Source organism: Triturus cristatus, chromosome 9 (genome assembly GCF_964204655.1).
Source record: "Triturus cristatus chromosome 9, aTriCri1.1, whole genome shotgun sequence".
Classification (NCBI taxonomy): Eukaryota; Metazoa; Chordata; class Amphibia; order Caudata; family Salamandridae; genus Triturus; species Triturus cristatus.
This window is the reverse complement of record NC_140592.1, coordinates 1,231,306,469-1,231,450,647: the sequence shown is the minus strand read 5'-3', so window position 1 is coordinate 1,231,450,647 and position 144,179 is coordinate 1,231,306,469.

The following is a 144,179-nucleotide window of genomic DNA, read 5'->3' as shown; positions in this document are numbered from 1 at the left end:
CTAGGGCCTCGAACCAGGATCACCTGCTTCCGCTGCCAACAGCCCGGACACTACGCCAATGACCCTCAGTGCCCCCAGTATCAACGAACCACAACGACCAACCCCCCGGCCCGGCAGATGGCCTCCGTGGCCCTAGGGGAAGAGATAGAGGACTCGGAATAGTGGGAACCAGCTGCCATGGCCCTGGTCTCCCTTGGTGATCGAGAGATGGTCCCCGGGACACCCTTGCCCGCCAACACGAAGAAGTACCGAAAGCAGGTGACCATCAACGGCCACCGGGTCGAGGGCCTCCGCGATACCGGAGCAAGTGTCACCGCGGTCCACCGCAACCTAATCTCCGAAGACCAGATCCTACCTGGGGCCCTCTGTCCGGTCATATCCTCCGACAACTCCGAGAGCCTCTGCCAGATGGCTCTGGTGCCTTTCGAGTGGGGAGGAGTCTCCGGAGAATTGAAGGTAGCCGTCTGAACATCACAGCCCGTAGACTGCCTCCTGGGCAACGACCTTGAGAGTTCCCCGTGGGGGCAAGTGGAACGAAGAGCCCATCTCGGGATGATGGGCCTACCCGAATGGTTCTGCGCCACCACGCGCTCCATGACCGCGCGATTGCCTCCCTCCGAGGGCGGTGAAGCCCTCCCACCGAACACTGTCCCCGAGAACCAGGACACCCTACCGGGAACGGACAACCCTCCTTCGGAGGGAGAAGAAGACCCTACCCCAGGAGAAGGGCCGGAACCTTCCGCCCCTGAAGCACTGACTGAGCTCGGAGAACTGCCCGAGATGGCCCAGTGGCGCTGTGAGGGAGGGCCCTCCCGTGAAGAGTTCTGCCAGGAACAGGCCACCTGCCCTTCCCTCGTGGGACTCCGACAACAAGCAGAAGCCCAGACCGCCGGTGACCAGACCGGGACCCACTGGGTCTATTGGGACAATGGCCTCCTCTACAGCGAACAAAAGTCAGCCGGGCTAGGCGCAGCCCGAGTACTGGTGGTACCCCTGCGGTTCAGAAGCCTGGCCCACGATGTACCGTTGGCAGGACACTTAGGCCAAGACAAAACATACCAGCGATTGGTTACGCACTTCTATTGGCCCAAGATGCGAGCAAATGTAGAAGTCCACTGTAAATCCTGCCTCACGTGCCAGGGCAGTGGGAAGAGTGGCGGAAAGCGCAAGGCTCCATTACAACCTTTCCCCGTTGTGAGTACCCCGTTTGAGCGGGTCGGCATCGACATCGTGGGACCCCTGGATCCGAAGACCGCCCAGGGCCACAGATTCATCCTCGTCCTGGTGGACCATGCCACCCGCTACCCCGAGGCCATTCCCCTCCGCACCGTGACAGCTCCCGTGGTGGGCCGGGCTCTCATGGGGATCTTCTCCCGTGTCGGATTCCCTCGCGAGGTTGTGAGTGATCGCGGCACTAACTTCATATCCCGCTACATGAAGTCCCTGTGGCAGCAGTGCGGAGTAACCTATAAGTTCACGAACCCCTACCACCCCCTAGGGCAACGGCCTGGTGGAACGCTTCAACCGCACCCTGAAGGGGATGATCCTGGGCCTCGAGGAGCCCCTGCGCCGGAGATGGGACGTCCTCCTCCCTTGCCTCCTGTTCGCGTACCGGGAAGTTCCCCAAAAGTCCCTGGGGTTCAGCCCATTCGAACTGCTATACGGACACCCCGTCCGGGGTCCCCTGAGCCTGGTCAAGGAGGGCTGGGAGACAAGCCCCCGGGGGACCCCCCCGATGTGTTCCGCTACATCCTGGCGCTCCGCAACCAGACCCGGAAGTTCAGAGAGCTCGCTGAGGCTAACCTTGAGGCCAGTCAAGAAGAGATGAAGCGCTGGTATGACCAGAACGCAACTCTGGTCGAGATCCAGCCGGGCCAGCAGGTTTGGGTCATGGCCCCGGTGAAGCCCTGCGCCCTACAGGACAAATGGACTGGCCCCTTCAAGGTGATCGAGCGGAAGAGTCAGGTCACGTACCTGATCGATGTACAGTCCCCACGGAACCCCCTCCGGGTTCTCCATGTGAACCGTCTCAAGCCCCACTTTGTGAGAACGGAGTTGAGTTTGCTACTGGCCACCGATGATGGGGCGGAAGAAGACACTGAACCTCTGCCCGACCCCATGTGCGCGAAAGAACTGGATGGTTCCGTGGAGGGAGTGAAGCTGTCCACCACCCTCACTCCCCAACAGACCGACGACTGTCGCCAGCTGCTCAGACAATTCGCAGACCTCTTCTCCCTCATCCCAAGGGTCACCGACTGGTGTGTCCACGGGTGAGCAGTCTATATATCGACTTTTTAATATCGAGGGACAGATATATCGAGTCAAAAATATCGAATGTACAAAATATCGAAATAGATAATATCGATGTGAAAAATATAGTTTTTTTTTTTTTACTTATATGTCGATGTAAGTAATATCGTTAGTAATAATATCGACATGTGAAAATATCGTCATTGTATGTTTAGTAAATATTTTGAAGTTGTTTGTATAAATAGTTAAAATGTATATAATATGAGAAATATTTATATTGTTTTAGGGGCGGGATGTTGGGTTATAGGGGATAAGGGTGGGGAGTGTTTTAAAAAAGTTAATTAATTTTTTTAATATATTGTAAAATTTAATTAGAAAATTTTATTTAAAATGTGAAATGTATATTTAATTTTAGGAGCGGGATGTTGGTTTATAGGGGATAAGGGTGGGAAGTGTTTTAAAAAATTTTATATATTGTTTAATTTAAAAAAAAAATAATTTAGAAATTGTAAATTAAATTTAGAATTTTAAAAATAATTTTAGGAGCGGGATGTTGGTTTATAGGGGATAAGGGTGGGAAGTGTTTTAAAAATGTTTATATATTTGTTAATTTAAAAAAAAAAAAATTTAGAAATTGTAAATGAAATTTAGAATTGTAAAAAAATTTTTAGGAGCGGGATGTTGGTTCATAGGGGATAAGGGTGGGAAGTGTTTTCAAAATGTTTATATATTTTTAAAAATTTGTAAAAATATTTTTAGAAATTGTAAATGAAATTTAGAATTTTACAAATAATTTTAGGAGCGGGATGTTGGTTTATAGGGGAAAAGGGTGGGAAGTGTTTAAAAAATGTTTATATATTTGTTAATTTTGTATTAAAATTATTTCGAAATTGTAAATTAAATTTCGAATTTTACAAATATTTTTAGGAGCGGGATGTTGGTTTATAGGGGATAAGGGTGGGAAGTGTTTTAAAAATGTTTATATATTGTTTAATTTTTCAAAAATTTATTTAGAAATTGTAAATTAAATTTCGAATTTTACACATAATTTTAGGAGCGGGATGTTGGTTTAGAGGGGATAAGGGTGGGAAGTGTTTTAAAAATGTTTATATATTTGTTAATTTTGTATGAAAATTATTTAGAAATTGAAAATAAAATTTCGAATTTTACAAATATTTTTAGGAGCGGGATGTTGGTTTATAAGGGATAAGGGTGGGAAGTGTTTTAAAAATGTTTATATATTGTTTAATTTTTTTTTTAATTTATTTAGAAATTGTAAATTAAATTTCGAATTCTACAAATATTATTAGGAGCGGGATGTTGGTTTATAGGGGATAAGGGTGGGAAGTGTTTTAAAAATGTTTATATAATGTTTAATTTAAAAAAAAAATTATTTAGAAATTGTAAATTAAATTTCTAAATTTACAAATAATTTTAGGAGCTGGATGTTGGTTGATAGGGGATAAGGGTGGGAAGTGTTTTAAAAATGTTTATATATTTGTTAATTTTTAATAAAAATTATTTTGAAATTGTAAATTAAATTTAGAATTTTACAAATAATTTTAGGAGCGGAATGTTGGGTTATAGGGGATAAGGTTGGGAAGTTAATTTAAAATGTTTATATATTTTTAAATTTAAAAAAATAATTATTTAGAAAATTTAAATATAATTTATAATTTTACTAATCCCATAATTAAATATAGATTTCAGTCAGAATAGTAAATTAATTAAGTTCAGTGTCCAGCACTTATCTTAATTAAATATAGAGTGGAGTGGGAATAGTAAATTAATTAAGTTCAGTGTCCAGCACCTACTCTAATTTAATATAGGTTGGAGTGAGAATAGTAAATTAATTATGTTCAGTGTCCAGCACTTATCTTAATTAAATATAGACTAGAGTGGGAATAGTAAATTAATTAAGTTCAGTGTCCAGCATCTACCCTAATTAAATATAGATTGGAGTGAGAATAGTAAATTAATTAAGTTCAGTATCCAGCACTTATCTTAATTAAATATAGATTGGAGTGGGAATAGTAAATTAATTAAGTTCTGTGTCCAGCACATACTCTAATAAAATATAGGTTGCAGTGAGAATAGTAAATTAATTAAGTTCAGTGCCCAGCACTTATCTTAATTAAATATAGACTGGAGTGGGAATAGTTAATTAATTAAGTTCAGTGTCCAGCACCTACGCTAATGTAATATAGGTTGGAGTGAGAATAGTAAATTAATTAAGTTCAGTGTCCAGCACTTATCTTAATTAAATATAGACTGGAGTGGGAATAGTAAATTAATTCAGTTCAGTGTCCAGCACATACTGTAATTAAATATAGGTTGGAGTGAGAATAGTAAATTTATTAAGTTCAGTGTCCAGCACTTATCTTCATTTAATATAGACTGGAGTGGGAATAGTAAATTATTTTAGTTCAGTGTCCAGCACTTATCTTAATTTAATATAGACTGGAGTGGGAATAGTAAATTATTTTAGTTCAGCGTCCAGCACCTACGCTAATTTAATATAGGTTGGAGTGAAAATAGTAAATTAATTAAGTTCAGTGTCCAGCAGTTATCTTAATGAAATATAGACTGGAGTGGGAATAGTAAATTAATTAAGTTCAGTGTCCAGCACCTACTCTAATTTAATATAGGTTGGAGTGAGAATAGTAAATTAATTATGTTCAGTGTCCAGCACTTATCTTAATTAAATATAGACTAGAGTGGGAATAGTAAATTAATTAAGTTCAGTGTCCAGCATCTACCCTAATTAAATATAGATTGGAGTGAGAATAGTAAATTAATTAAGTTCAGTGTCCAGCACTTATCTTAATTAAATATAGATTGGAGTGGGAATAGTAAATTAATTAAGTTCTGTGTCCAGCACATACTCTAAGAAAATATAGGTTGGAGTGAGAATAGTAAATTAATTAAGTTCAGTGTCCAGCACTTATCTTAATTAAATATAGACTGGAGTGGGAATAGTTAATTAATTAAGTTCAGTGTCCAGCACCTACTCTAATGTAATATAGACTGGAGTGGGAATAGTTAATTATTAAGTTCAGTGTCCAGCACCTACTCTAATGTAATATAGGTTGGAGTGAGAATAGTAAATTAATTAAGTTCAGTGTCCAGCACTTATCTTAATTAAATATAGACTGGAGTGGGAATAGTAAATTAATTCAGTTCAGTGTCCAGCACATACTCTAATTAAATATAGGTTGGAGTGAGAATAGTAAATTTATTAAGTTCAGTGTCCAGCACTTATCTTCATTTAATATAGACTGGAGTGGGAATAGTTAATTATTTTACTTCAGTGTCCAGCACTTATCTTAATTTAATATAGACTGGAGTGGGAATAGTAAATTATTTTAGTTCAGTGTCCAGCACCTACGCTAATTTAATATAGGTTGGAGTGAGAATAGTAAATTAATTAAGTTCAGTGTCCAGCAGTTATCTTAATGAAATATAGACTGGAGTGGGAATAGTAAATTAATTAAGTTCAGTGTCCAGCACCTACTCTAATTTAATATAGGTTGGAGTGAGAATAGTAAATTAATTATGTTCAGTGTCCAGCACTTATCTTAATTAAATATAGACTAGAGTGGGAATAGTAAATTAATTAAGTTCAGTGTCCAGCATCTACCCTAATTAAATATAGATTGGAGTGAGAATAGTAAATTAATTAAGTTCAGTGTCCAGCACTTATCTTAATTAAATATAGATTGGAGTGGGAATAGTAAATTAATTAAGTTCTGTGTCCAGCACATACTCTAAGAAAAAATAGGTTGGAGTGAGAATAGTAAATTAATTAAGTTCAGTGTCCAGCACTTATCTTAATTAAATATAGACTGGAGTGGGAATAGTTAATTAATTAAGTTCAGTGTCCAGCACCTACTCTAATGTAATATAGACTGGAGTGGGAATAGTTAATTAATTAAGTTCAGTGTCCAGCACCTACTCTAATGTAATATAGGTTGGAGTGAGAATAGTAAATTAATTAAGTTCAGTGTCCAGCACTTATCTTAATTAAATATAGACTGGAGTGGGAATAGTAAATTAATTCAGTTCAGTGTCCAGCACATACTGTAATTAAATATAGGTTGGAGTGAGAATAGTAAATTTATTAAGTTCAGTGTCCAGCACTTATCTTCATTTAATATAGACTGGAGTGGGAATAGTTAATTATTTTACTTCAGTGTCCAGCACTTATCTTAATTTAATATAGACTGGAGTGGGAATAGTAAATTATTTTAGTTCAGCGTCCAGCACCTACGCTAATTTAATATAGGTTGGAGTGAGAATAGTAAATTAATTAAGTTCAGTGTCCAGCAGTTATCTTAATTAAATATAGACTGGAGTGGGAATAGTAAATTAATTAAGTTCAGTGTCCAGCACCTACTCTAATTTAATATAGGTTGGAGTGAGAATAGTAAATTAATTATGTTCAGTGTCCAGCACTTATCTTAATTAAATATAGACTAGAGTGGGAATAGTAAATTAATTAAGTTCAGTGTCCAGCATCTATCCTAATTAAATATAGATTGGAGTGAGAATAGTAAATTAATTAAGTTCAGTGTCCAGCACTTATCTTAATTAAATATAGATTGGAGTGGGAATAGTAAATTAATTAAGTTCTGTGTCCAGCACATACTGCCAACTCAGTGAATTGTGGTGTACCAGAAACTCACCTCAGAACCCAGAACCCAGTATCCGGCTAGTATTAGTGTCCCATTCGTTATCTGAGATTAGGCTCAGAGATCCCAATGAAAAGACAACCCAGAACAAGCGACTCAGTATACTCTCAGGAATGGTGGGAATCGGAAATACCTGTTCGTATATTATTCTCACATCAGTCCACAACAAGAATCAACAGAGACACGGTGAAAATAAAAAGAGTTTATTTTCATAGACCACGTGTCCTAAGATGCAGTACTTTGGCTAATACAAACAGACAAATGATTAAAATCAAAACCATCAGCATCGTTACAATACCATAGAATATAAAAGGGGTGATCATATTATAATGACAGTGGATAATACCACCTTCCCTTTACTAAGAAGCTAATATTATTATTATGCTAATAGAAGGTCTCTTAGGCTTGAATAGGGGACCCCATACCTCAAAGATCAGCTTAGTGAAATCACATCACAGGAGCATCAGGAGTCTTCTCGCAGGAAGGCTCGTCTTCGGTCTGAATAATAAACATGATGTCTGTGTTATTAAAAGCACCAACTTTCAGGTATTTACAGCTGCCTGTGTGTTATGTCTAAATAGTGGGTCGATCAACCTAGAGTAGAAAACATGCATTGTCTAACAAACCAGACTGTTTTGTCACGCCATGTACAGACCAAGGTCGCTGCGCAGAGCTCGGGATGGTAACAACAGATTGCTTCCGTGTGAGGCAAAGCTCGAGTCAGCAGTTTGTTTAAGCAATAACATGTAAACGCAGTGTCGTGCGCAAAAGCGGCAAGATGGCTTTCTAACATCTAACGCGGTTATGCTAACTTAACAATGTATGTACGTATTAAGGGAGTCCTCACTACATGCCCCCTTGATCGAAGCACTATACAGTAGGCAAGAAAAAAGAGAATGCAAAGTTCAGTTTCGACAGAGCAGAACAAGGCGTATTCAATTAATAAACAATTTATAGTTCAGGCAAAAGCCGAAAACATGAAAACCGAAAAGGGGAGAAAAAACCAAAAAACCACAAACGTGTGATGGGAAAAATTAAAAAATGTTGCTATGGCCAGCAGTCCAAAGGCACGGGAGAAAAAACCTAGAGGACCACAGTTCACTCAATCCATGAACGTATATGCAGCATACGTGGCCACTGCTTCCAACAAGAAATCGTTTGCAGAGCCACGAAAAGTTTCAGCCATCCAATTAATCAAAGAAAAGGAACATACATGTTCTTCAATGAGCGGAGCCTCTAGCACAATCAGAGGGCAACCGAATTGTTCCTCCAGATAGCTCATATTCAAGAAATCATAGGCTGCTTTTGCGATGTCCCAATTACCCAGGATACCATGCGCCGCACCACAGGCCATAATCCGAACACCAGAACAGGCAAACTCGTGAGACACTAAGGGCCTCATCAGTCGATCATAATCCGGCACCGGAGACACCGTGTTGGTTAAGCACAAATCCAAAGGCCATTCAAAGGGACAATCTAGGCAGTGAAAGACTGGCTGTACGCAGGTGAAGTAGGAATACCGGAAGGATAATCCATACGCCAGGCTCAAAGTCGCCAATGGCAGCGTACCATAATATTCAAGCATCCTGTCACGGAGAAGATGCAGACGGGACAGGTTGTCGTGTGGCACAGAAAGAGCAGCCATTTCGCAGTATGAAAAGTAAAAGCAGCACTCCTGCCACAAGCGCCAGAATCAGCGGGACACCTCCAAAGATGCTCGAGAAAATAGAATGAAAAAATGCCGGAATCACACCAAAAATAGTTTGGAAAGAGGTCACGAGGCCCGAGCCCACAAGCTTAAAAAAATGAGCCAGGCCGGTCGTGGACGAGGCATTGAAAATTGTTTGGATCAAAGCACCAAAATGTAGGGGGAGGTCAGTATTCAAAAGCGCCTGTACCTCAGTACGCGTATTTGCAACGTGAAGGACAAATGTTTCACGGGAGGAAGTCAATGGCACCTCCTTTTGGGACAATAGCGCCCTTATTCTGCTCATCTTGTTGAACTCTGCCTTCAAGGTCGGAATCGAAGGCCAGATGGAAACATCCAGCCGCCCATGCGGGGGTGGAAATAGAACATTATTGCAGCAGACAACTCTCTGCGATACAGTCACAATGTAAGGGATTCCCACTAACATCCCGCAGCAAGCTTCATTGTTCAAAATTAAATAACTACCGTTTGCAAGCAGCGTGAAAGATGGCTTAATCACTGGCACTGGGATACCTTTCAGGACGCAGGCCAAATTTGGAGCTTGTACATTGCATGCACTGTGTAACTGAATGTGCCTACATACTACAGAGTGATCAGGTGTCGTTGTACATTCCTCACCCGTCAGATAAACCTCAGTACCGTCCCTTGTACATCTATACATAAAAGGGAGGGACCAAACCTCATGTATGAAAGCGGTGCCCAGCTGTTCATATCTACCCAGAGCATAGTGTTTCATACAGGACGTGAACTTGAAAAGCGCGAACGGGAGAGTGATCAACCCATGTAATAACCACACGGCTGTATCCAATTCCGCTACAGAGAAAGGTAAAGGTTCTAATTTTTCAATATGTAACAATGAATATGTAGCATCTTTCATGGACATGAACTGCTGTTTTTCAGTAAGGTTAAAGGGAAGAAATAAAGATGTTGTATTCAAATAGTCCCAGGGGACCTTCCCTGCCTTTAACGTTTGTAATGTCCATGCAAACTGCATAACAGAACACAACTGGTTTTGACCATGATACAATACAGACACATCATCATGCACAATATCAACAATTGAAGAAACAATATTGTCCAATGTATAAATACGGGAAGAAAGAGTGCTAATGCTGTTATCAATAACTGCTAATACCTTTTCCATATTAGCCTGATCAATAGCTCTCAATCGTGACGCTGCCTCTATTTGCGACAGTTTCCATACTTCGTTGTAAATAGCATACGCCCACCTTTTGGATCTGCCACCCACAGGACCTTTAACAAAATCATTCAAATCTATTTTGTCATGTAATCTTGATAAATGAACTTTGACAGATGCCAAGGTGGAATGTCGCAGCCAGGATTGACATAACTTTCCTACAGAGTATGTAGTTACGGTATGTGACGACTCAAACCGAGGGTCCACTCGTTGCTGAGTATACCCCAATTTCAGACCTAGAAAACGACGTTGACATGTATCTGAACTGCTTTGCCAAACTAACCATCCATCACTACTAAATTTCGAAATATTGAAAGATGTATTAGAAATCAATGACTGCAAAGCAGGAAGGGACAGATCCGTGTGGTTATCCCAATTGGGGTAAGCACCCAGATCCGGCACAGAAGGTGACTTTAGTTGTTTAGAAGTGTCCAATCCGAAACAGGTGGTTCGGAAGATGGTTGAATTTAAAAACAACATATGATTTGGTACAAGACAGGCACGATGCAAAGCTTCAGTTCCCTGAACCTGCCACGGTTTGGAACCCCAAATTGATTTAAGATCAATAGTAGCCTTCCATAGATCATAACCTTTGATTGACAACTCGTCCATAAAGGACTTAGAATGAAGTAACTTGGTGTGTGTGAGTCTAACCTTTGTGGCAGACTCAGGCATAACCTTAAAATAAAAGGAAGCCGGGTTGGAAACACTGAAATCAGTAAAATAAGTATACTTATCAACTAATGTAGGTGAACTGCCGAAAGAGGGAGTGGGACAGTGTTCCCATTGGGTAAAATTTACAAAATTACGAAAAGTGTTTGCTTTATGCAGAAAGTGATTGCCATAATGTTGAAAACAATATTGTTCCGCATAATTAGCCGCATTTTCATATAAATCTTCAGCATCAAAAGCGGCATAATATTTCAAATCTGAAAACAGTGCTTCAATGGCGTGAACATCCCAATCATCAGAACGTATGTTTTGCTTAACCACATCACCCATAGAAACACGAAATACATTAGGTACAATATTTTCTTTAGGTGTTTGGAGTAATATCTGTAGTGGAAACATAAAGAGATGGAATATATACGTTAGTTATTTATTTGAGTAAAGATAAATTAGTGTTTTAGTTTAATTTGGCAGTTTAGTTAGAAAATAATATTTACTTACGTTTTTAGAATAGTAGTAGGATGTAGGTTTCTTCTGTTTAGCAGAGTTTCTTCTTCGTTCAATGCTTTGGTTTAAGGCACAGTAGAAGACTTGTTTTAATTGGTTTATATAGTGGTTTTAAATTGTTTCTTGAATGTTATTGGTTGTTTTCTGTATGTGGCCTTTCTATTGGATGGTTTGAATTTTTTTTAGTTAATTGGTTTCCTTTTATGGAAAATGCTAAGTAAGAGTATATTTAGTTTTAAAGGAGGAGAGTTTTAAATCATTATATATAAAAAGATTGTTTATAATGTGTAGTGAATGTTTTTTAAATGTGTTCGAAATGCCAATGTGATAATTATTTCAGTGTTTTTTTATTATGTTGTTAAATATTGAGATCGCTATAAATGTTATGTTTATGTTTAAGTAGAATCTCATTTGAAAAATTTATGTTTTGGGAAAATATTGTCTTTATGTTGTTTAAAATATTGGTTTTATTAGTGTTAGAATTTTCGATATATTTAAAAAAACGATATTATTGATGTCTATATTTTGGTTATCGATATTTGTGACATGTGTCTTATTTATTTACTCATGTCGATATTTAGTATTGCGATATTTATGTGTGCGATTTTTGTGTGATCGATATAATTGTATTACGATATTGTAGTGTCGATATTAGTGTCGTTTTTTAAATAAGTATACAATGTCGATATTTTTGATGTCGATATATTTGATGCGATATTTGTGTAGTTCGATAATGTGTCTGTCGATAATATGTCAGAGATCCGTGTCCACGACGTGGACACCGGCGACAGCCCACCTGTGAGACACCGAGCCTACCGGGTGCCTGACCGGGTCCGCACCTGTATCAAGACCGAAGTACAGAAGATGTTAACCCTTGGAGTGATCGAACCCTCCGATAGCCCCTGGGCCAGCCCGGTAGTCCTGGTCCCGAAAGCGGCCGCCCCTGGGGTCGCCCCCGAACTGAGATTCTGTGTGGACTACCGGGGGCTCAATGCGGTCACCCGGGCGGACGCTCACCCTATTCCCCGCACCGACGAGCTCATCGACCGCCTTGGGGCCGCACGTTTCCTCAGCACCTTCGACCTAACCTGTGGTTACTGGCAGATTGCGCTCACGGAGGGAGCAAAAGAACGCTCCGCCTTCTCCACACCCGATGGACACTACCGCTTCAGGGTCATGCCGTTCGGGATGAAAAATGCCCCGGCCACTTTCCAGCGGTTGGTAAACAAGGTACTGGCCGGACTCGAGGAGTTCAGCGCGGCGTACCTTGACGACATAGCCGTATTCAGCTCTCAATGGCACGAGCATCTCCAGCACCTCCGACAAGTACTGATGGCCCTGCGCCAAGCCGGCCTCACAGTGAAGGCCAGCAAATGCCAGCTCGGACAAGGCTCCGTGGTCTACCTGGGGCATCAGGTGGGCAGCGGGCAGGTCGTCCCCTCCAACCAAAGATCGACGCCATCAAGTCCTGGGAGCCCCCCACCACTCAGACGGAAGTCCGGGCCTTCCTGGGCCTCACAGGGTACTACCGGCGGTTCATTAAAAACTATGGTAGCCTCGCGGGGCCTCTCACCGAGTTGACCTCCAAAAAGCTCCCGAAGAGGGTGCAGTGGACCCCCCCGTGCCAGCAGGCGTTCAACGCCTTGAAAACCGCCATGTGCACCGCCCCAGTACTCAAGGCCCCCGACTACTCTCAAGAGTTTGTGGTCCTGACCGACGCATCCGAACACGGCATCGGAGCCGTCCTCTTGCAGTTCAACGACAAGGGCATAGATCAGCCCATATCCTTCATCAGCCGAAGGCTGCTGCCTCGAGAACAACGTTGGAGTACCATAGAACGAGAGACGTTCGCCGTAGTCTGGGCCCTCAAGAAACTACGGCCCTATCTGTTCGGAACCCACTTCCGAGTGCAGACGGACCACCGGCCCTTGCGGTGGCTGATGCAGATGAGGGGAGAGAACCCCAAGCTATTACGATGGTCAATCTCCCTCCAAGGGATGGACTTCACTGTCGAGCATCGCCCCGGGACGGACCATGCCAACGCCGACGGCCTGTCCCGGTTCTTCCGCTTCGGCGAGTAGAACCCCCCAGTGGATGGGTAGTTCTCCGCGCCTTTCAGCTGGGGGGGACGCGTGTGAGACCGGCCTCACGGCGTTGCCCTCCCGATCATCCCGCCGACCTGCAACCACCCCCAAGACACGGCATCTCCGACTCCGGCCGCCCCAGCCACACAGACCCGAGGGCCGGCCAGAGTCCCCGACAGACTCGACACCCTACCACGCATGCCCGACCGAGGGAGCGGGAACCCCCGAGCCAGACTAAGAGGCGCCAGCCCAGCCGCACCTCGGATCACCTTCCCCCGGGAGGGCTCGATCGGCCACCAGGCCCCTGGGGAGCAGGCGCCTCGCCTGCCGAGCGTCTGGGGACCCTCCCAGACCCACCTGAAAAGACCAAAGAAACGAGCGGCAGGAAATCCCGCCGAACCCCCTCAGTCACCAAAGACCCCTCTCTGCGAGGACTCCGGACTTCAAAGGGCAGGGGGAGTATAACAGGGGGTGCCGGAGGGACGAATGGCGAAGAAGACCTGGAACCATCGAAGCCTGCTGACGCTGTCGCGGCCCCCGAACTCCGAACCACCTGGGCCTGCTGAGTGACTCGCGGCCCCCAGCCATTGAACCATCTGAGCCCTGCTGACGAGATCGCGGCTCCCGAACTCCGAACCACCTGGGCCTGCTGAGTGACTCGCGGCCCCCAGCCATTGAACCATCTGAGCCCTGCTGACGAGATCGCGGCTCCCGAACTCCGACTACCTGTGCCTGCTGAGTGACTCGCGGCGCTCCCCTCGAGTCCGAATTGGCAAGAGATCGCCCAGAGAAACAACACCCTCCAGCTCGAGGATTGTGAGCTATCCGCAGGATACTTGGCAGAGACACTACCTTCAAAGACTGTCCCGCTACCCCCATTCCCCTACCACCGATTTGTAGTATCTTGTGCCGCTGCTGTACTACTTACTCCTTGGATCATAAAGATCCCTTGAACCCTTCGATAAAAGAACCTATCGTCCTACAAAGAATACGTGTGGTGTCCTTCTGTTCGTAGTGTGCATTCAGAGTGTGCGCGCCTGGCTCGGCCTACTGGGGAGAGGTGGGTCACCGGGGTGGGCGAGACGTGTACCGAACCCCCCTCCGGCGGACGCCTTTCCAACACCTGACATGTAGTGTATGTCACGAACGCCCACTTTGCATCTCATTAGAGATACAAAGGTAGGCGTAGTGTAAAAGGGTGCTAACATGCGAATATGCATGTTAGCACCCTCTTGCTGATAGGGCGTTGGTTTTATCTCCGCTTTTCTAGCTTTTAAAGCCAGAAAAGCGGAGATAAAGCCCTTGACGATATGCCCCCAAGTCTCATGGGAGGGCTGGACCAGGGGTGGGGGCTCTCTGACTTCCATTGATCCTCAGTAAAGGCACAAATTCTGTAGACCATTTATTCTTGCATTTATTCATGGATAATTGCTTTCTTCCGTCTTCTCTGTTCGCCATTGCTTTGTTCCCCAGCTTCTCCTCTCCCAGTTCCTGCAGGCCCCTTCTTCTTAAGTTTTTACCCCTTCATTCATCTGCTTTCTTCGTTCTGTTACTTTTACATTTTCTCTGGCTTATTATTTACCTTCATCCTTCTGCCTCCCTAGAGCAATTCTCTGAGCTCCATTTGCTGATCCAGCCCCTCCTGTGTCCTGCCCTTCATTTTGTCCCTTTTCCTCACTCTACATTACTTTGGTCTTTGCTTCTGCATCATTGTGTCTACACTGGCCTCTTCGTCTGAACCCCACAGAATTGTAACTGTTTGTCCCCGATTCTTTTCATCCCACTCTCTGGTCAACGCTCAGGTGAGGGAGTGAGTGGAATACACACATATAGTATTCTTCAAAATGACTTATCACTACACAGTCTATTTAGAGGCGGTTTCAGGTGTCTTCTATCATGATGCCCCTGCCCCTTCTTCCCTGCATCTTTTTCGAGTCCTAACTACCCCCAGTTGCCCTAACTCCAGAATTACTCTTTCTTCTTCACTTTCCTTTCTCATTCGTCACAGATTTCCTGCATTCTTCACTTTGTTTGTCCTTTGTTTGTATCTTTCAACTTTTTGTGAGCTCTGACTACTTCCATCTTCTCTTATTGCTGCTCTGATGACATATTATAAGTGGTTAAAGTACCCCGTGCCATACATGGATATTGTAAACCACTAAGGAGTTCTGTGGCCATACAGAGGAAGGAGGCCAAAGGCCAACTTGCTTTATAAGGTCACAGAACTCCATGGCGACCTGCAATTTCCTTATAATGATAAGTAGAGGGTATTTTATTCCTTATAATACATGGTCACACAATCACCCCTCCCACAAACCGCTTCAATAGTGGTGTCTTGCTTCTTTATAAGAAAGTTGTGGCATGGTTGCAAACAAGAAGAAAAAGAGCCAAATGCGTATTGTGAAATTAAGCATTCCAAAAAGCAGTTAATAATTTGATGCACAAAACATATTAGAAAGTAGAATAATGTAGTCACATGCAAAGAGATGTATTTCTTTATTTTCTGTCATGAACTATATGCAAACTATGTTGCATAAATCTTCACTCGTTACGATGTCTGTTAATTTGAGAAAAAATAGATCTGAAGAAGGAAAAGCCAGCTCAGTTTTTTAAACTGCAGCTGTCATTCTGCTCCATGGCCTGCATTGGACATTGGCTGCTGACTCTGGCACGAGGCATTGTGACATCACTAATCATCTGTAATCGGCTATTACAGGTGAGCAGCTGCATCATTGCTTTATTACAGGAGACTAGAAATGTTACAACCTGATTGTAGTAAGAACTAGACACAGGCTTTTACACTGCGATGGTGGGTCTTCATTAATCATAAATAAATGTCTTCCTAGCTAACAGTATTTTGAAGCTATCTCAATTTGCATCTCATACAATTCACAGACATTTTGGTGCCGATTACGATCCGTTAAAAACCGCGTACGAACCGTCGGTCGGAGCGAATTCCCCGTCCGACTCGTACCCGGTTGTAAAACTTTACAAACATGGAATTACGATTCGCACGGAAACACCATTTCCGTACGAATCGTAAAAAACACCGACCGACGAAAATATACATACGAATGTGATCCGGGAATGCTGCGACGTGATGTCGGGACGCTTTCAGGCAGCGTTTCACGAACCAGGAATTACGATTCGAACCGACAGCAGTCCGGACGGCAATATTTTCACGGCACCCAAAAAGTGCCGCAAAAGCGAAGTACGGCGCGAATCGACCAGAGAAGGTGGCCCGGTACGCGCCGACCCCCCCCCCAGCCCCCGTAGGTACGCGCCGACCCCCCCCCCCAGCCCCCGTAGGTACGCGCCGACCCCCCCCAGCCCCCGTAGGTACGCGCCGACCCCCCCCCAGCCCCCGTAGGTACGCGCCGACCCCCCCTGTGTGTACACCCGTGTACGGTGCGTACCCCCCGTGTACGTTCGAGTCGTACCCCCACCCGTGTATGTACGGTGCGTACCCCCCCGTGTACGCTCGAGTCGCACCCCCACCCGTGTATGTACGGGGCGTACACGGGGGGGTTCGACTCGAGCGTACACGGGGGGGTTCGACTCGAGCGTACACGGGGGGGTTCGACTCGAACGTACACGGGGGGTACGCACCGTACACGGGTGTACACACAGGGGGGGTCGGCACGTACCTACGGGGGCTGGGGGGGGTCGGCGCGTACCTACGGGGGCTGGGGGGGGGGGGTCGGCGCGTACCTACGGGGGCTGGGGGGGGGGTCGGCGCGTACCTACGGGGGCTGGGGGCTGGGGGGGGGTCGGCGCGTACCTACGGGGGCTGGGGGGGGTACGGCACGTACCGGGCACCTGTTTGGACGTCTCCATGGTTGTTATGGGAGTTCGGTGCGGACGGTCTTTTCACCATACGGTTGTACATTCGGACGCCCGGGATGGATCGTGATACCCCGGTCGGAGTTCACCTTTCACGTTTGTACGGTGAATCGTACGAGGACGTGTCGGACACATTTTCCGACCCAAGGACGTGTGGGGAAATATTCCCAGTGCGGTTCGTATGGACTTTTTACCATGCGAATCGTGATTGCCAGTTCGTACGGCACTTGTACGATTCGTACGGTAAAAAGACCCGATACGAGTCGTACGGGGACATTTTTTACCGGATCGTGATCGGCACCTTTGTATTTTTTATTTTATTTCTTGTAAGGACCATTGCTATGGTTTTCCAATGTCGATCTTTAGACGATTACTCTCACGAAGCAGGCTAGATCCCTAAAGCATGCTACACCCTGTAGAGATGACATCAAACACAATATAACCCGCTAGTAAAGACTTGTTTGGTGTCTTGTTGAGGTTTCGTAGGGAACGTCCTACTTCTTCAAGCATTTGCTGCACATCAGCTGTGCAGATGGCAAACAAAAGTGTAGCAAGATTACAACCCTGTCCTAACCCATCTGTTGTCAGCATCCTTTGAGACATGGCCCCACTTTCCCCTAACTGGACCCTGATCCACAAATCTTTGGGGCGTATCAGCAACACCCGGCGATAATTATCGCTCAGCGCTCTTAGCGTGAGGATAATTATCGCCGGGTAACGTGGATTTTTATCGCTGAGATAGCGTGCTATTAGCAACGCATATCTCCTCAGCGATAAAAATCTTCACGCTAAAGCAAGGTTTCACGCGTTAGTGTGGCCTTGCTAATTAAGCGATAAAATTATCGCCGCTTCTCGGCCGAAAACGGCCGCAAAAGCGGCGGTAATTTTTCATCACCAGCTTGTAAATATGGGGCATATTTACAAGCTGGCGATGAAAAATTATCGCCACTTTTGCGGCCGTTTTCGGCCGAAAAAAGGCGATAATTTTATCGCTTAATTAGCAAGGCCACGCTAACGCGTGAAACCTTGCTTTAGCGTGGGGATTCCTAACGCCCAGCTATGCATCTCTAATGAGATGCAAAGTGGGCGTTCCTGACCTAACATGACAGGAGAAATGTCGCTAAGCGACATCATCAAGCCCCACGCTATGAAGCATAGCAGCAGGAAAAGTAGCGATAACCCCTGTTATCGCTACTTTCCTTACGCCTGCTTCAGGACTGCTTAGCCATGATATCCAATGGAAGGAGGATATCATGGCTAAGTTTGTGAGTCCCTATCAGCAAGCTAACGCCACATTTCGCCACATTTCGTGAGATTATCGCTGGGTTTCCAGCGATAATCTCACGTTAGGCAGTTAGGGTGAGGATTTTTATTTGCTGAGGAGATATGCGTTGCTAATAGCACGCTATCTCAGCGATAAAAATCCACGTTACCCGGCGATAATTATCCTCACGCAAAGAGCGCTGAGCGATAATTATCGCCGGGTGTTGCTGATATGCCCCCAAGGTACTGGGACTCGCCAGGACAAAATCTTCCTCTACACATTTTTCTCAAATGCTGTAGTTATATTTATAGAGGCCACATGCAGTGCTATTGCGAAAAACCTTGATCGAAAACCAATTTGGAACTTGGAAAGTATACCTGCTTTCTCCACCTATTCCGCACACTACTTTAAAGAGGATTTGAGAGCATTTTTCATGCAATATACATAAGTGCAATCAACCACCCTTTAGTTTTCAGGCTGGGCTTCATAACCTTTGTTTTTAGAAGTTTGTATTTGAATGCTCCAGGATTCAGGAATAGTAGTAGGTTTCATAAGTGCACCAATGAGAAGCTCCCGTGCTGATGCCCAGAGGTCTGGGTGAACTGTAAGCAGAGACACCGTCAGGTTCTTGGGCCCTGGCGAGCTTAAATGATTTTATTAAATGTTACGATTTTCTCACTCACTCACCCCTCTAGTTAGAGAGTTTATCAACTCATCAAAGAAGGAGTTATACATGAATATGACTTGAGAGGAATCCACCTGCTTCAGATCTTCAATTATGCGATTTAAATGGAAGGTACAGAGATATTGTGCTTTTACAGATCAATACATTTTGTATGAACTATGTATCTGTTTCTGCCAACCTTCCAGTTTTAGGCTTTCTGCACTACAGTTACAAGGAGTTTTAATGGATGGTGATCATTGCTGCATAATTCTCACACTTTCATATCTCTAATGAAGAAGAATGGAGTGGTTATAATAGCTTAATCAATTGGAGAAGTGGAGCCACCATTACTAAAGGTGCCATGCCCACTATGGTCACTAGGGCATCTTCCATTAATAATACTAAAATTGCGGGGTGGCGATTGATTCTTAATACTCATTTAAGTGAGATCTTCACGTTTTTCTAATGGTATGTTAGTATTAAAATCACCTATTGATAAGACTGGCAAATTGTAATAATCTTTCTTTATTTTTCTACAAACTTCCTCAGTGAATCTGAACAGTGATCAGATATGCTGGAATCACCAGTGCTCCAGGGAGATTCTGACCCCTTATCCTTGCATCAAGTAGAAAACCCTGTATTTCACCTTTAGAAATGTACTGTAAGTTAAACATAGTCTTGTCGTTCAGCATATCTGAAAAGAAGGTAATACATTCTTAGTGTATTTTTAATGTATTAATTCTGAAAGGAATCTAAATTCATCTGACCTTTTTAATTAACCAGGTTCCTTTGAGAGCTACAAAAGTGACTTATTGTCTATACAGATCCAGCTCTAACCCACTCTCTGGTTAACCCCACAATATTCCATTAAACAAATCTCAATATACTCGAAGTAGGAAATATATTGCCTTTCCCTAAGACCCTCTGGGGTTAATGCAGCAGAAACCAAACTACAATTTAAAATGTCATTCGGTTCAACTACAGGTTTTTACATTGTGATGGTGGTCTTCATTTATTATAAAGAAATGTCTTCTCTAGCTACAGTATTTTGAAACTATTTTCATTTGCATCTCATGCAATTTACAGATATTAATTTTTGTATTTCCTTTCTTCCAAGGACCATTATTATGGTTTTCCAATGCTGATCTTAAAACAATTAGGTGCCGATCACGATCCGGCAAAAACCGGGTACGAACCGTCGGACGGAGCATAATCTCCGCCCGACGCGTACCCGGTCGTCAATTTTTACAAACAAGGAATTACGATTCGCACGGGTACACCATTACCGTACGATTCGTAAAAAAGCCCGACCGAACAAAAAACACCTACCAATGCGATCCGGGAAAGCGCCGACCTGACGTCGGGACGCACGCAGCCAGCCATTCACGACCCAGGAATCACGATTCGCACCGACGTCACCCCGCACGGTGAATATTTTGCGGCAGCCAAAAACTGCCGGGAAATCAGGACGACGCGAACAAGGACCACCAGTACGCGACGGACAGACGACGACGCGAACAAGGAGGACCAGTACGCGACGGACAGACATGGACCCGAACCTACGAGTCATCCCTGCCCTCATAGCAGTCCACCTCCTCTACAGGTTACGACGCAGACGCCGCAGAAGGTCAGAATAACTAAGGGAGGGGGGAAAGTGGGGTGGGGTGGGGGTGGCACGACCAGGGCAGGCCACAAAACAACCACATGAGTCACACACCACACATGGCCTGGACATACCTGACTCCCATGCCCTGGTCACCACGAGGGGGTGGGGGCGTGTCCTGATAAGCCAGCGACCGCCACAACGGAAGTCCGTCACCACGCGAACCGGCAACACAACCAGACAGGTACGTCCCGTACCCACGCCTGAAGAGCGTGGGTACGAGTCGGACCACGCCCACACACGTCACCCCAACAATGGCGGGACGGATCGCACCCACGTGGCAAAGGCCTGGGTACGGGCCGCACAAACATCACATAGCGTGGGGACGGATATGTACGGACCCTACCCCCACCCCGTATGCAAGGAGCGTACCCCCCATGCCAACAGTGTAAGTACGACTCGAACCCCCACCCACGAATGCAAGGAGCGTACCCCCCACCCCAACAGTGTAAGTACGACCCGTACCCCCACCCGCGAATGCAAGGAGCGTACCCCCCATGCCAACAGTGTAAGTACGACCCGTACCCCCACCCGCAAATGCACGGAGCGTACCCCCCATGCCAACAGTGTAAGTACGACCCGTACCCCCACCCGCAAATGCAAGGAGCGTACCCCCCTGCCCAACAGTGGAAGTCCGACCCGTACCCCCACCCGCGAATGCAAGGAGCGTACCCCCAGCCCAACAGTGTAAGTTCGACCCGTACCCCCACCCGCGAATGCAAGGAGCGTACCCCCCTGCCCAACAGTGGAAGTCCGACCCGTACCCCCACCCGCGAATGCAAGGAGCGTACCCCCCAGCCCAACAGTGTAAGTACGACCCGTACCCCCACCCGCGAATGCAAGGAGCGTACCCCCCAGCCCAACAGTGTAAGTACGACCCGTACCCCCACCCGCGAATGCAAGGAGCGTACCCCCCAGCCCAACAGTGCAAGTACGACCCGTACCCCCACCCGCGTATGCAAGGAGCGTACCCCCCATGCCAACAGTGTAAGAACGACCCGTACCCCCACCCGCGGACGTACGGAGCGTACCCCCCATGCCAACAGTGTAAGAACGACCCGTACCCCCACCCGCGGACGTACGGAGCGTACCCCCAGCCCAACAGTGTAAGTTCGACCCGTACCCTCACCCGCGTATGCATGGAGCGTACTCCCCATGCCAACAGTGTAAGTACGACTCGAACCCCCAACCACGAATGCAAGGAGCGTACCCCCCAGCCCAACAGTGTAAGTACGACCCGTACCCCCACCCGCAAATGCAAGGAGCGTACTCCCCAGCCCAACAGTGAAAGTACGACCCGTACCCCCACCCGCGAATGCAAGGAGCGTACCCCCCATGCCAACAGTGTAAGTACGACCCGTAACCACACCCGCGGACGTACGGAGCGTACCCCCACCACACCAGTGTCAGTAGACTCGTACCCTCACCTCGAATGCATTGTGCGTACCCCCACCGTGTATGTGCCAAGCGCACATATCCAGAAATCGGAGGTGTGTGTGCAGAGTCCACCCAGCAGTGCCCTGAGACAGGAGTGGTGGGTGTGGAGTCCTCCCAGCAGTGCCCTGAGACAGGAGGGGTGGGTGCAGAGTCCTCCCAGCAGTGCCCTGACACAGGAGGGGTGGGTGCCTATCACTCCCAGCAGTGCCCGGAGACAGGAGGGGTGGGTGTGGAGTCCTCCCAGCAGTGCCCTGACACAGGAGGGGTGGGTGTGGAGTCCTCCCAGCAGTGCCCTGAGACAGGAGGGGTGTGTGCAGAGTCCTCCCAGCAGTGCCCTGAGACAGGAGGGGTGGGTGTGGAGTCCTCCCAGCAGTGCCCTGACACAGGAGGGGTGGGTGCAGAGTCCTCCCAGCAGTGCCCTGAGACAGGAGGGGTGGGTGTGGAGTCCTCCCAGCAGTGCCCTGAGACAGGAGGGGTGGGTGCAGAGTCCTCCCAGCAGTGCCCTGAGACAGGAGGGGTGGGTGCCTATCACTCCCAGCAGTGCCCAGACACAGGAGGGGTGGGTGTGGAGTCCTCCCAGCAGTGCCCTGACACAGGAGGGGTGGGTGCAGAGTCCTCCCAGCAGTGCCCTGAGACAGGAGGGGTGGGTGTGGAGTCCTCCCAGCAGTGCCCTGAGACAGGAGGGGTGGGTGCCTATCACTCCCAGCAGTGCCCAGAGACAGGAGGGGTGTGTGCAGAGTCCTCCCAGCAGTGCCCTGAGACAGGAGGGGTGGGTGTGGAGTCCTCCCAGCAGTGCCCTGAGACAGGAGGGGTGGGTGTGGAGTCCTCCCAGCAGTGCCCTGACACAGGAGGGGTGGGTGCGGAGTCCTCCCAGCAGTGCCCTGAGACAGGAGGGGTGGGTGCAGAGTCCTCCCAGCAGTGCCCTGAGACCGGAGGGGTGGGTGTGGAGTCCTCCCAGCAGTGCCCTGACACAGGAGGGGTGGGTGTGGAGTCCTCCCAGCAGTGCCCTGACACAGGAGGGGTGGGTGCAGAGTCCTCCCAGCAGTGCCCTGAGACAGGAGGGGTGGGTGCCTATCACTCCCAGCAGTGCCCAGAGACAGGAGGGGTGTGTGCAGAGTCCTCCCAGCAGTGCCCTGAGACAGGAGGGGTGGGTGTGGAGTCCTCCCAGCAGTGCCCTGACACAGGAGGGGTGGGTGTGGAGTCCTCCCAGCAGTGCCCTGACACAGGAGGGGTGGGTGCAGAGTCCTCCCAGCAGTGCCCTGAGACAGGAGGGGTGGGTGTGGAGTCCTCCCAGCAGTGCCCTGACACAGGAGGGGTGGGTGTGGAGTCCTCCCAGCAGTGCCCTGACACAGGAGGGGTGGGTGCAGAGTCCTCCCAGCAGTGCCCTGACACAGGAGGGGTGGGTGCAGAGTCCTCCCAGCAGTGCCCTGAGACAGGAGGGGTGGGTGTGGAGTCCTCCCAGCAGTGCCCTGACACAGGAGGGGTGGGTGTGGAGTCCTCCCAGCAGTGCCCTGACACAGGAGGGGTGGGTGCAGAGTCCTCCCAGCAGTGCCCTGAGACAGGAGGGGTGGGTGCCTATCACTCCCAGCAGTGCCCAGACACAGGAGGGGTGGGTGTAGAGTCCTCCCAGCAGTGCCCTGACACAGGAGGGGTGGGTGCAGAGTCCTCCCAGCAGTGCCCTGAGACAGGAGGGGTGGGTGTGGAGTCCTCCCAGCAGTGCCCTGACACAGGAGGGGTGGGTGCAGAGTCCTCCCAGCAGTGCCCTGAGACAGGAGGGGTGGGTGCCTATCACTCCCAGCAGTGCCCAGAGACAGGAGGGGTGTGTGCAGAGTCCTCCCAGCAGTGCCCTGAGACAGGAGGGGTGGGTGTGGAGTCCTCCCAGCAGTGCCCTGAGACAGGAGGGGTGGGTGCAGAGTCCTCCCAGCAGTGCCCTGACACAGGAGGGGTGGGTGCCTATCACTCCCAGCAGTGCCCAGACACAGGAGGGGTGGGTGTGGAGTCCTCCCAGCAGTGCCCTGACACAGGAGGGGTGGGTGCAGAGTCCTCCCAGCAGTGCCCTGAGACAGGAGGGGTGGGTGTGGAGTCCTCCCAGCAGTGCCCTGACACAGGAGGGGTGGGTGCAGAGTCCTCCCAGCAGTGCCCTGAGACAGGAGGGGTGGGTGTGGAGTCCTCCCAGCAGTGCCCTGACACAGGAGGGGTGGGTGTGGAGTCCTCCCAGCAGTGCCCTGAGACAGGAGGGGTGGGTGCCCATCACTCCCAGCAGTGCCCTGAGACTGGAGGGGTGTAACACATGTGTGTGAGGCCAGAATTATCCACATGCATACTGGCTACAAGGGAACATGTCCCCATGAACTCATGTCAACAGACTCCACACACAAGTACAGTGATCACCAAGGATGCCACGATTGTCGCAGGTGGAGACATGGCCCTGCATGCATGGCCAAAGTAGAAGGGCTCCGTCACACACACAGCTCATGTAGACACAGCTCTGCGCTAAACATTGGGAACACCCTGCAGGGAAGAAAGCTGGGTACACAGAGGAAGGAATACACCCTGGGACAAGTGCACCATGCAGTAACTGCCTACATGAACAAAGAAAGTTAGCCAACACCTTGTGATGGCACACAGATCACAGGGTCCCACCAATGAGCAGTACACTACTACATATCCCACACACCCAAACCCTTACACACCACCCAAAACCATGTAGCAGCCCCACCAACACCAATACCAGCATAGCAGTAGTGTGATAATGAAAACAAAATTAAGCTTTATTCAGCAGGAGCACAATGTCCGTGGATCGCAGGCAGTTCAATCTTCACAAAGCCCATAGGGCAGTCAATGATTCTCAGCTGGATGGGGGACACAGTGGGATGCGTGTCCCCTACCTTGCCTGCACAGTCAAATGGCATCGTCTTCCACACTGGTGAGGGCATCAGGGGGGGGGGGAGCAACAGGCACCGGAGGGACATCAGGGCAAAGGGGCGGCGTTGTGGGTGCAGGGATGGAGGACTCCACCACAGGGGGTGGGTCAGTGCCAAAGGCGGAGGCCAGGATGGCACTACACACCTTTGCAAGGTCCTCCAGGGAGTCCCCTGCACCCGAAGGGACCTCAGGCCCCAAGGAGGGGGGGGGGGTCAGAGGGATGGGTCGCAGCGCCACCGGGGGAGGGTGGAGACAGGGGGGGAGACTCAACCACCCTGACCGGGGACCTCCTTGACCGCTTGCGTGGTGGTGTAACTGTGGGGCTCAGGGACAGAGCGGCCATGAAGGAGTCCTTGGGGGAGATGTGGCCAGGAGAGCTGAGGGGAGGGGATTTGGAGGGAGTGGACTGGGTGGAATGCGGACTCCCACTATGGCTGCGTGTCACACGTTTGCCCCACGACCCAGTGGGTGTGCCTACCTCACCCTGTGTGTGCGTGTCAGGAGGAGTGCGGTGGACCTTCCCTGCTGGTGTGGTGCCCGTGTCCGTTGATGTGGGTGCATGCCGACGTCTGGGTGTACGTGTGACAGGCATGGGAGTGGGAAGTGTGGATGGGGCAGGGGTAGGTGGGGGGAGGTCGCGCTGCAGGAGACCCACTGCTGCAGTCAGTGTGGAGTCGATGGACCTCAGCAAGTTGCGTTGGTCAGCCTGCGATGAATGAATGCCCTCCAAGAAAGCCTCGATGTTGGTGAGGGTTTTGCCGTGGGCATGGAGGACATTAAGGATCGCAGCCTGACCAACCTGCAGTTGCCGCTGGATGTCCACAGACTCAGCATTGGCGGCAGCAGTGGAGACAGGGGCAGGGGGTGCGGTGCCTGGCAGGAAGGAGACATGCTGTGACCGGGCACGCTGGGAAGGGACACGAGCAAGTAGGAGGCGGCTGGTGGAAACTGAGGGGGCGGTGCGAGGTGTTGTTCCGCTGTCAGCTGCTGGTGCAGCCTCCGCCCACTCGGAGACATCGTCCCCGGACCTGTCAGCTTCGTAGTCTGATGTGCCAGTCGACAGGTCCTCGGCCACACTCTCCTCCGCCTCTGTCCCACTCGATGTGCCAGACCCGATGTCACGGCTGGCACTGGTGCTCGGTCCCTCCGCCTGGTCTGTGTCCATGTCTCCCTCTGTGTCCCCCGACGATGCTGTGGGCAGGGTGGAGAGACAGAAATTATTCAGACACCTGTACACATCTGTCACATGAGTCCAATCTACATAGGTAACATTGCATGGCCTGAAAAGGAAGATCCCTAACATCTACTGAACAGGGTACCGATGTAGGGCATGAAACACACAGTTGGTTGAGCCACCATGCCACTGAAATACCATGGAGAGCATGAGACAATAGCTAAACACAGGAAAAGGAGTCTGACATAGCACCCAGGCCCTGGGGACAATCCAGCACTGCATCTGCACCACACAGCGTTGGCGAAAATACCGATGACCAGGGACCATATCCATGAACTTGAGACACATGCTGCATAGGTAATGCTGAAAACATGCACAACATGACTCGGTCACTGCACATTGCGTGTGTGTCCAGGCACATCACACACTGCCCAGACCCAGCAAGTGGTAATCAGGATTTAACACATAGGCATTGCCCGCCCCAACAAGACCCTACACGAGGCAAATTGTGGAGACACAGGTGGCACCAACATCTCATAGTCTGGGTGATACACACAGGGGCAGGCAAAAAGCAAGATTGGACGCCAAACAGCCAAGGTGCGCCTGTACAAATAATGAGGTACCAGTGCCCATCCTCAGATGAGTATAACAAGACACACAGGCACTGGCAACTGTGAGTATGAAGAAGGACAATCAGGTCAGGCTGCACAGTGGACACCTGTACAAATTAGCACGTCTATATACATGGTGACAGGGGACAATGGCACAGAGCACAACTTACGCTGTAGACACTGACAGTGGCCACGTTTATGATGACACATACACCACTGAGGAAAAGGTGCCCCAGGGGACAGTAGTGGGCACGCAACTACATGCTACTGAATGGTAATGACTGCAACACACGTCACCATCCCTGCACTATGTGTATCGCACACTCATGCACATCATGTCACAGGCCACTACATAGGACATGCGCGCTGTAAGGCATGACACATGAGAGACCAACTCCCATGTCTGGAGTCATCATCAGTGCCAACTGACATGGAACCCACATGCAGTGAACTTGACAGTGCACAGGCAAGGTCCCACAACCTGTTACACACCACCCCCACACATGATGCTACAGACATTGTTCCCGTGGACAAAGCGCCAGCCTACATTACCCTGTGAAGGAGTGACTACACACAGACCAGGGAACACATTGCAAGGAGGGGAAGGGTGGCAGGGGCACAGCGCTATACTGGGGCAAACAGGATCTGCACAGCACCTTTAAACCCTGCCAGTGGATTCATGCTACTGTGCCCTTACAAATGCCGGTGACACACAACAAACACACATGTACCTACCCCCTTCCGGCTGCTGCATCGCCTGTAAGCGCCTCTCCAGGTCTGGAAAGACCACCGGCAGCACACGCCTGTGGAGGTGGCTCAGACGGCGGCGGCCGCGGTTCTTGTGGCTCTCAGGTGAGTCCCCCAGCAGGAGCCGTGCAATCCTCCGCGTCCAGCACCGGATATCCTGCCAGCGTTTCCTCACCTGGGGCAGGCTCCGCCTCCGACCATCCACACCCCTCACGGCACTGACGGCGGTCAGCCAGATCTGCTCCTTGGCAGTGGCGCCTACCTGTGAGGAGGAACAAGTGACACCACATCAATACACCAGCCACATGTCACAGAGAGACATATGGGTACAAATTAGCTGGTTACAACAAGGCATGTCATGCAGCCAACGCATTGCACCTTTGTCATAGGGACATCATCCCCTGGTGAGGGAAAAAGCACTACGTGCCACAGTGGGTACACAGGTGGAATGATGGCAATGTCACAATCAATGATCAAGGCTCACACTGTGCATCACACCCACCCCTCCTGGCTCAGGGCACTGCTGGGAGGACTCCACACCCACCCCTCCTGTCTCAGGGCAATGCTGGGAGGACTCTGCACCCACCCCTCCTGTCTCAGGGCACTGCTGGGAGGACTCTGCACCCACCCCTCCTGTCTCAGGGCACTGCTGGGAGGACTCTGCACCCACCCCTCCTGTCTCAGGGCAATGCTGGGAGGACTCTGCACCCACCCCTCCTGTCTCAGGGCACTGCTGGGAGGACTCTGCACCCACCCCTCCTGTCTCAGGGCACTGCTGGGAGGACTCTGCACCCACCCCTCCTGTCTCAGGGCAATGCTGGGAGGACTCTGCACACACCCCTCCTGGCTCAGGGCACTGCTGTGAGTGATAGGCCCCCACCCCTCCTGTCTCAGGGCACTGCTGGGAGACATCAGGCACCCCCCCCCTGGGACCCCCCCGACAGTACATGGCATGTGTGTTACACCTGGACGCAATGGCAGAAGTCACAGTCACCACATAGGGACAGTCTGTGGCAGTGGCCTATGCACTCACCTGATAACCTGGTCGCCCATACAGCATGGAGTACTGTGGGAGGATCACATCCAGCAGAGCCATGTTCTCCTCCAGGGTGAATGGCTGTGTCCTCTCCACAGCCCTTGACATGGTTCCAGGGAATCAGTAGCAGCAGCTGGGTCGACGAATGCAAAGATGTGCAGGCAAGTGCTCCCTCATGGGACCTGGCTGCCTTATATGTGCCCTTCTGCCCAGTCTCATGCACAGGAGTACAGAGAGATTGGTCACTCACATTTGCATCCTATGTTTCCACCAATCCCTTCAAACCTAGCAGTCTGTGGGTTCTCGATCGGTTTCATTCTCCTGCATGATGTCAGCCCCACAAACACATTGCAACAAAGTAGACAAATCCCAACTGACTTCTGCTGTGCACCTTCCAGAACAATTTTGAATTTTGAACTTGGTCTCCATGACAACCAGCATGCATGTAGGCCTTAATACTTGTCCCCTATGTAATTTGGAGCATCACACACAGGTACGGTGCGTGTGGGGGCCCTAGGGCACCCCAAATGCATGGCAACGGCCCGTACATGCATGCCTACGCTCTCCATCACTTTTGGTCTGCACGCGTATGCGTACCCGTAGTGGTACGGACCGTACACTCGCATCTACGCTCTCCATCACTATGGGTCTGCACGCGTATGCGTACTCGTAGTGATAGTGAGCGTAGATGTGAGTGTACGGTCCGTACCACTACGGGTACGCATACGCGTGCAGACCCATAGTGATAGTGAGCGTAGATGTGAGTGTACGGTCCGTACCACTACGGGTACGCATACGCGTGCAGACCCATAGTGATAGTGAGCGTAGATGTGAGTGTACGGTCCGTACCACTACGGGTACGCATACGCGTGCAGACCCATAGTGATAGTGAGCGTAGATGTGAGTGTACGGTCCGTACCACTACGGGTACGCATACGCGTGCAGACCCATAGTGATAGTGAGCGTAGATGCGAGTGTACGGTCCGTACCACTACGGGTACGCATACGCGTGCAGACCCATAGTGATAGTGAGCGTAGATGCGAGTGTTCGGTCCGTACCACTACGGGTACGCATACGCGTGCAGACCCATAGTGATGGTGAGCGTAGATGCGAGTGTTCGGTCCGTACCACTACGGGTACGCATACGCGTGCAGACCCATAGTGATGGTGAGCGTAGATGCGAGTGTTCGGTCCGTACCACTACGGGTACGCATACGCGTGCAGACCCATAGTGATGGTGAGCGTAGATGCGAGTGTTCGGTCCGTACCACTACGGGTACGCATACGCGTGCAGACCCATAGTGATGGTGAGCGTAGATGCGAGTGTTCGGTCCGTACCACTACGGGTACGCATACGCGTGCAGACCCATAGTGATAGAGAGCGTAGATGCGAGTGTACGGCCCTATCACTATGGGTCTGCACGCGTATGCGTACCCGTAGTGGTACGGACCGAACACTCGCATCTACGCTCACTATCACTACGAGTACGCATACGCGTGCAGACCCATAGTGATAGTGAGCGTAGATGCGAGTGTACGGTCCGTACCACTACGAGTACGCATACGCGTGCAGACCCATAGTGATAGTGAGCGTAGATGCGAGTGTACGGTCCGTACCACTACGAGTACGCATACGCGTGCAGACCCATAGTGATAGTGAGCGTAGATGCGAGTGTACGGTCCGTACCACTACGGGTACGCATACGCGTGCAGACCCATAGTGATAGAGAGCGTAGATGCGAGTGTACGGTCCGTACCACTACTGGTACGCATACGCGTGCAGACCCATAGTGATAGGGCCGTACACTCGCATCTACGCTCTCTATCACTATGGGTCTGCACGCGTATGCGTACTCGTAGTGGTACGGACCGTACACTCGCATCTACGCTCGCCATCACGATGGGTACACATACGGCAGCACTCCCACAGTGATTTGGGAACATGCACAGGCCCTCTCAGCAGCAGTACGGCGGATTTTACACATCACTGTGGTGATAGGCGACACACATGTAGGAATAGGGCGGACATACTTGTCCATGGATGGACATACTTGTCCAGGAATGGACATCAAGGCATCGTCTGTGCATTACCACATGTGTGGGGCACAGGTGTCACAGGCTGTGATGTGGAACATGCCTCCTGAGTGGAGAAGGCACCAGATGTATGATGAGATGTGTACATGTGTACTGTGTGAGGGTGCAATGTGTGCCAGGCATGCCCTTGACTCCTTTGACATGTGTGCATGTGGGACTGCGCACTTGGGGTGAGCGTCACTGGCATGGCACGGACACCAACACACGGAAGTGTCCCATGATGCCCGGTACAGGGGTCATGACACATGACTCATCACTACCCACAGTGCACAATGTGACTATGCCATATATGTGTCCGGGATTTACATCGGGTTGATGTTGTAGCACCCTCAAAAGCTGCAGCCGTTGCAGCAACCAACATGTGGCTGTGTGTAGATTGTCATTGCACACTGTTCCCAACACCATGCCACATGTGTTATCGGATGTGAGGTGCACATGTATGCAAGGGACACGGAGTAGCGTGACAAGGCCATGTCAGCAAACTCACAAGGAATGTGTGGGGAGTCATGACATGTGCACCTTCATGGCAAGGTGTGTGGGCTGGACTAGTGTAATGTCATGTGACCTGTGGCTCAAGTGTTCCGCTGGCAGTCTCTGCAATCGGCATCACACTTCTGCTGATGTGTGGGTGTATGTCACTCCTGTCTTGCGTCGGGCAGTGCACTTGCACTGGGACACAGCTATTTTCATGGCGTGGCATGGGGAGGTTCTCAATCACCGTGTGTAGCTGGGTCTTGGAAGGAGTGTCACCTTGCATCCATACGTGTCCTGGGCATGTAGCACATGCCTGACTCCCTATGTGGCATGTGTGTATTGCCAGATTTACATGTGCTCAGTAGACATGAGTTGTTCTCGTAGTGCACTCACTCTTCCTTGTCACTTCCAAATTACTGCAGAGCGCCTCCTGTTGCCCGAAGAATTCCAGACTTGGCCACCATGCAGGAGAATGACAGGATCCGGCTCTACCGCTTCACCCAACCGTTGATTCTGGAGCTGACGGCGAGACTGGCACCACACCTGCAACCGCAGCACAGGTATCCTACGGCACTGACACCCCAGCTGAAGGTAATGGCTGCCCTACATTTCCTTGCCACGGGTACCTTCCAATATACCATAGCTCATGTTGGTGGCATGTCCCAGAGCATGTTCAGCGGTGTGCTGCATGATTTCTTGGAGGCCATGTTGATTCACCTGGATGACTTCATCAAGTTCCCAACCCCTGAACAGATGACTGAGGTCAAGCGTGGTTTCTATGCCCTGGGAGGGATGCCCCATGTCATTGGGTCCATAGATGGGACACATGTAGGTTTGGTACCACCACACGCACGGGAGGTGGCGTACCGCAATCGGAAGCACTACCACTCCATCAATGCCCTTGTGGTGTGTCTGTCCAACATGGTGATTTCACATGTCTGTGCTCGTTTTCCAGGATCAGCACACGATGCCTACATCATGAGGCGTAGCGGGATGCCTGATATGATGATGCAGCTGCGCAACGAACGGGCATGTGTTGTTGGTGGGTACAGTCTGTCTGTCCTGTATTCTGTTTGGCCGAGCAGCACTACCGCTTCGCCAGTTCTAACGATATCCATGTGCTTTCCATTTAGGGGACGCTGGCTATCCCAACATGCCTTGGCTGCTGACACCTCTCCGCAACCCCATCACGCCGGCCCAGCTCCGCTACAACACCGCCCATGGCCGGACAAGGCGAGTGATAGAGAGGACGTTTGGCATGCTGAAGAGCCGATTCAGGTGCCTCCACAAGACCGGCGGCGCACTCCCATATGCCCCGGCGAAGGTCTGCAAGATCTTCATGGTCTGCTGCATGCTGCACAACATGGCAGTTGAAAGAGCTGTGCCACTCATCCTGAATCAACATGACGAGGACCATCCACCCGTGGAGGACGAAGGGCTTGGCAATGGGGCTAGTGATGTGGAGGATGTGGAGCCGCAAGAGGACATCCGGACTCGGCTCATACGCGACTTCTTTGCTTAGTGGTGAGTACCAGTGTCTGAGTGTGCACGCCTTGGTCCCCGTGTGGCATGTGTTGTGATGCGTGTCTCCACCTGCATGTATGGCACGTGAGTCAGAGGTGTGTGTGGGTGTGTCACTGGAGTGATGGTGGCAGTGATGGTAGTATTTCCCCACTCATAATTGTGACCTAGCATGTTGTCATCCATACATGTGTCGAGTCAATGCACATGCAAGTGGCTGTGCTTTTTGTGGCTGACTTCTTGTGTGTCTCTCTTCCCCAGGTACCTGCGCATGCCGTCTTCTGGTTGCATTGTTGTGGCACTGCTATTCCTCATGGACATGGCATCGTGGGCTGACTCAGCGTTACAGGCACGGACACGTTTGGAAGTCTCCATGGGGTAAGGGATGCATCTGGGGTGTATTGGGTGTGGCAGTTGTTCACGATGTGTGCACACTGCCCCGGTCGGGGTTTGGTTCCTCTGCAGACATGTGGCATCCCCATGGGACACGACATGCAGCTGGGTACACCTGAATAGATGGGCTGCCTGGTTGTCAGTCATCAGTGATGGGATAGTGGATTGTGATGAAGGCATCAATGTGTGTGACACTGCCCTCGGACACATACGGTTAACATTGGCTTGACATGGCGTGGGACTTCCACATCAGCGGATGTATGGTGTATGGCAGTCTCTCCGTGAGCAGCTGTGGGTATTTAGCTGTTAGCCGACACTTGTGTGCCAGTTCCATGGCTATCACGCATTTGTGCTGCAGAAGGGGGGTGCCAGTGTTGGAGCCACATGTTACTCCACATGATGTGTTCATGTGTACTTCAAGTTGCCTCTGCAATCCCAAAAACATGACTATTAAAGGTGTCCCTATGCCTCCAAGGTGCCTCTTCTCAGTCAATGCTGGTGTGTTGGCACGGTGCATCCTGCATGTCTGGCATGGTATTCCCTGATTGTGGCTATGTGTCAATGTGTCGAGTGGCAAGATGCAAGCTGTGTGTGTGTGCTGAGACTGTGTAATGGGCATGATGTCCATGACTGTGTGGGTATTGTGACATGTGCCATCCCCATGCATCCAACGTTGTCCATGACCCCATTCTCTGCATCCACCGGACTCAAGCTTGCAGGACATGGTTCTGCCACCTGTCTACACGTACCTGGGTGCCCCCCAGGACACGGGCCAGGATCCCTGACCTCTGCGCATGACTGTTGCTGTACTCAATGTGTCTGTCAGCACGGTTGTTCGGCCACCCCCTCAGCTGGTTCTGACCATCACGGGTGTGTATGGTGCTCCATGTCTGTCTTGCCTAGAAAACTGTGACCCATGTGTCCTGTGCCAGACTCAGGCCCCAGGGTGTGGATGGTTGAAGTGAACAGATGACTCAGGCATGTTTAGACTGTACAAGACACATGTTAGGTAATAATGCTACCAGCAGGCATCTACTCTTAATAGTGTGATTTATTATTGGGGGGGGGGGGGCAAAGTGAGGGCCTTTCCGGGATTAGGGAATCCAAAGTTCAGTAGGGGAGTTGGTGTCCTTGCCATTGGAAATCCTCAGAGTCCATGCCACAGTCTTTGTCAACATTGGTCAGCCAGTGACCAGCAGGGCCATGTGGCAGAGAATGTCTCTTGATGCTGTGATGCTGTTGCTCCAGTGGGCCAGGTGCCAGGCCAGGTGTCCTGGGAGATGGTGATGTAGCAGCCACCCTCACGGTCCTTTCCGTGGACGACCCGGCTTCCTGCGGGGAACCTCAGCAGCAGGCCGTGACGACGTCTGGGATGCTCCGTCGGATGTTTCCTCCTCCTCCTCATGATCCCTCCCTGTGGGTGGTGATGTTCTCCGCCTTCTGGCACAGGGAGGGTCGGCCATGGTGTCGGCCATCCGACGGAGTTCAGCGTGAATCCCCTGGGACGCCGTCACTTGCTGAGCCTGTCTGTCCTCCATCCTCCGTTGGTGTAGCTGTAGACAGGCTATTAGCTCCGCATGTTGCTGGGCCTGCTGGACCTTGATCCCCTCGAGGACGGACACAACCTGGGCCATGCCCGTGGTGTCCTGCCGGTATGAGTCCAGGATGTTACGGACATGGGAAAATACCGGATCCCCAGCCAACTGGTCAGGCTCGCGCCTCCGCCGTCCTCCACTCCCACCACCCCTGCCCACTTGCGTCTGGCCTGCACTTGTGGGCACATCGGGTCTCCGGGACCCCTGAGGGGTGGCATTGGCGTTGTCGCCTGCCTCCTCCTGGGTGCCCGGGACACCGTGTCCCTCCTGGCGAGCCTGGCTGCATTGTGGTGTTGGGGCAGGGATCCTGGGTGTCTCCTGGGATGTGGCAGGAGTGGGGGTGGTGGTTGGCACGGTTGTACCTGACGCAGGTGCTGCAGGTGGTTGGACACCAGAGGGGCCAGGTCGGTCGGGGTCGTCCGCAGAGTGGTGAGAGTGGTCGCTGCCGGTGGGATCGGTCTCCTGCAGATCCGGGTCCTGTGAGTGTTCCCCCCCAGTGTTGGGGGGTGCAGCACGACGTTGACCTGTGTGTGAGAGAGACAATGTTAATTTTGATCCATGCAACATCCATGTTTCATCCGTTACAAAGTTGGCACATTTCCTCTTGGAATTAGGATCTGTCTTGCATTCCACTCACAGTGCACTTGTGCATGTGTGTGTCCCTTGGGCACCAATTTGGCCCCTTTAACTATGTGTGGCACAGTCTTACTTGCTGCGTCAAGTGTGACTGCAGTCAGCAGTGGAGTGTGCATGTGTGCCGAGCTATGCATTTGCGCCTTCCTTGTAGCACTGTACATGTGCACATGGAGTGGATCCACACACTTATATGATGCAGGTGGCTGTCCTTGTGCTCGTGTACAGGTTGTAACATGGCCCTGCGTTTTGCCATGATGAAGAGGGGGGGTTCTGGCACTGGCCACCCTTGTCTACATGCACGCAGTCCACCTGCTGACGAGCAGACATTCCCACACACCAAAGGACTGATTTGCTCTCCCTGTGTCTCCCTCCTTCTCTGTCCCCCTCTCCCTCCCTCTCTGTCCCCCTCTCCCTCCCTCTGTGTGTCAGCCTCCTCCCTGTGTCCATCTTCCTGTGTCTCCCTCCCTCTCTGTCCCCCTCTCCCTCCCTCTCTGTCCCCCTCTCCCTCCCTCTGTGTGTCAGCCTCCTCCCTCTGTCCGTCTCCCTCCCTCTCAGTCCCCCTCTCCCTCCCTCTCTGTCCCCCTCTCCCACCCTCTGTGTCCCCCTCTCCCTCCCTCCGTGTGTCAGCCTCCTCCCTCTGTCCGTCTCCCTCCCTCTCAGTCCCCCTCTCCCTCCCTCCCTGTCCCCCTCTCCCACCCTCTGTGTCCCCCTCTCCCTCCCTCCGTGTGTCAGCCTCCTCCCTCTGTCCGTCTCCCTCCCTCTCAGTCCCCCTCTCCCTCCCTCTCTGTCCCCCTCTCCCTCCCTCTCTGTCCCCCTCTCCCTCCCTCCGTGTGTCACCCTCTGTCACCTTGGCCCAGCTTCCTGGGCACACACTGTTAGCAGATCTTTGAGTGGCCCTTGGCCTGTTGATGTGAGTTTGTTTCTGATCTCCAGGCACCCATTTTGTCTGCTGTGTGTCTGTGCGCTGCTGCTGTGGTGGTGTGTGCTGCCACTCTTTCACACTGTTGGCTGTTCATTAGCTGCTGGCATGTGCAAAACAGTGCCTTCACCCCCATGTGTTGATGCAAGGCGTCCGCCATTTGCTGGCAAGTCATTCCTGTGTTGGGACACAATGTTTGTCTGGCTGTGACCTAGGCCATATGGGCAGAGGGCATTGTTGTCTGCTTTGGAGTCGCACTATGTGATTCTTGGTGCCCAGCCTCCCGCCATCCGGGTTACCGTGTCATGTGTTGTTGTCTTCTGTGGCCTGTGACTTGACATTGTCCAGCTGGGTGCATGGGGCATGGTGGCAGCAGTGGCATGTGCCTGCTCATGGAGTGTGGTTGAGTAATGCGATGGCTTGTGGTGGTTGCGTGCCTGTTATTAATTTTGGTTGTGGTTGCAGTTCCCCCCATTTGAGGTGCGTTGTTTGTGTACTCACCCGGGTCTCGGAGTCCTTCTACTCCTTCAACTGCCTCCACCGGCAGTATGGCCATCACCCTCTCCTCCCAGGGATGGTACTGTACGGCTCTGCGGGAGGGCCCTCCTCCGGTGGCGTTGGCCTGGTCGTGTTCCTCCTGTCTCTTGGCTCTGACCCTCCTCCGCAGATCGTACCACCTGTTCTGGCAATCCTGCTTGGTCCTCCTGGTGTCCGCAACAGCATTCACAGCATCGACGATGGTCTGCCACATGGCTGTTTTGGCTGCCTGGCTGGTGCTTCTGACCAATGTTCCAAAGATCTGTGGCTCGACTCTGAGGATTTGATCAACAAGGACCTCCAACTCTCGGTGACTGAACTTTGGATTCTTGGTAGTGGGCATGGTGAGGGGTGTGGGTGGGGATGGTGTGGGTGTGGGGGGGGTGTGGATGTTGGGGGGGGGGTGTGGATGGTTGTGTGTGTGTGTGAATGTGATGAGAGGGTGTTTGTGAGGGTGGTCGTGTGAAGGTGTGCAAGTGTAAGATGTGGTGTCGCTTGTAGTCTGGTTCTGTGGTGTCTGGCAGCAGTGGGTCTGTTGCAAAGGCTCATGGTTTGTGTGTGTGGGCCCTTTTCATTGGTCCATGGGTGGGTGTGGCAGTGTTTGAATTTTGGGTGGGTGTGTTATAAGGAGTGGTGGTGTATTGGGCCTCTGTTTGTTTTTGACAGTTGCAGGTCAGTGATTGTGTTCTTTTAGTGGTTGTTGGCCATGTTTAGTGGCTGTGTGCCTTTCGAATGGTGTATTGTTGAGTTGTTTTGTTTTGTCCTTGTTGTGTACGTGCGTTTTGAGCGTGTGTACGGTGTGTACATGGGCCATTTGGTTGTACGATTTTGTCCTTGTGTGTGGCTTTGTAAGACTCGTACATGCGGTTGTGATGTTGGGGCATGGGGTGCGCTCCGTACTTAGGAGGTTGTGTTGGGGGTGCGCCAGGAACGTACTGGGGTGGGGGTACGACTGGAACGTACTGGGGTGTTGGTAGACGGGGCTATGACACGTCCTGGGGTGGGGGTGTGGCTCGCACGTACTGGGGTGTAGGTTCACGGTGGTACGACACGTACTGGGGTGGGGGGGTGTACATTGACGGTGGTACGACACGTACTGGGGTGGGGGGGTGTACATTGACGGTGGTACGACACGTACTGGGGTGGGGGTACGACTGGAACGTACTGGGGTGTAGGTACAGGGGGGTACGACACGTACTGGGGTGGGGGTACGACTCGAACGTACTGGGGTGTAGGTTCACGGTGGTACGACACGTCCAGGGGTGGGGGTACGACTGGAACGTACTGGGGTGTAGGTACACGGGGGGTACGACACGTACAGGGGTGGGGGGTGTACATTGACGGTGGTATGACACGTACTGGGGTGGGGGGGTGTACATTGACGGTGGTACGACACGTACTGGGGTGGGGGTACGACTGGAACGTACTGGGGTGTACATGGACGGTGGTACGACACGTACAGGGGTGGGGGGTGTACATTGACGGTGGTACGACACGTACTGGGGTGGGGGGGTGTACATTGACGGTGGTACGACACGTACTGGGGTGGGGGTACGACTCGAACGTACTGGGGTGTAGGTTCACGGTGGTACGACACGTCCAGGGGTGGGGGTACGACTGGAACGTACTGGGGTGTAGGTACACGGGGGTACGACACGTACAGGGGTGGGGGGGTGTACATTGACGGTGGTACGACACGTACTGGGGTGGGGGGTGTACATTGACGGTGGTACGACACGTACTGGGGTGGGGGTACGACTGGAACGTACTGGGGTGTACATGGACGGTGGTACGACACGTACAGGGGTGGGGGGTGTACATTGACGGTGGTACGACACGTACTGGGGTGGGGGGGTGTACATTGACGGTGGTACGACACGTACTGGGGTGGGGGTACGACTGGAACGTACTGGGGTGTACATGGACGGTGGTACGACACGTACAGGGGTGGGGGGTGTACATTGACGGTGGTACGACACGTACTGGGGTGGGGGGGTGTACATTGACGGTGGTACGACACGTACTGGGGTGGGGGTACGACTCGAACGTACTGGGGTGTAGGTTCACGGTGGTACGACACGTCCAGGGGTGGGGGTACGACTGGAACGTACTGGGGTGTAGGTACAGGGGGGTACGACACGTACTGGGGTGGGGGTACGACTCGAACGTACTGGGGTGTAGGTTCACGGTGGTACGACACGTCCAGGGGTGGGGGTACGACTGGAACGTACTGGGGTGTAGGTACACGGGGGGTACGACACGTACAGGGGTGGGGGGTGTACATTGACGGTGGTACGACACGTACTGGGGTGGGGGGGTGTACATTGACGGTGGTACGACACATACTGGGGTGGGGGTACGACTCGAACGTACTGGGGTGTAGGTTCACGGTGGTACGACACGTCCAGGGGTGGGGGTACGACTGGAACGTACTGGGGTGTAGGTACACGGGGGGTACGACACGTACTGGGGTGGGGGGGTGTACATTGACGGTGGTACGACACGTACTGGGGTGGGGGGGTGTACATTGACGGTGGTACGACACGTACTGGGGTGGGGGTACGACTGGAACGTACTGGGGTGTACATGGACGGTGGTACGACACGTACAGGGGTGGGGGGTGTACATTGACGGTGGTACGACACGTACTGGGGTGGGGGGGTGTACATTGACGGTGGTACGACACGTACTGGGGTGGGGGTACGACTCGAACGTACTGGGGTGTAGGTTCACGGTGGTACGACACGTCCAGGGGTGGGGGTACGACTGGAACGTACTGGGGTGTGGGTGGACGGGGCTATGACACGTACTGGGGTGGGGGTGTGGCTCAAACGTACTGGGGTGTAGGTACACGGGGGTACGACACGTACTGGGGTGGGGGTACGACTGGGACGTACTGGGGTGTAGGTAGACGGGGCTATGACACGTACTGGGGTGGGGGTTCGACTGGAACGTACTGGGGTGTACCTAGACGGGTGGGGGTATACATATACGGGGGGTACGTGTCAGACGTACGGGGGCTGGGGGGAGTGTTGGGCGCGTATGCGGGCACATGTCTCCATGGTTGCTGTAGGAGTTCGGTGCGGACGGTGTTTTTTCCATACGGTTGTAACCTCGGACGCACGGGATGGATCGTGATTCCTCGGTCGGACTTGGATTTTCACGTTTGTACGGTAAATCGTCCGAGGACGTGTCGGACACATTTTCTGACCCGAGGACGTGTGGGGAATGATTCCCAGTGCGGTTCGTATGGACTTTTTACCATGCGAATCGTGATTGCCAGTTCGTACGGCACTTGTACGATTCGTACGGTAAAAAGACCCGATCCGAGTCGCACGGGGGAATTTTTTGCCGGATCGTGATCGGCACCAAAGTCTCACAAAACAGGCTACATATCTCTAACGCACGTCAGTTCAGTAAAAGTCTGTAGTTTCGGGGTTCTGGATTAAACCTTCCTACTTGTTTTTGTAAATATGACCTCAAGTGACAAAACGCCTGATACTGTGGTCCATGTTTAAAGTCCAATTATTTGATATTTCCCGATTAAATAAACCCTTGTTGATATTTATAGTTGAAAGTCAAGATGTTGGTGTATTCTGACCAACATCATTTTTATTCATTTTCAATATATCTTCTTTCTGTGATTCGAAAATCAGTTCCACCTTGTCCTCTTTATTCGGTGTCAAGGTATCCTTTATTTTTGTTGTTGTTTCTGAACAATTTTTATCAGTTTCAATTAAGATAGATAAAGAAGCTATTGGATTTTAACAATGTTTTTGGAGTAAGTTGGCTACATACTTCCAACTCCAATACTTTCTAAAGGCTAAGTTTATGAGGACCTTTCTTAGGGATGTTCCTTACAGGTTTCACCTTTTATTTCATTATATATCCATTATTCGGCCCTGCTTGCCCATATTGAGAAATTTGAGTAAATCATAAACTTCTTTTCTTCTTTATAAAATATTTTGAAATCACATTATTTATGATCTGACACCCTATCTCTTTTTCCTTTTCCTATTCCACTCATGATCTACGTGTTCAAGTTTCCTTGTTTTTTTCATTTCAATGCCCTACATGGGTTTTCAATTTTATCCTGTTACCTCAGTTTCTGTCTCTTGCATGGGAAGGTTTTCAGTTGTCTTTCCCTTGTCATCTCCAAAATGTACTTTCTATCTTTGCATTGAGCTACCTAGGTTTAGATCTACGTCTAGGGTAGGCTGTAGGATTTCTTTGTTTACCTGTACTCTGTCTGACTCCACTTGAGGGCTCCTCTACTTTACTGTCAATTTTCATATTTCAATCACATATCCCAAGGCCAGTGATATTGTCTTGTTCTTTACAAGACACCAATGGTTGTAGAATTTGAGTACATACTTCCATTGCGGTCAAAGTTGATAATATTTTTTCCCAACAAAAGCAGGATTGGCTCCTATATGGACTGAATTTCAGTTAACATTGACAGTCTCAAAATAGGGTCAATAACCGTGAATCTCCTCTTTAACAATGGTACAGACCCAAGAACGAGGTATTTCAGAGTAACGTTCATTGAAGTGATTCAGAGACATAAAATAGTTCTGGGTAAAGAGATCCTCTGGTTTTGAATTAAATCCCTCTATTTTCTACATTTTTATCTGCCATCCCAAGAAGAAAGCTTGTAGTTCTCTGAAAATTTCTAATTTGGCTCACATAATTAAGCACAAGGGCATAGCTTTTTTCCTTAAAGTATACATATGAGATGCTACCTCCAGAATTGATTTATCACTAAATGATTTACTAGATAGTGATTTTCTTTTTATAGAACCTAGGAATCCATATTTATGAGGGGCTAGATTGAGATTTAGGTTGCATAGCTGATGTACCTATTGTCTGGTGGCTTAATGTGGCCTCTTCTCAGTTGCCACTCTCCAGCCGAACAGGTTTTCTTAGATATGTATGAATTTCCACAGCTACTATTATATTTCTACCTAGTATTGCTGTTGTGCTAAACATGGTGAACCCTATTTAAAAGTACTATTTAATTGATTTTTTATTGCTCTGCTGTTTTCTGTAGATCCTTTATACCCACGAAGTGCTTACTGTACGTTCCATATCTTTAACAATTGTAACCACAAGCAGGTCTTTGGTTATTTGGTGTAGAATAAAATAAAAATATACTTATCTAAATAGACCAGTCATGATATTTTATATTGAAATGTGGACTTTGGTTTAGTGCAAACCATTTTAAGCTTAGTGAATTTGACTCATAAAGGAATTCTGTTTTTTTCAAGAGTTACCTACCCCGTCCCTTCTGGTATAACTGGGGTGAACTCTGTCTTTGTTTGGGAGAGACACGGGCTGCCATTTGGGGATGAAAATGGAGTAAACATGCTCATATGGCGACTGAAATACAGACATTCAGTGGGAGATCGTGCAGTCCTTTGCTGCTGTCAATGAAGTGAAATTCTCCAATGGGAGCAACATTTTGACTTTTAAAAGACCATGATTTTGCGTGCCAGTGCATTTTAATTAACAAACATTGAGGAAGGCATCACAGCCGAAACGTGTCTGTTTGGATTAAAAGACTATCAAATTACCCCGTGAGTGCTCCGCATTTCTTTTTGCAGCATTTATAAATTGTGAGTTCCACTCTCACGCAGCTGGCAGCACCTGCTGTGAGTTCGGCATCAGAAGTGGAGTTTGGAGTATTATATATACCGACTGTAGTTGAGGAATTCCTTTTTTTAGGCATAGACCGGACACAAAACAACAGAAAGAGGCCGCAACAGCAGAAAGGAAGAAATCAGCAAGAAGTTGTAAAAACAAGAGAGGAGGGAATGGAGCTCAGGTCTGGAACAAAAACCAAGGAAAGATACAATCGCAAATATAATGTGACCCAGCCACAATCATTAATCTGACCAATATGATGCTCTCTCAGGAAGAAAACAATATACTAGCACTTGGACTGACATTTTGCAAGAAAACAAATTTTGACTACTTTCAGACATGTATAGACTTCTTTAATTTTGTAAGGAAACTAAAATTGAGAAAATTTGTTTCCTAAAAAAATCAACCTGGGAAACGCACAAGATATGGCAGAAGATAATTCAAATTTAGAGGTTGGAGATTTACATACGCTACAAGAACTGCTACAAGAACTTCATGAACTAGAAATGGAATGTGAAGGTCTACAGCCACAAGGAATCTTAAGAGACACAGCTGAAATCTTGGGATTAGATATTTACAAAGGTGTGAAAACAACTTTTAGACCATCATCCTCATTCATTCCTGATGTGCAAAGGGACTTAATTGATTCTTTCTCTAAAGCTGTGGTCAAAGATTTGAAAGACCTAGCTTTAGTATCAAACAAGAACTTTGAAAAAGAAAACAATTTTCAGGATACAAAATACAACAAAATCATTGTTAAAATAAAAAAGAATAAAAACATAGTGGTCCGAGAATCGGACAGAGGAGGATATGTGGTCCTCTGGCCACTGACAATGTACAACCAGGAGGCAAAATTACAACTCAGTGACAACAGTTGTTACATAGCAAATTGATGGAAATAAAGAACAAATTGCACAAAGAGCTGGCACGCTGGAGGGGATTAGGTCTTCCCTCAAGGGGAATACCTATTTTTAAAGGCAGACAATCCTATAACAACAATTTTATACTTAATCCCCAAAGTCCATAAGAGCAAAGAGAAGCCACTGGGTAGACCAATCATTTCTGGTATTGGAAGTTAATTTTAAACAACCTCAACTTATCTAGACCACTTCTTGCAGGAATTTGTTCTAAAACTCCCAGCTCACATACAAGATACTCTTGATTTTTTAAGTAAAATTGAAACACTGATTTGGAAAGATACCTATTTGTTAATTACTCTTGATGTTACCTCATGGCATGCAAGTATTGAACATGAGGCGGGACTAAATAGTATGCGTTATTTTTTGGACACACAACACATCTCCTATCATCAGCATTCTAGAATGCTGATTGAGATGGGTAGAATGTGCCTAGAAAATAACTGCTTCTTATTTGGAAATGAGACGTACAAACAAGTTCACGGGACAGCGATGGGCACCTGCTTCACCCCCAGCTATGCTAATTTGCATATGGGCATGCTCAGAGTTGATCATGCAAAGGAATGGAACGAAAGTGTGGTTATGTGGAAAAGATTTATAGACGACCTTTTTGTGGTCTGGGAAGGCTCAGTGGAGTCTGCAAAAGATTTTGTTGTGCAACCGAATAACACACTCAACTTAAAATTCACAGATACCATAGGCAGGACGTCAGAACAAATTTTTAGACCTTGAGATTTATGTAAAAGACAGCATACTACATACACGTACATTCAGAAAAACAACAGCAGGAAATTCCATTCTGCACGCGAACAGCTTTGACCCCACTAAACTACAAATGAGCATCCCCTATGATGAGCTTCTCAGGATGAAAATAAATTGCAGTGAGAGGCAGGCATTAGAGGAAGCTCAGAGTAGCCTAACAAAGAGGTTTAGGGAAAGGGGTTATAAAGAGCAGGTCCTGAGCCAAACATTACATAAAGTCAGTAGCATCAAAAGAGAGATCTTGTTAAAACCTAAAGAAGGAAAAGAGGAAATCAAGAAACATGATAAGGAGGAAATAAGACTAATCACCAGATACAGTGCCTACCACACAAAAGTGAGAGATTGTGTGAGTAGGCACTGGCATCTAAGAAGTGATTCAATGCTGGGTGTAGTAGTAAAACGGAGGCCCCTGGTAACCTTCAAAGAGCTAAGTCCATAGGGCAAGAGTTGGTGGACAGCAGTCCAGAATTAATTAAATCTGAGAACTGGCTAAAGGTGAATCCGGGCTTTTACAAATGCCAAAAGTGCACAGCCTGCACAATCGCCCAAAACACTAAACAAGTAATGTCCCCACTAATGGTGAACCCATGGTAAATTAGATGCTTCTTGAACTACAGAAGTGACCATGTGGTTTACATCTTAAAATTTTCCTGCTCAAAGTTATATGTAGGAAGCACCATCCACATGGTCCATGTCTGCATCTTGCAACACATGCAAGCGGTAAAAAACAACAATAAAACTTATCCGGTGGCACGCCATATTAATGAGATCCATAAAGGCAAACTGCAAGATTTAACCTATTTTGCAATAGACCAGGTACCCAAAATGAGAAGGGGTGGAAATAGAGAAAAGAAATTGCGGCAGCTGGAGTCTAAATATATAGGGGCATATTATCAAGGGGCCGCGATAACATTATCACCACTTTATCATCCGTTTTCGGGCAAAATGCGGCGATAATTTTATCCCATTATCATCAAGGACACACTAGCGTGTGATTCCTCGACTTAGCGCCCGTTTTCCACACACCACGCCTCGCATCGATAATGAGATCAAAAGGAGGCGTGGCTGTGAAAACAACATGGGGTAATATCGCGAGGGGTAACAATATTTGAAATCGCGTTCAGTATGCCTTAACGCAGGAATTTAACAACTCTTAAATTCCTGATTAAGGGATACCTGACATGGGGGGTGGATTGTGTGGCTAAGACCACAGGCCCTATCATCAAGGATATCGACGTTTTCCATGGAACATTGCTGGAAAACCAGCGATGTTCCATGGAAAACACTGCTATTGCTGGAATAATTATCGCCATTGCGCTATGCGTTGTTAATACAGCGCTAGCATGGCAATAATTTCCAGCGATAGCTGGCGATAAAAATCCTCACACTGAGAGCGGCCAGCGATAATTATCGCTGCTGCTTGATAATATGCCTCATAATGCTTTTCAACACCAGAATTCCATCTGGTATGAACACAGATGAGGATTTACATGTTCACTTAAGCTATTAGCAATAACCAAGAGAAATGGTTCATTTTAACCAAGTCCCGAAAATCCATAATCAAATTTTAGATGAATGAATTTGTCGTGTCAAGAAAAGGTTGTATAACAGTTGAAAGAAACAGGATGCTTGAAGCAATTTGAGTATAGATGACATTATGCTGTAATATTGGTATAACGTAATTCAGTATTTGGATCTGAAGGTACTAAATTCAGAAATGCATTAGCACTTTTTCTAGATGTTAAAGGGTCTAAATAAGCTGGAATTGATGATGAATCATGAGTCAATTACGGTCATAGTACTTGCACTTTAACATACTTTGCACTGCATTGTTATCTAATGTACTGTATTAACTCTATTTGCACATTGCATTTTGCACATTGCACTAGCACTTTGGAGTTGACCATCTATTTGAATAGTATTTATTTACTCGTGTGGTTTTTTAACCGGTTTTATTATTAGTATGGACTGACTTTTCTGAATCTAGGAAAAACAAATTTCTAGTTCATGGTTTACTGGTACTTTATGCAAACTGAATAAGTTTCTGAATGTTATACAAAATCTCTCCAAAAGAAAGAACTTTTTTAGAGGTTTTAAGCTGTGTAAATATTTTAAATACGTATGAATTAAAATATCAATTTTCAAAAAAATGAAAATTGCACATGATTATTTCAGCAAGTTTTTGCACATTCTACCATTTAAGGAATGCCCATAAGTTGTAGGATGAAGTAGACACTTATCTTAAATCCTTAGCCTAATTGTAATAGAACTAATGCAAAAATATCCCTATGTTAATGCATATTTTCTGACAGCATTGTGAACCTGAAGCATATAATTCTAAATGTAAAACATGAATCTGAAATGTTTTAAATTGTTATACACCGCAATATTCTACATAACTGGATCAAACACGATGTGTGATGGAGTCTATTTTCCATTGCAATGGAAACAGCGACCCACGTGATCGGGTACTTGTGGTTTTAAAATGAAGGAATGGCAATTGCGTTGTTGGTGTGAGCAAGCCTGTGGACACAGGAGAAACGCGTTACCAAAAACCGTAAAGGAATTAAGAGAATCTCTTTTTGTTGAAAATTAGTTTTTATTTTATAACAAATAACAATCAAGAGAATCTCTTTCAATTAAAACCAGAGTCCTCGTGTTGGTATCCAGGGACTGGAGGGGAACTGGAGCTGATATATATATATATATATATATATATATATAGGACCAAGTTTCCATAGGAAGAGCATTTTTTGCTTTGCTTATAACTTTGGCGTCGTTTGATGAATCTTCATGAAATTTTCCAAACTAATTCTTTGTTCATATCAGCTCCTATGTGGGAAGCTTGAATGTGATTTGTCAAGGGGGTCGAGAAAAAAGGGGGGTCCCAAAACGTGTTTTCTCCATGTTAATTTCCATAGGAAACTTTAGACAAGGCTACAGGTCGAACGGGTGACCGGAATTTCCCCAAATTTGCCAGGGAGAAGGGTCTTGGTCTAGAAAGCATGCTTTTGTTTATTTGGTGTAAATCCGTTCAGTAGTTTTTGAGGAATATCGAAATTCACAGATATCGATATATGGGAATTCTGCCATCTGTATGGCTGAGGCGTTACGAGCACGAGCTTGCTGCTTATTGGCTGTGAGCGCTGCGAGTGGTTGCAACTAGGAAGTCTTGGCCGCCATTTTGTGATTTCATTGAAGCGAGTAAGGGGAAAAAAGGGCGAAAAGTGTAGGAAAGAGTAGGTAGGAGCGCTGTGAGGTCTGTGGGGTGGTTAGGGTGTGCTACACAGGGAGTGTGAAGCGATGTATTCACCCCTACCGGAGTGAAAGTGCTGCTTTGCCCAGAGTGAGATGGTGCTGAGGTGAGGTGCCGGTACACTCTGGGATGAAACCGTGAGCTGATTGCTGTAAACTCATGTGCTCTGGGCGCTGTAGGATACTGGCCGCTGTAGCATAGCTGTGCACGTGGTATTAGGATGGGTTTAGAGTATAGCGGTGTGAGCTCTGTGGGGTGGTTAGGGTGTGCTATACAGGGAGTGTGAAGTGAAGTATTCACCCCTAGCGGTGTGAAAGTGCTGTTTTGTCCAGAGTGAGGTGGTGCTGAGGTGAGGTGCCGGTACACTCGGGGATGAAACCGTCAGCTTATTGCTGTAAACTGATGTTCTCTGGGTGCTGTAGCATACTGGCCGCTGTAGCATAGCTGTGCAAGTGGCGTTAGTAAGGGTTTAGACTATAGCGGGAGTGGGAGGCAAACTACTCACCCCTACCGGTCTGAAGACTCAAATGGAGTGTTTTAGCAAGCAGGAATAAAGAAATAATCGTGAAGAATATAATGCAGAATGTTGCAATGCCACAGACTACAAATGGTGAAATCAGGCGTGTTTAAGAAAGTGGTTGTGTGGGATAAAGCAATGGAGTCTGCAAGTTATATAAAAAGTGTCTTTATGTAAGTGCCATAAATGGAACCACTGGTGCAAGAGCTAAGGCATCCAGCTGAGGCAAACTCCAACCGCTTCTGTTGTATTCAAACGTAAGCTCCTCCATCAGTCAATTCCACATTATATGTTACAGTTCCATGTGACATAAACAATACCTAGACATGAATGACTGTAAATTGTAGAATGAAAATAAATGTAGGATACGATTACCAGACTGTGCCAACCAGTTCCTAAACAATGCCGTGTTTTTTTATCTTGATCGCCAGTTTGTGAGCAGAGGCTAAGGATGAGCTAATTTGTGTGAGAGGGTTTGGTGGATAAGAGGCAGGCAGAGAGACGTGTGTACAAAGAATAGATATGGTTTCAAAATGGATGTCGGGTTTATGCTAATTTAGCAAGTAAATAGCGTATTTGCATAGGCCATACATCATCCATTCCTGGTTAGTGTGGAGAGGTAAGGGCCAATAATGAAAACAGAGTTCAAATTGCTAAGCACACTTAGAAAAAATTATTATATGAAAATAGTTCAATTGAAGTGTATTAAAAAGTTTAATAGGACAAAGTAAAAAAAAGTTGGAAAAAATCAATCCAAGAATAAAGTGAATTTCTTACAAGTCTTGGAGATTGCAGTCCGGAAGTTCTTCAGCGGCTTGGGATGCGTAATGTTCCAAGAGGCGATTGTTGCCATCGTGTGAGAAAAGCGAAGCAATCCAATTCATATCCTCGAAGGGACAGTAATGTTCCTCGAATGTTGGAGCGGCAATTCGAATTGGCAGGCAATCTGCGATGTTGTCAAAGGTCGCACGTTGCAGGAGATCTTTCGCGGCTGCACAGAAATCCCATTCCGCCAGGATACCTTTTTGCGTTGCATCTGCCATTGCTCCACTGCCCGAACAATTAAGTTCATGGTTTTCAAGATACTCCATTACCTGCTGGATATCGGGAGCGTTTGCTGGGATGTTGGCAAGACATAGATCCATTCGCCAGTCGATTGGGCAAGTTTTGCAATAAAAAGATGGTTGCACGCAGATTGTATATGTGTAAATAAATGTCATTTTGTAGCTGGCTCCGATAATAGATAGAGGCAGGCAACCTAAAAGTTGTTCCATTTTTTCACGGTATTGATGTAGCTTCGCGTAGAGGCGTATTCTGTAGGACATGCTTGTTACCACAGGGAGCGTAGCCATTTTTGACAAGCTAAAATAGTAGTAGGATGGCAGCAAACAGAGCGAGAATTATGGGCACTGTTGCTGTTATTCCAGAGATGATCGAATGAATGAAGTCTGGCATTAGACTAAAAACAGTTTGAAAGCCTGTGAGATGGCCAGAGGAGACAATGTTAAAAAAGTGTGCCAGACCTTAAATGTCAGATGTGTTGAAAATTGTGTAACAATTCACAAAGTGCAATGGGAGGTTCGTATTTAAAAGGGAGTGTATTCTACTTGAAGTTCGTGCTATCTGCAGTCGATAAATTACTTTTGGAGAAGTGAGAGACACTTCTGTTTGAAACAAAAGCGCTTTCAGTTTGCTCTGTTTAATACAATCTGTTTTCAAAGTAGGATTGAAGGCCAAGTTGAACTTTGGGAGTTACTTTGTGTGGGTAGGAATAGAGATTGCCAGAGGAAGTTATCCGGTTTGAAACAGTAAGGACATACGGTATGCCAGCTCACATTGCGCAGCCGTCCATGTTATTAAGAAGCAGATAACTGCCGTTAGAAAGCTGTGTGAATGTTGGTCTGATTGTGGGAGTTGGTGTGCTTTTAAGAAAGCACACACGATTGGGGGCTGTAAGCTTAGAAGCGTTGTGCAGTTGGACATTCTTGCATAGTAATGAATGACTTCCATTGTGGTCGCACTTTTCACCTGTGAAAAAAACTTCTGTATCCTCTTTAAGACAGCGATATGCAAATGAGAGAAACCACTTCGCATGAATAAACGCGCTACCTTATATAATCACATACAACATGACAAACAACATGTACACCTAGTAGACACAACGGCACTACGCACTGTGGGAACCGTGGCTAGCCATGTACACAAACCAAACATGGCATGGCACCTCTGCCACACAATGCAGAATGCGGCGAGAGATGGGAGCAAAGTATGTGCGAAGGTGGAAAGTGATTCTTGATTATAAAAGTATACAATGCAAAGTGTTGAGGGGATGTGCCGGAGAGACTTGAGTATGCAGAGCACAGACATTTACATGTCAACATACACTGATGGTCTATTGAGTGAAGTCGACAGTGGACGCAACCATGACAGTACAGTCAATAGAGAAGATTACGAAAACATAGTGCGCATGTGACCCCTCCCCCCCAAATCTTTAGCGTAGTGGGCTGGCTCGGCATACGCAAGGCTAGCGTAGCGCTATGAATAAAAGGCACGTTTCTCTGGGTGTGGATCTCTTCCGGAATGGCGAACATGTCTGTCAGGTCTACACAACTTACACCGCCACGAGGCTGACACCGTGAGCGAGGGTGGCTGCGGGAATAATGCGCTCAGCCTGCTGCTACCCAGAAATCGTCATGGCCGCTGCGACGCATATGCCCCACAGTTCACCTTTTGACACCGTCGTATGTGAAAGAGGGCCCACCATGTGCCGGGGGAAGCTTTTGGGTCGAGGTCTGCGAGCTGGGAAGGCTCCTGAGATCAACGCTGGCTACCGCGACATAGGCAGACAGCACCCAGCCTGAGGCCCAGCACCGTGAAGTGCTCTGTATACTACTAACACAGTAGTCGAAGAGGTACCAACAGTGGAACGATGTCTTGATCCCACAATGGACGATGTTAGAACTGCATCTGAGAGTGCAGATGAAGGTACTCCTTTCGACCAGCTGTAACCAACTCTAGGTCCCAACAGTAGAACGGTGTCTTGATCCCACAATGGACGATGTTAGAACTACATCTGAGAGTGGAGATGAAGGCACTCGCTTCGACCAGGTGCAAGCGACTCTAGGTCCCAACAGTGGAACGGTATCTTGATCCTACAATGGACGATGTCCGATATTAGCAGCTGCTTGTGAATTTTCACAGAAGTCCCTGCGTTGACGTGCATCAGACTCTGTGCTTCTGTAGCTAAGTGCTGCACATGATTATTGTGCTTGGTTGACACCAGTCGGAGTACACCGTGGTACAGCAGGTCCGAACAGTGGAACGGGGTCTTGATCCGAAAATGGATGTTAGAACTGCAGCTGAGAGTGGAGATGAAGGCACTCGCTTCGACCAGGTGTAACCAGCTCTAGGTCCCAACAGTGGAACGGTGTCTTGATCCCAGAATGGACGATGTCCGATATTACTTGCTGCTTGGTTTTGACAGAACTCCCTCTGTTGAGGTGCATCAGACTCTGTGCTTCCGTAGCTAACTGCTGCACATGATTATTGGGCTTGGTTGACTGCAGTCAGTGGAGTACACCGTGGTACAGCAGGTGGGAACAGTGAAACAGGGTGTTGACTCTGTGATTGAGGATGTCAGAAGTTAAAGTTTGTGATGATTTCTGTGTACCCACTCCGATCAAGTGCAACCAACTGCGTGCTTCCGAATCCAACTGCACGTGGCTGTGAGGCGTTAATGACAACTGCCTCTGGCCTACAGTGCGGTCAGCAGGGCTCACAATTCAGATGGAGTGGTGATTGTTTAATTACAGAATCCAGTAGGCAACTAACTACAACGTCTATTGAAATATAAACAATAGCCTTTTAGTATACTTGCTTGAAGAAGGTTTTTAAGATGACTTATAGGTCTAGTAGAATGACCAAATTCTTCTTGGTAGTGGTAAAGAACACTGAATAACAGTGTACACAGTGGACAGCAGAGATCGCAATTCGAATTGTTTTGATTTATTTATTGCAGAGCTTTGTGTAATTTATGTTGTTGTATTTTGTGAAGAGGAAGTGAGAAAAAGTATTCATGGAAGACTGTGCTCACAACTGCCTTCAATTTACACTGCATACAGCAGTATTCACAATTCAGATTGAGTCGCTATTGTAGATGATGCAGTCCTGTAGGCAAAAGACATTGCTCCAGTGCGCTCTGTCCGCACCACGCATACGCATCATCACAGGGTCCGCACACGGGTTTTTGTTGCTTTGCGTACGGCAAACAGGACAGCTTAAGTCAACGCCACGTGGCTGTGGGCCCTTGCTGACTGCTCTCTGGCCTACACTGCAGACAGCAGTGTTTACAATTCAGATCGAGTCGCTATTGCAGATGATGTAGTGTTGTAGGCAACAGACATTGCTCCTAGTACGGCCCACCCGCAGCACGCATCGCTGGCTGTGCACATGCTGAATGCTTTTGATGTGGCTATCTAAGTGCACTAGACCTGATGGACCCTTTATGATACATTCTTTTTGTGTATTATTTCAGATCTACCGCCTGTATCTTAGTATACCACAAGTTATGGTTGTTTTACGATATAATCTTTTCTGTATTATTTCACATCTAGTGTCCCTACCTTACTGCAGCACAAACTATTGACTCTTTTCTTATTGAATCTCTGTGTGTGATCCAATGATTACCTGCTGTAGTTGATGCTAGCAGCAACCATTCTCTGAGGGCTGCTTTACACTCACCCCACACGCATCCAGCACAGATGTCACTGGATATGTAACCCTGGTAATAAAAAGGAGTCGAGCGCACGTGCCCGTATCCACTTCCACTATCTATCTGTGTCCGTATGTTCATTATGTATGCATGATACTGCCCCTGGGCCGTACCACATTACATTGTGCTGTGGACAGCGTATGCAACCATGTTACCTCTGGCAGTGGGGAAAAGTTCTGTTATGTAGCTTTTAGATGCATGGCTATCACAGGCGGAAGGCTACTTTACAGAGCATGAATATTGATGAAGATGATGGATGCATGTTGTGAGTACTGTCAGATATGTGTACATATCAAAAAGTTTTCAAAAAAGCTCTGTAAGGAGAAGAGGAGTCTCATCAAATGCTGTGGAGAGAATGGCGAAAATGGGTGGGGTCCTCCAACTGTTACAATGGGAAATGTTATGAACCAATCAAATGCTTTTCTTTAAGGTCACATGGCAATTGCGCAGCGAGCGCGCAAGGAGGTCGCACCCGACGCGATTTTGAGAAAATATTACCATAATATAAGTTTATTACAGTTAGAAATATATAAATGTTTAAAATATTTTAGACTATCGCTTGTTCTCATATACACTTTAAACTTATTTAGGTATAGTTTTGAGTTTCGTTCCCGGCGCGACACCATACGTCTATGACGTAACACGGGGCCTGACAGCGTGCACTCGTAGCATACGCAACGCGCGGCGGGTGTGACCCCATACGTACATGACGTAAGGCACGGCGTACCAATCGTATACCAAAGTAGCAGCTGGCGCAACCACATACGTATATGATGTTATGCGGGACGCAGTGCCACGAACCCGGATACGAAATGCGCATCCTTTACGAGTTTAGCAATATGGCGGATAGGATTGGCGTTTGGTACACTACTGGTACCGGACTTCAGTTTTCTAAAAAAAAAAAAGAAAATGATATACATACTTTTTTTGAAGATATAAAACATTTAATTTTTTTCAAATTAAAAAGAAAAAAGGTTTATAGAGTTCCAAAATATTACAAAAAAACTTAGAAAAAATATCGTTTTTTTAAATATTAAAATATGAAATTAACATTTAAAAAACCTTTGAAATTCACTGAAAAAACCATAGGTTTTACAGACGTTATAGTTAGGAATTAGCCTTTAACAAACCTTAGAAATTCACTGAAAAAACCATAGGTTTCAGAGACGTTATAGTTAGTTGGACCTTTGACTCATATAAAACCGGAGAAATTCACCTGTTATACTTAGTTGAGCTAACTATCACTCACGCGCCCGCAATGCACTGGTGATGATGTCACATATTACATCACTCATGATATGGTCAGTGACATCACTGATGACATCTCAAATGACATCACTGATGACATCATCCACCTGATAATCTGATGCACATAGTGATGGCCTAATATAAACTTTGATACACGCACTCTAAAATACAGAGTACTATTTTTTAAACCATACACACAACAATGCCAGATACTACATACCACCCACTATTTCCTAGGTCTACACTCACATCCACTCACTTATACATGCAGTTACTCATCAATAGAGTACTATAATATGCACTCATATACCTATATATACAGTCACAGTCCGCCACTCATCCATAGAGTTACTCACACACCTAGTCACTCATGCAAAGAATCAATCACATACCCATTTACTCATGTATACAGTTATACACACCAACTGCGTTATTTATACACACACCACATCACTTATTTATGCAGATACTAACACATACTTACTGTCTTATACAATCACTGATACAAGCAGACACTTTTATACACCCACTCCTTCAAATAACTTACTCTCACGTATAGTCATTTATATACTCTAACACTCACATATACTGCGTTAAAACATATGTAGTTACTCACACATATACCAGTGAGTCAATCATTCACTCACCAACACACCCATACACACACTAACTCACCCATACAGCCCTTCCCAGATGTACTTTTGAATCCATACAACCCGTGAATCACCCACTCAGACATGTATGCAGAGAGTCACACACCCCCCCACCCACCCACACAGACACTCAGGCACTCATACAGATACTCAGACAACAAATCAATAACCCATATAGACACTCATGTAGCTACTCACCAACCCATGCAGCCGCTTATACACCAACTTAGACACTAATACAGACTTTCACACAGTTTAGCCACTAACCCATACATTCAGTAACACATGTTCAGTCACTCAGTTATACAGTCAGTCACGCACCTCCTAAATAATCCATTCAGGGACTTGTAAATTCACTCTTTCTTCAATAAACCTTGGCATAGATATATATGAAAAATATTTAAACTTTACAGAAATACACATTCACTGGATGATGTCATCAGTGATGTCATTTGAGATGTCATCAGTGATGTCATCAGTGATGTTACTGACCATGTCATGAGTGATGTAATATGTGACGTCATCACCAGTGCATTGCGGGCGCGCTAGTTATAGTTAGCTCAACTAACTATAACGGGCAAATTTCTCTGGTTTTATATGAGTCAAATGTCCAATTAACTATAACGTCCCTGAAACCTATGGTTTTTTCAGTGAATTTCTAAGGTTTTTTTAAATGCTAATTCCTAACTATAACGTCTGTAAAACCTATGGTTTTTTTCAGTGAATATATATATAGATATATATATACATACACATACATATATATATTCACTGAAAAAAACATAGGTTTCACACACGTTATAGTTAGGAATTAGCATTTAAAAAACCTTGCAAATTCACTTAAAAAACCATAGGTTTCACACATGTTATAGTTAGGTGGATATTTCACTCGTAAAAAACCAATGAAATTCCCCCGTTATAGTTAGTTCAGATAACTATAACTCGCGCGACCGCCACTCTATCACAAGGATGATGTCATCAGTGATGTCATGAGTGATGCCACTGACCATGTCATGAGTGATGTAATATGTGACGTCATGAGCAGTGGATTGCGGGTGCGCGAGTTATAGTTATCTGAACTAACTATAACGGGGGAATTTCATTGGTTTTTTACGAGTGAAATATCCACCTAACTATAACATGTGTGAAACCTATGGTTTTTTAAGTGAATTTGCAAGGTTTTTTAAATGCTAATTCCTAACTATAACGTGTGTGAAACCTATGGTTTTTTCAGTGAATTTGTACGGTTTTTTAAATGCTAATTTATTTATGTATTATTATTTTTTTTATATATTTATTTTACAATAAACTACGTATTAAAACATTTTTTATTTTTTTTTGGTTTTCACCGTGCGCGCACAGTGCGCGCACCCCGCGATTTAAAAAAAAAAAAAAAAAATGTTGTTTTTTTGGGGGGGGGGGTTTCACAGTGCGCGCACGGTGCGCGCACCACCGCGATTTTTTAAAAAAAATAATTTTTTTTTTGCCTTCGGGGTCCTTCAGGGACCCCCTGACAAAGGCTAGGGGGTCAGGAACTCTCTACCCTGCCCCCTTTTCACATTCGCCACCTTCCTTTTTCACTCTCGCACTGAAAACAAACAAAATGGCGGCCGACACTTCCTGATTTCGACCGATTCGAACATTGACTAACATGTAACCACCAATCAGAATTACGCTTGCGTACGTTAGGGTGCTCGCACGGTGCGCGCACGGTGCGCGCACCCTGCGCGCGTATAGATATTGATATGCTTTTAAATGCTATTTTCTCAGGAAATACTGAACAGATTTACACGAGACCTGCAAAAGGCACTTCCTTGACCTTATGGCTACCTCTCTGCCAAATTTCAAGTAATTCTGTTCAGCCGTTCGGGCTGTAGCTGCGTCTAAAGGTCCTATGGAAAAATGCATGGGGAAAACGCGTTTTGGACCCCCCTTTTTTCTCGGCCCCCGCTTGACGAATCACCCCGAGCCTTTCAGGGTAGGAGCTGAACGGACCGCCCCATTAGTTTTGAAAATTTCGCGAGGATTCATCAACCGGCGCCAAAGTTATTCAAAATAGAATTTTGAGATTTCCTATGGAAACACGGTCCTAACTATAACTATCTACTGGCGACCGCCAGTAAATAATATCCACAGCTCCTTGTCGCGAACAAACCCGAGCCCCTTTCGGCGGAGGGCCGTGGCAGGGTCACGGACCCCTATAATCCACCACGATCGTTCCTTCGGCGTCAGCAAAAAACGATGCCACAGCCACTGAATCCTTTAAACAGCATGTTTATTCAAGAATAGGTTTTGGCCAAATCACTCGACGTGTTCCGGAGGAAACCTCGTACTCGTGAGAAAGGAGGTTTCCTCCGAAACGAGTCGAGTGATTTGGCCAAAACCTATTCTTGAATAAACACGCTGTTTAAAGGATTCAGTAGCTGTGGCATCGTTTTTTGCTGACGCCGAAGGAACGATCATGGTGGAGATATATATATATATATCAACTCCACTGGTTCCCAGTTCCCGGGGATGTGCAGCGCTCTTCGTGGGTGCACCCACGAAGAGCGCTGCACATCCCCGGGAACTGGGAACCAGTGGAGTTGATTTATTTAACCGGGAGCAGTGACCGCTGGAGGAAGAAACACAAGTGAAAAGGACACACCGCTCGGGAATGAAAACCGAGGTAAGTGGGTGTTGACAAAAATAGTAACACTGTTGCACATTCGTGTTTATCCAGCTTAGTGTCGGAGGAGGAGTAACTGGACAAGAAAAATCCGCATTGAAAGTTTCAACAGGAAACACGCGGGGAACTGTGTATTTTGAAGTTACAATAACCTCCGGGTGGCAACCGCGCATAAATCTCATACAAGTACAAAGACACTGATGCGAGCATTGGGAGATAACTAAACGGGCATACAAAATGGAGAAACGTGAAGCTAAAAGAAATGAACTATTGAGCTCCATGTTTGAAAAAGGCAACACGGATAAAGACCAGGGAATATCAAGCATGACAGAAAAAACGGACATCAAGAGTAAAATACGTACATGGGAAAAATTGAGCCGCAAAGAGATAAACAAGTCCTGGGAGTTAATCACTCTAAAGAAATATTTGGAGGTACAACGAATCCCTAGGGGGTTGAGAATAATGTTGATGCCTAACCATCAAGACGCCTCAAATGAATTACTGCAGGAATGGGGTGACTTCGTTTTGAAATCATCACTGGGTCTAATTGAAATTTTGGTAAAGCACATAGAAATTGGACTCACAAAAATAAAAGAACAACTATGCGAAACAGAAAAGGAACTGGCTTTACTAAAGATGACAACAGAGATGACAAAGTTTAAAGAAGAATTAGAAGTACAAATCGATAAACATGAGGACATAGTAAGGGAATGCAAGCACTCCAAGTTCATTAGAGATGCAAATGATTACGCTGAGGGGCGTATTTTCACGTTCTCTCGAAAATTTGATGCAATAAAGGAACAAGCGACCTGGAATAGCGCAACGAGCTTCTCAAGTAGCGCCTCTTCCCTAATCTCCAACGAGCCCAGTGATGGGGAACAATCAACCGAAACAAATAGGAGCAAGTTATCTTTTTTAGGGGACATGCGCCTAGTATTACAACAGAGACAATGGGAACAAAATCGGCCCACATTCCAACAACAAAGGGGAAGAGGAAGAGGACGAAAATGGCCACAAAGAAACCCAAAAGAAGGGGTAACAGAGCCAAACATCACAGTGGAAAAAATGGGAACAGAAACAAGGAGCATGCGCAGGAAGAACAAGTAGAGGAGGAATTGCAAGTGGTGAACTTATCCAAAAGATCTATTTCGGATACAGAAACATCGTTATTAAAAAGGGGGATAAACTTTTGTCCTACAAGCAGAATGGATCTAGCACAAGTGAGGATAGATTTGTACTTATACATTCGGAACATCAAGTTGGCCAAATTCTTTGCAGAGAAGAAAAGGAATAAAGACAAAATCAAAATATCGGAAGAAAAAACAGCAGGCGTACAAGTGAAAGACGCTGAGGGTTTCTTGACATTATTAAACCTGGACACCATGGACGGAGAGGAAACCCCATTAAGCAGGGCAATTGCACAAGGAGGAGCAGGTTTAAGTGGGATGAAACCAAAATCTAAATTCTACCCTCAGTTAACACCGGGAAATAAAATAGACTTGTACCAAGAAGCGGTTATTCAAGACCTATACAAATTGAAGAGTCCGGAATTTACAGATAATTTAACCAAGAAAGAACGGGAGTCCCTAAAAAACCTAACATCGGATGATCAGATTGAAATTAAAATGGCAGACAAGGGGGGAAACATAGTAATCATGGAAAAAGGAGCATACGTGGCGGAAGCACATCGCCAATTAAGAAATATTAATTACTATGAAAGATTGAAAATGAATCCCACCCTAGAAATAAAGGAAAAAAGTGGATAACAGGCTGCAAGAATGGGCAGGACGGGAACTCATCAATGAGGAAGAATGCAAATATTTAACAGTAGCCCATCCAATTACAGCCACAATTTATTTTCTGCCTAAACTTCATAAGGATCACAAAAAACCACCAGGCAGACCTATCCTGTCTGCAAAGGGATCGTTACTAGAACCAATGGCTAATTACATTGACTTCTTTCTGAACCCCTACGTAACTCAACTCAGTTCCTATATACAGGATACAACAGACTTGTTACGACTGCTGCAAAACACTCCTTGGCAGGACACATATCAATTGGTAACAATGGATGTTATATCCTTGTATACCAATATAGAAAATGACATGGGCCTGGAAGCATGTGAGTTCTTTTTGAAAGAACGCAACATTAAATACTGTGAACACAATAAGATGCTCCTTGAAATGGTATCAATATGTTTGAACAAGAACATCTTTGTTTTCGGAGATGAAGTGTATCACCAGAGGAACGGGACTGCAATGGGATTTTCTTTTAGTCCCAGTTATGCCTGTTTAGCGATGGGGTACTGGGAGAAGGAGGTTGCATGGTGTGCAAGCAATGACAGAATGGTGAATAAGGGCGTGAGTTAGAAACGATTCATTGACGACCTATTCATCATCTGGGATGGAACAGAAATGGAATTCCAAGAATACTTTGAAGTGTTAAATAACAGCAAAACAAATATAAAGTTTACATACGAAATCAGCAAAGAAAAAGTAGTATTCTTGGACACAGAAATTTATATCAAACATGGCCATATACAAACAACTCTACATAGAAAAAGTACAGCAACCAATGCCACCTTGGAAGCAACAAGCTTCCACCAGAAAACCCTAATCTCAAGCATCCCTTATGGGGAGTTCTTGAGGATTCGGCGAATCTGCAGTGAAGAAGATGAATGGAGAACACATGGAAAAAACACGATGGAAAGATTTAAGAAAAGGAAATATAACACCAACATAGTCAAAAAAGGCTGGGAAAGAACGAACAGCAAAACAAGGGAAGAGTGTTTATCCCGAAAGCAAAAGAAAGCAGAACTTGAGACTATTCGCCTAATAACGGATTACTCAGTGGAAAGCAAACAAATTGTGAGCATTTTAAGAAAAAACTGGAAGATACTACAGCTGGACCCCACCGTGAAGGAAATAATAGGGAAGCATCCAACTGTGACATACAGGAGAGCAAAGAATCTGAAGGATCTTCTAATTCACAGTCATTTCAAAGGAAAAGACAAAGAAACCACTTGGCTGATCTGGCTTTACAATGGCTAATGTCCTATCTCAGCAACAGACAGCAAGCAGTGGCGTTACCTCCATTTCGCTCAGCTACGCGACAGGTAAACCAGGGTGTCCCTCAAGGGTCGGCGGTTAGTCCGATCCTGTTCAATCTATATCTCCAACCCCTGATAAAATTAATCAAGTCATTCGGCATATCAGTCATCAATTATGCCGATGACACTCAGCTGATTTTCTCATTTGAGGGTAGTGAGACTGTCTCGAAGGACACTTTCCATCGTTGCATGTCGGCCACTGCTGAGTGGCTGCGAGCTAATGCTCTTCAGTTTAATGGATCAAAAACGGAAGTTCTTTACTGCTCCTCTGATCGCTCTCCTCGTGTTCTACCGGATGACTTTTGGCCAAACTCTATCCCAGGTTCCGTGGAAGCCGCTAAATCGGCTCGCAACTTGGGAGTGCTGTTCGAACCTGGCCTGCAGCTGGATGCTTCAGTAAATAAGATCACAGCGACCTGTATGGGCCTGCTTCGGGCTTTGCGCAAAATTTTGCCATTGCTTCCACCAGGTGCAAGAGCAGAGGTAGTGCGTAGTACCATTCTCAGTAGGTTAGACTACTGCAACGCACTACTGCTAGGAGCTCCAAAAATTCTGATCCTTAAACTACAGAGGATTCAGAACATGGCTGCGAAACTGGCTTTGTCGCGACCACGCTCTGCTTCCTCTTCAGCAGCCTTGGCTGATCTGCATTGGCTGCCAGTGCAGCAGAGGATTGCTTTTAAGGCACTTTGCCTGGTATTTAGAGCGCTGCATGGATTGGGGCCTATCCCTCTTCAGCATCTCTTCTCATGGTATCAAACGGCTCGACCATTGAGATCGTCGTCGCCGTTTTTGGTGAGGATTCCTAGGATTACTAGAGTAAGGATGGGTGGCCGTGCTTTTAGCTATACGGCCGCCACATTGTGGAATTCTTTACCTCTGATACTGAGGAGTAGTCAACATCTGCCTTCTTTTAAAAAGGAGCTTAAGACCTTCCTGTTTCCAAGCGCAAGATAAACATCTGTGATGGCTCGATAGGATCTCAGCGCCAGGATACCCTTTGGGTGACAGCCGCGCTTAACAAGTAATAAATACATACATACATACAAAAGGCTTTATAAAATGTCACATGTGCAAAGCCTGTCAAATTGCGCAACAAACAAAAGAAATTAAAATGGCAAACAACAAAATTTGGCAAATTCGTCAATTGATAACATGCAAGACGCAATATGTGATTTATGTTTTGGAATGTCCCTGCCCACTGAAATATGTGGGAAGTACCATCTTCGAATTGAAAAAGAGAATACTTGAACATATAAGGGCAACAATACATAAAGACAGATCAAATGCAGTGGCAAAACACATGGAACAAGCTCATCAAGGAGATTGGAAAAAACTGAAATTTTATGGAGCTGAAACCATCCCAAAAAAAGAACGTGGGGGAGATCGAGAAAGATAATTGCGACAGAAGGAGTCACGTCACATCTTGAAATTAAGAACATTACAACTGTACGGCCTTAACCAATCAGAAGAGCTCTACATACACTTATAAAAAACAAGAGATGATTATAAAAAAAACAAAGAAAAAATGATGGAAAATGAATTCAAAGGGGCAAGATAAGAAAATCTGGAAGGAGATGTGGAAAAAGATGGAAATCAATGGCCCAAAAGAACTGGGAATTAATCATTGAAAAGATCAAGCTCCACCAGAGGAGCAAAAACAATAAAGAAAAACACGAAGAAATTCAAGAAGGCAAAGAACAGCGTCAGTTCCACGGAGAAAAGGATTGAACATTAATATCAAATATGGAACAATTGAAGCAGCTTTGCCTGTAAATTACGATGAATTAAGGCACATCTGACTGTCCTTATTAAATGTTAAAAATTACAATAGAAATTTGAGTAATATGAAGGAAAAAAAACGCTTTTGGTTAAAACTACATTCTCCATAATGCAAAGGGAAGCTGGGATACCGCCAGGAAATGATGTAACATCAAGTGAACTTAAAGGGGGCGGGACCAAACAAACAGTTGATCGTGAGCAAGGTATCTGGGATACCGAAACGCGTAGATCAGCTCATGCCTGCATCCCATGCGTTTAAGATATTAAGAAAATAAAATAAGCGCAAAAAGATTGCCAAGAGTGCGTCCCGTCTTTCCTTCCGGCTGTTCTATGATATATATATATATATTATATATATATCCACCATGTCCACCATATATATATATATATATATATATACATATATACATATATACATACATATTTCTACATACATATATCCTTTCAGGCATAGAGCGACGAATAAATGATGCAAAAAAGAAGAAGCAGAGAGCTCTGGGTAGTTCTCAAGTTTAGGTGGAAAGCAGCTCCTGTATAGAGCACTCTCAACACCAGCGACACTCTAGATCTGCTCTCCTCAAATGTCTGCTTTTCTATCAAAGTCTTAAGCATAGGATTAGCACAGTGCTATCCACGCGGAGATAGAAATGGACAAAGTCTTTTGCCATTTCTACAGCAAAGTCTCGGCAAGGACAGCATTGTGCTAGTCCTATGCTTAAAGACTTTGCTGTAGAATTGGCAAAAGACTTTGTCCATTTCTATCTCGGCATGGAAGGCACTGTGCTAATCCTATGCTTAAAGACTTTGATAGAAAAGCAGACATTTGAGGTGAGCAGATCTAGAGTGTCGCTGGTGTTGAGAGTGCTCTATACAGGAGCTGCTTTCCACCTAAACGTGAGAACTACCCAGAGTTCTCTGCTTCTTCTTTTTTGCATATATACATATATATATATACACATTACCTAGTGAGGGTCACTACTAGGTAGTTATAATTAGGTCTTCCACAGGGAAAGTGTTTTTTCTGTTGCTAATAACTCTGGCACTGTTTGATGAATCTCCACAAAACTCTTTCCAAAAAGGTGCTACTTTTTTTAATGACAAGTTTTATTGAGTTTAGTGGTACATAGCCGGCAAAGCCCAATGCATACATTATGGATACATTTTGAATGAGATAGTACAAGTTACTTTTAAACAACAAGCTAACCTGCAAACTCGCAGGCCTAAAAACGGCAACTAAAACTTGGCACAGGTTACCCCAGAGTTTGACGATCAAAGTGTCTAAGTGTGCATATAGTGATGGTGGAGCTGCTCATCTATGGTATCGAGGGGTCGGGGAGATGTATGGACTGGGTTTCGGGGGGGTTCTCTTAGTGGTTGGGGGGTAAGTCAATGCCCCGGTATGTTGCCCAGGGGAACCATATTTTCCTATGTTTCTGTGGGCAGCCCGAGCCTGAAAAGCAGCGACTTCTGCCCTCATGCATCTGTCCATGGCCAGCCTCCACCCACCCATTGTTGGCAGGGACATCGCCTTCCACCTTTGGCCGATGTCCCGCTTGGCAAGCGTGAGGCCCAAGAATAAGATGTGCTGTTTGTAGCGGTTCCTGCCGATCCCCTCCATTCTATGGAGCAAGAACAGCTTGGGGTCAGCTTGGAGGCTAAAAGGTGCTACTTTTGACTAGTTTGTGTACGGCAAGTTTCTGGGAGACCTGCGAAGTGGGGACCTTGAAAAAAGGGGGGTCCCAAAACATAAAATCCACATGCATTTTCCATAGACATCTTTAAGACATGCTACAGCAAAAACTGCTGAACCAAATTGTACCATATTTAGCAGGAAGCTAGATATTGGTCCGCAGATTGTGCTTTTTGTGATTTTGTGTAAATACGTTCAGTAGTTTTTGAGATATTAAGGTTAAAAGAAATATAGATATTTGGATGATTGGGCTTGAGAGAGTCTCACAAGTATCCCTTGAGTGTGAATTAAGAAATAGAGCCCCGTAATTGGTGGAAAGGCTGTTTTTCCCATGAACCTTCATGGCCGTGCGGTAGTGAGAGGCTGCCGCAAGTCCGGCAAGAGATAGCCCTCAGATTGGCTGGTTATTGGAATTTTAGAAATGAAATGGCAGCCATTGCTGTTTACTGTGAAAAATTGCAGGTGTTATGGAAATCAAGTAAAAAAGCTGTATAAGAGAGCAACAGAAAAGCACGCTGTCCCCCAAGATTTAGATTGGAGGTTTCTAAGGGATAACGACTGTGATTAAAATTAATGTATATTGTTTTTTTGTTTTTTTTAAATGTTATGATCTCGTGAGACTCTCACAAGATTGAGAAAAAAAGGAAGGAGTAGGTGAACTTTGAATACACTATAGTATGCACACTTTTACTATAAGTAGGAGTACTACAGTACCGAAGATGGTCTTTGCCAGAGTCTACTATTTACGCCCATCAGCTTGGCAAAAGTTGTGAGTAGAGTTAATGCTCTCCAACACCGTACTGTGGACACCCAACACCAAAGAGAGGGGTGTTAGTGGAGAGGACAGTCCCTTGAAATAGCATACTATGCACAACCATAATCCAAGAGAGAGGTCTCAGCGGATACGCCAGTCTCTCCCCACACACCTGTTCTGCTCGATTTTCCCGGCCTTCTTGTGTTAACAAGTGATTGAATGTGACTTCAGTCTCTTACCATTCAAGCCTAAGGGTTAGAGTAGTGAATGGAGCCTATTTACTAAGCACTTCGACATGATTCTTTGCTCTTCCCCATAGATCAGGGCTTGCACACATAGCCTAGGGGATAGATTTGTTAGTATTAGGGATAACCTGTCCTGTAGTGAGGGTATTTCATGGAGCTGTGCTGAATTCAGGCCTGGTAGGCCTCAAACGGGAGAGACTCCATCTTTCTTTCTGCTCCGGCAGCTTGGGATTCTTCTAGGTCAAGAGTAATGTTTTAGTTATGAGGTGTTATTCGCTTGGAGAGAACCGGTTCAGGCCGGCCCTTATCGAAGGATTGTATTTTTCTTCATGCCGAAGACACTACATCAGGCCGGCCGGCTGGGAACGTGTCCTTGGTACGGGGAGGTACAAGAATTTGGTGGGCGGCAGGTTACGGGCCGGAATTTTCCATGAGGAAATGCACCTCTATATTAGTGAAAGTCTGAGGCAGTTACATGTTCAGTCTGTAGGCGGCATCTAGCCGTTAGCAGTAAAGCTACTACTTATTCCAGGGAAGACAGACGCCATCTTGAAGGCGGAGAAGAACTGAGAGACAGATGCTTTCCTAACAGAATAGCCAGAGAGGAGAGAGTAGCCGATAAGGAAGAGGTCCCAGTGACTCGGAGAAGGGTGATTCCAGGCGAGCCGAGGCACAGACGAGAAGGGAACCTAGATGACCACTGAGTGCAGGCTACATACTACTAAGGTGATGTCGACCCTTTCTTATTAGAGTGTACAACTTAATCTTTCACTTTTCTTTGCAGGTTATGTGTTATATCGTAATGTTATGTGATTGTGTATGTAATGAGTAATAAAGTATCCAGTTTGTAGTGAACCGACATGTGATGCGTGTTCTTGTATAAGAGGGTAGCCTATTCTTCTAGTCAGCTGTGGCTACATGAACAGATGTTAACCCTGATCAGGTAAGTGGTAGCTGAATAGAGGACAGAGGAGCCCCTCGAATTTGAGAACAGGCTATGCCCGAACTGGCAATCCTTGTGTGATCTGATGAATAGTGAGACTGATTCCCTTTTTGTCTGTTATGGTGATCATAGGATGAACTGTCGTATGAGACTGCCGTCTAGGTAGAGAGGTCTGGATTCGTCGGGGATCGCGAGGCCGCCGATTGTGCTGATACTGTCGTATGGGCAGAGAGGTCTGGGTTCGTATGGGACCGCGAGGCCGCCACTTGTGATACTGTCGTATGGGCAGAGAGGTCTGGATTCGTAGGGGATCGCGAGGCCGCCGATTGTGCTGATACTGTCGTATGGGCAGAGAGGTCTGGGTTCGTATGGGACCGCGAGGCCGTCACTTGTGATACTGTCGTATGGGCAGAGAGGTCTGGATTCGTAGGGGATCGCGAGGCCGCCGATTGTGCTGATACTGTCGTATGGGCAGAGAGGTCTGGGTTCGTATGGGACCGCGAGGCCTCCACCTGTAATACTGTCGTATGGGCAGAGAGGTCTGGATCCGTATGGGATCGCGAGGCCGCCGATTGTGCTGAGACTGCCGCCTGGGTAGAGAGGTCTGGGTTCGTATGGGACCGCGAGGCCGCCACTTGTGATACTGTCGTATGGGCAGAGAGGTCTGGGTTCATATGGGACCGCGAGGCCGCCACTTGTGATACTGTCGTATGGGCAGAGAGGTCTGGATCCGTATGGGATCGCGAGGCCGCCGATTGTGAGATCTTGGTATACATAGTAGGAATCCCCTGTCCTTAGGTGATAGATATATGTGGTTGCAGGATTATAAATAGGTTCTAGGGAGGGGGTAACGTTCTGGCTGGGTTAGTGAGGCTCTGATGAGCGGGTTCTATCTGATCCGAAAACCCAAGCAGAACAACACCCTACTATGCACACTCGTCATCTGAGAGAGAGGTCTCAGAGTGGAGGCTACTCCATCCACACACTCAACTACACACACCTGTCATCTGAGAGAGAGGTCTGAAAGGAAAGGCCAGTCCATTCACACTCCCTACTATGCACACCTATTATATGAGAGTGAGGTTTTTAAAGGAGAAGTCAGTCTCTCCCTACACCAGAGGTCTTCAATCTGTGGGGTGCGACCCCCAGGGGGGCCGTGGATTCCTTGGAAGGGGGGTTGCACATTTCCAGGCCTCACTTCTGCCTGGAATTCAAAACAGGTGCTCTTCCTTTTGGGCAAAGACAACCGTCTGGGACGCTTCATTCCTATTGTTAAAATGCTTCAGTTTAAGTTAATTGAGTCTCCTGTGCTGTAACACAAAGGTGCCAGGCAGACCGGTAAAACAATCCTTTGTGCTAGGGTGCCTGCTTGCCTGAATGAAATGCAAATGTGTGCTACGAGTTAATCCGCAAATGTGAAGGGTGCTTGGGAGTGGTTCTGGCTTTAATTGATCGAATCACACCAAGCATTGTGATGGCAAAGATTTGGTTTTTTTTGGGTGGGAGTAGGAAGAGTTAACAACTGGGGGCCTCATTACGATGTTGGTCGGAAAGGCTCCGAATGGCATTAGGATTTTCTTAACCCGTGTCGGAACCCATGTTTCCGACTGACTCAGAAACATTTTTCGACCAACCTATTACGATAGAAGTAAACTGTTCGGTCATTCCAGCTCAGTACGATAGGCATTGGGAGAAACTAAGTCGGTCGGAGCTGACTCGTACAGCTCTATGGACCGCGTTCCCAACCGAGCGATTACGAAGTCACATTCGGACACTCTGTCCGACATAGAACAGTTGACAGAAACTGACTTTGGGTGCCCGTAGCAGGCCCCCCTTTACCCAGAGGCCTCCGGTTAGGGCCTGTGGGGGGTACCCAGGATACCCCTCATTCAAACCATGCATAGTGCGGCAGGCACCTTAGGGTGCCCACCACAGGGTGCAGGGTTTTCCGCAGCCACCACTCTTTCCAATGGGAGCCTGTGTTGTCGTTGGGAACACAGGATCCCATTGAAGTCAATGGGAGCCCGACCGACAAGTGTTCGGAAACATCGTAATCAGTCAGTCAGACTCCCCGAACGCGAGTCGGTCGGAAACGATCCCGACAAGGAGTCGGTCAGAATGCTTTCTGACTGACATCGTAATGAGGCCCTGGGTTGTGAAGTGTATACTTTTAATCGTAATTTTGTTTACACAGCATTTAGGGGCATATTATCAAGCCTGGCGATAAAATTATCGCCGCTTCAGCGGCAGAAAACTGCCGCAAAAAAGGCGATAAAGGGCTTGATAATATGCTCTATGCAATTCCAATTGAAGCCCATGTTAAATGTGAAGGACGTCTAACATGGGCTTCAATTGGAATCGCATAGAGCATATTATCAAGCCCATTATCGCCGTTTTAGCGGCAGTTTTCTGCCGCTAAAGCGGCGATAATTTTATCGCCAGGCTTGATAATATGCCCCATAGTACCCTTGAGGAAGTGTTGAAGGGACAGTTATGCAAAATAAAAAATTGCATTACTTATGGTCTGGTATTATTAAAATCTACATTTTGGAAGCTCCATTTTATCCCAAAACTATTTGTGCAGTTTGTAGCACTCTATCTACTAATGTGTGTAATGCCAGTATAAAATAAGGACTTACACCTTCACATTGCTTTCTGTCACAGGTTGTGACGTAGCACTGAAAATACACAAGTCATTATTCTCCACTGCACCAACCAAGTTTAATTCGGTGGTTACACACAGACCTCTGCAGTGCATTAACTAATAGAGATTTCCTAATGTACCTCAGTGCATTTCCCACTGAGTAACAATTTTAAAAATGTATCATTTAAGCTACCCATTATTTTATATGTAGCTACCTGATGGTGAAAGACCTAAAACACAAACAAAATATTTTCGGGCTGATTTATGAGAGGCTTGCGCTGCCAGAGCATCGCTTTTTTTTGAAGGTCTGGGGGCATAAGCGTCTCGTTCATATCATATCTATGAGGTAACGCAAAGTCACCCTGTATGGCTTTGAGTAGATATGGAGTAAGACAAAGCAGCACAAGTCGCTGTGTTGCCTTATTCTATATCAAGTAGGCATTCCATAGGCATTGCAGTGGGTGTTCCCACGCTGAGCCCATGGATTTTTATGCTGCCCCAAGTTTACAGAACCATGTAAACCTGGGTCAGTGCCAAAACCTTACGCCTCCCTACAGCAGGTGTAACAAGGAGAAATGTTTTTCATTTCTCCTCATTTTTTCCTCTTTTCATGAGTGCTGCATTCTGCAGCACACATAGAAAGAGGAAAACCCCTCTCTGGACTGTGTTGTGCAGGAAGGTGCCCATTCCTGCAAAAAAAATCAATCCTACCTATGTTGGCGCTAGGCAGCAATTTGTGCTGCAAAGCAGGCGGAATGGACAGGAATGCACCATATGTCAAATAAGGTGCATTCCTGGCCTTTCACATTGGTGTAGGGCAGCACAGCAAGAAGACTTGTGGTGCTGCCCTACGCCAATTCTTCATAAATAAGTCCCTTTGTTTTTAGCCACACCTTTGACTATGCCCCCACACTCACTGACCTTTGGTTTGCTAAACACTGTTTAATTTATTTCCCCACTGTAAAAATGATTTGCTGTGGGAATTGGGGGCGTTTATGGTTGTTGATAGTGGTCAATGATGAGCAGTACCATGTTCCAGAAATGTTTGTCAGGACGGTGTCCTTACGCCTAAAACATTTGACTGGGAGGTCTCAGCATCAAAAGGTTGAAAGACCTCTGCCCTACACCTGACGGCGCACACCTGTCTTCTGAGAGAAAGGTATGAAAGAAAAAGGCCAGTCCCTCTGAACTTACTGCTATGTACACTTGTCATCTGAGAAAGTGGTCTGAAAGGAGACTCAACTCACTCCCCACAACCTACTACGCACACCCCTTATCCCAGAGAGAGGTCTGAAAGGAGAGGCTACTCCATCCATACACTCTACTATGCACACCGCATCGCAAAGGAGAGGCCAGTTCATCCACACACTCTACTACGTACACGTGTCATCTGAGAGAGAGGTCTGAAAGGAGAGGCCTGTCTCTATGCACACCTGTTATCTGAGAGAGATGTATAAAAGAAGAGGCCAGTCCCTTTCCATGAACTGCTATGTACACTTATAATCTGAGAGAGAGGTCTGAAAGGAGAGTCCACTCCCTCCACACACCCTACTATGCACACCCGAAATCTGAGAGCGAGGTCTGAAAGGAGAGGCCAGTCCATCTCCACACCCTACGAAGCAAACCCATCATCTCAGAAGAGGTCATCCAAAAGTGAGGTGTATCCCTCCCCACACCCTACTACGCACTTCTATCATGCTCAAACAGGTCTCAGTGGAGGAGTCAGTCTCTACCCACACCCTTCTAAACACTCCTGTCATCCAAGAGAGAGGTGTTAGCATGTGGGGAGTTGGCTGCAGAACTTGGCCCAGGTACTGCAGCCAAACCCCAGCTGCGTCTGGCCTTCAGCCGTTTGCCCTTGGGGTTGCATTTACATATGATAATTAAGTATTACTTTACTTTACAAAAAACAAGAAATTCACAGAAATAACCAAAGTTATAGTAACGTTATAGTTAGGTGTGATAAAAAGATTTTTTCGTTGAAAACAAAATACCTTAGAAATTCACAGAAAAAAACAAAGGTTAAAATACGGTTACAGTTAGGTGAATTTCTCACTGACAACATTAACGTTTGAATGACAAAAAACACAGAAATTTAGCAGTTGTAGTTAGCAGCACAAGCTATAACTTGCGCCCCTGCCATGCACTGCTGAGCTCATGTATATAATCACTAATGACATCTTCTATGACATCATTGATGACATCACTGATGACATCTCAGATGGCATGTCATGAGTGATGTCATATGTGATGTCATCAGCAGTGCATGGCGGGGGCGCAAGTTATAGTTATTGCTGCTAACTATACCTGCTGATTTTCTGTTTTTTTTTACTTCAAACGTTAATGTTCTCAGCGAGAAATTCACTTAGAACTTTACTTTAACGTTTTTTCAGTGAATATAGATATATATATATTCACTGAAAAAACCATAGGTTTCACACATGTTATAGTTAGCGGAAATTTTACTGATAAAAAAACAATGAAATTCCCCCGTTATAGTTAGTGCAGGCAACTATAACTCACGCGACCGCAATCCTCTGCTGATGCTAATACTGTATTTAGACACTTATTTGCCCATGTCTTCTTCGATACATTTTTAGCTATACATATATTACAAATATTTTTTTTTCATAAAGACACATATGTCATCAGCAGAAGATTGCGGTCGCGTGAGTTATAGTTGCCTGCACTAACTATAACGGGGGAATTTCATTGGTTTTTTATCAGTAAAATTTCCGCTAACTATAACATGTGTGAAACCTATGGTTTTTTCAGTGAATTTGCAAGGTTTTTTAAATGCTAATTCCTAACTATAACGTGTGTGAAACCTATGGTTTTTCAGTGAATTTGTACGGTTTTTTAAATGCTAAGTTACTTTACGCCATTCGTGGCGTGCGCGCCCACTTAACGCATTTCATTCCGTGCGCGCACGGTGCGCTTCGCGCACCGCGCGCCCACTTTACGCAGTTAGTGCCGTGCACGCACGGTGGGCACGCGGTGCGCTACGCGCACCGCGTGCCCACGTTACGCTAGATGGGCCATGTACGCACGATGCGCTTCGCGCACCGTGCGCACATGGAGGACATATGATGCACTTCGTTTTGAAAGGTAATATTTTAATTTTTCGTATATTTTATAAGCCATGCACAAATGGTGCCCTTCGGGCACCATTTGCACACGGGGTGGAGAGAGTGTGGATAATTTTTTTTTTAGTATTTTTTTAAAAAATATTTTAGTTTATCTCAAGTGTAATTTGCCATGCACAATTGGTGCCCTTCGGGCACCAATTGCACACGGGGTGGAGAGAGTGTGGATAATTTTTTTTTTTTTTAATTTTTTACCGTACGCGTACGGTAAGCGTAATCAGCGAAATTACCAAAAAAATAAAAATTCCGTTTTTGGCCTTGGGGGATCTTTGGGGACTCCCTCAACATGGCTATGTGTGTGGGAGCTGTCTAAACAGCCCCTTTACATGTTTTTGGGCTTTATATTTTAAAAATCACTCTCAGTGCGAGAGAGAAAATGGCGGCCGCCGCTTCCTGGTTTCGGCCGATTCGAATGTTTACTAAGATCTAAGAGCCAATCAGAATTGCGCTCGCGCACGCCACCGTACGCGTACGGTAAGCGTACGGTAAGCGCACCGTAAGCTGGCTCAGATATATTGATTTAAAGGCTATTTTCTCAGAATCTACTGAACAGATTTACACCAAACCTACAAAAGGCACTTCCTTGACCTGAGGACTACCTCTCTGCCAAATTTCTAGTAATTCTGTTCAGCCGTTCGGGCTGTAGCCCTGTCTAAAGGTCCTATGGAAAAATGCATGGGAAAAACGCGTTTTGGGACCCCCCTTTTATCTCAGCCCCTGCTTGACGAATCCCCCCGAGACTTTCAGGGTAGGAGCGGAGCGTAGCGCCCCACCTATTTTGAAAAATTCGCGAGGATTCGTCGACCGGCGCCAAAGTTATTCAAAATAGAATGTTGCGGATTTCCTATGGAAACGTGGTCCTAACTATAACTACCTACTGGCGACCGCCAGTAGGTAATGTAGATATAGATAGATAGATAGATAGATAGATAGATAGATAGATAGATAGATAGATAGATAGATAGATAGATAGATAGATAGATAGATAGATAGATAGATAGATAGATAGATAGATAGATAGATAGATAGATAGATAGATAGATAGATAGATAGATAGATAGATAGATAGATAGATAGATAGATAGATAGATAGATAGATAGATAGATAGATAGATAGATAGATAGATAGATAGATAGATAGATAGACATTACCTACAGTAGATAGTTATAGTTAGGACCATATTTCCATAGGAAAAGCGTTTTTGACTTGCCTATATCTTTAGTGCTGTTTGATGAATCTTTATCAAATTTTCTAGAAAAAGTGTGGCGGAGTATCTCTATTGTGCATGGAAAGTTTCGGGGTCATACATGTGGTGGCCGAGAAAAAGGTGGCGTTTCCCATTTAATTCCCACAGGGATTTTTTGACACGACTACAGCTCGAACTGATCGACGGAATTATACCAAATTTGGCAGAAATTTAGCTCTAGGTCCAGAAAGCATGCTTTTTGTTATTTTGGTGTAAAACTGTTCAGTAGTTTCTGAGTTAACTTGGGGACCCTGTCAGGGCAAAACAAGTTTTTTTTAAAAATCGCAATCGAGTCGCAAATCCTTGGCAATTATTGTTTAAAAAGCGCAGTCTCCCGAGCTTGTTTACTGTATAGCCCGGGGGGGCAGGTCCTGGGGGCATAAAAAGGAAAAGAAGGTGGGTGCATGTGTTCCCCCTCCCATGACTTTTTTGAGCCCCATGGGCCACCATCTCCCTGGGACTTTATTTCCATATGGGAGGAGGGCTCCGCGCCGACCCCCTCCATTGGGCTCCTTGAGCCCTGGGGACCACCAACTCCTTGGGGCTTTATTTAATTATTGGAGGGGGGGGGCTGCACGGACCCCCCTTCTAGGGCTATTTGAAGCCTCAGGAACCTCCACCACTCCAGGGTCGAATGAAAATTTACACGGGGGCTGCATGGACCCCCCCATGCCCCGAGGACCACCACCTCCTCTGGGACAGTAATTAAAATAGATGTGGTAGATGGGTTGTGCAGGCCATATACAGCTCTGGGAATCACCACCTCACCGGCCCATGCAAAGTAAAGGAGTGAGGCTGCATGGCCCCCTCCTATTTGCCCTACGGACCGCCACCTCCCAGGGTTGGCTCCTGCTATCTCCCGAGGTGCCCACCCTCGGGATATAGCAGTTTGCTTTTGCTTGGTGGGAGCTGTGACACCATCCGCCAAGCGAGAACAAATGCAACTCTACTTCCAGCAAATGGGAGTTGTCAAACTGCTCCCATTTGCTGGAAGCCGGATGTCTATATGTTTCTCTGCCCGCTGTCATGTGGGCAGGGAAACAGATTACAAAATTGCTTCCTCACGCAGGGAGCTGAATCTTTAGCAGCTCCCTGAGTACGTGAGCAATGCTGGCTCTCGCATGAGGCTGGGAGCCAGCTGGGACTGCGAGGCCTTCGTGCTCCCGCTGCGGTCCCAATCAAAGCACACTGGGTGGCCTCGGTGGACTTCAGGGTACCCAGAAAGCGGTCAGCAATGTTCCCATTAACAGACTCACTCAGAAACTCATGCACCCACTCACAGATCCACTCAGATTCATGCACCCACTGACTGATCCACTCAGACACCCTCTCATCCACTCACTCATCCACTCAAACCCACTTAGAGACTCACACAACCACTCACAGACTCACTCAGACACTCACACATGCACTTGCTCAGCCACTCAGAGACTCATCCATCCACTTACACAGCCTCACATACACTTATGCACCCACTCACAGACCCACCCTGACACCCACACATCCACTCATAGACCCACTGAAACACTCACAACCCACTCACAGATCCACCCAGGTGCTCATACACCCATTAACACAGCCATGTACACACCCATACAGTCACTCACGCACCCACTCAGAGACCAATACAGCCACTCACACACCCACAAAACCACTCACACACCCAGTCAAAGGCTCTTACATCCACTCACACACCCATTCACATAACTATACAGCCACTCATACACCCACTCTCAAAGATTACACGTCACAATTAGGAAAATAGATTGTAAAAGACTTTGAAATTCACTGAAAAAACAAAGGTTACATGAACATTATACCTAGGAATTTAAAACAACTTAGAAATTCACTAATATAAACACTGCTTAGGACCTCACATATTACATCACTCATGACATGGTCAGTGAAATCACTGATGACATCTGAAATTACTTCACTGATGACATTATCCAGTGATTGTGAGTGTTTTCTAAAAGTTACTGAGTGTTAAACATATAGGGCCATATTATCAAGAACGGTGCAAACATTATCGCTGCTTTAAGTGGCGATAAGGGGCTTGATAATATGCCCTAGAGAATTCCAATAGAAGCTCAGGTTCTGGTGTCAAGGACATCAAACCTGGGCTTCTATTGGAATTCTTTAGGGCATATTATCAAGCCCCTTATCGCCACTTTGGCGGCAGTTTCCTGCCGCGAAAGTGACGATAATATTTGCGCCATTCTTGATAATATGGCCCATATACTAATGTAACTCGCTGTGGAAGTGCCTGTATGGGTAAGTGGGTGGATGTGTAAGTGGTGTATAGAAGAGTAACTGGGTATATTAGAGATTGTAAACATGAGATAGTGTGTGTGTGAGTTTTTGTATAGGTAAGCGAGTGGGTCTGTCAGTGCGTGTACGGGACGGTGAGTCGCTGTACCTTTCCCCTTTGTATTCATTTTCTGAAAAATCTACATCTAAAATGTATTTTCCTTGTTCGTGGCGACTCCGGCAAGACATTAATAGCAACCACCACATTCAAAATGTATAGCTATATAATTAATTCTAACCATCATAAGAGATAAATCACTATATAAATAACTCTATAAAAACTTTTATCAGGCTCTCAATATCTCTATAACAGTGTGCATTAATGATTCAATGAGTTATGTGAGTGGGTGCATAAGTCTCCATGTGGGTCTGTGACTGGCTGCATGAGTCCTTCACTAAGTCTGAGTGGATGCATAAGTCTCTGGGTGGATATGTGAGTGGGTGTGTGAGTATCTAAGTGGGTATGTAAATGGGTGTCTGAGTGGGTTTGTGAATGGGTACATGAGTGTGACTGGATCTATGAGTAGATGCATAAGTGTCTGAGTGCGTCTGTAACTGAGTGCATAAGTTTCTGAATGGGCCTGTGAGTTGGTATATAAGTCTCTGACTGTCTATGTGAGTGGGCGCATGTGTCTCTGAGTGCATCTGTGAGTGGGGGAATGGCCCTCTGAATGGTTATGTGAGTACACACGTGCGTCTGAGTGAGTCTGTGAGTGGGTGCATTAATGTCTAAATTGGTATTTGAGTGGGTGTATGAGTGTCTGAGTGAGTAGGTACATAAGTCTGTGACTATGACCATGATAGTCATGACGTCCCCATGACAGTACATGGGGGACCGCATTGACAGTCACGGCAGCTTCGCAAATATAGTGTGCAATTAAAATAAACAATTTTGGACACATAACTTGTGTCACCAACACCCCCATTTCTCAAACATGGGGTCAGAGTACCTCCACCCTGACCCCTTATGATAGCTTTCACAGAAATGTTCAGCCCTAAGAATGTTCTCGATCAATAAAATGGTGGCTGCAACTTTATGTTCAGGTTGAGCTCAGCCAATCACAACATTCCCGCTGGCACGCACATTTGCGATTATTCGCGAAATTGACGCAAAATATCCGCGGCCAGAGATATCACTGTAAGTTTCAACTTAGAGTTCTGAAAAACTACTGAACGTATTTGCACCAAATAACAAAAAGTACATTCTGTGTAACAATATCTATATTTCTGCCAAATTTGGTGTAATTCCGTCCAGCAGTTCGGGCAGTAGGTTCAACAACACTTTCCTATGGGAATTAACATTAAAAATGCACCCTTATTTTGCTCTCCTATTTCTCGGTCCCCACTGCACGGATCACCCCAAATCTTTCCAAGACACAAGAAACCTACCATGACACTTGTTTTTAAAACTTTCATGAAGATTGGTCAAACAACGCCAAAGTTATAGGCAAGTAAAAAATGCTTTTCCTATAGAAACTAGGTCCTAACTATAACTACCCACTGGCAACTGCCAGTAGGCAATATATATTTATATATTACCTACTAGTGGGGATATAGACAGACAGACAGACAGACAGACAGACAGACAGACAGACAGACAGACAGACAGACAGACAGACAGACAGACAGACAGACAGATAGATAGATAGATAGATAGATAGATAGATAGATAGATAGATAGATAGATAGATAGATAGATAGATAGATAGATAGATAGATAGATAGATAGATAGATAGATAGATAGATAGATAGATAGATAGATAGATAGATAGATAGATAGATAGATAGATAGATAGATAGATAGATAGATAGATAGATAGATAGATAGATAGAGTTTCGGCCGAGGATCCGGCCTTTTTCAACATACTGAGCACAATATTAATTGCCCATTATATGCTAATGCAATAAACGTGATGATAGACAGACTTTTATTCACGGCATCCCTGCCCTTCAGATTAACATGCGTAATTCCACTGCTATAGCGAACAATAAAAACAAAAAACACTGAGCAAGTGCATAAAATCCAGTGACATGCCTTTGCTGTTTCCAAACAATGAGGACCTCCGGTATAATACCATAGACAAATGTCTGATCCTCACAATTGGTCAAAACAAATGCAAAATAACTAGGCTATGCTATCACCCAGTGTTAAAGTGCACTCCACAGCAAATTATCTTCACAGCACATGTGTATTTATATATATATATATCACCTTCATAAAATTCACATATTCACGTCATCAGTAAGCTTAGGCAGAGTTCGCGGAGTTCCGCAAAAAACTCTGCTGCGCTACGTGGAGCTCCGCAAGCGGCGGAGTGGGTTAGAAAAAATGCTGTTCACTATAATTTTCAGTGCCGGCTGTTTGTCCGCGCTGTGAAATTATCGTGAACGGCACCATGCACAGCGCAAGCGGGCACTGCTTCCTTTCTGCCGCTTGGGTAGATTTTCTACCCGAGCAGCAGCTTCCTCAACGCGAGCCGTCTCGAGCATACGCAGCCACTCGCATTGAGAAATCCGACCACCCGCATTGAGAAATCTTGCCTGCCGGTTGATTTCCCTCGCTCGCCAAATTGACGTTGAAGAGCGTGAATGAGGAAAAATCTCGCCGGAAGGTGGATTTTCCTTGCTCGCACCCGTCAACTTGATGTTGATGAGCGCGAGCGAGGAAAAAAACCTCAGCGGAGCGGAGTTTTTTGGAACTCCGCGAGCTCCGCGTAACGCAGAGTGCGGAAAGCTCTGCAAACTCTGTGAGCGGAGCGGAGATCACCTACCAGACTTAGTCATCAGTGATATAATACGTGTGGTCATAATTAGTGTATCATAGAGGTGCAAATTGTACTTAGGCCAGTTATGTATAACTGATGAATTTCGGTGGTTTTGGTTTTAAAACTATACTTTGCTTTATTATTAGAAGACCTATGTATAACTTAATTTTAATCTTTGTTCTTTACAGTGAATTTCGAAGTTTTTTTTATGTATGTTCAAATGTTACTACGTTACTTTTAAAGTAATATCTTATTACGATACTCCTGTGGCCAAACCTCCACTCCGCACGACCTTTGTCCAAGCCCTGCATACATCCCTGGAAAGCGGTCAAGCCCCAACGAGCAGCCAACCCACTCACAGACCTCTACCCAAAATTCATACTTTTTTTGTGGTCCTGCTGGACTACCGTGGAAGCACAGGGGTCTGAGCTGGCTGTTGCGGGACTCCTGTGGGACAATTTGTATTTATTTTTGACCTTGGAGGTGTCTGTCTGGGACCCCCACACGAGGGCCAGGGATCAGGATATCCCTATCCTGCTCCCTTCTTTGCTTTTTTAATTTATTTTTAAGGACTCGGGGGCAAAGTCCTTGAGCACTGTAACGGTGGCCACAACATTTCTCCTCATGCTGCGGCCAGTCAGTCACATCACTCAATCCCAGGGAAGTCCTGTGGGACCAGCCAATCAGAACTCTTTATTTTCCTGCTGGAGTCCCATGGGAGTCCCACGGCCCTCAATATCATTATTTATTTCACCTACATTTTTCAAAAACAGCTGAACAGATTTACAACAAATCACAAAAAGCACACGTTCCTGATTGAAAGACTAGCTTTCTGCCAACAAGGGGAGAGGATGTAGCCTTAGGGCTAAAGCGGTCGACCTCGAAGCTGGGGAACCGGGTTCGAGTCTCGGCAACGATGCTCAACATCCTGTGATTCTGGGCAAACGAAAATAGTGCTCATGTAAAGCACTCTGGTAGCCAATGTCTCGGGTCTAGATCGCGCTATATAAAATGGTGTCATATTGTTCAGCCATTTTCTCTGTACCACTGTTAAAAAAAAAACTATGGAAATTGCATGGGAGGAAAAAGTGTTTGGGGTCCCCCGTTAATAGACATATCACCCCAAAACTTTCCAGGAAGGAGCTTAGGTGGATAAACATTTTTTTAAAATATTTGGTGAGGAGATTCATCATACGGTGCCAAAGTTATAAACAAACCAAAAAAAGGCTCTTCTTATGGAAACTCAAACTCTGCAGACTTACATAAAACGATGGCGATCGCCACTATGGGCCTGATGCACAAAGGGCCTCTGCACTCATGGCGGTGGCCCCGCAGTCATGGAGGAGTGTCTGTTCTCGGGGCGGAATCTCCACAATGAGAATTTTTTGTGAATCAGGTCCTATGTGTATATATCAGTGCTTACTATGACAAAAATGCTTGGTAAAGACTCAGAGTTCATGGGCAGCTACACATTTCTAGAACAAGTTTTGCAGTCCGAACACTGGCATTTTCTAGATTATTATTCTATGTATTATTGTATGTAAATGTCAACATTGAAGTACAAAGGTTTTTTTCAACTGAATATATTATGAAAAATCTACTGTGCTCTTTTCTGTGTTTGGGCAAGAAATCTGCACGTTTTTTATAAACTGCCAGTGGAGTGAATTTGGGCAGTTTTGTATCCCAGTTTTGCTCTGCAGTCAAACTAAACCAAGCATATGCAATGGAATAGGTCTCGCATTTGTGAGAGTTTAAGCTATTGGCATTGTAAATGACAATGCCTTTTATTTATCTGTTTTGATAATTTGCACATTAATAAAAGGCATAGTCATTTACAATTCCAATAGCTCAAAGTCTTGTAAATGCGAGACCTATTTCACTTCAAAGAAGTTCCCGCCATTGTCCCGGGCTGCTTGGAAAGTGAAAGCGCGCACGGCGTGCTGAAAGTTGCAGGAAACTATATTGTGCCTGCAGCATTAGAAACTCATTATAGAAAATAGTGATTACAGACTTAATACATGCAAAAAGAACAGTTGATGGACGGAATGCAGAACAATGTCATACATTCACCCCAGTACAGAGATCTGGGCCTAAATCAATCGTTTTTTTGCTCACCATGCCATTCCAGTTTGGTCCCAGCCATATGCAAATCAGTCTTGACCCTGTGCCTCATGGGAACAGTCCAGAGCGAACTGTCAAGCCATGTCCTCCCTGGACTGGAAACAAGCATCCTAGAACCGGTTACGGGGTTTCACCCCTCTTCAGCCAGGATAGCTCGATTCCAGTGGCATGCAGAGCACGGGACCCACGTCTGGGCATACCCGTACCTGGCTGAAGAAGGGTGACATACCCTGAAACCGGTCCCAGGATGCTTGTTTCCGGTCCAGGGAGGACCTGGCCTGGCAATTTGGTCTGGACTGTTCCCATGGGGCACAGGGTCAAGACTGATTTGCATATGGCTGGGTGCAAACTGGGGTGGCTTAGTGGGCAAAAGAACAATGGATTTAACCCAGATCTTTTGACTGAGGGAAAATGTTTGCATTGTCAGCATTCCGTCCATCATTTGTTTGCTGTAACACTTTTCGCCCTAAGTGGGATGAGTATGCCCAGACGCGGGTCCCTTGCTCACTGTGCCACTGGATTCAAGCTAGCCTGGCTGAAGGAGGATGACATACCCTGAAACCGGTCCCAAGATGCTTGTTTCTGGTCCAGGGAGGACCTGGCCTGGCAGTTTGGTCTGGACTGTTCCAATGGGGCACAGGGACAAGACTGATTTGCATATGGCTGAGTCCAATCTGGGGTGGCTTGGTGGCCAAAAGAACGATAGATTTAACCCAGATCTTTTGACTGGGGGAGAATGTTTGCATTGTCAGCATTCCATCTTTCATTTGTTTGCTGTAACACTACAGACTAAATAAGACATACTTTGTAACAACAGGAGTAAAAGGGACAGTCCTCATGGTGGGAGGTTACAAATGAAGACACGGCGGTACTAAGGAGAGACTAACAAGCCTATTAAAGAATCAGAAGCCACCATTTACGAAGGACAATCACACAAGCCAATGACAAGTATGGGCAGAGAGTGGGTGGAGCTTCTATTCCATTCTCCAATACAACATGGCTCGCAGAGCAGCGCATGCGCTGCCCAGGCTCGACCTAGAAGGAGGCAGGTTTCACCTGATTTACTTTCTTGGCAAATGTTTTCCCTACAGTCTAGCTGTCATTTACTACCTGCTAGAAGGCCAGCATTTCACAAAGGGCACTGTTTTGAAAGGAATTTGCTAACACTGTTGCTGGTTTTAAATTCCTGAGTCCCCAAAAGCGATGGTATCATTCAAAAAAATAAATAGGCTACAGGGTTTCTGAAGAAGCAGTAGCCTACTGTCCAAATGAAAAGACTTAGCAACTGTAGCTGTGCAGACAAAAGACTGTGGACTGTACGAATGTGCTCCTGTAATCGCATTTTCACTTCTTTAGGTCGAAGCCTACCAGACAGAGTAGCTGTCTAGTATTCTAACAACAGCTTGGGGACATTTGGAAAGCTTCCCTCGGAATGCATTCCTTCTGCTGCTTGACATTGGATTTGTGGTTTGTAGCTCACATTTTCTGGCTTTCTATTTGCTGGCCTTATTTACTTTAGGCAGTCCAGGGTGAGGTCATCCCTCCCAAAGAGCAAAGCTTTTTCACACCAACTCCCCTTGTATTCTTCCACCAGTGCCCTTTCTGTAATCACTGTTAAGCAACAATGAGTGACCCAACATGCCCTTGGAGGCCTGGGTGATATGAAATAGTAAAGGGTAATGGTGCCCACAAGGGATTATTTTTTTATGTGCAAAGTTATGAAATAGTACACAATAAATTGTGAGAGCCCTTAATATTGGCCTCCTGTAAATGAATGACCATTAAATTATAACCGTTTTAAATGAATTTATCAAGAAAAGAAACAGAAGATAGGGGGGTAAGAGGGTGTATGCATTTTTAATACAAATTTACATAAATAGAACAAAAGAGGGTACAAAAACTTGTTTCACATAAACAAAAGCGGCAGAGAGGAACACTTACTTTTACATAAATCTTTTCTCAAGAAAACTTTTGCAAAAACCCATTTCTTGCACTAGGTGAAGATGTAACTAAGTTATTTTATAGCCTAAAATAATACACATATCTTGCTTCAATAATTATTAACATGTACTATGTTCATTTTGGGAAATACATTTTTTAAATTTTGCAAAAACAGTCCCGTATTTAATGTTAACAAACTCCTCTGGACGATTGATGCTGCTGACCCTGAAAAGCCTCCAACTGAAAGGTGGAGCGTCTCGGCCAGAAAGCTTAAGAAAAAACAAGCCTTCACCAGGGTTCCTGCTACCTGATGAAATGTCCATGTGTGCAATTGGTTAACCAGTGAATCTGAAGGATGCTTGGGGGCCAGGGTAGACTTATTTATGGAGTCACTTGAAGCCTCATGGTGACAGAGCTATTCTCATTGAGAGGTAATATAAGGGACCTTTCAGTTGAGTTCTGGGGTGTGTCCTTTTAATGTACACAATCACGCGGACCATTCCCTCATGGATCCAGACTGACCCATGTGCCCTTTACATCTATAACCTGGGAACATCATCAAATCGTCACCACCCTGACCCACATCATCAACACCTCCACCTCCATCAGGTCCGCCACTTTCCCAGATGAATGGAAACTTGTAGAAATCATCACCCTCCTCAAGAAGCCCACAGCCGACCCAAATTAACTGAGCAACTTCTGACCCAGCTCCCTGCTCCCCTATCCAACCAAAGTGATTGAGAAGGCCATCAACAAGCAACCCACAACCCGCCTCGAACTTCACCATCTTCTAGACAACACTCGATCAGGATTAGGAGAGAACCATAGCACCTAAACAGCATTCATCGCGGCCACCGATGACATTCGAATCATCCTGGACCAAGAAGAAACATCGTCCCTCATCCTTCTTAACCGCGGCGTTCGACACTGTTTCCCATAATACCCTCATCAGAAGACTACACGAGATTGGCATACAGGAATCCGCTCTCAAATAGATCTGTTCCTACCTCATGGAAAGAACCCAAAGGGTCATGCTGCCACCCTTCACATCAAAAACCAAGAAACTGATATGTGGAGTCCTCCAGGGATCGTCCATCAACCCCCACCCTTTTCAACATATACATGACACCTCTCAACAACATCATCCATTCATAAGACATCACCATCATCTCATACGCTGATGACATCCAACTCACCCTCTCCCTTTTGGACATGACAACCACCCCACAATCAAAAAACCCAAATGCATGACTATGGTAGCAAACTGGATGGGAACCAACTGCCTTAAGTTCAACTCTGACAAGACAGAAGTACTGTCCTTTGGCAGCATGACTCCATCCATGAGACTCCACCTGATGGCTATCAGAGCTAGAAACAACACCCACAGACCACATAATAAATATCGAGATCATCTTAGATGGCAAGCTCAACATGACGACTCAAGTCAACTCTGTGTGCACCTCCTGTATCCACATCCTATGCATGCTGCAGAAGATGATCAAATGGTTGCCTCAGACCTCCAGACAGACCGTCACGCAAGCACTCATTACCAGCAGGCTGGACTACAGCAACACTCTCTATGCCGGAATCTCCAAACAACTGGAGGTCGCTCATTCTCCTACATCGCACCCAAGACATGGAATGACCTCCCTCACCACATCAGAGCCTCCTCCTCACTTCTTGAGTTCTGTAAGACGCTGAAAGCCCGGCTCTTCATTTAAGCACCTTAGGAACCACACACCTACAACACTTGCCCAAGCGTCTGGATATCCACACAGGTGATTAGCGCGCTATACAAATCAATATAACATAACATACATTTTGTTTGCACTAGATACAGTCTAATTGTTTATTACTGAAATATACATTTTGTAAGTGCTTATTTTTTCTTAAATATGTAATATTTTTTTACATTTTTCATCAGCCTTTCGTATGCTGCATACAATACAATTTAAAAATAATGACTTAGGGCCTGATTCAAAAACGTAATTGGAGCCAAAATCCTAACTTTACGACTTTCGGTATTCACAGAAGGCATTAAGGAGTACTAAAGTTAGGATTTTGTCTCAGTTAGACTTATGTTTTGGTCTTAAATTAAACTTAAGACACACTTAAGTTTAACTGAGACAAAATCCTAGAACTAAAGTTAGGATTTTGTCTCAGTTAAACTTAAATTTGTCTTCAGTTTAACTTAAGACCAAAATGTAAGATTGACTGAGACAACATCCTAACTTTCCTACTCCTAAATGCCCTTTGTGAATACCGAAAGTCGCAAAGTTAGGATTTAGTCTCCGATTACTTTTGTAAATAGGGCCCTGACATATTCACAGTGCTTTGGATCACAACCTAGGACCTTTAAGCACTAGAACTTCGTAAGTCACTATTTCCCACTGCGCCAAAACAGGATTCAGCTATGTGACTCTTTAGTTACACACACAGACTCCGCAAATCACAAACCCACTGAGGTTTCATAATGTAAGAGTGCATTTTCCACCAATTCGTTTAAATTGCATTTATTCTTCATTTAAGCTGAATGCATTCTTTTTCATGCAGTTGCCTGAAGGTGAAAGTCCGACAAAAGTCACAGAATATTTTGTTTTTAGTTATACCATTGACCCTTCCCAATGCTCACTGACTGCATACTCCTTGCACGCAAGGTCAGGGATGGTTCCCATACTTCCTTTTGTGCACTCCAGCACTGCTTTAGCACTTGGCTAAGTTAGGCAAGCTTTATTCCTTTGCTTTACCTCTTTCCTGCAGACATGCACTGTAATGCTGATTCCCATTTCATGGTTCACAAAATGGATTTGTATATTACAGCAGTGTCCCCGCAGAGGCATGCATCATTCAACGCCTCATCAGAGATCGCAAGCGCTATATAAGTGCTCACCAGACTCGAGGGGTTCAGTCAGTTTGTGCGGTTCAGCTTTCTTCCACTTGATGATGCCCTGTCCATATCACTTTCATGTGGAAAACATATTCAGATACATCTTACATCAGTGGTGCTGTCAATGTGTCATGGGTCCTACTGCAAAGAATGAGATGGGCCCCATGGCTGGCCTCTGGGACCTCCTACCATTGCACCTGGTGTGACACCTGCATTCAGTTCACTTCACTAAGTCATAAAAAGAAACATGCCACCTTTCCCAGAGGAAAATATCAGCCATGTACTCACGTTTGAAGATTCTGCAACTGCCTGGGCATAATACTTCAATATAATTAGATGTATTATCGGATGTAATAATTTTTTTGAAAGGGCTTTCCGTATTTACTTGCATTATTTAGTTGCTGCAGATGAGCCAGTTTGGGCTTTAATATGGGGCCTAAAGCAGAGCTCCAATCTCTAGTCACGGCGCGCCCCACAAGCTGGCCACAAGACTGTGTCGCCGGCTCTGCACCATTGTCTCTCTTTTATTTCTATGAACATCAACATCGTGGAAATGAAAGAGGGACAACAGAGCTTACTGTGCATGTTTTTGACGATGTGGCGGTATGGAATTCGGAGCACAAAAGGCCCCCTCTGACCTTGGTGCCCGGTGCAGTGGCACCACTTGCACCGCCCTAAAGTCGGTGCTGCTCTGCACCACTCTACTTTATGCCACTGTACTCTATACAACTTGGTCTAGGCCACTCCAATCCACCCTGCACAACTCCACTCTCGCCACTCTACAACACAGTATTCTACGCTACTGCACTCTATGCCAATACACTCTACACCAGGGGTCTCCAAACTTTTCTGTACTAAGAGCTACTTGTGTTCAACGAAGATCCTCCCGAGCTACTAATAGAGTAAGGAGCAGTACCCACATCAGTCAAGATTATATTACTGACGACTACATGTATGATGACGAGCAGTGATCACCTCCATGCATCAGGCACAGTTGCCAGTAGTAATACGAAAAAATGCTTTGTCAATGTGGGACGCCCATACACGGGCGATGCATAACAGCTCTAAATGCAGTGCCCCTAGCACCAAGTGAATAACATTAGTAATAGTCTCCACAACACTGATTTTTATTACTCAAATATCAGCTTTAAATATATTTTGGAAATTCAATCATTTTTCTCCAAACATCAGCTTATTAATTCTGAAAATACAGACATTTTAGTTTAAAACATACTTTTCAATGTTGGTGTATGTATATTAATTCAACTATGTAAAACCTGCTAATTAAGTTCACTAATCTGGACACAGGAGCGTTACTTACAGATAGTTGGAGAGCTACTAGTAGCTCATGAGCTACTCGTTGGAGAATCGTGCTCTACACCAATGCATTTTACTCTGTAGCACTCAACTCTACGCCCTTGTACTCTACGTCAATCCACGGCATGCCACTCTAATCTACTCTCCACCACTGCACTCCATGACAATGCCCTCTACACCCCTCTACTCTGCACCACTGCACTCCATGACAATGCACTCTACACCCCTCTGCACTCTATCCCACTGCACTCTATGCCACTGCACTCTATGCCACTGCACTCTACATCACTATACTCTAAACCATAACACTCCATGTCACTCTACTCTACACCACTGCTCTCTACCCTGCACCACTCTACTCTATGCCTCTTCACTCTACTCTGAAACAATCTACTCTACACCACTCTACTCCACTCTGTGCCACTCCACCCTATGCCACTGCAATCTACGCCACTCAACTCTAAACCACTGCACTCAACATCAATGCACTCTACGCCAATACACTACACAACTGCAATCTACGTCACTACAGTCTACGCCACTGTACTCTAAGCTGCACCACTGTACTCTATGCAACTCTACTCTATATTCTATAAAGATGCTTAAGCACACAAAACAATAGTCCACACTAATAATCTTTGTTTTTGTAATCTCTTTATTTGAATTTTCTAGCCTTTACCATACATGTGTTTCATCGCAGTGGCGTTATGCCTTCAACTGCTTCAAGGCGATACCAAAGGGGATGATGGACGGAGCGGTTGAGCAAATCAAACACTCACCCCCAGTCAACTGATCTGGGTATAATCCATCATCATTCTTTAGCTCACTCCGCCACCCCAGTTCAGACATGGCCATATGCAAATCAGTCTGACCCTGTGCCTCATGGGAACAGTCCAGACCGAACTGTCCAGGGAGGACCTAGCTTGGCAGTTCGGGCTGGACTGTTCCCATGAGGCACAGGGTCAAGACTGATTTGCATATGGCTGGGTTCAAACTGGAATGGCATGGTAAGCAAAAAAACGATGGATTTAAGCCCAGATCTCTGTACCGGGGTGAATGTATGACATTGTTCTGCATTCTGTCCATCAACTGTTGTTTTTGCATTTGTCACCCCGAATGGGACGGGTATGCCCAGACGTGAGTCCCGTGCTCTTCATGCCACTGGAATCAAGCTATCCTGGCTGAAGAGGGGTGAAACCCCGAAACCGGTCCTAGGATGCTTGGTTCCAGTCCAGGGAGGACCTGGCTTGGCAGTTTGGGCTGGACTGTTCCCATGAGGCACAGGGTCAAGACTGATTTGCATATGACTGGGTTCAAACTGGAATGGCATGGTGAGCAAAAAAACGATGGATTTAGGCCCAGATCTCTGTACTGGGGTGAATGTATGACATTGTTCTGCATTCTGTCCATCAACTGTTGTTTTTGCATTCAACTGCTTCAGGGCTCTTACTTTATACGATTAATGTCACCACAAATGTCCATGTTAATATCATACTAAGTGTAGAACCCTATTCATCAAATGTATCTTGAAACCATGTGGAGAGAACTCCACACACGAACACGAGAGCATGAGTAAAATTTATAAAGCGCTACAAATGCTCAAAGGCGTCAAGGCACTGTAATCTAAGAGGTAAACTTGAGCCTGACGAAAAGGAAAAAGCTTCCTAGATGGAAAGGAAAACCTCATAATGTGAAAAGCCAGGTATTTAAAGCTCTCCTGAAGGGAGAATGTGACTTAATGCCAACTAAGTGATTCGGCAAGGAATTGCAGAGTCTTGCCGCAGCGACTGACGAGGGTTTTGCCTCCCCATCTCTTCTTCTGGGATCGAGGCACTGTCACCAGATTAAGTTGAGCTGATCACAGATTTCTCCCTGGGATATACCGCTGGAACATTGCCTTAATTCCAGCCAGACTCGCACAATGCACTATGCACTATCCAGATGGCCATGAACATGATGTGTTTTTGTATGGGAAGGCAGTGCAGCTCAAGCAGTCCTCTGGCGACCGACTGTCATTTCAGGACATGCAGAATAAGCCTCGCCATCGCATTCTGCACTACCTGCAATTTGGCTAATGCACGCTTGTTAGCGTCTAGCTATGAGGCATTGCAATACTCTATTTTGGACATGACTAACACCAGAGGATATAAGGAAAAATGTTCAACAGCATTCTAATCACCCAAAAACAAGTGGTCACTGTGCAGTTATCTCGGCATCCAAGGAGAGCTGCCCATCAAGTATCATCCCTAAGTTCTTGGCCCTAACTGTGGGCGTAGGTAGAGTGCCCACGGTCTCAGCTCGGCTAACCTCCTGCTCACTGTTGTCCCAAAAATAAAGAGAGCAAGAGGTGGTGGCCGCTCTTTGTCCTATAACGCTGCTAAGCTTTGGAACTCCCTCCCTCTCCAACTACTTAGGGAGTCTAACCACTCACCCTTCCGTAAACTTCAAAAAACATGGCTGTTACAAGTTAACAGCCAGTAAAGGGGCCTCCTCGGTTCCACGTCCACAGATAGCGCTGGGATGCCTTAGGGTAGCTATGCGCTCTATAAGTGCTTATTCTATTCTATTCTCATTCCAGATGCAGCACCTCAGACTTTTCCCTGTTGAGCTTCAGGTGCGTTGTTCCCATGATAATGATGATGAAAATGGATTTATTGAGAGCACAGATGGTCCTGGGAGTGTCCCAGGCAGCCATTCACCCTGCTACTGCTGTCATACACTGGATGAAGCTAGCTGCTCTAGCTTCTGTATCCTTCGCAATAGGCACCATGATTTGGAAGTCAGCAGCATATGAGACAGCTTGAACTACAAAGGCACAAATTATCTTAGCCAGTGGGCAGACATATAAGATGAAAAGCGTCTGGCTCAAAGATGAGCCCTGTGGCACCCCACATGGCAGAGAAACGGGTCCGATAGAAATTGGTCCACCATTACCCTTAGTGATCTGTCCTTGAGGAAGGAGGACAGTAGTTTCAAAGTCCCACCCGAGACACTCAATGCCTATGGGCATTCTACTAGCAGAGATGGGTTGATGGTATCAAAGGCTGCGGACATATCCAACAGTATCGGTGCCGCACCCTGCCGTCATCCACTAGCCACATAATACCATCAGTGGCTACACCAGAGCTATTTCCATTCCCTGATTTGTCCAGAACCCGAATTGAGAGCTTTTTTGCCAGCTCTGCTCTTCCACAGCAGCCATCAGATGGTGGTTGAGATGTGTTTTCATGATCTAATATGGAACTGGGAGCAGAGAAATCAGATGGAATTTTTGGGAGTCACTGGGGTCAAGGTTGGGCTTCTTAAGGACTGGCTTCCCTACCGCTTCCGTCCACGCCCAAGGGTAGTTTCCTGAGGCAAGGCCTACGTTCATAAAGGTTGCGAGGGGATGCACAACCACACTGGCCACCATATGCAAGATCTTAGGAGCACAAGGTTCAAAAGGAGAGTCTGACTTGGTGTCAAGGAGGAAGGATTCCACCAATTCTGGTATGAGAGAAGGAAACACCATACGCCTGTTTACAGTCGCTTTCATGCATTCTGAAGAAGTAGAAGTTGCAGGCTGCAACCTACCACCTAAGAACAGAAGGCAGTCACCTGCTGGTATAAGCGCATCAAGCTCCTAGTAGATATTCACGATTTTAGACTGGAAAAACTCTGCTAACTGGCTGCTTAGCTCCTGACAGCCTACATTTTCTGGAGAGGCCAATGGAGTGGCTAACAGCCGCACTATCTCAAGGACATCATTGTGGGAATTCGCGGTCTCAATTTTGTTGGTGCAATATTTAAATTTTTCTTCTTCAAGGCCCCCTGTAGTCCCCAATCACCGTCTTATAAGCAGACCTTCCCTGCACCTCATAGTTTTTCCTCCAGGCCAGTTCCTGGCAGCAACAGACCTGCCTAAGCAGCCTCAATCTTTTGGCACCTTCCTCCTCACCTTAATTTCCCTTAAGGGAGCCACTATATCTGTGGCCGTACTCAACCAAGCCGAGAAATCATCTGCCCCTTTATCCACACTCTCTGAAACTGGAGGTTTCTTCCATAGAGCCACCATTAAGGAATCAGCCGACATCCCCTTCCAGTCCCTCCTAAAGGTCTTAACAAGGGGAACCGGATTTCTCCCCTGGGAAGGAGGAATAAGAGAGAAAAGACTGCCATGTGATCTGACCAACTAAGGAGAAGGACAGACTGAAATGACAGCCGAGGGTCATTAGAAAAGATGCCGTCCAGAGTATGTCCAGCCCCATGGGTGGAGGCCGTGAATAGCTGTAAAAGCCCAAGACAGGCTAGGGTCTCTTTATAAGCTTTGGTATCTGTTAGCGCTATCCTCAAGATGGAAATTAAAATCCCCCAGGATGGTGATATTACATTTTCCCATGAAGGGCTCTCTAAGGTTTGCTATATCTAAAAAACACAGTTTCAAATTGGCGTTCACCTACTTTATGCCACCCTCCTCAATGTCACAGCGCCCTGTGCCACTCTAAACCATTGCACTCTACAACACTCTACTCTGCAACATTGCACACTCCACCACTGAACTCTACAGCACTGTACTCTGCACTATAGCACTCTATGCCAATGCACGCTACGCCACAATACTCTGCATCACTGCACTCTACACCACTGCACTCTGCATCACTCTATGACGCTCTACACCACTTAACTCTACGCCACTGCGTTCTACTCCACTGTGCTCTATGCCACTGCACTCTGCGCCACTGCACTCTACGCCACTCTACTCTGCACCACTCCACTGTGTACCACTGCACTCTGCTATGAAAAACTCTAATCTTTGCCACTGCGTTCTATGATGCTGCATTGTATGCTACTAAATTCTATGCCTCTGCACTCACCACTGCACTCTACATCATTTTAGTCTACACCACTCCATGCCACTGTACTCTACTCAGCATCACCCCCACTCTATGCCATTGCACTGTATGCCACTGCACTCTACTGCACCACTCTACTCGGACCACTCTACGTCACTGCACTCTGTGCCACTCTTCTATACTCTGCATCATTGCAAACTAGGTCACTGGTACTCTACGCCAGTCTACCCTACTTTGCACCGCTCCACTCTGCACCACTGCAGTCTACACCACTGCACTCTACTATGCAACACTCTAATATATGCCACTGCATTCTATGATGCTACATTGTACGCCACAGAATTCTATGATGTTGCACTCTATGTCACTCTACTCTGCATCATTCTAAACCACTGCACTCTGTACCAGTCTACTCTAGGCTACACCACTGCACTCTACACTACTCTACTCTGCCCTACGCCACTCTGCACCACTGCACTCTGCAATGCAACACTCTAAACTACGCCACTGCATTCTACAATACTGCATTGTATGCTGCTGAATTCCACGCCGCTGCACTCTACGCTACTGCACTTTACGCCACCACACTCTGCAACACTCTACACCAATGCATTCTACTCCAGCCCACTCTACTCTAGGCCACTTCACTGCACACCAGTCTACTAAACTCCAATAGACGACACTCTCTGCCACTCCACTCTACAATACTCTACGTTGCCATTTCACTCTATGTCACTCCACGCTACTCTTTTCTACCTCACTAACTTTTAGCCATGCTGAACAGCAGCCAAGCTAGTGTAAAACATGGCTAAAACATATTGTCAAAGCCAATAGCTCTTGCATAGGCGAGACCTATTGGTTTTGCCAATGCTTGTTTAGGTCTGGTGATACAGCACAGCTGCCTCCTTGACCTGTTGTCACCAAATCCTTTTAAGATGGAGTAAGTTTTTGCTCCACCCAATACAGTATTTCACACTGACATGAAACTATTGGCAACTTAGGGCCTCATGTATGAGTTTGTGCCATAGGGCAGCACCGCAGGCCTTACTGCTGCTCTGCCCTACTGCAAAGGAAAAGGACAGGAATGCCCTGTATCTATCAGATACGGCACATTCATGTCCTTTTCCCCTGCACTAACGCACAATGGGCTGCCGTGCGCCAACACAGGCACCTTTGCAACATGGTGCAAGGGTGCCTGCGTTGCGGGGATCGTTATTTTTGTGCAGGAAGGAAAACCTTCCTGAACCAAAAAAATCACAAGAGGGGTTTTTCTCTTTCTATGTGTGCTGCAGAATGCAGCACACATAGAAAAAGGAAAAACAAGGAGGAATAAAGATATTTCTCCTCGTTGTGCCTCCCTTACGCCTCCCCTGGGGAGGCGTGAGTTTTTGGTGCTGCCTCAGATTTACGATTTCTCGTCAATCTGGGGCAGTGTTCAAAAGCCATGGATGTTGCTGGAAAAGCTTTGGTCAGAGTTAAACAGCAAAGTAGGATTTTAACATGTCTCTCCCTCTAGAAGGGGGGAATAATATCCTCATCATCAGAAATGGTATGGGGGTATTATTCCAAAGTGTAAGACACCTTACATGACATGTTTCGATAAAGCCAAACCATAGTTACCATAACCGTTTAAGATTATAAGGCACTTTAAGAGTATATGGTAGGCTATATCATAGAACAGCTATAAGGACATGGTTCCGAAAGCTGCAGACAGGCTCAGCTCATGCTAGAGCACTATCTCACATGTTACCAAGCACTCTGTCTCCAGGATTGTTGAGGCCTGCCATAGGAGTGGCTGATAGGTACACACGTGTCTATATATAAGGTAGGTATAGGAATACTACACCTAAGCAAGGGGTGATTACACGACCTTGCCCCAGCTGAGTGATCAGCCAGTTGTGTCATAATGGAAGGCCAGCCAGGGGTGGCATAATACATGCTGCAGCCCCTGGTAGGCCTAGGGTACACCTATGCCCTGGGTACCTAAGGTACACTGTACATGGGCCAATAAGGTGATCCTATCCAATTGGGTTATGCACCTAAAGTACATAGTATTAATTTAGAGAGAGAACAGCAGGGCTGTGGGTCTGATTAGCAGGCCCACAGCCACATCTAAGTCGAAAACCAGTAAAGCAAAAGCAAAAAGTGGGGGTGAACATAGAAAGCAGACCCTACTCTCCTACACCCTGCTCCACTTTTCACGAATATGTTTCAGATGAATAGACAGCCTTATCACAAAGTTCCTCTGGAATGGTCTATGGCCTCGTCTGGCACTCTCGTGCTGCCAGATCCCTCTCTTTGACGGTGGAATGGGTCTAACAAACCTATAGCTCTACTATCTTGCAACCCGCCTCCTGGTCTTACACGATTGGTTTAATGGAGGGGTGGTCTGACTTGGCTCTCTCACAAATTCAAGCCATGATGTATGGATCGCCCATTCCCCGAGATCTCACCATGGTGACTCGTGCAATCCTGTTAGCATGGAACACCTCCCTACGGCACACCCAATGGAAAGGCAAATTGACACAGCAAACACCCTTATGGCAAGGCACATGGTTGTGGGAGGTGGGCGGACTAGAGGGATTTAGGAGTTGGTATCTCATCAGTATCACACTGCTTGGAGACGTGTGGGTCAGCGACCATATCCGCTTATTTGCAGATCTGCAACTCAGACACTCGCTTCATCCGTCCCAGTTTTACAGGTACTTGCAACTCCGTCATGCCCTGAAAATACATATACAAGCTGGCACATCCCTGCCAGAGCACAGCACCCTTGAAGCTCAGATCACAATGGGTAACCTTGGGAGAGGAGGAGTCTCACGTATATACCGCTCCCTAACAAACAACGATCCTACTTCCCTCGACCGGTTGTGGGCCAGATGGGAGGTTTGGTTGGGCCCTCTGGAGGAGGAGGAGGAGTGGAGAGATGCGCTGGTGGCCCCCAGGAGCATCACCTCAGCTAGCCTTTGCCTGGTTCAGCTCTACTATCTCCACGCCTCCTACCTCACCTCAACCCGCTTGCATAGGGCAGGCCTCATTTTGAGCCCACTAGTAAAAGATGCGGGCCGAACATGCGGATTTCTTCCACATGGTATGGTCCTGCCTACTTATAACCTCATACTAGAATACCCTGGAAACTGAACTCACAGGGGTGCTGGGGTGGGAAGTCCCACCCAACCCACTAAATATATTACTGGGTGTCACAGATGGGTTAGACGGATCGAGAGCGGACAAGAAGTTCCTTGAGACCGTGTGGTAAATAAAATACCGGACTGAATTTCATACGGAATCTTAAAATAAAGTAAATAGCTCAAAATAACAAGAGGCAGAATCCGTGGTATAAGAGGTTTTCTAAATGGGCTTTATTCCATTCAAAATGGCCGACTCGAGTCGCGGCCTTCAGGTTCCGTCACCACGAAGGTTCAGGAAGTGAAGTACAATAATTTATTGACAGACATGTATTTTTATAATAAGTACATTACAATGAAACGTATGTAGAAGGCGTAACATTTGATAAGAAAAGTGACAAAACAGGTACGTAATCGAAACTAGGCGTAATAAGGAATAAAAGAAACATGATTGGTTAGGATTATCAGACATAGGTGGATCTATAAGATAATACTTGGCATAGATGCGCGCGCAGCAGTATGACGTGTAATTGACGTGCAACTAGGGGGTGAAGGGGACTTGACATTTAGCTCTACATGTGGAGACGAGAAGTCTGAGGGGTCAAGTCAACCTAATCCCAAATCATATCTAACATCCTATGTTTAAAGAACTATGTTATCCACAAGGAAGGACTCTCGGACAGAATCTATTCTATACTAACTGTGTGTGCGTGTACAAGCGTCTGAGTGTCTATATGAGATGCGAGGGGCAGAAAACTTTCCATGGCAGCAGGGCTATGAATCACTTGCAGGAGGACGGAAAGGCTGAGTCCTTTGCTTGTGAGCTAAAGGAAATGTTTACCTAAATCACTAGACAGGAATGCATCGGCTGAAGAGCAAAATAGATAATTCGAAGGTGAAATACAGCTTCTTGGCAGGCAGGCGTAAACTGGCCGAGGCAGGCACCGTTAGCTGCACAGGGAGTAGGACAAAGTTCATGGATACAGATGCGAGCTCAAGCTGAAGCTGTCAGAGGCTGAGAGCAGGGAAAGGCTTTGAGGACAGAATCGGGCCTACTTGCCTGAACTGTAAAAATGAAGTAACTTAGCCATATAAAGTCGGTGGCCTTTCATGTTTAGGAATCGAATATCCAGCCCATCGATGGCGGATCTGACAGAGAACATGTCGACGGTAGACACACATATGTTTGCGTCTTAGAAACTTGAACTGGAGGGAACATACATGTACTTGTAACATGCATATAGAACCGTTGGGGTCCAAGATAGGGGACATAACTGACCAGGAAAATCCACATTTCCACATTCCCTCCTTGTCCCCTACTTGCCCTTCAAGAGATATCAATCTTCATCATTCCATCGATTTGCTCATGGAGCATCATTTCTTCTTCCTTCTTCTTCCGGCATTTTGAACGAGAACTGTGATATGGAATGCATGATGTGGCACACAGACCACAAATCGCTGGTCCACATTGTAGGCATAAACAACAACTGAAGAGCATAAGAAGGCCAATACCTAGGAAGGATAGAACTCTCCATCCCCAGGCTGATATCACACTCCAAAACCACCCGGACCACGTCCAAGTGCCTGGATTTTCGTGTATCTGGCTTACAATCTTATGAAGGCGTGTTATAGCTTTATATACAGATGGCGAATTTTCTGGTATGAATATGCAGCAGCTGGATCCGATGACCCTGCAAGCTCCGCCCCTATCGGCCAGGATGACGTCAAGGACAAGACGATTCTGGAGAACAACAATTCTCATCACTGATTGTTCCTCTGTCAGATTGCCTAGGGCGGCTATAGTCTCGTTTACTACAGCTTCAAGAGTCTTGGTGAGTCTGCGTATCAGCTTACTATTTGATATAGTACCTATATAGGGAAAGATACCTTTATTGAAATCTACATACTTGTCCCATGCCGTCTCAGTATAATCGACAACTGGGAGATCTCTCCGCTCTCTTTTGTGTACTAAATGAACATGTCGATAATAATCAGGAGGAGCTAGGAAAACAGGTGGCAAAAGGAATGCTATGTAACAGGTACCATCCCAATCTAGAGGCAGACGCATATATGCCGTCTGACCACATATAAAGTAAGAATGGCGAGAAGCTCTAAATGAAGATTTACCTTGATCACGATATTCTACTGTAGTAACGCATTGGCTATGGCCCATATGTATGGAACCAACTTTTCTCACACATAATTCACCCTTTACTGGAAATACTGACATAGTAGGCAGAATTAGTTCAACTTCGGATTTGACATTCAAAATCATAAGATTAGGCGTAAAATTACCTAATTTATACACTTCATTTTCTAAATCAGTTCCTGTTCTACTGGGGTGACCCTCCTTATTAGGGTGACAGACTTTGAATAAAACTATATTCAGATTTCCCCATATCCAATGTTGTTGATAAACGGCTGTGTCTGGGTCTATGGAATTTAATAAACTAAACCATGCTCCACAGGAGCCATTGTGTGTGAACGGATGTGGAAAGAAAGGCAGAACTCCTTTGTTATTCTGATAGGGAGGAAGTCGGCCACACACCCAACAATTGGTGGCATTACTAGTCTGATGGGAATGATGTAACGTACTAATGAATGTGTTATTACGCAGCACAAGTCTATAGGACAACTCATGTGGGGGTAAGTCACTAAAAGAATGTTCATCAGTTATATTGAAAGCACGTTTAGAAACAGGATAATACATATGCAACAATATACTTGCAGTAACTATTAAAAAACTCAAGGAAAACAAAATTAATAAAGTCACAATACAGTGGTTACGCAGTAATTTACAATAAGCATGTCGTTTCACTATGATTCTGGACTCTACATCATTCAGACCTAAGGGATACATGTCGGGACAGATTCAACCGCTTCACCTTGGAGAGGACTTAAACAATCAAATCGTCCGACAGTTTAGATCTGGACCTGAGTTTCTGCTTATAGAGTTCGGTGCTACTGGCCTCAGCCAAAGGTAGCTTTGAGTCAATGGGGGAAGACACACGGGAAGTACTGTTTGTGTCAGGAGGAAGTCCATGAAATTTCTTTATATGGCTGGAATGCACCCATCCTTTTCTTCCTTCGATCTTCACAGCTGTTCTGGTCGTCAGCAGGACCAACTTAGGAAGCCTCCACCTTGGCTCCAGTTGGGTTTTCCGATCAAAATTTCTGATGAGAACATAATCACCGGGAATTACGTCATGAGGTTTCACCTCGGTGTTGTCGGGAAAAGCTGCGACTACCTGTGAACGACAAGATTGTAGTGCAGACATCAAGGAAGCCAGGTAATCTGTCAGCATATTACAGTCAACATCAGTTATTTTACGGGGTATAGGCGTCCCCCACATATTCGGTGGTCTACCAAAGATCACTTCATAAGGGGATAGCCCTGTTCGAGAGTGTGCTACCATTCTCATGTAAAATAGCGCAACTGGTAAGGCTACTATCCAGTCCACACCTTTTTCCTGACATATTTTAGACAGTCTGATTTTTAAAAGTTGATTATGTCGTTCCACGAGACCTGCTGCCTCGGGGTGTCGGACACAGTGGAATTTCCACTGATATCCCAACAAAAGTGAGACATGTTTCATTAATTCGGATGCGAAAGGCTGGCCGTTATCTGAATATACAACACGTGGTAAACCGTACCGTGGGAAGAATTCTCGAACTAGCTGCTTGGCAGTAGTCGGGGCAGTGTAATCTGATACGGGATACGCCTCTGTCCAACGGGAGAGAGCGCAGACAACTACGAGAACATATTTGAATCCTCGACAACGTTCCATCTGAATATAATCCATCTGGAGGACTTCAAAAGGATGGTCAGGAGGCTGAAATCCACCCTGCTCTACGGGAACACTCTTTCCTGGATTGAACTGACAACATATCATACAGGTACGAACTTTTTGTTTAGCTGCTGCTCGTAAATGTTTGTTGAACCAAATGTGCTGAATGCTGTCTAGCATAGCCTTCTCTCCTAAATGTGCTGGACTGTGAACTGTGGCTATAATGGCTTGAACCATGGAATCAGGGAGAAACCATACAGATTTCTCCTTCGTCATCCATCCTTGATCTGTCTGGATCCCTCCTAGTTCAGTCCACTTCTTTATTTCTTCTGCTGTGGCATGTGTCTGTATGTCAATTACGTCAAGTGCGGGATCCTTAATTGTCATACACTGTGTTGGTGTCTGAACTATTGGCTTTGTCATGTCTAATGTGCGATTCTGAGCAGTCTGTTTAGCTGTTCTGTCAGCTAAATCATTGCCTTGAGAAATGGTATCAGTAACCTTCGTGTGTGCTTTACATTTCATAATCGATATAGCAGTGGGTAGATGTATTGCGTCTAACAAGGCATGAATGAGGGGTCCGTGCTGAATGTGGGCACCATGGGACGTTAAATAACCTCTCTCTCGCCACAGCACGCCGAAGTCGTGTACAACTCCGAATGCATAACGTGAGTCAGTGTATACATTAACTTTCTTATTTGTGGCTTGAATACAGGCTTGCGTTAGAGCAATAAGTTCTGCTGCTTGGGCTGACAGAGTATCTATACAATGTGTCTCAATAACTTCAGTGTCTGTTGTGACTGCATACGCGGCCACTAAATCTCCTGTACTTGTTCTCATGCACGATCCGTCTACATACAACGTCAGGTCTGGATCTAACAATGGAACGTCTGTCAAGTCTTGTCTAGGTTTCGTCTTTATTTCAATGATTTCAACACAATCATGAGCTAGTGGGTCTGTTCCAATTACAGGTAATAGTGTAGCAGGATTCAATGTATTACACCGTCGGATCTCTATGTGTGGTTGAAACAATGTCAGTTCATAACCGGTAAGTCTTGCTATGGTCAAGTGTTGTGTTTGTGTTCGGTTCACAAGAACCTCTACTGCATGTGGTACTTGAACTGTCAATGGGTGTCCTAATACTATGGCATCGCTTTGTCTGATTGCTAAAGCTGTCGCTGCCACTGATTTCAGGCATGCAGGCAAAGCCTGAGCTACGGGATCTAATGTACTGGAAAAATAAGCACATGGCTTGCGTGATCCTGCTTGATCCTGAGTGAGTACTGACAAGGCAGTACCTTCGCGTTCTGTAACAAAGAGTGTAAAATGTTTGCTATAACATGGTGTTGCTAAAACAGGTGCTTGACATAAAGCTTTCTTTAGGCTTTCAAAAGCTTGTGTATGTTCCTGAGTCCAAGGGAGAACAGTCGATGTGGCTGCCTCCTGTGTGGTTAACTGAATGAGTGGTTTTGCTAGAAATGCGTACTGAGGGATCCACTGCCTACAATATGAAGTGAGGCCTATGAAAGCCCGCACCTCCTTCTGTGTCTGGGGTATTGACATGTTAGCAATTAACTGGATGCGATCTGGTGTAAGCTGCCTTCCCTCCTTGGACAGCGAGTGACCAAGATAAATAACTCGCTGGACACAGAATTGCAGCTTAGAAGGAGACACCTTGTGCCCCTTGTCGGCTAGAAAATGTAAAACTGTCAGAGAAGCTTTTTCACATTCTGGCTCGCTTCTCGCGGTGATCAGCAGATCATCGACATATTGAAGCAGTGCTGTATTGACTGGCATGTGGATACTGTCAAGTTCTCGTTTCAGTGCTTGGCTGTAGATGCTGGGGCTTTCTGTGAATCCTTGGGGAGCGCGTGAGAATTTAAAGCTGCGCCCATTTAAACTGAATCCGAACAAGTATTGGCTTTCCGGATCTATTGGGACGCTGAAAAAGGCATTCTTGAGATCAATTACAGTAAAAAATGTTGCTTCGGAATCAATTGCTGTCAACAATGATGATATATCAGGGACCACAGGGAATTGTGGTACAATGCACTTGTTTAGTTCACGCAAATCAATAACCAATCGGTACACTGGTGGGGCAGTAGGATCAGTTCGTTTAAGAATCGGAATTATCGGTGAATTACATACATTGGAGTCTGTTTCTATAACTACTCCCTGGGCAATCAGCTCATCAATGATTTTCAACAAAGCCACTACAGCATCATGCGGTAACTTGTATTGTCGCATTCGTGGTAGTACCACTCCTGCTTTCAATGTAACTCGATAGGGTGTAATGTTCATGCAGCCAACATCCGTAGGGCCTTGTGCCCATAGATGTACTGGTAAAGTCTGTAGTCGGGGATCCATGTCTCTAGACACATAGTGACCTTTAAAATCCCGCAAAAACAACCTTACTCCTTCCGGAGAACAACATATTATGGCTCCTAGTGCTTTCAGAGTTTTAATTCCTAACAGATTTTCTGGGCATGATTTAGTAAGCAATAAATCTGTAGTTCGTGTCAAAGGTCCTATCGTAAGTGGTAGAGGCTGTGATACTTCATTAACAATAGGTTTTCCCGAAAAACCAAGGGAAACATTTTGAGAGCCTGAGAGGGGTGCCCCTGGAACTTCACTACGTTTTATGGTTGTTCGACTTGCCCCTGTATCGAGTAAGAATTTTCTATTTTGACCTAATAATTCACTATGTACATAAGGTCCTTCTTGATCTACAGGAATCTCGATGAGCGGTAAGTCAACTTCCCTCTCTAGGCTGGTTCATGCGTAATGCTGATATTCAGGGTATTCATACTGTGCAGTCTGATACATTTGTCGTGTTGTTGTTTGTGTGGCAGTAGCAGGCAACGGTGGTGCAGCTGGCACAAACTGTGTGGGTTGCTGTGAGGCTGGCATGGACTGTTGCTGAACTGGCATGGACTGTCCATGCTGCATAGCTCCTTGTTCATTCTGATCTTGTCTAACTAATCGTGGTCTCTCTTTTGCAATACCTGTAGCTATATTACGTTTCAGGACTGGACAATCATGTACATAATGGCCTAGTTGTTTACAGTAATTGCAGGTTCCTTTTACAGGAACTGCAGAATCACCAGAATGTGTCACACCCTTTTTGTGACCATCTGCTGGTACTGTCTGAGAAACTAGCATTTTCATTTTTGTATCCTTCATGCGTCTATGCTCGTGTTCTTGTTCATCCCTAATTCTATTGTGATGATACTGTAACATTTGTAGCATTTGCGACGGAGTGTTACTTTGCCAGGTACTCTCGAATTTCAATATTCTATTCTTCACTGGGGGCAATGCATTTTCCACTAATTTTGTCACAAATAGATGTGGATATGAGTCACTACTTGCTTTTATACCACTATTTATACCAAAACATTTTTCAAATCGAGCATAATAATCGCTTGTGTCTTCATCTTGCTTTTGTTTACAGGCTGTGATTGCACCCCAATCTTCCTTTTTTGTAGTTAATAAACGTGGCAGTACCTGTACTAGTAAACCTGGTAACAGTTTAACTTTATCCCCGAGCCCCGAACCTGCAGTTCGGCTCCTTTCTTCCTCTGCTAATGCTGTCCAGTCTATCTTTTGGTCTCCTACTTCCCACTCTTTTTCTTTCAGTTTTTCATAAATGCCAGCAGGCAAAAGCACCTTTAATATCGTCATAATATCAGGAAAGGTGTACTCTCCCATCAGTAACATGTCTTTAATTTCTCGGTGGAAACCCGCTGGGTCTTTGTCATGACTAGGTACTACTTTCTTCATTTCTAATAATTCCATTTTTGATATGGGTGTGTAAACAAATACACGGTGAAACTCATTGTCTTCGCCTTTTATTGGGTGCACTTCTCGTAAAGGATTTTGTCTATCCATATAGTACGGTGCTCTTTCTCTGCGGGGCAGGGAGAGAGAATCTGGATTTACAAAAAGGACATACTGCTTACGTGACACTAATATCTCTTTAATTAGCTTGTTACTAGAACCTCTCCATCTGTTTGTGAGTAGTTCCGTTAATATATCAGGTAAAGGACCAGGGTCAGCATGTTGGCTCTTATATAATATGAGGAGTTGCTGAATCATATAGATTCCAGCTAAGCGTTGTTCATCTGTACTGAGGTTGAGAAACGTGTGTGCTACGGTCTCATCACCGTATTTTTCAGGACTAACAATCCAGTGAACGGCTGATCTGGCTAATTCTTGCTCATCCATGGAATCGAGGAGGTGGTAACCTCTTCGTTCTCGTAGTATCTTGTCTGCGGCTTGAAACGAATGTTCAGGAGATTTCAGATTTATTACAGGCGTCGGATACGTTCTGTTATTATTTGGGCATACTGAGTGTATGGGATCAGAAAAACATCTAGCATTATCACAGGATCTTCCTCTGCCTACATAGGCTATGGTCTCTGACTGTCTTGCAGAGTTCCCTGATTCGGATACTTCATCTTGCTCAAACTCGTCTGTTCCCAATCTCTCTTCATGAATACGTTCTATTTCTTTACGTATTTTTCGGCACATGGCTATTATACAATTTTGTTTATCGTGTCTCCCTTCCGATATATTCTGACTCCATCTTGTAAGAATAAGCATTGCATTCGGGTCTACCCCCGGACGATCTTGATTTCTGATCATACAGTTTATGAGGAAACGTAACAGTTCCCCCTGTATTTCTACTTTCTGGAATTCCATAGCTCTGTTAATACATCCTGGATCTCGTCCTGTTTGAACAAAATGATATATGTTATCCAGATGCGTAGTCATTCCTGGTAACCTTGCTAAATACTCTGCGGCTCGTCTGATACGTAATGATGCCAGGACCATTTCGTCCTCTTTACCGACCACGGGGTCATATCTACAATTAACAAGGAGTTCCTTAAGCGTACGTTCATTTACGAATTTTGGTGTACGTGAATGCGCTGACTCTTGAAAAACAAGTTTATTTATTCTGGGTGGTGTAAAGGTACTGCTAGCACCTCCCGTGGCCCCATCTGGGGCGTCGGGTGTGAATGGGTTCGTTGAACGTGACACAGCAACTATGGGTGTCGATACCCCTGTAGGATCGACTGCGGAGACAGATGCGGAAACAGATGTGCTTGCCGAAGCTTGTATCGGGACTTGCTGTTGCACGGGGACAGATACCTGATCCTGACGTTGAACCCCTCCGCCAGACGGTCTATGTGGTGCGGCGTTAGCATACTCGGGAGCTGCGTCATCTAGATATGAGGAAAGAAAAACATCTTCTGCGGTTCTGGGAAGCCCCTTTGGATGTACCTTAATTGGAAATAATGGGGGTGGCAAGTCTTTTGGTATCTCTGGAGCAGCCTTAGGTAATCCTTCGGCTAGTAGGGGATACATACCATTCATAAGAGCATTTCTTTGTCTATTTACTTGTTCTGATCTCACTCGGATACCTTCCTCAATTAATAGATTTTCTTGAACTTTATTTGAACTTTCTTTACTCCTCTCTTCTTGTCTACGTGCTTTTTCTGTTCGTCTATGAGATTCTTTACGCCATAACTCAACAGCGTCTTTCTGTGACTGTCTGACCTTTCTTTTCCATAACTCTTCCTCCACTTTCATGATGCACTCTGCATCCCAGGTTCCCGCTATGGGCCACCTTTGACTTTCCGGTAATCCCTTGGTATAATCTACCCATAGATCAAGAAACAATATGGCATCTAAGCCATGTTTATGGTACATAAAATGCCCTGGAGTGTCCCTAGGAGGAATAGGAACTGCTTCTTCAAGCACCCCTTTTCTGGTAGTAATCTGTCTTAACTTCGAGAAGAGCGGCATATTGACAACTGATCTGATACTTACTCTTGAATTTTCTTAATACGAAAAAAACACAATAATGAACAGTGAACAATGAACACTCATTCATACCACAATATTAGAACACTTTAAACATTAAACATTAAACATTTTAACAACGACCGACAATGATGACAGTCTGCCTAACTAATCACCACGCTGAATTCTTGACAATAACTGAATACTTCGGAATACTTGATATACTGCTAAACAGTACGTATACACTGCTAAACAGTGCAGACCGGATTTGTGTACCCAAATCCGTTTTGACCGGCACAACCTATGTGCGCGTCAACACGCCTCCCCGGCGATGGTACTCACCGAGTAGCTCCTTGAAACGGAAGGCCTCAGAGAAAGGACAGGACTCGATGACTGCGGACAGCGGACCCTCTGGACATCGGGATTTCGGAAAACCTGGTGGGCCTCAGTATACCTCGGATCTTGCTCTCTCAGCTAGGCTCTGGTCGGGATACTTCGCACTTCTCACCGCCTCGTCTGGGTTGATCGCAGCCTCAGTCGCCCCCGCTTGACCGGAGGGAGCTTACAGGAAATCCTGCTGGTACGCGTTTATGGTCCGTCCAGCTGTGGCAGGAGACCGGGCCTGCAACGCACCGCCGGCGCGTGAGATGAGAAAGTGTCCCTGTTCGGGCGCCATTATGTGGTAAATAAAATACCGGACTGAATTTCATACGGAATCTTAAAATAAAGTAAATAGCTCAAAATAACAAGAGGCAGAATCCGTGGTATAAGAGGTTTTCTAAATGGGCTTTATTCCATTCAAAATGGCCGACTCGAGTCGCGGCCTTCAGGTTCCGTCACCACGAAGGTTCAGGAAGTGAAGTACAATAATTTATTGACAGACATGTATTTTTATAATAAGTACATTACAATGAAACGTATGTAGAAGGCGTAACATTTGATAAGAAAAGTGACAAAACAGGTACGTAATCGAAACTAGGCGTAATAAGGAATAAAAGAAACATGATTGGTTAGGATTATCAGACATAGGTGGATCTATAAGATAATACTTGGCATAGATGCGCGCGCAGCAGTATGACGTGTAATTGACGTGCAACTAGGGGGTGAAGGGGACTTGACATTTAGCTCTACATGTGGAGACGAGAAGTCTGAGGGGTCAAGTCAACCTAATCCCAAATCATATCTAACATCCTATGTTTAAAGAACTATGTTATCCACAAGGAAGGACTCTCGGACAGAATCTATTCTATACTAACTGTGTGTGCGTGTACAAGCGTCTGAGTGTCTATATGAGATGCGAGGGGCAGAAAACTTTCCATGGCAGCAGGGCTATGAATCACTTGCAGGAGGACGGAAAGGCTGAGTCCTTTGCTTGTGAGCTAAAGGAAATGTTTACCTAAATCACTAGACAGGAATGCATCGGCTGAAGAGCAAAATAGATAATTCGAAGGTGAAATACAGCTTCTTGGCAGGCAGGCGTAAACTGGCCGAGGCAGGCACCGTTAGCTGCACAGGGAGTAGGACAAAGTTCATGGATACAGATGCGAGCTCAAGCTGAAGCTGTCAGAGGCTGAGAGCAGGGAAAGGCTTTGAGGACAGAATCGGGCCTACTTGCCTGAACTGTAAAAATGAAGTAACTTAGCCATATAAAGTCGGTGGCCTTTCATGTTTAGGAATCGAATATCCAGCCCATCGATGGCGGATCTGACAGAGAACATGTCGACGGTAGACACACATATGTTTGCGTCTTAGAAACTTGAACTGGAGGGAACATACATGTACTTGTAACATGCATATAGAACCGTTGGGGTCCAAGATAGGGGACATAACTGACCAGGAAAATCCACATTTCCACAACCGCCCTGGTAGTAGCCAAACGCGACATGGCAATGGCATGGAAGAATCCCTCTCCACCCACAGTTCCTAAATGGCACAGGGGGTGGACTGTGTGCCGCACAGCAACTCCCTCCATACGAGGCCAGGGGCTGTCAGGCCAAGCTTCGCACGGTGTGGGGTAAATCACTGGGTGTGTTGAATTGATTGTCGCCCTTGTCTCTCCAAAGATCATTCCAGGGGCTGTTGAGGTAGTATAACGTCACAAGAGTGTTCGCTTACAGGATGTCACATGTTGTGGCGCTGATGGTCATGCTGTACCGTTTGTATTATGTTTTCACCTTTGTTTTTTTTTGCAAAATCAATAAAATTTGCTATAAAAAAAAAGCAGTGGGGCGATGCTCCTCTGCCTTAGCGGAGGAGCCACCACTGGCCTTGATGACACCGGCCCTCAGACAGCTAAACAGGCTTCCAGTGAAAAAAAGGAACCTCCCTCAAAAATCCTCTATATTGCCTGCAAAGCTGTACATGGCTGGTCTTCAAAAATACATCTCTTGCATTTTTGCTCTATACCAACCATCCGGTAACCTCAGATCCGTCAACTGAGGTGTGCTCACTCCCCAGCGAGCCAAATACAAAAGATTCCAGATAATGCAGTTAAGACTCACAGCTTTCCTCTTCGCAAAGGCTCCTGGGTAACCAACCTGTGAGAGCTCACCTGCTTGACTTTCCACTGTTCATACTGGTCAGACGCCTGCGGCTGGTCTGTCCCTTTCCACTTGGCTTCTGATTTCATAACACCCAAGGCTTTGTCAACAAATGTGAACACTGTGGGGTCATGAGACAGCAGTGTCTATTGGTTCCCAAATCTTCAGCCTACCCACTGTCATGCTCCCTACCAATCTGTGGCCATTAAATGGGGTGGTTAGAATCACTTAAGAAATACTTTTACTAAAATAAAACTTTAAAATCTTTAATTTTTCCAAATATTTTAGCCGGGGCTCAAAATGAAAGTCACACCTATTGACTTTGCCAGTGTTTGTGTTTTTTTGGTCTTTGTGCCGCTAGCCACGAAAATACAGAAGCATCTAATGGAAAATACAATTCATGCATGCTTGTTTTTATATTATACAGCCATGCTGAAGTACTTCTAATTTGAAATTCTGCAACAAAATTGAACAATTTGGTGTTTTTTTGTGAAAACAAAAGGAGAGTTTTTTTGTTATTAAGCGGGATATACTTTAGGGGCTAACAATGCTCTTGAATGACGGGATGAATTGTGTTTTAAATGGATGACATATTGCTTCAATACTCTACATGGTTTTGTGGTAAAGGTCATTATGCATTAATACATGTGCTATTTATTTTATTGCAATAATATTCTGGCTCTCAGCAGAGATTTTTTTGAAAGATAGTATGTGTATATTTTTGGTGGGCCTGCTTATGACTAAATTTATGGTTCACAGATGTAAATTTGCTAAGGTTGGTTTTAATAAAGTCTGCTCTCTAGTTTCTGCCGTATCACGCTGCTTCGTTTTATGGGAGCATAAATTATGGTCCCACGGTTTATTCCTGCTGCCAATATTGCAGCTTATAAAACGTGAGACACGTACGGTTCGCACGGGCTCCGAGAGAGGTGTCTCCTCTTTAACGCTCCTCCACAAATCATTCTCGAGTAAGACGGCGAAGTCCACTATCGCAGCGAGACCCCCATTGCTCCAAAACAGTGCCTGGCCCCATAGTTCAGACAAAATGGCGCCCGAAGCCCCTCGAAGCTATACTTTTATTGTCTAGCTGGTGGAGGGGCTTCACGCTCGGGAAGGTCGTAGAGGTCATTCGTAGACGCCCCTCAGACCCCGGCTATGGGTCCTCCCCAGCTGAGTTTTCCAACACACGAGATTCCTTCCGGTTTGTCATGCTTCGGTGCTTGCATTGATGGCAGGAGGTGGGCTGGTCCATGTGCTGCAAGGGTAGAGATAGGTCTGAGCTCTCACATTCTTAGCTCTCACTTGGGGTGGCTGTTTGCCCTATTAGGGTGCCAACCCTATTTCCCTTACCCATAAACTACCAACCTTCTTCCCTTGCCTCAGACTCCTCCTGACCTCCCAGTCACACCCCCCAGACCTCCAACACATCCGGGGTCTGTTGATTCTTCTCTTCCGTCCTGCCCCTAGCACTCCTCAGCCTCCTTTCTAGCCTTAGAGCCCGCCGTAGCGGACTCTACCGGACAGCTCGGGCCTTTAACCAGGGAGCAGGCCTATAATGGCCGGTAGAGCCCGCTACGGAGGGCTCTAAGGCTATTAATCTCCTCAACCACACCACTAGCACCTATTCCCCAGGGGAGGTAGGTCTGCCTTGAGAACCACGGAACTGGAGACACAGCCAACATTGGGGAGAAGTGTACAGTGTAAAGGCCCCTCTGGTCTTCCTTCACATCCTGGGTCAAGGATCATACTTATAGTAGCTGGCGCCACACTGAGTCCGGAGTGGATGGGTAGGCAGCCACTGCCGCTGCGCCCTTATGATTGCCCCAGACCTGGTGAGAGCCACCCTTGCCTGAGCCTCCTGTTGTGAGCTGGAAGGCCCTTGAATAAATGCACCGCATGGACGTGCAGCCAAATTATCTCTTGACTAAGTGAATCCACATATTCAACATTTTACTGACCAAGATCATTAATTCAGTATAGCCCAAAGGCAAGCTAAACAATCACAACTGTTGCCAAACAGCACAACAAATCCAGAGTAAGTGCCATCCAAGTGAGTCCACTTCAGATGGATAATCCACACTAAATCCATAAAAGCAGTACCAGGGGAGCAAATCCCATTAAGAAACGCTTCCTCAACGCCAGAGCTTGTACTAAACTCCTCCCTACTTTACACAACTTAATTTGCTCTTAAATTCCACACCTCTTTGCCAGAAGTTGTATTTGACCTTCTTAGGTTTGTTTCTTTCTTTCTTTAAATAGTTTGTAAAGCGCACAGCTACCCCGTAGGGGTTTCCTGGCACTAGCGTCGGATTGGGCTCGCCAGCAACTCAGAACAGCCAGGTTTTGAGCTCTCTTCAATAAATCGTGAGTGAGAGACATTGTCTCAACTGTTCTGGGAGGGAGTTCCACAACTTGGGCCCCTGACATGCAAACGAGCGCCCTCCCATCCGTGACCGTTTTACTGTTGAGATCACACATATGGACCGGTTACTGGAACAAAGAGAGCGGGCCTGCTGATTTGCATTCACGAAGTCCTGTAGGTATCATGGGCCCACCCCTGCTCTGTGCACATAGCACAAGGTTTTAAACCTAATTCGCTTCTCTATTGAGATCCAGTGCAACTTTCTCAGCAGACCCCCCACCGAGGTCCGCATAGGAAGCCTGTTCCAGAATATAGTAGCTATAATTTGAAAGCATTTTGCCTAATGAATAATAGAAATCTACACCCAATGGGCAATATTTTTATAGAGGATATTTAGACACAAATGACCTGATTCACAAAAGGCCTCCACACTCGTGGTGGAGGCCCCTGATGCAGCGCAACTGGAAAACTTTACATATTCTCCCTATGTCACAGATTCGTAATCACAACAACTCATCCATACACTCATTCATTGGTGGGGCCCATAACACCAACATGCACTCGTCATTCAATAACTCACTGGAATCCGTACCTAGGAGGAAAGCGCTGAACATGTGGGTACCTTATTACCTATCAGGATTAATTTTCTTTACATTATATACATTTTATACATATACCCCTACAGAATCCTGACCTTAACATCAAGGCACTCCACCATTTGGTCGATGGACCAATTAGTTGGACTGGTTGATGGTGAATTAGAACCAGCTAAAACACAATTAAAGCCTAGGAAACAGTTGATATTTTCAGTAATTAATTTAAGAACCACAAACTCATTTCGTATTATTTCAGCTTTGTTTATCTAATAATAATTCTCCGTGTTAGCATTTATTCACTACAGTTCATATTATAAATTCAGTTTTATTTTAAAAGAGAAATCAGATATTTAGTAAATAAGCATGAATTTAGAAAGCGTATTTAATTAATTACCAATAAGCAAGCGTCGGCGACTTTCTGAGTAAACCGAGTTATCCGCATTCTCTGGTACAATCTCTGGGATAGATTGTCCGACCCACAGCACAGATCAAACCTTCAGACAAAATAACTTCCCGAAAACCAAAGAAACCCAAGGCAAACCATGGAAATCGTCACCAGCTCAATGCAGACCCAACGCCATGAAAAATCAACCCAATGTGCACCCCCCCTTTGGCGGATGAGGGCTTTATATACCCTTTATCCCTCTTACTTCATCTTAACATGCAACAAATTAGGGGTAGAGAAATGTTCTGATTGGACAGTTTGGGGTTTTCTGTAAGTTTTCTAAAAGTTTCCCAGGGTAAACTGGTTCTTCATGAAGACTTGGCATAGGAAGGCGTACATTTTATAATTTTCATTTTGCTCCCAGGCGAAAGTTGCAAATGTAACATTTGGAGGAAGAGAAGTCATTCCTCCACAGGTCCTGTATTGTCCCTTCCACTGTTCTCACACCGTCGTCAGTTGGCAGGCAAACACGTTCCTATCCTTGACAAGGAACACGGTGTCACAGCTCTGGGGTCATTTGGAGATCTCCATAGCCATCCGATTCTGCACAGAAACCATCGCGCTCACATGGTGGCGTTTTCGGTAGAGACTCCATCTTGGGTACTGCGACCTCTTAGGCCCGAATGCCAACTTAAGCAAAAAAAGACATGACAGTAATTAAAATATAGAAATGGAGATTCTAATGTTTAAACCCACACTAATCCCAATATATATTAGTATTTCCCTAGCTGTGGCAACATTTAAAGCAATAATACCCACCACTTTACAGTCCTGAAAGCACAAACAATCACAAAGCAACATAAATCATGCAATTTTCTATTTCACCACAATCTAAGGTTAGTTTGCGTACCATAATTAATGAATTAATTATTCTGCCATGCAATTAGCATTTTAGTCCCACGTGTATCGCGTGTTTATCAAGGTGCAAAAGTTGATTAGTAAAATTTCACTGCAAACTGGTTAATGCAAGTTAATTTTAGAATGATTACGTAATTGATTTCATGCAATTTAGAGGAGGTATACAACATTTTGTTTTACCTGCTCTATCACCCCGCTGTCGTGGGGGAGTCTCTGCATTTGGGGCGTAATCTCTGCAATGAAAATTCTCATTGCGGAGATTCTGCGCTGAGGGCGCATACTCCCCCACGACTGCTGGGCCTCTGCCACAAGTGTGGAGGTCTTTTGTGAATTAGTTTCAATATTTATGCCAGACGATATTCTGACGTACAATCCCTTCTCATCAGGGCTGGACTAGCCAGAGCGGGCACCGGGCATTTCCCCAGTGGACCAGAGGGGTGGGGTTGGGGGGGCTGTTTCGTGTATTGTGGGGGCCAGTTTTGTCTCTGGGGCCCAGTTTTGCAGCAGTGCTGCAATATCGGCTCCCTGCAACAAAAGCGGGAGCGGTGCTTCTTGCTAGCGCCTCGCCCCCTCCTTGGGCCGGCCGAGCAGCAATCAGCCAGGGCTGGTTGCTGTTCCCAGTCTGGCTCTGCTTCTCATACAAGCTTTTGTGCCATTAACAAATATTTAACAGGCTGAGCTCTTATCTTCTGATGTCCTGTCTAGTGACACTGATGTTAACTGTTCTTGGACACCTCTGTGTAATATCTGTGTGATATCTACCGGTCTCATGTTCTAACTCCTTCTCCATACTGTTCGATCTACCTAGAGCAAATGCTCCTGATAGGCAGCCATCTTAAAACTGATACTGGCACAATGAGTGGACTTATAAACCTGACCCTACGAATAGCGTAGATTATAAATGAGTCACTATGTATATGTTGAATTCTAAAACCTTTGTGACAATTTGCCTGCAAGTTAAGAACTGATTCCCCATAAAATGCAAATCCTTGACCTCATAATATTACAGAGGACACTCTGCTGAATACTGGATGTTACTGAGGTTAGGACCGCTATTAATAATCCCACTGAGAAACAGCTTCCAATAAGAAATGAACTTTGGAACAGCAACTTTATCTGGAGGGAACTCATGATATACATTTTGGGTTTGATGGGATCCCTTCTGAATTTATGACCTGGTACTGGAGCCCTATAACTAATTCACCATTTCTATACTATATACTATATACCATAACTGTCCAGATCTATACGATTCGGCGATAACCATTATAACAATGTGTTAGAGATACCTGCATTACCAGCTATTTCTTGTAAGGAGTTTGTTGATTCACTTTCTTGGGTTTGTCCATTTCTGTAATTCTTAATTAGAGGACTCATCTCTGGGGTTGTTTGTCTCTCTGATTGTTCCTCCAGGGGAAGTCTTGCCCAACCCCTGGATGACATGTTTCCCAGCCCTCAGCAGACACAACATACCTCGGGTTATCTCTCCACTTCTCATTACCGTGGACCTTATCCAAGCCCCTGAGTGGCCATTGTAGGACCTGCTGTCCCTGCCTGTGTGGACATGTTCTTGAATTATTCATTTCAATTATTTATGTCCACACAGAGTGTGGACGTGTTCGTGAATTGTTCAACCTACTGACACCGGCGTTTATGATGAAGGGCTCCCATTAGCCCGAAATGTATCTGGACCAACAAGTTGGGGAGCAACCATTTGTTTAATCCGAAGTTCTACTTTATTGATAATATTTGACCAAAATATATATGAAGAAGAATTTATGAAGATTGAATAAATTCAATTCTTGGAAACAGATTAACCCTTTTCTTATCTTTGATCAAGTGTGGATTACTCCATCCATTGGATATTACGCAGTGCACTGAGGGGACGCCGCCCATGGGGAGGCGCTTATCACATGTTCAAAATATACACATGACATAAAATCAAAATCCTAATCTATAATTAAAATAGCAAATGAATTCCACAAAGGCAGTGCAAACTATACTCTCAAAATGTATCAAAGCTCTTTACATGCCATTTGTGTTCAGATCACAGGTTTCTTTACCAAAAGTGATCAGTTCGTATGTCTACTGATAGCAAATGAATAGGGAGTGGCAGGGGAACAAAATTATTCTCAGACCTGTATTTGTTCAATATAAAATGTTATAAATATTGTCAGTAATACTTTTTCTTTGCACTTCGCGACGTCACTTAGCACTCATGCAGTAAATTATTTTGAAGTCAAATAAACTTAGATACAATCTAAAAAGTACTCGACGTCATTTTGCCGTCACGCATTGAATTATTGTAAAGTAAAATAAGTTTAGGTAAAGTCTGAGAAGTGCTTGTTTTGTCAACAATATGACCACACGTGTGCCATCTTGTAGTGTTTCAATGACTAATTCTTTAAACAGCATATCATAAACAAAATGAGTGTATAGCCAAAGTAGTTCTTAAACGGAAAATCCCCTTTACAATAGCAGCTCCCTGTGCGTAATACCTCATAAAACTTAGTTGGTATAAATTTGAAAGGATATTTAAATGGAGGATTCACATGAACTGAACCATACGTTATTTTATGGCCAACGCACACAGCATAGTAGGCGCCATCTTTTAATAGGTTATTTTAAGAGAACATACCACATTATGCTTTTAAAACAATCATCAACCAATTCTAGTTCCTAATATATTGTTACTTTGCAGGGTCATGCCATACGCAAATTAGCTCCATATCAAAGTCTAAGGACAAAGTGTCCAACTCATACACGCTACACGATCTACTCACCGAGTTCGTGTGCTCGATATTCGATGCAGCGCTTGGTGACTGCTTGTGATGGGAAACCAAAATTAAATCACAGAAACCTTTAAATAGGTCCCACTAATGTAAAACACCTGAGACTCTACCAAAACGAGCAAGTACAGGTACGGGGACAGTTAAAGTGTTTCGCGGGTGCCATCTTGAAACTGTGTGTTTCAAGTTCAAAGTTAAGGGAGTACAAAGCCCGGTGGTTATTTTACTTAGCTAATCAACCCATTATACAATATTATTGTGGTGTTATTCTCATTTAATCAGTGTTCATTTCAGTAATTTAAATATGTATATATATATATATATATATATAGATACAGGATAGTACCAATGTGTGAGCACCATCATAGCCAAAACTGTCTTGTAACAGATGGTTTCCCATCTAAACTGAGTAATCAGTTGCTCATGTGTGTGTGTGTATTCTGAACATGACATGCGGCACATTCGATGTAAAATGTATAATAGGCAATAGTATTTTCCATCACTCTCTGTAATCTATAGATGATTACACTCTCTCTCTCTCTCTCACTCTGGTCTCCATGACATTTTATGATGTTGTTGTTTTTCTAGTAACACTGTGTAGTTTATAGATGACTCTACAATACTTCTTTGTTGTCTAGTTTTTACAATACTTTACAGATTTTTCTCGATCGGAAGGATAATATTCTGGACCATCTACACGATACTAGTTCCCCATGATTTAGGTATTGTCACATTAATACTTGAGGTATGGTTAAATAAATAATTTCATCTCATACCCAGAGAAAGAAAATACTTTTTGAGAATAATTGTAAACCTAATAATTAGTTTATTGTCATTAGAATCACTCAGTCACTGTCCAGAGCTATTGTTCACAATTACAAAAAAATGAATGGTTCTTACTATATTGTGTATTAGAGAGGCCGGCATGTCGTTACATATGTGAATATTTAAGGAAAATAATATTTGGGATCATGTTTGTAAAATGAAAATTGTGTTTTAGTGTATACATAAAAATACTGAATATATTTTACTTAATACACAGGTCATTTTTATGAATTGCTTTGTCTTGGGATTCACTTTTTATATGAACATAGGCAACTTTTCTAATTGTTTTTACATATTGCAAATATTTGTTTGTGTTTTGTACATATTCTTGTAGCCCTGAAGAAGTCTGAGTAGGACGAAACGCGTCGACTACTTTGATCACTGCTCAATGGGCGTGCATTTAAGAAGAAAATGAATAAAGAATAAATTAACATAGACATCTCTTCATGTGCTGATTACATGCTATGCTTTGATGATAATTATTGTTACAAATGACATGATATCTGTGCCGAACTCATATGTGATAGATCTAATCTAATTAACAATGTGGGTGCTGAACCACTATCAACTGATGTAAATTCTGAAAGCTGTTTTCCATTTGAAGTAGAGAGGGGCTGTACTTCAGGTTCTGTGCACCACTAGAGAGTTTCTGAACTTTGCCCATCACATTTTTTGACAAGTGCAGTACCTTATTGCCTCAAACCTTCTGTGTATATTAGTCCCATACTACACAATATGATGCCCTGTGCCCTGATTTCTCAGTGGTCCTTGTGTGCAAGGAAAGACAACTCTGTGGGCTTCAGCCAATGTGAATATCAATCCTTGAAAAAGTCAACAAATCAAGTCACCAAGAAACTCTCCACCCAGAAACTAACAATTATGGGGCATATCAACAAGCAGGCGATAAAAAATTATCGCCGCTTTTGCGGACGTTTTCGGCCGAAAAGCAGCGATAATTTTATTGCCTAATCAGCAAAGTCACGCTAACGTGTGAAACCTTGCTTTAGCGTCAGGATTCCAATGCCCAGCATTGCATCTCTAATGAGATGCAAAGTGGGCGTTCCTGACCTGGCATGACAGGAGAAATTTCGCTAAGCGACATTTCTCCTATCAGCAAGCCTAACGCTATGAAGCATAGCGTCAGGAAAAGTAGCGATAACCCCTGTTATCGCTACTTTCCTTACGCCTGCTTCAGGACTGACTTAGCCATGATATCCTATAGAAGTTGGATATCATGGCTAAATTTGTGAGTCCCTATCAACTAGCTAACGGGAGATTATGGCTGGGTTTCCAGCGATAATCTCACGTTAGCCAGTTAGCGCTAGGATTTTTATCGCTGATGAGATAAGCGTTGCTAATAGCACGCTATCTCAGCGATAAAAATCGGCGCTAGCCGGCGATAATTATCCGAGCGCTAAGTGCGCTCGGCGATAATTATCGCCGGTTGTTGTTGATATGCCCCTATGTTTTCTTGGAGAAATAGAGAGACTGTAGGGCAAGCATCTGAAGGAGGCGGCGCTGGGGGGAGTGAGTTACTTTCACAGTAGATTTCCTCATTTGCATACTGATCACTATGAGAGAGAGTTAGGGCAGAGTCAGACATGCGGCTGACTCAATCCCCAACCCTACCGGCCTACAAGAACTAACGGCTCGTTTGGGAATCTGTCAATTCCCATATGGTTCAGCAATCCTTTGCCCTACATGGGGGCATATTATCAAGCCAGGCGATAACATTATCGCCGCTTTAGCGGCAGAAAACTGCCGCTAAAACGGCGATAATGGGCTTGATAATCTGCTCTATGGAATTCCAATTGAAGCTCAGGTTAGATGTCCTTCACATCTAACATGGGCTTCAATTGGAATTCCATAGAGCAGATTATCAAGCCCATTATCGCCGTTTTAGCGGCAGTTTTCTGCCGCTAAAGCGGCGATAATTTTATCGCCTGGCTTGATAATATGCCCCATGGTTTCTTCACTAATCAACCTACATCGTGAGTGTAATATTTGTTTTTTTAGCAATCTATGAATTTCTGTGCAGTATTTTTGTAAAATTTTGTGCAGCAATTTGAGGAAGGTGTTGTAGGCTACAACAAACAAATGTTGTTTTAAAGAAAGCAGTGTGAACATTTGCCGGCAGTGTCTCGTTTTATTTCTTTGAAACTTTTGCCCGACTTGTGTACGGCCACTGGTCTTTGCTTCTGTTTCCGGGTACCACCCTTGTTGTCCACTCACCAGGCTGTGCTTCTACAAGCGGGAGAGGTAGTGTAAAATAAAGTAGCTTTACAATGCACAAATCAAAGGAACAATACCTAAAAATCAAATTAAAAACGAACCAATCATCTTGTCTGCAGCCGGAGGTGTTGTTGCGATCAAAGTGTGTCAAACATCTGGCACCGGCCGCGTGGACAAATTGGCAGCGATTTTTCACCTTCCTGAAGTTCGGAAACCCTTGCTGCTACTTAATTTGTCAGGAATGTGGCCAATTGCGTTTTCCTATATTTTTTGTCAATTACTAGTCACGGTTAGCACTTTGTGAATTATACAAAAAAGCAGCAGCGCAGTGTGACTTCCGGGCTACCGTGTGGTCCCTGGACTCATTTCCCTGCTCACAAAGTCTGAGCATGCGCAGTAGAAAGAAAGCATTCCCTGCTCAACAGTCCACACACCCCGCCTTACCCTTTATTAATGGATTTCATACCAGAACGAGGGCACAAAAATGTTACAGGAAGTCTGAGGCTACGACACTGGCACAAAGGGCAGGTAAGCTAGGAAAGCCTACACAATATTATTTAATGTCAGAGGCTCGGGCACCAATGGGAGTGACAGGTCACCTGGGGATGTCTACAAAATTTTATAGGAAGTCAGAGGCGAGGGCACGGGCCACCCTGATGTCTACAAAATCTTGGCATGGTCCTATTGTCTTATAATGTTCTAGCAGTTCACCTTTCCTTAGGGACAATTAAAAAACAGACTAATTTAAATTCTAGCCTATATTTTCCTACAATTCAATTGTTGATGTACTTGTCATAATATGAAAAAGTCATAGGAATTAATTAGAAATAACAGAACGAGCGGCTTTTGTAAAGGCTGAGACTTTTATTTTACTGCCGTGAAGCCATTTTGCACTAAGTGCTTCGTAGTCAATCTCTTTATTCGATCTCTTATAAAAACAGATCATAAAAGCATCAATTTATCAAATAAATCATGGCACAGTGTTATAAAAAGATCCACATAAAACCACAATTTAAAACATTTCAAATCATTTCAGAAACTATAGTTTCACAAGTAGGCTCTACCAATAAAATTATTTAAAATCATGTGTGGGGCAACCGTGCGCATTAAACAATTCCGGTGACTACGGCCCTCAACATTTATTTACAATCATTTTTTCCGGTTAGTTCAGCGATTTAATTGAGAGGATCCCAATTCTTCCCCCTTCTCATGCATGCCCACAAAAAGCATGCTACAGAGAAGCTCACAAAGGGGTCATGACGTGCCTTTATAAAATACAGTGCCACCCTACATTGTACAAAATTGTGACGCCTTAAAATCGGGAAGATAAAAAGTTTCCTTTCAATACGATGAAACTTGCCAAAAACACTATGTGTAAGTCCGTTTGGGGAGAATGATTGTCACAGGGGCACGGGGGCAAGTCTGAGTGTTTAAATGTCCTCACTGGGTGGGCTAACACCAGGGGGATGTAATTCAAGCGAAAATGCAGTAGAATAAATCTATGGTGAGCAAAGTTGATACAAGAGATCCATCACACAATCTTGCAAGGATAAGATCATAGACCACTGACGCCCTTTGTTTGTGATTTTTTTCCCTCCTGAGGAAGTCAGCCCTTTGAAGATACAGCTTGGTGAGTTGCCTCTTCGAGACCTTCCTACACAGTGAGGGGTCACTGAATAGATTACCCTCCCCAATTGCGATCAGTTCAGCCTCTACATAGCTGAGCCAGCCAATCCTGTTGCAGCGGTCCAGCTTCAGGCAACTAGTGATTATGTGTTGCGTTAAATTGACCGTGGACCTGCGCCAGATCGAAAGCCAAAGCAGGATTGTGGCCAGTCTGATGGATGAAGCAAGTAAGGTAACCCCAATTCCAAGTGTAAAGTATAGTTTGATCGTGATTGGGTTAAGAATACCCGATTTTTAAAGAAGGTGTCTTCCATTCTCTGAAGATGATCAACGTTTGCCATCTCCCAGGCTCCCACCCCATACGTTGCCCATGCCTTTGTTTTGGCATGATAGACGTTTTTAATCGTGTCCAAAGGGCTGGCACCCAGCTTTCCTGCAAAGCTCTTAATAGCATGCAGACTCCTTTCCATAGCAGAAGTTCTTCCCACAACCAGGTTTTTCCAGGAGTGGTTCTAATCAAATAGGACCCCCAGGTAGGAACAAGCATCTGCAATGCAATAGGTCTCGCAGTTACGCGAGTTTCAGCTATTGGCATTATAAATAACAATGCCTTTATTTATGTTTTTAAAACAAAAATAAAAGGCATTATTATTTTCAATGTCGATAGCTCAAACTCGCGTAAATGCAAGACCTATTGCATTGCAAATGCTTGTTCTATTTTGCCATCTAAAATTCGAAAAGGGTTTTCCATAACACACATTTTAGGAATGTGGCACTTATAGTTTCCACTGTTTCCAATCTTTGTTCCTTTAGAATAGCCTGGTTGTCAGGAACTTCTCAAACTAGGGGTACACTGTTACTGCTCAAGGGTCTTTTCAAAATATTGTGAGTGGGCCATGTATATGAATCCATTATAAACCTTTTCACAGCCACTCACACCTTTGTTCTCTCTTAAGAGCCACCCATATGTATTATAAAAAAGCACAATCAGTCTAGAGAGAGAAAATACTAAACTACACATATTGCAATATTTTGACTAATGTGCCACATCAACATCATTGTTTCGGCGAAATGCCTACAGACAGGGGTCTTAATCTGGACTTATAGAAAATTCAGAATCAATTATCTCAGTCTAATTAATGGCCAGACGCTTGTGGACATGGTATCATAAATAACAAATAGAGTTTCTCCTGTGGAGTACCAGGGCACACATTCCATTGCAGAGCACGCTCTCTGGCCACTGTGAAACAATTGAAACGAATGTCTAACTACCTTGACGTGAACCAAGGGGCATAATTACATAAACATTTTGATATTTAGTTTCCCGAATCTACAGTTTATCCCCTTGACCTTCACTGATACATTGAAATCCGTCCTGTCCTGTCGTCAAGGTGTGCTTTTGATAATCCAAGGCATGAGCGGGTGGGTGGGGGCGTGTTTTGGGGGGAGGAGGGGTACAATGTATGTCTCAGGGTGCTTCCCTTTCTAGTTTTGCGCTCTCCTCCGTCCCCTGGTATCTCGTGGGTAAGTGTGGGTGTAAACCAGCCTCCATTTGTTGCCCTGTTGACTTTGGGCGTTTCATTTCACCACACTCGATCGATCACATAGCCGCTGCAACACCTGTACAGGCCAGCGCTCCGTTGAACACACTCGCATGTCTATCAACGGGTGTACACATCCCACTCTAAACTTGTTTTTGTTGATACGTGAATTTTATATGAAGAGCGAGGGTGAAACGGCAAACGGCCTGAGGCAGGCTGTTCGCTGTGACCTGAGCCCACCTGCGCCTTACAAGAAACACTTCCTCTCCGTGTTCTTCTCCCTGGGACCTGTGGGTGGAGGTCGCAGTGTGGACAGCAGACCCCCAAACCTTTACAATAGTCCAATCTACAAGCGTCAGCTCTTTTACATTGTTATGATTCTGAAATCGGAAGTAGTATGAAACAAGCATCGCGGCACCCGCGCTTTACTTATAACATTAAAAGTAAAGCGCGGGTGCCGCGATTATACCAAAAGTAAAGAAATAGAAAAACAAATCTATTTCTTTATTTTTGGAATAATCGCGGCACCCGTGCTTTACTTTTAATGTTAAAAGTAAAGCGCGGCTGCCGCGATTATAGCAAAAGTAAAGAAATAGATGTTTTTTTCTGTTTCTTTACTTTTGGAATAATCGCGGCACCAGCGGTTTACTTATAACATCAAAAGTAAAGCGTGGGGGGAGGAGCCAAGATGGCGACCGGAGCAGACGCTTGAGCGCCCGGCTCCGTCGGCCCTTGGCCCCGGACTATCATCCTGATTCCTATCCTTGCCGATTCTCGAGGTGAAACGTGTGCGACGACGCGCTGTCCACGCCGCCGCTTCCCCGAAGTCTCAGCCCGCCCGGATGCCGGAGTTCTTGGTGCTTTTGTTCTCCGCCCTGGACCCCTGCTCCATTGTGGCCTTTGCCGGCCCCCTGGAAGCTCCGCAGTCACCGGACCCGCTAGCGCAAACCCGAGCCCCGCGGTCCCGACCTCACCTAACACCACGGACTGTCGCCAGATGAGCCTGGGGAGGGACGACCAGACACCTCCTGCACCCTGCGCCTGAAGGGCTGGGGCTGTAAGGTAAGCCCCGGTGCGGCGGGTCTCCTGCCCCGATCTGTGGACCGCGCTGTGGGAGGCTGCCGACCCCCTTCTTCTATTGCCTAGTCGGCTGCAAAGAGAACCCGAGGGAAGGGAGGTGACTGTTGGCTTTCCCAGTTGCGGTGCAGACCTGAGGGGAACTGACTCCTTGCTACGACCCCCCCCCCGGCCATTGTACTGTCCGGCGGTAAAACATGGCGTTGTTTGCCTGCTCGCGGCTGGGGGGTGATACTCCGGTCTTGCCCGCTGCCCGCTTCGCCCTCCCTCCACCAGACACCAGCTCCACAGTGCCGTCCCGGATTGCTGCCGATGTGGGGGTGCAGCTTCCGCTGACATGCGGCTCCGTTCTGGCCGTCCTGCGGGACCTTCGTCTACAAATGTGTGCTCGCTTTCAGGCGCTGAGTGAGCAGTTTGACTCCATGCTGTCGGCTGCGGGCCGTGAGCGCTCCGTTTGTCATCAACACGGCGTGGGTCCGCCAGTGCTTTTGTCCTCTTGCGGGGACGCAACGGCTGTGTGTGATCGTGCTACACTGGTGCCTGCACCTGGCTTTCCCGGCACCCAGGATCAATTGCTCTCCAGCTCAACAGCGGATACTTTGTTTCCCCGTTCATTGCTGCCTGCTTCATTGTTGCCTGCCTCACCGCGTCTGCAAGAGTATCCAGCTGAGCAACACCTAACATCCTCGAGGAATCGTTCACGGTGGCCTACTGCTTCTTTTCTGTGGAACTCCTGTACTCTACATGCCATGTCTGGACTTTATGTGGTGCACAAAGGGACCTCTACAGATGGTCGGCTGCCATTTTGTGATTCTACTTCACCATCTTCTCCTAAGCGGCCATATTGTCTTTGTCTGCACGGGGTGCGGGGCCTTCATGTAGGGGCTGGCTTAATCTCAAGCCCGCGATCGGGCCAGGGCTAGACTGATTTATATCGCCATGGTTTCACGGATGGGCTGGACTGGGACTGGAACTGTATGTATACTTTGTGCGCACTCGTCGCGATCTGTCTTCCTTCATTTAAATTGTTGTGACAAATTCATTTTCACACGACCGCTTTTGGTGTAGTGGGTTCTCAGGGTGTGGAAGCAATAGATGGCCGATGGTTTAGGGCGCTCTGATGATACGCAGGCTCCTCCCCGCTTTCTTCTTTTTGGGAGTTTAGATTAGAATAGTCCTATTCTTTTCTCGCCCCCTTTATCACAGGTGTACTGTTTTCTTATCTTTCTTTACTCTATTCTTACTCTCTTTCTTGTCTATATTTCGGGTTTATTGGGCGACAGGCACTATGCTGGGGGGGGGGGCAGGCCGTAGCCTCCGCATTGGTGTAGGGTGGGGGGGTAATTTACTGTTTCTAATTAGTTCTATGGGCCTTTTTTTTTCTTTGTATGTTTCTGCGCTATACTTGTTTCGATTCTGGGTCCAGGTGTGGGGTTGACTGAGTGGGGGCGGCACTGGAGGGGTGCGTAATTGCTCATGTGACTATCCTGTTATATAACTGCATTGCCTCACTGCCTGAGATTTTACTTCCATTGCTGTTTTAATGATGCTGCTGCTCTCCCGTGTGGTGAAGATATCGTGCGGACTCGAATCTCCTTGGTTCTTATTCTTCACTGACTTTTTCCCTGATAAAATTATTTTGAAAACTTTAAAATTAACCTTCACTTCTCCTTTCCCTGGGGTCAAGGATCTCTCCAGTGTATGATTCATAAATCGTTGCTAATCTTGACCGTTGCAGCACAGGGGCCGTAATGTTTGTATCAGTGCTTAATCGTACCGTGGCCGGCCTGAAGGTTGTAGGCCCGTATTTGTTCTTTTAATATGCACGAATAAAGGTTTTAAAAAAAAAAAAAAAAAAAAAGTAAAGCGTGGGTGCCGCGATTATACCAAAAGTAAACAAAACAAGCGGCACTGTTGTCAAAAAACAAGTAGTGGTGAGCACGCACCACAGAGGAGCGGGGGTGAGGGAGCGTGGCAGCAAGGCGAACGCGCGCTGCTGCGCGTGCTAGCCACCGTCGGGAATGGGCGTAGCAAAGGCGGGACATGCGCCCGCTTTGCCCAATTGCGTGCATTACTTTTATTTTAAAAAACGCTAAACCCAATGGCAGCCAGCGAAAGCCTGCTCACACGCCCAAGGGTATATAGATAGATGTATAGATAGAAAAAAGGAACGGGGCGAGGACACAGCCCTGCCTTACTCCCCTCTCGATTTCAAATGGGCGTGTACATTCCCCATTTGCACCATAAAGAACAGAGGAACTAAGTGCTTAAAGTGCAGACAAAACCAACCTCTTGAAAATAGACTTCAGAAAATGCATTTTTAAAATGCTTCTTCTAGCAGTATAGTCTCAAAATGTATTGCCTTCCCTTGAATGTCTCCTCAGAAGGAGCATTGACTCCCTGTACTGCAACACTGTACTTTAAGAATTGTTAATGCTTTAACTCCGAAATCTTGAAAGATTTACTACTTTATCATGCAGCGCAGTGCAGCAGCAAATGCTCCACTGCGTGAGAAGGAGAGAGCATGTGAGCATCATATCTACAGAAATATGGCTCTCTCCTCCCTAACGCCAGCAGAGAAATGTGCTACTGTGCGCCATGCACACACATTTTGCACAATAGTGCAAGGGTGTCTCCGTGAGTCAAGCACAGGTTTTGTACTGGAAGGACACCATTTTAGTACAAAATACTGCTGCTGCTTAGGACGGCCAAACCGACATGCGCACTTAGCTCTCACCACCCGAGCTGTGCTGCACAGCCGGGGGGGAGAACAGACACAGGGCCTGACTGAGCGTCAAACCAGACAGCTCAGACCAATTCAGGCGCTTCTCTCATGCTGTGTATTACCAGCATGAAAGCAGCGACCGGATTGGCATAGGAGAGTCTGGGAGCCTGTGCATGGACTGCCGGGAGTCGATAGGAGCAGAGGAGCAGATCACGAAGCAGCAGCTGCAAGGTAAGTGCTATTTTAATTTTTTTTCTTTTTTTTTCCCCCCCACCCCTTGCACTGCCCCCCCACTTTTATTTCACAGTAGCTACCACAGCTTTTCCCACCTTGTAGGTGTGCTGTACAGTGCAGCACACATGCAAAGTTGGAAAAGAAAGGAGAATTGAAAGCATTTCTCCGTGATAGCGCCTGGTTGAAGTGGGCTCTATTTTCTGATGCTAAACCTTGTCTATGTTTTCAGTAAATTGGGTTTAGCGTTAAAAACATTGGGTGGTTGCATGGGAACCCCCATACACCACCCATCAGCCGCGGTCCGTGGAGGGACTTCCGTGGGGCGGAAAGGCGGGCGGGGGAGGGGCAGGGTGGGGGGAACTAAACACCGGAATATGGATAATTGGAGGTAAGTAAACAATTAAATAAATAAAACGAATTTCGTAGCGTGTGCTGCATCGCATTTTGCGATGCAGCGCATGCTTCAAAATTAGTTTTATGTATTTAATTGTTTACTTACCTCCAATTATCCATATTCCGGTGTTTAGTTCCCCCCACTCTGCCCCTCCCCCGCCCGCCATTCCGCCCCACGGAACTCCCTCCACGGACCGCGGCTGCCACCCATGGTACACCACCTTAGTGCTAAATAATGCAAATCAGCACAAAGTGTTGCTTTGCACTACTTTCAAGTGATTTTCCGGCACAAAGAAGTTTAGCGGTGGAAAGTAGATTAGTAAAAAAAGATTTTGTGTTGATTTGCGTCACTTTTGTGATGCAAACACGGTGCTAAAAGTTAATTAAATATACCCCTGAGGCTTGTGCACAGGGAAAGAAGGACACAGTTACTGAGAGAGGGATACATAAACCTGGAAAAACAGGAAGACACACGGAGAGGGACAGATGCTGGGTGAGGAAGACATGAGTCCAAACACTGCAACAGGAAGACAGAAATACTTCAATAGCTGAATACAGATAAGGGCATAAACTCTTCGACAGGAAGACAGAGGCAATGGATAGGTGGACAGATACTTACATGAGGAGACCCAGACACTAGAACAGGGCAGAACACATGAACACAGACACACAGGGAAACACAGAATGGGACAGACAGAGACTCTGATATCAGCATTGGACAATGAGACATGAGCACTGTGTGAGACTCCAGACAATGGACTGTGAGATACAGACATTGAGACATAGGCCCTTACAGAGGGAGACACTGACAAAGCAACACAAAAATACTCAGACAAGGAGACACCACTAAGACAAAGAGGCACTGATGCTGTGATAGTCAGACAAACGCAGGTAAAGAAGACACAGACCCTGGGGCTGGAAGACATGGACACTTGGACATTCAGGCATTGACATGGTCACGGGTAGAGAATGATATTAGGACATGACATTACATCAGGACGAGGCAACATGAAAACTGAAGCAAAAAGTCAAGAACACTAGGAAAGCAAGGTACGCACAAACCCTGACTGAGAAACACATGCCCAAGTGTTTGGGAAACCGCCCGATTGGGCAAACATAAGAAGACTAGTCATATTCACAAGCTGAATACAGACTAAACTGCCTGTGTGAGATGTTTCAAGAGCAGACACTCCCACTCTGGCATTCTCCCAGTGGGCTTCAGGGTAAGAGGCAGGTGTCAGAGCAAGGTGGGCTACCATGACCCAACCACGGCCCCATGGTCCCATTCTACTCACAGTCTCCTGAACGTTTTTCCTGAACGTTTTTGCCATGGCCGATTTTGGTTTCCAGTCTGACCAACAGCATCCTACCATGTTCGAAGCATACAGAACTCATAAACAGGTGAAAGGGTTGTGTTTTGTTAACACTCTAAAAATACAAATAAACCTGTGTATCTCTCTATTGATTATAATATAGAACACTCCTAGACGCTGACCAAGAAGATCCAGGTTGTGAGCGTGCCATTGAAAGGATCTTCTCTATTAGAACAACAGTACATCTCAGGAAGTGGGGGAACTTTCCTTCTGAGAATTCCTCCCAGTTCCAGTCCCTGAAACAATAAGGAAGTCAACAATGATAAGTCAGAAAATGGGTCGGGAGAAGAAGCATATGGACTCCTCTCGTTATGTAATGAGTTTGGTTACTTAGAGAATGTGTGGCATTTCATATTTTAATTATGTGGATATTATCATCAGCTTATTGGAAGACATCAAAGATGAAATGAAGCTTCATTTTAAAATGCCAGAAAAGTATCACAAGAAAATAAATGGCAAGTTACAGGTGCTAAAACAGAAGTCAGAAGAATGTAATACACCCATAATTACAGTAGAGGAGTGAAGAGCAGCTTTTGAAAAGTTATTGAACGTAACTCAACAGCAATTTGGAATAGCTCCCTGAGAGAGAAGTGTCAACAGAGACGATGGAAAGAAAGCTTGAGAAAACATGGAGAACATACCATGCTTAACTAAACTTAGAGTTCTGGGCACACCAGAAACTAGAGAAGGGTCTGGGCAAGAAAAGAAAGTATTCACCTTTCTCATGAGGAAGACATTTTTTCACAAAGCTGAGAAGCTCAAGCTTCATATTAAAAGTTAGAGGGCACGCCCTGCGACCTACACAGAGTGAAACACAAGATGAGCAAGCCTACAATCCAGTAACAAATTTCCTTAGCTTGAGACAGAATGAAAATTGCTTCATTGATACATAAGGTTAGGATAGCCCAGGGAGGTGAGTTTTCTTTCACAGTCAGATCTGACAATTGATGACAAGTTGTGAGAGAGTGGGGCTACTTAAGTAAACATCTGAAAGAGGCTGGAGCCCAATCGATGATCCTCCCCTTTGGAAGGTAAAGGGAAAGGCCTGAGAAATTGAAAACGCCCATTAACATTGTAAATACACTAAGGGCATTTCTGAAGACCAAAGATTAGCGACAACCAGAGGCCCAATTTAGTTTTTAAACTGTAGATGTTCCATGTGCCTGAGGTTCAGCCCCATTGCCATAGCCACACTGATTGTGAAATGTCAGTTGGATTAAGTGTGACAGTTGTGGCAACAAGGGGAGGAGGGTCCCCCATCGGACGTAATATTTCAGGGCATAAATTGTAAGATGTAGATGCCAATTTGCCCATATGGAATGGATGAATTTCCACTAACATATAGAGGGGCATATTAACAAGGCGGCGATATGAAATTATCGCCACTTTTGCGTCCGTTTTCGGGTGAAAAGCGGCGATAATTTCATCGCCTTATCAGCAAAGACACGCTATCACGTGTCTTGCTGACTTAGCGCCCGATTGCAGCATGCCTCCGATCGCATCGCTAATGAGATGCAAAGGAGGCGTGCCTGACAAGGCTCCCTTGGGAAAATATCGTGAAGGCAGCTTCACGATATTAACAAGGGAGGGTAGCGATTTTTAAAATTGCGTTAAGTATGCCTTAACGCAGGAATTTAACGTCTGTTAAATTTCTGACTAAGGCATACTTAACATGGGGGGTGGATTTTGTGGCTAAGACCACAGGCCCTATCATCTAGGATATCGCCGTTTTCCACCATGGAAAACGGCGATATCCCAACTATCTCTGGAATTCGTATCACCTCGGCGATGCGCGTTGTTGATAACGAGCAAACCGGGCGATAAATTCCAGAGATAGCCGGCGATAAATATGCAAGCGCTAAGCACGCTTTGCGATATTTATCGCCGGCCCTTGTTAATATGACCCATGGTGACTTGGAATGTAAAGAAGAGAGGGCACATTGTCAATGTCCACATGGAAAGTGCCCATGAGAGGTTGGGTTTTTCCCATTCTTTATGGAACAAAGGAAAATCCATTTTGTGAAAGTTCACATTGCTTTGCTTGGAAGTAATTTCCCGACCTGAATGGCCATAATGGTCAGGTAGCACTTTAGCCATCATCTGGTGACAGATGACATCATGGTGCAGCCATGGTGGATTCCCACCTTCCACCCCCTTACTAATAGGTAGTAGCAGAGAGCAGAAGGGAATACTCTGCAGATCACGGTCACTGTCCCCCATATCTCAACCCAAGTTTAGTAACTGACTGCCAGTGATCATCAGTGAAACGGATGGTCCAGGGAGGGATGTTCCTGTGCTCAGAATGTTTGTTTTAAAGGAATAATAGCCACCAGGCCAGGCATATAAAGTTTGGACCTTTATGGCATCACAGTTATAATAATGGAGAGTTACTATATCTTGTAAAGGACTGTTCATGTTGAGATTTGCAAATTTTGAGAGCTCTAATAATGCTGATGATTCATCTTTTCTTCCCTATTACAAGTGAGATGGAGAAAAATTAGTGCATGAATTTATGTGTTGATTTCATTCCACATTCTCATGAATGTTTGATACTACCTCACCCAGTTTTTGGGTGTTGGAGAACCGAATGAGATTTTTCTGGAACAAATATAACCAACATAGGTGGCGCTACAAAGTGTCACATGAGGCATTAATGATTCATTATCATAGTTGGCAGAATGATGCAAGTCACTCAGTCATGATGGAAGAACCTTATTTCAGTCCATTAATACACAGGAGCGATAATGTCGGATCTTCAAAAAACCTTTATTCTTCACACATCAATTTCCAGCTCAGCCAATGTGTTTCACCACTTCAAGAGGAATTCATTAGGTCTGTAAAATAAATATACACATTGCTTATTTAAAACAAGCTTAAACCATTGACATTTAACATGGCTCCCACCCCCATACCTCTTATGTCCCCTTTCAAAAAATGGAAAAACAGACATATACCATCTTGACTCGCAAAGGTCATGTTGCATGATGTACAAGTGTATTCCAGCACCATCCTTATTTTCATAATCAAAATATCCAATAATAGTGCATTAGTTCCATAATTTCCCAAATTATTATTTACAGAGGCCTAGAAACTTGGTTTCATTTATACAAAAATAGATTCAGCATCACATTTTGTTGCTTTGAAATTGATTACATTTATAATTATCAAGGTGTACTCACATAAATATAATCATGAACCTATCAAGGACTTGTTCCTACACCGAACGTGGTGCTCAAGATGTACTTTGGATCCAATAGTCAATTTTCCACAATTTAAGTCCTAAGAAGAGAGAAAATGTTTAATTTTTCATACATCCATAAATTATTCCTCGTACCTCCCTATTTTTCAAAAAGACAACCATTCAAAAACGATTCTATGCAATCCTTAAAACCCATCCACTACCACCACACGCTACAATAAATAAAAAACAATTAAATCAAAAATCATTTATGGATGTTATTGCATCAGAAGCATGAGAATATCTGAATACAGACATGTTAGAGAGAATTCCTTAGGCACTGAACGATTCTGCTACTTTTAATGCATATGTCAAACTTAGGGCAAGTAGTCTTCCCGAGTAGCCACCTTTGTTTAAACATTAGGCAAGCAGACCAAGGGGCACACTGTTACCCCCAAGCACTTAATGTGGAGTAGTTCTTTGTGCCCACATCATGGATTGCAAGGGTTCATGGACATCCCACTTGTTAACCAATGCCCACTGTATACAATCCTTCAGAATGAGATTAGTTCTTCCAGCTTGTCCATTGACTTGAGGATGATTTAAGAAGAGCTTTTTAAGCAGCATTTAAAAAACTCACAAACACTGTAATTCTATCAAAAACGAACCTACTCCTAGAACCTCAGAGAGCTGATCTAGAACCTCTGGGCATTTCTAGATTGCTGTATAGACCTCAGAGCTGAATCTCCACCTCACTATCAAATTCAGTGGCACATTAGCACTCTGAGCTCCTAAAAACTACAGTGATTGAAAGCTGGCAGAGTAGACCTTTCTAAAAATACAGTAACTATGATGTATACTACTGTTGAATCACATCCAAAAGCTTAGGGAGCAGAGTAGCTCCTTTTCAGAGTTATACCACACTTGCCTTCCAGAACCTTTGGCATACCATGATCTCTCAAGTCCTTCTGATGGTCTAGTGCAGCACATACCTACTCTTCTGACACCGATCAGTTCTAGCCAGGTGTTTTATAGTTATTTTCTGCTTCTAGACCACCTGCTGCCTTTGCCAGTTTTCTGAATTCTGTTGAGGGTCTTAGAAAATGACCCATACAAGGTCCTACCAACCTTGATGCCGGGGGAATTCAGGGGTAACCAGCAGATCAGAGGGCTTTCATGCTTTTCTGTTGAGCTTGTGCTGTCAAGGAGCAGCTAAGGGCTACAAGTCAGTTTGTCTGCTCTGGATCCTCTGGGAGATAAACAGCGTCTGTGTCCATAACAGACAGCACAGATATCCAGTTTCTTGCCGAATCGTTCAGAGGTGTCGTGTGGGCCTTTACTACCCACAGATCAATGGTGGTGTTTCACCACAAGCTGATTTGTGTGTCCTCTAATTGTACAACTCATGAGCTATATCTGGCTCAAAGGCAAACAGATGCCTGTGATCTGAAAGTCTGCTAGCTTGCCCATTTTGGTTTGTCACAAACTATTGTTCATGCTGTTGGAGTGGTGAATTATAGACAAGTTAAACATAGAATTAGCCTGTAAAAACAGAGTTCTTCCAGAAATGTTGGAAAATTAACATTACATTTTTATTAGTGTTTGACTATGGGGCTGGCTGACTCGATCGCTTTGGACTCTATGCTACCTTAACTGGGTGGTCTAATGACCAAGGCAACTGAGGACATAAGTTTTAAGGATTTTGTGAACCATAAAGGTGATACAGGGTCAATACTGGGTCAACCTTGGATTTATGCACTGAAGTGTATGTGGTTTATGTGCTCAAGTCTTTGAAAAATGATTTTCAGTCTCTGTATGATTTGTTGCCGGAGGAGATGGACAGCTGGGAGGGGCTCTCCTTAATGGAGGCAGGTGGGCTATCTAACAGATGTGTTTGGTGAGCCCATTAGGGCTTCTGCTTTTACTTAGGGCTCCACTGTGGTGGTCGATGTCAACATTGAATTTGTGAGTGGTACACTGATTCCAGCCAGAAGACTTGGCTTCTCCACATGGCATTCCAGGGTATGAAGGTGTTTGAGGCTGACCTGGAGGACATAGGCCAGAAGGCATTATGGGACAGGAATTGTGCCTGTTCTTAGTGGCCAAATCTAAACCTGATTCCACTAATCTTCCTCCTCTGGTGACTTCTATGGTGGGCCATCATGTAAGTACTCTGGCCAGCCTCATAAGTCATTTGAAGGTATAGGAGCCCAGTCCTTTTGTCATCTGTCAGTCCAGAAGAAGCAGCAGTAACCACAACTCACTGACTCCTCCACTACCTAAGGTTGAGTTGAGGGCATGTCTTCACCAGTTCAGGACTTCAGTGCCTTGAGTCTTGTTGATTGTGTTCCAAGGGTGCTTGGCGTGTTGCCTCTGCTGAACTCTTGCATGTTGTCTGCTCCTGTCTCCTGTCAAGTGCAGTGCTATGTTTTGGAGAGGATTCTGGGCTTGCTGCAGTTGTGGCCTTGAGTCTCATTCTTCGAAGTGAAGGGGGCTTTAGATGCCATGCCATGATCTTCCTGGTACCGAAGGTTACAGGATGGCTCAGATCAGTGTTGGATTTACTCAACATGAATACTTGGATTCCCAATGTAAGCATTCTGAATGCAGGATTTGCAAAAGGTGATACAGGTGATAAGTCCCCAGGACTATATAACCTCGGTTGACCTTCAGGAGGCTTATCACCATGTTCCTGACTTGAATTCTCACCAGAAGTAGCTCCAGATCACCGCGTGGCCGTTTTGCCTCACGTGTGCACCTGGGCCCAGATTTAAAAACACTTTGCGTTTGGGTTTGTTTTACTTTTTTAACGCAAACCCAATGCAAAGTGTTCTTGTTAGATATACAAGATTTGTGTTGGAATGTAACCCAAAGTAACACAAAAACTGCACAATGTACTGAATTTTGTTACTTTGCGTCAAGTGGAAATCCATGGGTGGTGTATGTCCAGTCCCATCCAAAATTTCCCTGTGGTTCTTGGCACAAATTCCTATCTACTAAGAATTGTAGACAGGGATTTGTGCCAAAATCCTGCCCCTCCTTGATGAAGGCGTAATGGGGAGAAATGCTTTAAGTTCTCCTTTATTCCTACTTTGTATGTGTGCTGCATTGAAAGGGGCACATACAAAGTGAGCAAAGCCTTGAAGCATGGTTTTCTTTACAGGAAGGGTCCCCTTCCAGCACAAACCATAGGCTTCCCACAACACAGACACCCTTGCATTGTATTGCAAGGGTGCCCGTATTTGTGCTAGACAGCCAAAAGAAAGAGAGCAGAACTGTGCCACCTCTTGGTAGATATGGTGCTGTTTCACTCTCTCCCATTCATTCATGCAACGCAGTGTAGTAACTTTACTTGCAGCACTGGTTTGCATGTCTAATATGTAAATCTGGGCCAATGTCTCTCCACTTCACGGTCAAAAACGTGGCTGCTCTATTGACTTCTTTTTTTGAACCACCGGCAGTGCAGCTTTAGCACATTTGCTTTGAATACTGTGAACCATAATACAATAAGTCAGGCTTGAGATGGTGTCATCGTCTCAGCATCTTTATTGACATGTCACTCGGGGCAGGTCACGTAAGAAGCTTGCTGACTTAGTGACAGCGGCTCCTGCTGGTCATACATAGTATTGAATGTGTTTTGTTTCTGTATTTACCTCCAGCAGTTTACAGTGACATTATACCTTTGGAGACCTGGTTCATACTTTATGAAAGAACAAAAATAAAGGAAAAAATTAACAATAGTCTGGGTGAGAAATGGTGATACTTCTAGTTGTACCTCTTCTGGAGGCCTTCTGTAGGGACTAGGTGAAGTTTTTGGCCTAGGCAGAGCTCAGCATAAGATGTATTTGATGCTCACAAGACGACTGACCTTTGAGAATGATAACCAAGTTGCAGCCTTTCTGTTCTTGCGTTGGAGCGTTTCTCCGGACTGAGGTGGTCCCAGCGTAAGTATTTCCACCAATCAGGCACAGACCTGGCCAGCTGGTTTGCCTCCAGTACAGGATGTGCTTGAGACAACTTGTTGTCTGGCCAGAGTTTCTTTAAATGTCCCTTGTGAGTCTAAGCAGCTCTCCCTTAGCCTAGCTTTTATCTGCTTAAATGTGGCATCTTCAAGCCAATATTGTCGAATTGTGTCCTCAAGGTGGCGCACATCCATATTGGATAATCACAGCTAGGGGATTACCCCTGCTGGGCACAGCTTTCAATGGGGAAGACCAAAGGTCCATTGGTGAACTTGCTGAGACCTACCTGACGAGGAAGACTGCAGTCCTCAAAAACATGCTCCATATAATTCTGAGTCTGCGGAATAATATGGCATGTCTGACTGTGTCAAAGGCTGTTGACAGGTCTAGTAGAATCAGATGTGCTCCTTGGCCTGGGTTCATGGCCAGTAGGGGTCCCTTCCTAATGTTTGCCACGGCTGGATCCATTCCATCGCTAGGTCATACTTCAAGGAAGAGCTTGGACCTGACACTTGGTTGTAGTATGACGGTGGGTGCCTGGTCTGTTGAGGAAGCTCGCAATTTTTCAGGTTTTTCTCCCATCTTAGTTATTATTTAATGGTTTGTCTTACAGGCTTTCTCCTACATGAATATCACTGAGATCCTTGACTCCTATTCATATTTCACCCTGGATACTGTAATATTCTTATATTTGATGGGTTCTCAGATGAGAGCATCTCATTGTTTATATATAGCATTTAATTTTCCATTGGCCTGTGTGTGGGGCTGTGTGCACCCTTTAAGACTTTGTATGAATCAAACTCCCCCATCAAAAATAAGTTAAAAGAAGATAAGCTCCTGGGAACTGAAATTATGATGGAACTTCTCACCAGGCCAACTTTACCTGAGCTCTTTAGCCTTTCAGGGTCAGTTTCTCATCTATTGGGCAGCCTCCGATTTTCCTGTAAAGCAGTTGGCCTCTTCTCTCAGCACAGCAGGTGTAAGGATTCATGGAGCTTTTTAGACAAAGCCTCATTTCATTCTGTCATCTCCCTTCCACGGAAACTACAAAGTGTACAGCTTGCTGGTATCCTCCGGTGGTGGACCAATTTGCTTCCGTGATTCATTGTGGAGCACCTGCCTTGCCCACATACACACACACACACACATATATATATATATATATATATTCACTGAAAAAACGCAAGGTTTCAGGGGCGTTATAGTTAGGAATTGGCATTTTAAAAAACTTAGAAATTCACTGAAAAAACCATAGGTTTCAGGGGTGTTATAGTTAGCTGGACATTTCCCTCGTACAAAACCATTGAAATTCCCCTGTTATAGTTAGGCCAGCTAACTATAACTCGCGCCCCCACAATGCACTGCTGATGACGTCACATAATACATCACTCATGACATTGTCAGTGACATCACTGATGACATCACTGATGACATCTCAAATGACATCACTGATGACATCATCCATGTGATAAATTACTGCATCTTCTCACACCCTAATTTAACCGTTGATGCACGAACTCGAAATTTCAGACTTCCATTCTCAAAACCATAGATACTCCATAGATACTCCAATACCAATATGCACTAAGCAGAAACCCACTGAGGGTAATTAACGAAATTAAGGCGGAAATAGAAATAAAAAGAGCACTTTCTGTCGCTAACCTTGCGCAAGCCGATGATTAAGATGTCTCTACATCGAAACGCGTCAGGCAAAGGAACATTGATTCGGGATGCCAGGGAGAGTCATTAAAGAAAACCGTATGGTTAGCTGATTACCGAGTGCCCTCCCGAAGCTCTCGAGGCATTTGGTGATTATATATATATATATATATATATTCACTGAAAAAACCATAGGTTTCAGGGGCATTATAGTTAGCTGGACTTTTCACTTGTACAAAACCATTGAAATTCCCCCGTTATAGTTAGTTCAGCTAACTATAACTCGCGCGCCCGCAATGCACTGCTGATGACGTCACATATTACATCACTCATGACATGGTCAGTGACATCACTCATGATATCACTGATGACATCTCAAATGACATCACTTCATTTCTGAGGTTTTTTAAATGCTAATTCCTAACTATAACGTGCCTGAAACCTATGGTTTTTTCTGTGAATTTCAAAGGTTTTTTAAATGCTAATTTCTAACTATGCCTACAGAGATAGGACATGTGAAGAAAGAAGAAAAAATGCACAGAAAGAAAAAAAAGAAGTGCAGAAAGAAGCAACAGAAGTCCTCAAAGACGAAGAAAAGTGCAAGAAGAAGGATAACGTGCTTGTTGCAAAATCATCCTGTACCCTCAACTTTTTCAGACGTATACTGGTGGTAACTGAGTCTGACTAACCAGTCCTAGAGCCACTTAGAATACAGTGAAAACACCTACATACACTAGGGAACATTATGCGTTGGGGTCCCCCTGTGATTAGCATGACCTCCTCTGTAAGCCCCTAGTATATAATAGGGCAGGGGGATTAAAACTACCTCTTAAAACAGGCCACAGGGCGTTTTTGCACACGTTAACTCAGGCCCCGTCCCCTCCCTTCACCACTGTGTAAACACGCCCTGTGGCTGTTCTAAGTTGAGAGATTAAGTCCCCTTGAATCCTAAGGGTGCCTAGGGTCAAACTAGACCACTAGGTACCTCCAGTAAGCGCCACAGAGCTGCGTTGCAGAGAGGTGTAAAAAGGGGCTTGGCCTCAGAACACCTGTCTGCAGCGCAGCTCCCTGGCGCATACTGGAGATGCCTGTTGGGCTAGTTGGCCCTCAGGGACCCTCAGTATTGAAGAGGAATTAATTCCCCAATTTACAATTCGCCAGGGGGTGCGTTTGCAGAGTGCTGCAAGGAGGGGGCGTGGCCTCCGGCACAATGCCAGTCTTTTATTTATTTTAATTTTTTAAGAAGGGGGGCTGTGTGGATCCCCTTCTTATTCTAATTTATTGGCCCTGATGACCCCATCCCCCAGGGCCTGTCTCCTAATTATATTTATTTGCCCCCAATCCCCAGGGCCGGCCACTGTTTTTTATAATTTTTAAAAAATATATATTTATAGACACACCTAGGACATGCTGGACAAACCGTACGTACCTATCACCATAACGATTTGCGTGATATTCATTAAAAGGCGACTATGCATACAATGAATCCACGTGGAATGTATTTACACCACTAGTGAAGCTCTGACATGTCTGATGCCCTACCGTGCCTAATCCCGGTAGACACCCTTGTCATTTATTTATACAAACATGGGTAGCTATTGACGGGCACATTTAATACACATGCACACCAAGCCATTCAAAGGGGATTTGACAAAAATTCGACCAAAACTATGCAAGAAACCCCCCTCACCGTTAATAAAACACACATCCACTGCCAGATGTGTAATACTTTTTATTTTACTCTCTGGAAAGGGGACGAACATCACTTGAGAGTCACAGCGCGCTCCTGGCAGAGCCCAATGCTGTGTTACACCCACCATTGCCTGCTGAGTGCCACACACCTCTGTGTTGTATTCCACTAGCTAGTGCATATGCTATGACACTCTCTAGCCCATGTGCACTGTAACACCACCCCGTGAATATGTCATGCCACACTTGTCTTCGCATGGGTTATATTGCCCCATCTAATGTGCCTTCCTCGATGCCTATGTTATAACGCACAGTGCTATGCCATACATATTACAATCTGGGATCCATATCTTTGTCACAGTGCATATGCAACGTTACACTCCCCAGCACATATTTTATATAACAACTTTAGAGACTAGTTAGGTTACACAACACTGCCCTGTGCATATTACACTCCAAGGCGCATAACGCATAGCACGCGCTAGTGCCTGTGCTATCTCGCGCTCTCCAATGAATCTGTAATTGCGCACAATGTATTGCATATTATATTTCACGCCCGGTTCATCTTATATCACACTTTTTGGTGCATAGTTTATACCATACACTATATCTAGTTTTCATTTTCAATCGTGCTCTCAGGACTATGTTCTATATAAATCTGTGTTCACCTACCCTTTTCACGGGCATTACATTTTGCGATAGGGGGTGGAGGGTCAGGGGGTGTTTCTGCCAAATGAGCCCGGAGTCACAGTCACAAACGTCCTCTTCTTCCTGAATAAAAGTGAGATTATGCTGCATACTTGTTCATATTTTAAGTAGTTCGCACAGACACACGTTTTAAAAACAATAAAGTTCCTAATACCCGCCTTCTCTGAACAGTTAGCTTGCTGCCCCTTCCCCCTCCTCCCTATCCTCTGTTGTGTGAATCCATGGACTAGCCTCCTCCCTCCTGCCATGCATGGTCTGATGTGCTGCCACTGCCCTCAATTTAGTATGATGTACCAGTCCACTCCTCCTGCCCTCCATTGCCCAATTCTATGCCCCATCATTGACCTCCTGCTTAAACTCTGTGCTTAGCTTGCTGCCCCTATTCTCCTTCCCCCTGCCCTCCGATGTCTTTGTGCATGCCCCTGCTCCATCCTTTTTGCCCACCATGTTCCATGGACCTGCCACTCCTATCTACTCTGAGTGTTCTGTTGAGCTGCCACTCCCCTCCTGCCTGCCTAGCATTGTCAGATGACTGTAACCTGTCCCTGCCACCTCCACCCTGCCTGTCCACATGCCATGCCCCTATCCTCTTTCTCCTGTCCTACATGGTCCATTGTACTGCCACACCCTTCTGCCCTCCCTGGTCTGTTGTGCTGCAACTGCTCCTCCTGCCTGCCCCGTGCGGTCTGTTGTGAGGCCCCTTCCCCTGAACTTTCTTGTCTGTGCACAGGTCCTGACCCTCCCTTCTATCCTCCATCGTCCTTTGTGCATGCCCCTGCACCCTCCTTCTTGTCCATCATAGCCATCGTGCTGCCACTAACCCTCCCACTTGCCATGCATGTTCTTCTGTGCTGCCATGGCCCCTCCCACCTTCCCTGTGTGGTCAGTTAGCTGCCCCTGACCCCCTCCCACCTTCCCTCCATGGTCTGTGTGTATACCATCACAGTCTCAGTGTTGCTCTTCATGGTGTGTCTTGCTTCTAGTGCCCATCCTGCCTGACCTCCATGGCTATCTTGCTGCTCCTGCCCTGCCCCCTTGCCCCCAGCCCTCTGTTTACATGTGCAGACCCCTACTCCCTCCCTCCTGGCTTGTCTGTTCCATTGTAATGCCCCTGATCCGTCCCTCCTGCCCTTTATGGTCTGTTACGCTGCAGCTTTCTCTCATGTCTGTCCATTATGGTCAGCTAGCTACCATTGCCTCTTGCCCCTCTGTTCTCTGTTGTCCATGTGCATGGTCCTGTCCCCACCCTCTTGCTTTCTATGGATTGTTGTGCTGCACTCCCGTCCTGCATGCCCTGTGTGGTGTATTGTGCTGCTGCAATCCCTGATGCCTGCCCTGCAGGGTCAGTTTGGTGCACCTCTCCATGTCCCTCCTGTCCTCTGTTATCCAAGTCCATGTCCCTACCCCATTTCCTTCCATGATCCAATGTACCATTGTTGCGAACATTTTGAACTTGGTAAGAGGGAGATTTTCCCCTTTGAGTTACATTGAAAAAGAGGAGATTGTAGACAGGAGACAGATCAAATAAAGCCCATTTGAGCTTAAAAACATTGGACGTTTCCTGGCTGAATCGGGTCTGTTGGCATGTATGGTTGTACTACCATTGCCTCTTCCTTCTGCCCACAATGGTCTATTACATTGCCACAGCCTCTCTTGCAAGTCCTGTATTGTTGGTTTGTTGCCCCTGCCCCCCTTTCCACTGCCCTCCATAGTCTGTTGTGCTGCCACGGCCCTTCCTGCCTGCTCAGTGTGGTTAAATTGTTGCCTTTGCACCCTTCTACCTGCCTTCAATTTTCAGAGTCCGTGCCCCTGGCCTCTGCCTCTCAACAGTATCCTAATGAACAACTAGATTGCTAACATTCTATATTTATTACAAAAGTGTGGAACGCCTGACGTCATCTTGATGTAATCAAAACTGTAATACCTAGAGCATTTCCTTTAGAAATTACATATATGAGAGGGTCTTATTGGCATCAAAATTATGGTTAGTGCTCTAAAAGACTAAAATAAGGACATATTTTCTGAGTTTTCAAATAGCGACAAAGCACTTTTAAATTCTTTGTTATCTTTATGTTTTTTATCCAGTTGACCACTTGATTAAATGTTGCACTTAGGGGAGAGGATGTGGTGTTACTTCCAGAACTGCAGACTTTGCAACTGGGGAACCAGGTTGGAGTTTCTGCTTCAGCTCGTCATTCTGTGATTCTGGTCAAATCACTTAGTCTCCCCATGTCTACAACCAAAATGAATTTGTTCTTGTGTGATGTAACCAATGCTCATGTAAAGCACTCCAATACCTGACAAGTCTGCACTATATAACAATGCAAAAACACAAAATAATAAGTGTTTTGCACACTTCTGTCATTGGGCTATATTTGGGCTACATCTGGGTGATTTTGGGCTACATTTGGGCTCTTTTGTCTCCGGTGGCCATCTTGGGAAATTTATTTGTTATGAAGTTTCCTAATTTCCTCATGTACTGCAGTCTCCTCAGTAGGAAATGCTTTCAGTTTTTTACTTTGATTCCATCATGAAGGTATTCAGATATGTCACACATTTGCCATAAATTCTGAATGTTAGCACTCTAGTTGCTCATTAGATCACTGTAGTAAAACTACTGTTCACCATGGAAGTCTGCTCCTGGTATTAAAAGTGCATGTTTCAGTCTGCATGTCAGAATTTTTTAATGAAATAGAAGAGGATTTGAGAAGTCACTCAAAATGTGACCTCATTTTCTTTCTTCAGCATTAATCATAATTTCTATGGCAAAATGAACCCCCTCATTGTGTTCCTTTTTAAATTAAATGTTTTAAGTGTTACCAGTTTATTCCAATCACGATGGCTTCAGGTGTGCCATACTTTTGTCATAATGAAGACAGTAAGCGCTCTAGTTGTTTATTAAGAACACTCTGGGACATTCTGTCATTGGGCTATACTTGGGCTACATCTGGGTGATATTTGGGCTACATTTGGGCTCTTTTGTCTCTGGTGGCCATCTTGGGAGACTTATTTGTTATGAAGTTTCCTAATTTCCTTATTTACTGCAGTCTCCTCAGTAGGAAATACTTTCAGTTTTTTACTTTGATTCCATCAAGAAGGCATTCAGATGTGTCACACATTTGCCATAAATTCAGAATGTTAGCACTCTTTTTGCTCATTAGATCACTGTAGTAAAGTTACTGCTCACCAGCGAAAACTGCTGCTGGTATTGAAAGTGCATGTTTCAGTCTGCATGTCAGAATTTTTTAATGAAATAGAAGAGGATTTGAGAAGTCACTCAAAATGTGCCCTAATTTTTCTTTCTGCAGCACTAAACATACTTTTTATGGAAAAATGAACCCCCTCATTTTGTTCCTTTTTAAATTAAACGTTTTAAGAGTTACCACTTTAATCCAAGCAAGATGGCTTCAGGTGTGCCATATGTTTATCATAAGTAGGACTGTTAGCGCTCTAGTTGTTCTTTGGAACACTCTGGGAAGCTGCAGTAGAACACAAAGGAATCAACTGACAGTCTCTGCCCTTGTTGGATGTACATGTTTTACTGAGAATGTCAGACTTCATTCTCACATGACTGAGAAAGATAATGTGAATTTACCGAAAATAAGCTCTCAGTTTAGCTTACAGATCACCTTCCAAAACTCTGTGGGAAAAGCATGAGAAAATATTTTTCTCTCAATCATGATATCCCAGCAGAAGGCTTTTTCACATGGTGAAATCACCTTAGAACATACCACAATTCCTAAAATGAGTATGGTACCATCAACAAATGATTTATAATGTAACTAAAGTCTTAAAACCTTCTATTGACTGCAATGCTTTTTAATGAGGTGCTATCATGTATATTGGTCCCAAGATGGCTGCCAACACTTCTTGGATGAAGTGCTGACAGCCAATCAGATCTCAGGATGAGATGTGTGGTTAGGCTCCGCCCACATATATATATGATTTTACTTTTGATTTTCTCAGGAACTACTGAACAGATTGACACCAGACCTGCAAAAGGCACTTCCCTGACCTGAGGACTACCTCTCTGCCAAATTTCAAGTAATTCTGTTCAGCCGTTCGGGCTGTACCTTGGACTAAAGGTCCCTATGGAAAATTGCATGGGGAAAATGCTTTTTGGGACCCCCCTTTTTTCTCAGCCCCCGCTTGACGAATCCCCCCGAGACTTTCAGGGTAGAAGAGGAGCGGAGCGCCCCACCTATTTTGAAAATTTTGCGAGGATTCGTCAACCGGCGCCAAAGTTATTCCAAATAGAATGTTGCGGATTTCCTATGGAAACACGGTCCTAACTATAACTATCTACTGGCGACCGCCAGTAGATAATATATATATATATATATATATATATATATATATATATATACACACATATATATGTGTGTGTGTGTGTGTGTGTGTGTGTGTGTGTGTGTGCGTGTGTGTGTGAGTGCGTGTGTGTGAGTGCGTGTGTGTGTGTGTGTGTGTGTGTGAGTGTGCATGTGTGCGTGTGTGTGTTAGTGTGTGTGTGTGTGTGTGTGTGTGTGTGTGTGTGTGTGTGTGTGTGTGTGTGAGTGTGCATGTGTGCGTGTGTGTGTGTTAGTGAGTGAATATGTCAAAGAACTGTGGCTGGGGAGGGGAGGGAAAGAAAGAATGATGGGTGGGGGAGCAAGAGCACGGAAGCACTGGGCAGTGGGTGGGAGTGAATGTAAAATGAAGCAAGTTAGACAGCAGCACACAAGGGAGAAAGCAATACCAGAGACTGGGGGGGAGAACTACACAGGATAGCAAGCGAGAAGCCACAAAGGAGAGACCAAACACAAAGAAGGTAGACAGCCATTATATGGCAGGGGTCGATGGGGGAAAACACACGAGGTAGCGAGCTAGAAAACACATGCACACTGATGGAGTGCTTAATCAAAAAGAAAAAAGTAGTTCTCTAAAAGTGAGCATTGGAAGGACAAGTCAGGCAGTCAAGAGGATGGTAAAGAGGCGATGCTCCAGGGGAGGTACAAATACAAGATGGACAAGGAAAGCCATCAAATAAGAGGCAAAGAATTGAGAATGAAAATGATAATAGAGCCAACCAATGACATTCAATGGGCAGTCTACTGTACGTATATGGTAAGCACACAATAGGTCTTTCACAAACAGATGGCTTGGGCTGTCCGGTAGGAGAGACCTAAAAAGTATAAACAGCATATTGGAAAAACAAAACATAAATGGACAAGACATTTATAACTGTTTCCTATAAAAACACAGTACGCGTTGGAAGTGGAAATAGCCATTGACCGGGTAACATTCAGATGCCGGACCATAAATAATGAATGTTCTGATAAACTGAGGCACATGGTTAACACAATTTCTGGAGTCATAGCTGCATGTGTGATCTTTGAACTGGAACATACACATGAAAAACATTCTATACATCATTCTGAGATGGCTCACTGCTTTTTAGGTCCCGCGACTTGCGTAGCACTGCGCAGCAGTGCTCGCGCAGGCAAGAGTCCTTTTGACCGGGGTTCAGAAATGGACCCTGGAATCGCACACGCTCATGCATGTGTTTTCTTTTTTGGGGTCTGTAATTGGGCTTTGAGTGCGTGTTTTGTTTCAACAGAGCACGCAATAGGCCAAAGGCGGGCGCATTGCTCCGCCCACAGCCTATTGGTGCCTGTTACGTACACCAAAGCCCATATGTTTTCAATTATCGTGCCCAGACACGGGCGCGATAATTGAAAAGATATGCCTCGCAGTGGTGCGCGCACCACTCGCGGGCTTCTGCTTTTTTGAATCCATTTCCCAGGGAAGCAACTAACTGATTCTAGTCTAGCAGTGGCTATGTGCAGCAGATATGTGAGTGTTCGGCTCTTGCTTGCCTACAGTGAGGGAGGGGAGGACAGTTCTAGGTACCAATTCGGTCCTTTTTTGCGTGTCTTTTTGTTGCTTCAGCAAAAGGTTCTGCTACGGAGTTTTACTTCTCCTAATTTCATTGATGTACCAGGACTCCGCACAGAAATGCAATCAAAGCTGGGTACATCTACAATTGTGTGACTGGAGTGGATGCAAGGATAGCTGTAGATGGGTATTTAGGGTACGTCAGGGGGTAATACATGTGTAATGCATATTTGGATGTCTCGGTGATTGTAAGGGTGGCTGGAAGGAGTCTGGGTGGATGGTAATAGACGGCAACGCATCGGATATAAACTAAAGCGTATTATAAACCAGCTAGAGCTTCTGAGGAGAAGCACTTTGTCGGACCCCAAGACCCATTCCACATTCCAGTCTCCTTTGCCGGTAGTTGCTTCAAACACAGAAACGTATGTCGGCTGCACGTCAAGGCATAGCAAATCATCAACGCTAAATGCAGGTTAATTCATTAGAAACCAGATGGAGTGTTTCTTAGCAGGAACAATAGTTCACACGTCCAAATCTTTACTACCATTGTCTTCCCAAGCTCTGTTAATTCTTCTCTGTCCCTTTGTTCAGGGAACGCACGCACCGGGAAGATTTTTCTTGGTTAATTACACTCTCGACACACAATGATGGCAACAATGGAGACATAGTGGTGCATTTTAGCTTCACGAGCACCCCACCGCAGGGAAAGCCAGTCTGATTTATTTAAGCATATTTATTACCTTACCTCGTCACTATGCCCGTACATGTGAATACGCACAGGACTCTTAAATCACCTGCGTAGCAGAACTTTGGGTAGAGGCTGCAATGTCATATCACTTCAAAACCCCAATATACAATACCAACAGACACAGGTATCACATTGCTGGTTGCTTTATGTTAGTGCAATCACAGTGCCCACGGGCAACAGTCTTGTTTAAGTTTATGTGGAGAAACAAGACTGAGCTCTTCACAAAAGGTCAATCACTTTGTTAATGATACTGACACAGGACTTCTACAAGTCTTTCTCTCTCTTTCTCTTGGGTAAACTTGCCAGCTTTTCGTGTTCCCACGCTTTTGACGCAGTTTTAAGGTGTGTTCTCCCAAAGGAACTTGCTTAACAGCAATATTTGCATTCAACTAGCTTGGCTATCTCGATCAGCGAGAGGCATAATTGGAGAAGCTTTGATAATTTTAATTACTCGTTCATCTGAATGCAGTAAAAAAAAAAAGTCTCGCCATTGAGTAAGTGAACTTGGGCTTTTTTCTTGCACCTCTGCCTATTGGGGGTTTCGGAATGGAGAGGATTAATCTCTTGACTTTATTCTCAGCGGAATAGTTTCATACAGTGAGGGTCGAATGAACAGGCTTCGATCAAAGAGACTCAAGCTGTGGCACAGATGCATCTAATATTAAGAGAGCCTAACATCCAATTTATACAAGCGTTAGGCGGTTGCATCGTTGTCCCAACTTTTGCCTGTTCCAGACCTCACTTAATATCAGATCAGTCATGAGAGCAACAGGCACAATAACTAAGAAGAATACGCTATGATTAAAACAACCCGTTTGTCTCTTAAAGTGTAAAACATTATTTGAATGTACCAATTACCGTCACCGCTTCTCTAAGTTAATTAAATCCACCCCTCCCCCACACACGCATGCATGCAAACCTTGAGAGGCTTGGTTGCAACACAGCCATTTATTTTGCTGCTGTGGTATTGCTCTGTTGTAAATTCCAAAGGGTCTCACAAATATACCAAAGTGGAAATTCAAATGAGACACCATACCTGGAGCCAGAAGGCCTGCTAAATAGGAGGCGGTCAGGTGAAGGTTGAAAGGAGTTGTTGCTATGCTGCGTGCAGTGTAGAACATTGTCCTCGCATGCCCTCCTGACTCCTAATGAGGCTAGTTTATATCACATGCATTGTTTGCCCGAACTTGACCCAGATGAAACAACAGCCCCT